Source organism: Anser cygnoides, chromosome 2 (assembly GCF_040182565.1).
Source record: "Anser cygnoides isolate HZ-2024a breed goose chromosome 2, Taihu_goose_T2T_genome, whole genome shotgun sequence".
In the NCBI taxonomy this organism is placed as follows: Eukaryota; Metazoa; Chordata; class Aves; order Anseriformes; family Anatidae; genus Anser; species Anser cygnoides.
The window spans coordinates 4,625,857-4,770,035 of NC_089874.1; the positions used below are offsets into that span (position 1 = coordinate 4,625,857).

At 38.5% G+C, this 144,179-nt stretch overlaps 1 protein-coding gene and 1 long non-coding RNA gene across 7 annotated transcripts; both read right to left on the reverse strand.

The window, feature by feature from the left end:
• Positions 1-5,361: 5,361 nt before the first annotated feature.
• On the reverse strand, positions 5,362-15,104 carry LOC125182612 (uncharacterized). Of its 2 annotated transcripts, XR_010829034.1 has the most exons (4): positions 14,889-15,104; positions 9,855-14,053; positions 7,014-7,102; positions 5,362-6,247 (listed from the first exon to the last, which is right to left on the reverse strand). It is a non-coding gene; the product is annotated as an uncharacterized lncRNA (long non-coding RNA). The 2 variants fall into 2 exon arrangements; XR_010829033.1 differs by having other exon boundaries at positions 5,362-7,102.
• Positions 15,105-26,775: 11,671 nt separating this feature from the next.
• On the reverse strand, positions 26,776-111,484 carry MINDY4 (MINDY lysine 48 deubiquitinase 4). Of its 5 annotated transcripts, none has more exons than XR_007162703.2 (19): positions 111,111-111,481; positions 108,776-108,895; positions 106,897-107,105; positions 101,934-102,192; positions 100,481-100,899; positions 83,179-83,237; positions 82,646-82,761; positions 81,405-81,521; positions 78,315-78,403; positions 73,435-73,536; positions 72,362-72,425; positions 70,898-70,963; positions 70,606-70,673; positions 54,118-54,181; positions 51,686-51,847; positions 39,265-39,445; positions 38,810-38,871; positions 35,341-35,413; positions 26,776-30,533 (listed from the first exon to the last, which is right to left on the reverse strand). XR_007162703.2 is itself a non-coding variant. In XM_013182477.3 (18 exons), exons 1-18 carry the CDS (start codon positions 111,171-111,173, stop codon positions 30,485-30,487), a joined length of 2,280 nt encoding a protein of 759 aa, XP_013037931.3. In that variant the 5' UTR covers positions 111,174-111,479; the 3' UTR covers positions 26,776-30,484. The 5 variants fall into 5 exon arrangements, 2 of the variants coding, with proteins under 2 accessions (XP_013037931.3, XP_047918279.2); XR_010829035.1 differs by having other exon boundaries at positions 38,810-38,890; XM_013182477.3 differs by lacking the exon at positions 38,810-38,871 and having other exon boundaries at positions 111,111-111,479.
• Positions 111,485-144,179: the final 32,695 nt, after the last annotated feature.

The window sequence follows — 144,179 nt, forward strand, 5'->3', positions numbered from 1 at the left end:
CAGAGCTACAGGCTGGGAGATGAGTGGCTGGAAAGCTGCCTGGCCGAGAAGGACCTGGGAGTATTGGTTGATAGTCGGCTGAATATGAGCCAGCAGTGTGCCCAGGTGGCCAAGAAGGCCAACAGCATCCTGGCCTGTATAAGAAGCAGTGTGGCCAGCAGGTCTAGGGAAGTGATTGTGCCCCTGTACTCGGCTCTGGTGAGGCCGCACCTCGAGTACTGTGTTCAGTTTTGGGCCCCTCGCTACAAGAAGGACGTGGAGGTGCTCGAGAGAGTCCAGAAAAGGACAGTGAAGCTGGTGAGGGGTCTGGAGAACAAGTCTTACGAGGAGCGGCTGAGGGAGCTGGGCTTGTTCAGCCTGGAGAAGAGGAGGCTCAGGGGCGACCTTATCGCTCTCTACAGTTACCTTAAAGGAGGCTGTAAAGAGGTGGGGGTTGGTCTGTTCTCCCACGTGCCTGGTGACAGGACGAGGGGGAATGGGCGAAAGTTGCGACAGGGGAGTTTTAGGTTGGATGTTAGGAAGTACTTCTTTACTGAAAGGGTTATTAAGCATTGGAACGGGCTGCCCAGGGAGGTGGTGGAGTCACCATCCCTGGAGGTCTTTAAAAGACGTTTAGATGTAGAGCTTAGCGATATGGTTTAGTGGAGTACTTAGTGTTAGGTCGGAGGTTGGACTCGATGATCTTGAGGTCTCTTCCAACCTAGAAATCTGTGATACTGTGGCAATTGTTAGCAGGTTCCTGAGCCTCCCTCCTGGCCATCTTTGTTTTTATAGGGTAGGTATAGCCTAAGAGTTAGACAACCAGCAGACAAGGTATGAGAAGTAAACTGAATGGACAGAAGATGTTGGAATATGTGTGAGCACACAACTCTTCTTTTACCAGTGAGTCACTTAGCAAATCAGTGTTTGTTTTTTTGTTTGTTTGTGTTTTGTTTGTTTGTTTTTGTTTTGCTTTGCTTTGCTTCGCTTCGTTTTGTTTTTTCCCATGGTCTTCACCATCACTATGAGACAAACTTAATTACAAGCTGTATAGGACTCTTCCTATATAAGCAACTGCTCCTTCAGTTCATCTCATATTAAAGCTCAGTGCCCTCTGCTGTGTCACAAGGTGTACAAAACAGAGTCCTGAAGCCGTTAACTCCTATTTTTCCTTTGAGTGGTTTCAGTGATGTGTGAGCGTGTTTAAATTCATGAACATATTTTTTGTTTGTTTGTTTGTTTGTTTTCATCTAAATAGTAAAGGCTGCTTTCAACTACATTTAAAAGAAAGGAGGAGAACTCAGAGATGGTAAATTCCTAAAACATTTATTAAAATAGGCAGCTGAGTAAAAAAATTCTCTTACTGAACTTTAATCAACTTTAATGAAATTTACTTGACGTCCCAAAACCTACTTATTGGAGAGAATGCATGAGAGAGGGAAAATATAAACATGTCCAATGTAAACCAGTTTATTCCACTTATAAACCACTTATAAATAAAATTTAGTAAAAAAAAAAAAAAGTAAAAAAAAAAAAAAGTAAATTCCACTTATAAATAAGCAATTTACTGCACTGCTCAAGGAACTGATATTTTATTTATTTAAATTCAAGTCTCATTATATCTTTAGCCCTTTGGCATTTCATGCAAGTCACCACACAAGAAAGTATATTCATCTAAGATTCCCAGGCATGACACAGTTTCTGACATTCATACTGAAGTGAAATCTGTGCAGAATAGGAAGCAATTTGCTAACTGTGTTATATATACATGAGATATAGACTGTGTCATTAGCATTCAGGTTGTTTCAAACCTCCTTTGCTGCCATTGCCATAATTTCCTATAATTTATTTGTAATTTGTTAACAGTTTTTCTATTATTCAACTTGAGAAACTGGAAAACAATATTTCATTTATCCATCTTGGCATTTTCCATTAATACTGCCACTGAAATCTAGACTTGCAGAGGAAAAAAAAATAAATAAATAAAATAAAATAAAATAAATAAAATAAAATTAAATTAAAAACCAATCAACAAAACAACAACAACAAAAACAGCAACAGAACTAGTAAAATATACATATGTATACACTCATATATATAAACCTTGGGAAGAAAAAATCTAGGATAAATTCGTAAGGTGGAGGGGAAAGCTTCCCAGCAAGAAGACCTACTGTGTAAAAGTTACCCTAGGGAGGTGATGAATGCATCATTGCTTGAAATACTGAACATGAGCTTTCTCAAAATGAATGAGTAAGTGTGCACTAGAGAGAAATCCCCTACTGGCAAGGTACTGGGCCATTAGTAGTCCTTTGCCATCTCCACGGTTCCTGATTCTTTGTATATCTCTGTGGTCTAAATGAGCCACAGAAATTTTAACAATACTTTCCAATAGCTTTTTATCAGCTAACAGTGAGAAAATATCTGGGGAGTTACTCCAGCAGTCCATGCAATTTCCCAGACCAGGTCAGACTAAGCAAGCTGTCACCTTGGTATGTGGTAGATCCAAGACTAGAAGTGATTAATACTCTGTAGCATCTAACAGTGCTTTCCATACAGGTCTGCCATAAAAAAAAAAAAAAAAAATGTTCTCTCATTTGCAAAGACATTATTCATTAATTCTTTATTCACTTAACGTGGAAAATTCAGGGGAAAAAATAATAAAAAAATAAACAAGGATGAAGACAATCAAAATTGATGAGGTGCAGGAATAACATTTTTTCCAAGCTTCTTTCCAATGCAGCCCTGTTGACCCACCAATCTCTAGGTTCTGGTCTGCATCCAGCTAGCCAAGGGCAGCAGGTTTGCTCAAAAAACAAGCTTGTATACCCACTGCATGTGGGTTTTGACTATGAATCACCTTCTGATGTTGTTCCAGTTATTTTTTTACTGTGCATTTTCAAATGCAAAACATTTCAAGAGTGATATGGACATCAAACAAAAGATGCCCTGGAAAAACCTGCAATTTCTTATGGAATTGCTTCAGGATTTATCAGTATGAGGAAACTGCACAGATGGTGTATTTCTAGGCATTAGCTTATCACTGAATAGGCACTGTTTCACATAATTTATATTTCAGTCTTGGGATTTCCCTGACAAGCTCCTCCAAATCATTCCTAGCTGTTAACGTCCTGTCAGATTTAATGATTCTGGCTTCTCTGACAGTTTTATCCTTAATGTGAAATAAATGCTTTCCTGATGCTCACAATGTGTTGCTAATGGTGTCGGAGCTCAAGAGTTTTTATTCATGTTTGTCTTTTGCTCTTCAGAGGCTAATCAAAGCTGACCGCTGAAGGCCATGAAATGGATCCTGCTGGCTTCACTGAAAGTTAGGCAAGCCTCCTGGCCAGGTGGGACTGCAGTGGTCACTGAGGCAGATGTGGAGGGGATAAATCTCAAAGGAAGCCACTCCTACTGGATAACTAAAGACAGACAAGTTACTTGAGAGACAAAATATTTTTGCCAGAAGCTGTAGGAAAAGGAATGCGTCTTTGGATATCAGCATGGGCCCAAATCAGCTGCAGGAAGCAAGGAGATGGAAAGGTTTTGCTTACTAAAACTTCTTGTTTTTTCAAACTATACAACCAAATATTCTGGTTTCACAGTGGAAAAAATCTCGTCAGAGTACCACAACCTGTATAACCAGCCCTGATGTATCAGACACAGGAATTTTATTCCATATATAAAGAGACCTGATGTTTTCTTACTCATGCTTTGTAAGAAGCAACATCCCTGACCCAGGTGAGAAATCTTCCATAAGGCCATCCTGGTTCCCTCTACACCTGTACTGTGGGAAAAAAAAAACTGTTCAAAAACATTTCTGAGCAACAATTCCCTGTTCTATCAAATATGATTTAGTGAGACCGGGTCTAATCTGATGCCGCCACAAGATGAATTGTCCTTTCTGGTAAGTTTTCATCTTTGCACATCTGGTTCTCAGGATCTGGTTGTGCTAGGCAGGAAATCTCTGAACCCTAAGCCCTAAGAAACGACTGTAATTGAAAGAGGGTACTTCTGCTGGGTGATCTTTCTCCTTGATTGTCCATGGAGAGAGAAGCTCCTCCAGTGACTGCATCCAAACACTCATCCCTCTCCACTGAAGGGAGAAGTACACAGAGCCTAGATTACTGACTTCTAAGACAAACTTTGGTGCTCAAAGTTAGGTGCTATGTAGTGTCTCTGATACAAGCATCTTTCACGAAGATCCAGGAAATTTGAGGTCCTTAGTCACATGGGTGGAAGAATGTGTTTCCATCAAGAAAATGATGACATTCCAGGTGCCACCACTCTAGGGATTTTTTTGAAACATTGGCAGCAAGTTCTAATACTGATAGAAGATAGAAATTTCCAACCTAGAGCTCGGGACTAACTCTTTTCCCCTGTATTATGCAGGTTACAAAGGGATGCACATTCTTCACTGAAAGTGAGGGCAGAAAAGCAAGATGATCAAAGAAGCATCTTTCCCTATGGCCAGACTTAATTCTACTTTGTTTGGATGATATTTTTGTGCCACTTAATGTAACCCAAACATCTTCAGAACAAGACTGTTCAAGAAAACAAGCACGGCCAGAATCATAAAATGTGAGGTGGAGAAGGGACTCCTATCTCTAACATGCCACATATTTCTAACACGGCAAACCTCATTTTTTCATACTGTTTCTTCTCTGATTTTTTAATCTCTTTTTCCACAGGATAAGCCAGAAAAAAAAATCTCAAAAGGTCAGAATGAAAAATAATATTAGATATTGCAGAATGTGGAGCCATTGCATTCCTTTTTCAACAACACCAGAACCACATAAGAAAGTTTGCAAATACCATTTAAGATAGCATGGAATGAGTCACCTTACATAGGACCTTATTGTCCTATTTAGGGAATTCTCAATCTAGCTAAAATTAAATAACTGGTACTAGTTATCACTATTAATAACAAATACTCTAAAGGCAGGTCATCCTTTAATCTTCCAGTGCTGCTGTCAACATTTCATTAATCTGCATAAAGGCTTCGTGCTGCTTCAGTGGGGTGAAGGAATTTTTTGCCATCGATTTGGAGCCAAAACATACCCTGACTGCCATTTTCAGGCATTTTAACATTGTCTGATTTTGCAGATGTGCCACACCACTCATTTCAACAGCACAGACACCTAGCTGTTTTCTAAACATGTTCAGAAGCTCAGTTTCTGAACTGGCAAATTTTTGGTAATATTTGTAATGTTTAGATACCTGTAGCTCAGATGATCTTTTGCCATCGTTATTTTTCTTCCTTCTGTAATGAATATTCATGAAATTACTAATTCCCAAGGCAAAATGTAGGGAAAAACTACTTCTATTCCATATGCAGTTTAGATATGTGAAAAATACATGTTTATAACTTTTCTTTCCAATCCTTTTCCAGCTCAGCCATCCTACTTGGAAAGGGCATTTGTCCCAGAAACCATTCTGGTATGAGACCTATTCATCCCATAGGCTGTGACTGAAAAATGCTGATCTATAAGAAGTGCTCGCATCTTATATCCTTCTGTGTTGGCCTGTTTTCTTTTCAAATATAAAAGTCATCACTACACATGTAATTACCGTTTTGAGGTAGTAGTAGCCTTTTCTTTATTGATAGTATCTCCAGCACTTTCAGCAATCATTCTTATAAAGTAATTCATGCACACTAGATCTGAATTTCATACAAGTCCTTTCTCAACCTAATTTTTGAATTTGAATAATTTATTTCAGAATAAGCAGAGCAATTATATTCTTGGGATTATCCAACAATCAGTAAGGCAGAAACACAGGAAATAAGAACCCAATTACTTTTATAAAAACACATACATTTGCAGACTCCCCCCTTTTGGCCAATGGCCACACCCAATGCAACCTGGAGTTCATCCTGTATCCATTTGTTTAAACAACCAAAGAACAATGAAACATTTTTGGACATTCCTGCAATTGCTTTCTATCCATCAGTTCTGTCAGCTGCTTGGCAACTCTTTACTTGGCCTCCAAAGTAAACCCACCCTCTGAAGAAAACACAGCAAACCTCTACAGTCAGCCTGTTTGCCTGCAAAGTGATTAATTTGGAGTGTATTAAAACCAAAGCCAGTGTGCTGATAACATGAAGCAAACAGAGGGAGCAGTATGTTGAACAGCTCGGAACGAACTGTTCTTGCTCTGCAAGCCAGGCTGATATTCTCACCACGCATTAGGTTTTCCAAGGGATGAGAAATGAGTACCCTGGGTAAGTTCAAAAGGCTCAAGAGATCTTCCTTGTTATCCAGCTCCTCATCTGAAAGATTGTGGAGACACCTTTGATAAACATACATTAAAGCTCTTCATGTTGCTCAAGTCTGAGATCAATCTCTTTAAGTGTTTGCTGAAATTTAGGGGTTTCCATCTCTGAGATATCCCTGAAAATTCCTTCCTTTATTCTACTGATTAAATAGGAATTTTTCATATTATAGCATATGATAAGACAGGAAGGTTGAGATGAAGACACCTCTTATAAAAACATTAAATAAATTTTTAGGTTATCTCAGCCAGTTGTTATTAAACTCATCACAGGAATTACCAGCTTAAATATGCTGGCCTGTGATAGCCAAACATTAAAGCCACATGATAAAAGTACTTTTTTTTTTTTTTTGTAAGCTTTAAAATACACATATCCTTGCAGCTATTGAATTTGCTAGCTCTTCTGTTCTCAAATTCATGTGACAATATCAGTTCATACCATTTTGTTCAGAAAAGTGTTTGCAAAGAAAAGTTTAAAAGCATCAACAGAACAAAAGATTCCATTTTTGTTTAGTATTTTTCAAGTCAGTAGCACAATCTGGAGGGATCTGCCACAAGATTTGAGTTGTCTGTAATGTTAGCCTACTTATCTGCCATACACACTTTTAAATCATACTCATCCCACAGTTTCTGGGCATGCCCAGTTATAGCCAAGGAAAATAATTAATCTAGACTAAAGTCAAGGTAAACAATTTAAAACATTTGAAAATGCTCCCTGGGGATCAAAAAAAAAAAAAAAACCAAAAAAAACAAAGCAAACATACTTCACTAATGGAATGAATATGTGATTTCATTCCATAAGCCATTGCTGAAGTCTCTTTCTTCTGTTTGGTTGAATATCTGTAATAATTGTCTAAAAAGAAAGAAAGAAGTATTATTTTTAGCTAAAGGGTTTGATTTCACGTCCCATCTGATTTTTTCCTAACAGACCTCAAGATGCTTCTACGAATGTCCTGGTGTATCACACCCCCTATCTCCCCCACCCTCCCACCTCCTCCCCGCTTTCATGCATGGCAAAGTGTCCAGAGGAATCACAACAGACAGGGAATGGAGGTGCCACCTGCCTGTTCACTTTAACTAAGTGTACTCACAGCATGTTCAACGTAACATTAGAGACATGCATGGGGACGGTATATCTAGGGTCCCTCTAAAATGTTGACTTCCTCTTGCCTAAGTGTTTTTGGTAGGATCCCAAGTTCATGTATCATTGCAACCAGCTTCCAACATGCACCTGTGTTTACTTAACTTCAGAACCAAGTTTGTGCTGGACGTTGCTGGATAAGGTGTTATCCTCTAGAGGGTGGTTAAGCTATACTTTCCTTAGAAAAATACTGAAATTAAATTGTTAGAGACATGTTCTGAATACGTTTCAGAGCATAGTGAAGGTAACCTAAGTGGGTGGCTTACAGTTCATTGAACTATCACACATCCAGTGCTCCTGTAGCCTGGAAAGACTTCCAAGAAATACAGACTGAGCAAAAAGGTGTCAGACAGTTCAATAGGCCTACCTACATGGTTGTCAAGACCCAAGCATGACCGCTGTCCTTCCCAAAAGCAAGAGAGTGACCTGAAAAAAGCTGTTACATTGAGAACAACGAGAAGTCATTGTGCTAGGGCCTGTTATTAATAGGAACCTTAAAAATGTCCAGAGACTTTTGCCAAGGTTTGATGATGTCACCGGGAATCCAAACATGGCTCATAACTTCATCTTTCCTTTATAGATGACAATAGCAACCTGCTTGGTCCTTGTCCTAAACCTCAAAAGCACAACAATCATCACATTAAATTACCAAACACAGGACCATGACACTTAGAGAGACCAGAATACATCTTCTAAGGACCTTTAAGAAAGAATATTATCTGCTGGTCTGTCTTGGGTCTTGGCATACTGAAAGGAAAATGTGAAAGCTCGCTGGAGGAGGTTGGCTTTTGTTTTTTGTTTTCAGTGTTTTCACCCAAATATAAAATGAAGGGAATTCCCTGTTGCTTTGTGCTGGGCATTACAGTTCTGAGCAGCAAAAACTGGTGATACTAGCTTTCAATGCTGAGGAAACTGTACCTTTAGAAAGGTGAGAAAACTTCCCTTTAAAATTCCTAAATAATCTTATATTCTGCCAGTTACAGAAAAACTCTTGATGAGAGTTTTGGGAAGGAGAATGATTTTAAGATAGTTAAATTTTTATTTCACATTAAAATCTGTTATCCATCACAGTGCAAATATGGCATAATTTAGCCATACTCAGATGAGTTCTGCATTTCTTTATTCTCCCCAAATCTGAATCCTTTGTTTCAGGTAAGTAGAGAAGGTCACGAAGGTCTCAAACCAAGCAGGACAGAAACATTAAGATATCCTCATTGCTGCAGGGTTTAGGCTTAAGAATCCTTTTGGTTTCTGTGTTTATTCACCTGTTTAGTTACTTCGCAGCCATGATTCACTTTCCTTTCTTTCTTCATTAGTCTTTAGTTTCAGGCATTTATTTATTTATTTTTTAACACATATCACTTTATCACTTCCTCATATTTGATGGATATTATGAATTGTTAATGTTTTTTTTTTTTTTGACAAAAAATTCTGTAGGAAGGAAAGGATTTTTAAAAATAACAGAAAATGCTATCCTGGCTGTGTATATATATGCTCCACTTCTGAACACTGTTGTTTATTCACTTTGGTAAAATACATTCATTTGAAAAAATATGCATCGATACAATTTTGACAGATGCCATCTGTATTTTTGTTTGCTTGTTTTTGAAGAGTTTTTGAATATATTTTTTATTTTTTTTTTCAAATGAACTTATGAATGCTTTAAGAATGTAAATACAAAAGATGCCTACAAAAAAGTAAGATAAAAAAATGTGAAAGTCCCACATTCTGTGCCATTGCCCTCTTCTGGATGAAATAGCAAACCTGCCACTGCTTTTGTATATTTTTTTTACTTCCCAATAATTGTGTCCAGACCATAAAAACACACAATTCTAAAATATCAAGAAAACATCCAACCTTAGCTGAAGAAAAAGTTTCTATTTGCAGGGGGGCAGAAAACTTATCTATTTCCTCCATGAGCTGTAAATTTCAGGTGTCACAGTAATGGGCACTCACTCACAAACAGTCCACACATACATTACAGGCTTTAAAAGCAGTGTCCTGTTCCTGTTCTCTGCTTTCTGTGAGTGGCAAATGCCAGCATGGTAGTGTTGGTGTCTGATGTACAGAAAAAAAAAATAAATAAAAAAATCTCTTGGCAGAATAATTACCCTGTGCTGATATTTGTGCTACCACAGTTGCTTCACCTCCAGCCTGAGAGCTGGCTTAGTTGAAGTCTCGAGGTGTACCTCATGTATATATTTGCTCTGACACCAGACGTGTCGCATTCACAGTTCACAACATGGCTTTAGAGTTCGGTTTCAACTTACTTGTTGCAAACGGGGATTTGTGAATGTAAGGAAGCTGTTTAGGAGAGGGTTTAAACAATTGAAATTTCACAGCCGACATTAAAGATCTACATGACGGCAGCATTAGAAAGGTGAGGTTTGGGATTCCTGAAATCCCATGCTTGATTCATATACAGTGGAAAGTAGGGAAAAAATAGAATGGGAGAAAAGTTTACCTTCCAAGCTGTCCACATATCACCCCCAATAAACATATCTGTCCTCCCTGTTCATGGGGGCGTAGTCCTTTCCCTCTGTCCTGAACAAAAAAATGTCAGAAGTTTATTTAAACCTAGCAAAAATCCCCTGAAAGGGGCTGCCATAATTTGTCATCCTCCACCTCATCCAAAACATACCCTCCATCCATGTGTTCCACTGTACAGCATCAAAATGGATAATAAAGATGCCAAGAAAGGTTCTTAACTGTATTTTTTTTAATTTGTTTCACATAATAAAAATAAATCTGCAGGTGTTTTAAATAAAACATTCTATATGCTTTCTTTTCCTCATCAAAAGGATGAAAAAGAATTGCTTGTCTGTCACATCCCTCCTGAAATGTGTTCTATGGGACACACTGGAATAGGCATTTTTATAAGAAACAGCGCTCCCAAGTATTGCTGGGTGGCTGGCCTGGGCAGCACGTGTGTACAGATAGGTCAAACTGTTCGGATGCATGGCAAGCCAATACCTACTCTACAAGCAAACCTGAGTTTCCACGGATGTGTTACAACTGAGCCTTTGCCAGTGGGTGTCACTAAAAATTTGCTGTAAGGGATTTTATTTATTTATTTATTTATTTCTGAAGCTGGCAGGGGGGGCAAGAAAACCTGAATATTAAAAAAAGCATTTCAGGACTTATTTTTGGCCCCAAGCCTTGTTTTGAATCCTTCCTTTGGTCAAACAATGGCAATGAGATCAGAGCCAGGCATCTAGTGCCCTCTCATTACTTATCTGGACTGACGCTTGCAGTGAATAGCTGGTTGGAGGCCCAGATTGGATGGGAAATGATTTCGTTGAAGTATCCTGCATGGATTCCCCGGTGGTGGTGGCATGTTTCTTTATGGGCTTCCTACGCTGCTCTCCCTCACGCAGTGGGGGAACGCCAGCCAGGTGACTCACTGAGGTTCTGCCCCGTGTTTACTGCAACAGCCTTCTCCACTGGGACTTAGTTGCTGCGTGGATCCTGACTTTCCCAAGAGCAACTCAAAGGGCTAATTTTAAATTAACAAAAGCTTTGGAAGGCAAAGAGAGGGGAAGGGGGAGGGGGTTTTCTTGCAGGAGGAAAGAGATGGCAGAAATAGACTCCTTCCTTTTTCCTTTCTCTTGTCCAAGATAAGGAAACATCACAAGCTAAAAGCAATTTAAAAACAACTTAAAAGGCTGATAAATTTAGTTACAAGTATTCCACTGGCTGGACAATCGAGATATAGAGCAAGTCTTTAGCCACATTTTTTTTAGGAAAAACTACCAGTGGTCATGGCAAAGGGGCAAAACCAAAGAAAAACTTCATACTGCATACTACCACAGGACAAGGTCATAAACTCTTTAGAGAAAAGGTGGTCCAGTAGTTACAACACTGGGTTTTAATTTTTGCATTCCACTTAGGTCTCCAGCCAATCTAGGTCTCCTCTGCAACTTTGACAAAGTCACTGCAGCTTTTCTGTGTCTAGGTTCTCCACTCATAAGATGATGATATCAGCATTAAGTTGACCAGGAACAACAAATCAAAGGCTATGAACTTTGCTGAAATTATCATTATAGAATGAGAAGTTGTACCCAGGCCTTAAGAGGTCTCTCATACCCTGAAAATACAAGGCTGGAAAATTTCACTGGGGATCTCAGGTGTTCCTGTTACTTTCCAGTTCATGGTCCAAGTTTCTAACTAATTGATATAACCTAAAATGTGTGAGCCCTGCAGACTGGTCCTGCAGATGATGAGATTTGCTAGCTGAGCATATGCAGACAAAGGCAGACTTTCAGTGTGTCCCCCGGAAGGCTGGAAGCCAGCTGATCCACTCACTGGAAAGGGTAGCTGAATTCACATACCTCAATATACCTCAGCTGGAGATGTCCTTCCTCAGCAGGACTGGAACATAATGAGCATAAATATTTAATCTACAGAAAACCTAAAGCGAGATGTCCTATGCCATCTCAAAGACCTCACATTCCACTGCAGCCAAGATCCAAACACTTTCAAACCTCTACAGGGGTGAAGAAATTAATAATTCAAGGAGATAAAATCTGAGCATGATTTATGAATATTTACAGAGATTTATGGGACTGCTACAGCCTGATGGTCCTTCTGTCAAAACTTGTAGAAGCAGGGAAATGCCATCAGAAAACGGTACTAACAACTACTCAGTACAAGTAAAGTTTTTTGATGGAACCAAACCTATTACAACCACACTAAATATTTAGATATTTAAATCCCACTCATTTTATGTTTCTTGTCCACTGTCTTTTTGCTACTCTTATTGACTGTTTTCTCAGTACGCTTTGGGTTGTATGGGGTTTTAGCCAACTTCTAAAGTCTGACAGGCCAACAAAGACATTCTATCCCTCGTTGTGGTGAACATGAACCAAAACAGGTCAGCACTAACTTGGGGATATCTGTATAATGCTCCATTGCACTAAGTAAACATGTCTTTAATCTCTCTGTACCATCTGGAAAATAATAATATTTCTTTTATTTTTCCCTTTTGATTTTTTTTTTCTGTTGAGATTACGAGTATTAAAAGGCAAGCCCCTTCTCTTATTACACAAAGATAGAACAACACAAGTATAGCAAACAGGCCAGAACCTGTTCCTTGGCCCTGAAGGCAAGTGGTGTGATTCATCTCATGTCCATAAGGTTAAAATCTTTCTTCCATGTTAAAAAAGCAAGACCTCACCCACATTGCCTATGGGAAATAGTCTCTGACCTGTGATATTACTTGAATCATTTCTAAGAGTTGTCTGGGAAAGAGCAAAATGACACGGGAAAAAACTGTTCCAAGGAGCATGCTAACACTGCATCACTATAGAATATTGCAGGTCCAGCCACAGTCTTCTTTAATTTAATAGATATACCCAGTTTAAGTGTACAAGTGCCCAAGGCAAAGTGCAACAAGGTTTAAAAGGGACTGTAGGCATTATCATAAAACAAATGAAAACAGATTTTTCCAATTCACTTTTTGATTTTGCTTCTATTCATTCAAATCACTAGTCATGAACATCTCCCTGAAGGACAATACCGACCCGGAGGCAGCACATAGTCTCTACACTACCATTCTTGCAGCAGACAGTCTTGTGCACGCCCAACCATTCTCTGCTGGTTTTCTAGCTTTGGAAAATCAGCACAATATGTTACACCAGTGCTTGAGAGGAAAATGTCATTAAAGAACATGACTCTCTTGACAGAGCAACGGAGGTCTGTATTGCTTGGATTGGTTATGGTGTATTCAGTTGTCATCTTTGAAACATGTGACTGTGAAAACAACACCACTCACGTAATCCTTCCCAAGGGTAGTGAGAAGGAACTGCTGGTGTAACATGGCAAAAAAAGATTTCCAAATCTTGATTCTAATTTCCTAATTTTTTAGAAGAAATTGCTCATCTGCAGCTAATCATGTTTTTGCCTTTTTTAGTCTCCAAGAACAATATTTTTTAAGGTGCTCTTAATGAGCTGAACAGCCTCATAAAAGCTCACAAGAGACAGAGAGACTGTCAGAGACAAATCACTTTCTTTGATTAAGCCTCACAAGACCTTGGTACATTCTTAACTGAAAAGAACACAACAAAGATTGATCTTCCTCCCACTTAAATCAGTTGGACTTTTTCTCTAAGGTGGGATCAGATCCAGAACAGATTAATTAGAAACGTGTTTTGATAAAATGCTGTTATGTAGTATGAGGCGTGTAACCAGAAAAGAAAATTAGGAGGAAACAGGAGATAAGTTAGGAAAACAGGAGAGACATAGCTGGTGGTGACTTCCAAAGGGAGAAAGGCCAGGAAAGGCTGAGGTAGTAGGTTTCTAAATGGAGGGCTCGGCAAGAAATAAGTAGGGAGATCCACGCAACCTCACGCTCACCTCTCACGGGGGCTTGGACCCTTCTGGCTTGTGGGACACAGTGCCACAACCGCACCTACATTCTCAATAGCTTTGCCAATAGATAAAGGCATTTATTCATAATGAAGTATTTCGTGCGCCTTGGCAGAAAACCACATAGTTGCTGAACAGTTGGGAAAAAGGTTTGTCAGAGAGTCTGTCTGAAGACTTGCCTGTAACACTGCTTGCTAGCGCTCTGTTGGGCTACATCTCAGATCTCAAATATAGTCAACCATTCCTCCAGCAGACACTCTTGTGCGCTCCCAGAAATTCTCTGTTGGCTTTTCGGCTCTGGAAAATCAGCAAAAGAACAGACTTACAATTTGTTCTGCTTTTTCTATTTTGTTGTCTTTAATTATTACTTCTAATGTGTCTAAAAGAGCTATCTTCCCCAAACCCAGATGAAATTCTGAAAGTTCTTAGTGCAGTGCTTTTACAGCAGATTCTTGCAGGTAACAACAAACTTCATAAACTGCTTTGACAGAACTCACAACACAAAACCTTCTGCACTTCCAGGTGCAGTCTTTGGGTTGTCTGCCGATGCATTTCTCACTTTCATTCTCTTCCTATTTCTGGAACCCAAATATTGTAAAGCATAGATTTTGAATCACTTTAACCCAAAACTGAAACTTCATTAAAGGCTTATTCACATGTCATGTTGTAGATTCAGATACAGGGAAAAATATACCTTCCTTTCTGCTCTTTTTGAAAATAAATTGCTTTTGAACAAATGAAAACCCACTTAAATTTTCATCTGTACATTTTCTGATGAAGGAAAAATTGACAAACTTGAAATAATGTCTTCTTACATGTTTTCTTTCTTTGATGCAACAGAGATTTGGCTAGGACAGAACATCAATCTGCCAGAATTATGCGGAAGGCGTAGGATTCGTGGTATTTCAGACCCAGTCAACACAATTAAGCAAGCTTTGTTCTATTTTGAATTCACAGAACATGTCCATCACCTTAGAAGTAACTTCCAGAAAGTTTTGTTTTGTTTTATTTTGTTTTGTTCTTAAACCATGCTAGTTCCAGGCTGGCTTCCAGAACATTTAAGTTTCAAATCCAAGTAAGATCTTCTAAGGAATTACCTGAGCTGAAACTCTCTGCCCTTAACAAGACTTACCTGTTAAGGAGAGAGATGTTCCTTGCACACAGAGCTCTGTTTAACTTCAGGCCTTGCTGTAAGACCTTCTTCTGTCACTTTAAGATTAATATTTTCAGTAGAATTTGACATCTCTGTGAAAGAAATAGAGCTGTAAGTTTCAACAACTGTGTCCAAGCTTGTTAAGCAAATGAGAAATAAAATAATCTACCGAGCATTCTTATGTTTAAACAGTGTTGATCTATGCTGATATACTAAAAAAAAAAAGAATAATAAAAAAGACCTCAATGCCTACATTAAAATATATGTATATTACTCTTTGTTTTTATTAGTTTGTAAATTCATTGAAAACATATCTAACTCAGCCTTTTTGAAGCTGTAATATCCCCAAAGCAAATTGCATCTTCAGTTTGCTGACAGGATTCTTAAGGATCATAACTCAAAATTCCATCACTTTGGTATAAAGCCAGGATTTTTGGAAGTTAACGAAAAAAAAAAGAAAATCAAGCAAATCAAGCAAGCTTCATGTGAATTCTCAACAGATGCAAACAATTTTAATAAAGCTAAACTTCTGCCTGGGACCTAAATGTCCAATTATTTTTATTTCATTTCCAATTTGTTGTGGAGACCATAAAGGATAAGAATGATTTGTGCCAGACACTAAAATGCACAGACTGTGGTTGCTGAGTATCATTTATTATATAGTATCAGCAGAAAGATACAGAGAAGAAATAATTACAAAACATCTTCTGGGCTTGCTGTACTCTGTGTTTCCAGATTCATTTACTTATATATTTATTTAGGTAACCATTATGAATTTAAACATTATTTACCTGCTAACCCTTAATATTTCAAAATTCAAAAGCTGGGTTCTGCATTTTCATATTGAGATATCTCAAGTGAGATGCTTATATATATATAAGGGTAAGTAAACATTCAGGAAGAAAAATATTTTTGAAAAGTAGGTCACTGCTGTATACGTTTAAGCCCAGATTTTTTATTTATTTATTTATTTATTTTTCCCCTCCTGATGATTTAACATTGGCAAGAGCTCTTCTCTGGCATTTCTCATGCAGCAGAAGGATGTTTCCGCTTACAGTTTACAACAGAATATCTACAATTGAACCTAGAATGATAGAATATCCCGACTTTGGAAGGACCCACCAGGATCATCAAGTTCAACTCCTGTGTCCCTAAAGGACCACCAAAAAAACAGACCCTATGTCTGAGAGCATTGTCCAAATGCTTCTTGAACTCCGCCAGGTTTATTATTTTCCAGAAATAATATTAGAAAAGGGGGAGACAGGATGTCTTGGGGATTCTAGTGTTAAAGAGATCAGTGAGACACATTTCTGTTCTCTTCTCAGTTCTTATTCTTACAGAATAAGCCAAGAGAGAGATTAACTACAGCAGATACAAACTAATGATTCTGTTTGCTCCTTGGCATGCAAAGGCTCCAGGATTATCCGCTCCACACAGTTTCCCTAAAAGGAGAGAAGGATAGTAAGCAAAGCACTCTATAAATTGCTTGTCAGGGAATTTTAAGTGAGTGTTCACACAGTAATGATTCTCTTCGGCCTCCTTGGGCAGGGAAAGGCCCCATTTGCTCTGGCTCAGACTAATTTTTCAGCATGTTTGCCTTAGTAGGAGTGCTGCTTTTTTCACATCCCCATTTTCTGTTGAATCAGTGATTTGGTTGTTTCAGTTCCAAGTTTTCTTAATGTTTTTTTTTTTTTTTTTTTCCTTTTTCCTATGAACATTTGGTAAAGAGGCTTTTATTTGTGCTCAGGCTCCATGTCCTGACTCATTATTTTCACAAAATACACCTGGCTGATGACTTTGCATCTTTCCTTCTTTGGTAAAAACTGCATGGATGTACCAATTCCCAGTTGCAAAAAGTTTTCACTCTAATTAACTGACACAAAGATTGTCTCGGTGTAGCTAATTCTTTAATCAACTGGACATAGTTTTTAACATCAAACGAATAGAATTTTTGTGTTTAAATCAAAGCTCTGTTTTGTCTAGAAACCTGTAACTGCTTACCCAGTTAATCCATCTGTCCATATAATCATTTGTGTGGGGAACTGTGTGTCATTGATCATGATCTTCATCTTAGCATTGACACTGCAACATGACTATAAAAGCAAATGCAGCTGAACCAGGCTAGCCCAATGGATTAAGTAATCACACAGAGATCTGTGTCTTCAGTTACCTTACACAATGTTATATTTATATTTTATCTATATTTGATTTATTCTGTGCTTTGGGAGCTACTGAATTAAAAGCTTGTTCTCAACGGTGGAGCTTTACTTTATTCCATATATGGCAAAGCTTTTTTTTTGTTTTGTTTTGTTTTTTTTATTGAGTTCATTGAATTATTCATTTCTGAAACCAAATCGTACTGATGGCAAAGGGAATGGCAAAGTTCACCCTTTTGATGGGATACTGAACTTTAAAATTTAGTTATTTTCCTTCATTCATTTTCACATCTTTTTTTCCTCAAGGAAGCATATGGGTAGAGATAAAATCAACTTCATTAAGTGGGTCATTAGAAATGTTTGTGACTATAAGGCTTTTCTATTAATTACTCCACAAGGCTTATGCCAATATTGACAGGAGGTATTTAAGACAACATGATACTGACTTAGAAGTATTTAAAGACAAGTCAGTAGTTCTCTGATTAATTCTCATACAAATATTCAGTTTCTAATTTTGCAATATCCACTCAAATTCACATGGTAATCTCTTGATTTTGCAAAGAAATTGATTTGAAGTCATCTTCTTTCATCTTTGAATCTCCCTTTACCACATTCTGATCATGTGTATTGCTGTTTTATTTATATATCTATAATTAAATATGTATCACATTATATTTTTCTTTTATTTTCAAATTATTGAGGTGCAAACAGGAAGATTTTATTATTCACTTTCAGTTTTGCTAATTATTTTTACACAGCAGTATTTAACTAAATATTCTACATGGATGCAACTCTGCTTATGCTATAATATTTACTGAAAGTTACAGACCAAAACCCCGTCAAAGTTTTTGTTTGTTTCAAAAGAGGTTCTGAATCAGTACTGTGGAACTGTTTAAAATTTTCTGAGATCTGTTCTTTTTCTCAGTATCAGCAGATGCTCCAGTGCACTAAGCAAATGAAATTTGCTCAAAGCTATTCTCTTTGTAACTTGCAGTGCTCAGGGATTGTTAGAAGAGTCTGTCCTCCCTGAGCCCCTCAGGTATAGGGGTATAGGATTTGCTCAATGAACAAAACGATTGATTTTGTGTGCTATGACTCTTAGCACAACTGCTTGTTTTTATCTACTTATGTCTTCACATTCAAACTTATGTCTGCTTATGTCTTCATATTTATTTTCTGATTCCTTTTCTCTTGCCTTCTTCCCTAAGCTCAGTAAACTGGGACTTTTCACCAAATATTAATAAATTAATAAAAAATTGTGGTGTCATGTACCACATGGATGCATTCAGAAAGATATACACAACCTTAAGTGTGGATGCCATGTTGTTATTTTGGGGTAAACAAGTTGTTTCATATATTTGCTTTGGAGAATGTTAGGAGCATTCATGGCTCTCACTCCTAATTTATAAAAGGGCAACTAAAGCAAGACTTAGTTTATTTGTTATAGTAGCAATCAATTCGGCACATTCTGGCACTGTCACTGAAAGCAGAAGAAAGTCACCAGAGGCCGTTTCCTACACGCTGCACTGGAATTGCTCAAAAATCTCATCTGGAAAACAGCCGTTGAGGCCTGAGATCCTAAAGGGCTTCTCTTGCGTAAATGACACTGATCATGATGCTGGAAAAAGTAGTTAAACTCTCTTGGAAGCCAGAAAATAAACTTTGGTTTTGTAATTTTATTTATTTATATATATATATATCTATTCTGCAGATTGAGCATGACCTGCAAAGGAGGGGATTGCTGAATCCGCTGCCTAGAGGGTCTAATTTCTGGGTTGAGATCTACTTGTCATCATCTGGATATTAAGATGTTAGACTCCTGCATCTGAGGTAGTCATGTTCAGCACAATTAATGGTCACTGGAGAGATGGTCACTTTCAGAAATGGATTTGTGTTTTCCTAAAGTAGCTCTTAAAGCCAGGTCAGGAGGAGGAATCAGTTCATCTAACCATAAATGAAATGTGGTTTATAGACTGAATGACATGTTTAGATGTAACATTTCAAGCTTAAAGTTAAAAGTGACTGTTTCCACCTCAAGAGGACAATATCATTTAGTGAAATTATACTATTCAGCATAAAGGGTGCTCCAGATCAGACCATCATTTCACACATCTGCCTACACTTGCACTTCAAGATAATCATGTCTTTCCCGAGGGAATGAAAAAACAAAGCTCTTTCCCTCATTTGGCTCCATTTTTCTGTGCAATGGAAAATGGACTAATGGTGCAGTAAAAGAAATGTATTTGTACTTATCCTGAAGAGACACTTGTTTTAAAACATAATGTAATGAATTGTGTTGTTTGGGCAGCTCAAATGAGTATCAAGGAGAGTCTAAACTGCAAAGCAAACCTAGTGCATAAAGCTAGCAGTGATTACAAGAAACATAATAGCCATTTTTTTTTGGCATGCAAACTGATCAAATCTTCTGGAGGACTATCACTTTCCCTACCTAAACATGTTGCTTTGTTTCACCAGTTGGTTTCTCTTTTCACACTTAAAAATATGATTTGCAGTCTTATATAGCCAAACAACTGGTCATGAGTATAAGAACCTTCCTAGGAAATCATGATCAAGATGGATTTTTCCTTCAAAAAAAAGTCTTTTATTTTCAAAATCCATAGAAATAAACTGGGAAGCACAAACCACAGATGAAAATAAAGGTCATAAGCTGGTAAACAGTGGGTGAGCATGTCTAAGCAGAAACTATTTCTGAAATTGAAGAACAGAAGAAGACAGCAGACATGCATATACAACAAGAATATGGGCAGTGGCTTCACTTTGGATTTTGATCATCAAGTAAAATTATCCATGATATAAAGACAATTCGGTGGGCTTTGGCTGACCACATACTGATTGTTCTCCTTGGGTAGCTCCAGGAGTCAGGTTGCTCTGTTGGCTCTAATTACGTTATTGGGTTTCCGCCACCAGTTGTAATGCCTTGACTTCTTGAGGAGCTTTTGTGGTTATGGTGATTAGCTCTTTATTGCATACACTAGCAGATAAGGACAATATCTGCATGCTGCCCAGTTTATTGTTCTTTCAGCATGGCACCAGCCTGATTTGCCCACTTTCTGATCTGAGGATATCATTCCCTTCTGTTTCCCATTGCCCAGACTTCATTAAGTTCCCAAGTGCAACGAGTACATCTCATTGTACTCTTCCTTCCAGCCAGCCAGTATCAATCAGCAGCTTCCACTCGTCTGTGTCTGTGAAGGTTTCGAGATCCTATAAAACTCTTCCGGAAATAAAACTGCTGTCGATTTATTATTGTATGCTTTTCCCTTTGGCTCTGTCCCCCCAATTAAAACACTACTCTTTCCTCTGGGTTTCCTTCTCTTTCACTCTAAGTCAAAGATGTGTGATGGACAGCCTTCAATGGCCCCATTCATGTTCCTACTCACAACTCTTTTCCCTGGAAGACAAACCAAACCAGCTGGTGAAATATCTTTTCCACATCATTGTGAGATATCAGGGCAAGAATGGAGAGAACAGTGAAAAAGAGAAATACTTTTGCTTTATCAAGTAGGCATGGTAGATATTGCAGATTGGTTTCGTAGCAAAGAAGAAATCAATCTTTTAGCAGGGTCCACACAAAATATTTTCCCTTTCCCAAATCTATGAACAAACATGACAGTACATATCTCTTCCTTGTGGACTCATTCCAGCAGCCACAGAACCTACACAACCATTCTTCTGCCCCCAGGACTGATGACAATCAGAGGCACAAGCAAATGAAAGATTCATCTCCCACAGAGTATCATAAAATTTAGCAAAACCCCACCATACCTTCCCCAAAGCTAATACTCTGAAGACCCTAACAAGAATAATTTATTCAGTCTCTCTGTGTTACCAGCTATTCTAGCGCATAGTTTTTCCATTTCCATGGCTGGAATTGGGCTTGCAGGGAGTAATTAGATACTTAGTTGGACAATCTAAACTCTTTGATGCTTTATTAGAGCAGAAACTATGCGCCAAAGGTGTGGAAATGATAAAAACTCAACTAGTCAGAGGATTTACGCAGTCTGAAGACCTGGCCCTGTGTTTTACCTTGGCCTTTCCATCATGCTCATTTAATTTAACCCAAGGCCATGAATTAAAATAAAAAACAATTCATGCCTGGTTACATTTGTGCTTGTAACCTACGCCTGTCCGATCAGGAGTTGGACAGGACAAAGCACAATGCACTTCCTTGCTTTTATTGCTCTCATTCACTTCATGTCATGCCAGAGAAGGTTGATTTAGGAAGTTCGAGTAATTAACTGCTGATGTTTTTGACTGCCATTCCCAAGAGACTTACAATGACTTGTAATGGTTGTTCTGTAGGAAACTCTTTCTGGAACGATTGTAGATAATATATATTCTCCGCTTGGCTTTACTTTTATTTGATTATATTTTAAGCAAGGAACATAATTTTTCCTTTAAGCAAAAGTCACCTGTTCCATGCATCCTCGAAAACTTGTAAATCACCCTTCTGTTCTCAAATCGTACAGGCATTTTGCTGTCAGAGTCCACAAAAGAAAGAGGCTTCCTAATTCACTGTTACACATTAGACATAGGATATGTGAATTGGACAAAACAAACAAGGAGAGTAAAAAAGTTTTATATTTTTTCTTTATATTTTTCTTTACAATTTTAAGTTACAGAGACCCTTTCATGGCTCTTAGAGGTTGGGAAAATTCAAAGGAGGAAGCACAGGGGCAATGGGTATTTGGGGAGCACAAGTTATCAGAAGATTTTAAATATGTGTTAGTTCAGAGGAGACTAATGAGTCCTAATATGGTCTGATGGCTCTTTGGTCTCACTCTTCAGGATGCTTCCTTGTATTTTTAACTCAGTGTTTTGATGAAAATAAGCAGATGCCTTAAAAATGTCCTATAAAACCTAATAAATTGTATCCAAAATTAAATGTATATATAATTTCTTTTTCTGTGCCCTCTGCTATTCATGCACACACATTTCTGAAAGCATATAGGATACAGCCATACCTACAGCCATACACCTATGTTCTCTTTTAGATGCGTAAACATTTGGGTACCCATAGCTATACCTCATATGGTAAAAAAGGAACTTCATTTTCAAATTTTCACCTACAATGTTTATATATTCACCTGCTACTGACATTGAAAACTCCTGAAAAAGAATGCCGATAAAAGCAGAGCAGACTCTAACATGCACTCAAATTTGTATTTGTCCCATTTGCAAACTAGAATCATAACTTTAATCCAAGTGGGTTCTTACAAAACTGACCTGACCAAGAGTGACTCAGGAAGGATATTGTGCGTGATAGGAATTCAGCCCTGAGTAGGATGTCAGTTGTAATAAAACTGTTCTATATTGAAGTGCTCGTAAAAGACCTACTTTCTTCACACGCCATGCAATGCCAGTACAAAGCATTATTCATTTGTCACACTAACCAGGATTGATAGTCCCAATTCACTACTGTGATATTTTTGAAATTTACTTCTGTTAACTAAATGCAAAAACAACATTTGACAGTAGATTTGAAATCATATCAACAACATATTATAGCTGCTTAAAAACATGATTACAGAGATGTAGCATAGCAGTGAAATGCTAAGTTGCATTTACTCAGCCAAAATGCAATAGCATGCTGGACAGTTATTTTCCATGTGAGATAAATAAACATACTGAGAATGCTGAAAACAGTATTCAGCTGATTGGCACTTGGCAAGAGTTTGGTTCTTTATGTATTTTTCTCTTGAATGTAATGGTCATTACGTAAACAGTGTATAGACCTAAAACTGCATCTCAAAGAAGAAAAAAACTTAGTAATACCAAAATCACTGAATCCTGATCTCCTGTTTCTCTAGACTAAAATGATTTGTAGCATCTTCCAGGTTCAATTTTTAAGGTGGTTATATATACATATATATATATATACATATATATATACATATATATATATTTTTAACTTGTGTTTATAAAAATATTTTTTTCCATCTTCATTTATGATGGTTCCACCTTTAAAGTTTAGGTTTTCATACCTGCCAAAACTTCACCAATGTGACCCATGTCATGCACAGAGCTGAGTGAGTGGTTGCTCAGTAACTCTGTGATCTTCAGTTGCGGTTTTAACTTCTCTTTGAAAATAACCGTGTGGAAACCTGGGCGTCCTCAGGGAACTGTGCCACACAGATCAGCACAGGTGGAGACTGTGGGCCACTCCCTTCACTTAGCCAGAAAATGTATTTATCCATGCTATAATGATCCTGAATTCAAGGTCTACAGACCTTGGCTTACATCCACAGCACTTACCAACCAAGTACATCTCAGCAAAAGTTATGTTTGCGGAATGTAACTTTTGACCTCATATTCTTTGTGTATTTTACAGAGAGGAGCTAAACAGCATATATATATTTGTTGTTGTTACACATTCTTTGCTACTGTTTCGTCAATGAATAAATATTTGCTGAATTCCAGTGCATTGGAGTATTTTCATAAATGCCCAGAATACTTCTTAGATTAATTTGGAGGTCCTTGCCAAGTGATAAGATAATGATAAAAAAATAAGGAGAACACCCACACAAGGTACAGATATCTTGCTTTTTTTTTTTTTTTTTTTTTTAAATTGGGATTTAGGATTGTGACACAATCTTAGTGCTGTTGTATGAGAAATCCATGCTTGCAAGACCTCACATCCAGGACACCTTCCAGGTCTCAACTTTGATATACAAAATATATTCTACAAACACTGGCAAATTCCTGCTGCTAACTCCTATGATTTCTTTCACAAAGAGATATTTCTCTAGTTCACAGCTAAAACACACAAGTAGAAGACAGAGGTAAGAACAGTGCAGCAGCCAGGAGGAATCTCTAACCATTCATCTTATTCACACGTTTTGTCAATTATATGAGTCTGTAAACACATTCTTCTTTTCTGTCTTTATCATTTACACACAGTGGGATTCATTTGACCTAGTCATACTAGCCTCCATAGTCAGTTTAATCCATGGAGATCCTTCCAGAAGCAGTCAAGGAAGTGAAAAATGCAATTAATTTCATCCCACAGTAGGCTCCTAAAACAAGTCGGGTGACTCATGCTCATACAGTGCCTATGTCTCACCAGTGGCTGTAAAAATAGTCCTGGGTCACGAGCTTACAAGGAGAGATATCTACCCTGTAGACACCTCTGACCAGATTAGATGGACCACCTGAGATTCACAGATGAGACTGAGCTTCCTAAAGCAGGAAGTCACCTTTTGACTATTGCCAAAAATAGTTGGCAATGTTGGAAGGTTTGGTTTGATGATCACTTTCAGACACTTCAAAGACCTTTGTTTTGAGATTGTGGATGCTCATCACTTTCCACTACCTTCACAGGCACTGGTACATCAAGCAACCACAACATGCTACAAATATCTCCAAGTAAGCAATACACGGATCAGCTGCAGAAATTAAATGTGTTGCATCTGAGCCCATTAGCCTTGTTGCATCTCCACCTTGTTGCCTCCACAACAGAAAGTGTTCAGCTTCAGAGCCATATTAATATCACAATCCTGTTCCCCGATTTACTAGTTCTGGGTGTGTGGATCTGGTTCATGCACAGGACTGCCTCTTGTCAAGCTGTCTACAGCTAACTCATTATCCTCTATTTTTTAAATGATCTCATGTTTCTCAAATGGGCCTTGAAAATCAAGGCGTCCAGATCTACGAGATGTTATAAAACATCTTAATCTGTGTAGACCAAGGATCTACTATGTAAAGCATGCTGAATAGCATAGTATACGGTGCCATGGAAACCGCACATGAGCTGAAATTCACCTTGATGCCAAGAGCCAGAGCTCAAAGAAAGAGTGCTTGAGTTTTTCAGTCTAGCAAAAATCTCAATGCTGTCAATTCTTCTCAATACTGAAGAGCAGTGCCTTTAAATGTTGAGTTGTGCCTGTTTAAAACAGCTGTAATTTAACATAATTCCTTTAAGTAAAACAACAATAAAAAACAGATGGAACTTGAAATTTTGGACTGCTGGTAAATATTTATCTTAGTAAAAAGTCACTTTACATTCTTAAGAGGGTTCTTCATTTTAAAATCCATGCTTGCTTCAATGTTGATACAGTCAACAGCTATTGTTAACAAGGGACATCACAAAAATAGGTTGTGTTCCACTCTAACAACAATCCCTTCCCACCCTGGTTGAAATGACAAATAAAATACCTGGTCGAAAATGCCCTTTTTCCTTCTCTAGTTTTATAAACAAAGCTGCTAAGGGGAAACTATTTCCTTATTTCAGAGCTAGTGTTGGATTTATTATATTTGAGCCAATGAAAACAAATAAATGAAGAGTGCTAGTATATACAAAGTGTTCTTAATGAATTTTCCTTAGTTTATGCAGCAGACTGGGCCCTGGATCATACGGACAAGCAGGAACAGTCATTTTCTTTCCATGAGTAAACCTCTCTGTTTCCTCCATAATCTTACAGACCAACAGTAAAACAAGATAATGCACATCAGTCATAAAGGCTTTGGTGCTTGATTTTTAAGATTTAAGTTTCTATAAAGATGAGCTGAATAGGCAAATTCTTAAAAGACAAACTTGGGTTCTGGGTTTAGTTTTTAGCACCTACTACACAATGGTTGTCCATATACCATATCTGGTAAATGTGAAATAATTGAAGGCAGTTTCCTCCATAGTAAACTTACCCTAGGGCAGAAAAATTACATAGACTTACTAGCAAATTTGTATACCCATATTGTGTGTGAAATTGTTTCCATAACCATACCCCAAATCATATAGGCGGTCTGAAGATCTATTTTACTCCCTTAAAAAAACACGTCTCCAGCAATTTCTGAATCAGTCAGTGATTTGGGACCCTTGTACTTTAAAGAAGATCACAATCACAGCCAGAAAACTGGGCTTCCTTCAAGTATCTCAGGTGCAGCAACTGAATCTTTAGAGCCCCTTGCTTATCACTTCTGACTAAACTTGGCTTATGGCTGTGTCATTTTTCCAAGCTCTTCAGCTTTCCTCTGATTTCTAAAGTGACTATTTCCTGTCATTATAAATTAGTCCATTAGCTATATTAACAACAAAAACAAAAAGAAATCTGCCTCAGAAAACTGAAGAACTAAAATCAGCAGACTCAAGTTACCATTTTTGCGCTACCTGGGAAAAAAACACAGCGATAATAGAGATTCGTTCATGATAATAAATATATGATCATAATAATAAAATACTTTTTCTACTCTAAAGTAGACCTGCATACACACAAGAAACCTACTCAGTGTGTAAACATACCCACCCTGCCACAAACTTCCCCAGACAACTCTTACTTGTCTACACCTCCCATGATTTTGATCAGAATTATGTGATTCATCTGAGACTATGATAAAAAGCCATGAGCAGTAATGAGATCTTTGCAGTTTTCACTCTCAGCATTGAGTAGGTTTCAAACAGAACATGGTGGACATATTCACAGAGGCAGATAGTACCTCATGCTCTAAACTAGCTTCACACTAGTTGGTTTAAGCACTTAGCAGCTGCCTAGGTGTGAATCCTGTGAGCTCAGGAAGGGTTACTCCATCCTGCTGCACCAACTGTTCTACTGTTCTACTCAGAAAGAGGGAAGCTTAACTTCTTGTTATTATTCCACTGACATGATAAGGCCCATGAAACATTTATAATCTAATCTCTCAGATTAATTTCCACTAGCGAATGAACTATTAAAAAAATGCAGAGGAAATCTGGGATGTTACTATTATCTTTGCTTTAAATGTTTTATTTGTATGAGACATTCTGTACAAGACAAAATTAAATATACGTTTTGCACAAATGCGATATATATGACACCTTACCAAAATAGCACTTCTGATTAGACATTCTGCATATACAATATGCCATCTCTGTTGTTAGCTAAGGCATCACATTTCAGCAGAGGGTGCATTTTTTATACCACAGAAGGAAAGAGAACGAATTTAAGATATACATAGAGGCCAAGTAATGTACAATTAGCAACTCCTTGCTTTGTTCACTTCAGGAAGTCACGTTTATCAGGCGATGAAAAAGAAAATGGGAAACAACGAAAAGGAAAAAGTAATTAAAAAAAAACTAGATGTAAACTATTACAACAGGATATGAATTTGCACAGATCTGTACAAAGGTTTTTGCATTGCCATATGACATTTTGTATTGTCTTGCCTGTTCGTTTGATTGAAAAAGCTCTGTGATATCTTAACCTCTTGTGTTTTGCTATCAAACTGAAATATATGAGTCTTTTTCTTGATGCAGAAAGTGAGAGAGGCAATGCTCAGGTTTTTTTTTGTTTTTTTTTTTTTTTTCATTCTTTTTTGTTTATTTGGTTTGGTTTTGTTTGGTTTGGTTGGTTGTTTTTTTGTTTTGTTTTAGTTTTAGGGTTGGTTGGTTTGTTTGTTTCTGCAGAAGAGGTAGCTCTACATGAGTGTTTTGGTTACACATTTCCTCTTTACTGAAAGATGCCTTAGTAAATCTCATAAGCCATCTCTCTTGCCTAGTAAGGGCAGCGTCATTGAGCCATGGAGAAGGCAGGTACTGCCTGTAGGCTCCAGGAGCCAAGATGGTGGAAGAGACTTAGCAATGCTGTGCTCAAGCTTGGTGGAATTACCCTACAGCGGTGGTGTCTTTGGTCCAAGTGTTTTATTTCTGCCTTTGTGAGTGAGAGCACAGGTGAATCTTGAGTTAGATCATCTTAAACAGATGGCAGACAGTAGACTTTGCATAACAGATATATGGGGACATAATTACAGATAATGAATATGAAAGATTTGGCTCACTGGGATTCTGCTGTAATCGAAATTAATATTCAACAAAAATATTCTTCATAACCAGTTAGGAAGGAGCCTCAAAAGTCTTTGCAGCCTGTTTTAAAAAGAGAATCAGAGTTCAGGGCTCCCTCTGATCTTCGTTTATGCTTCAAGATAAGCGAAAAAATATAATCCATTTCCATGTCTATTCATTAATCTTGAACTCTGTTATGCCCTGAAGAATCCTTACATCTTTAAGGGTGAAGTTGATCCAAGGCAATCCCCTTGGGCTCTGGGTATACTCAGTTTATAATCCTATAGTCTGGAGCATAATTCTTCTTGCCCAAAAGCAAAGATAAATCACACCTTACTATCTGTTTCAACTGTAACGGTAGCCCAGAGAAACAGCTCCTCCAAGCACATCTGCACTGGAGACATCCATATTTTAGTCAGACGAAATCAGGGCTGTAACAAGGCAGCTCCCTTCCTCCCCAGGGGAATACTTATGTTCGTTCACTGCTCTTCCATCTGGGAGTGGAAGGTCGTCTCCAAACTGACATAGTTTAAAGCAGTGCTTTAAAGCAAATGGTGTAGGTTTAATAGATTGAAAAATACAGAAAGGAATTTTCATCTCTCCACTATTTTCTGTCCAAATGCATTCTGTGAAAAATCTTATTTTATGTTATAGCTGCCCTGTGATGCAGCTGGGAAAATCAGACTATATTTGCACCATGAAACAAAGTGTGGACTGTAGTTCATAAAAAAAAAATCAAAAGGAGCAAAGGTTTAATACAGGCTGGTAGACTGGCTGACACCACACTCAGCCACCATTATGTCTGTGATTTTTCAAGCCATATTAGTGAAGGGTCTGGATCTGGGATCCTTGAATATTTGGGATCTCCAACTCCCAGAAATACTGAAGCTCACTGAGGCAATGTCTTACGAAGGAACTGGTGTGCTTGAAGTTTAGATGAATACATCCTAAAGGCAGTCTTGAGTCCACCTACAGCTGACAGTACAAACATATCCCTAAATACACTGAGATGAAGGGAGTAATGTAATTTTCCTGTAGGAGAGTCAGGACTGGGCTCTGAGTCAGGAATCTGATGTTGTCTATGGCTTCGAGGCTGAATGGGAGATCTTCATCTCACAAAGTGTGAAGAAGGAAGTTTGCCTATCTGATCTAAAACAAACAAATTACATTACACCGAATCAAATAAAATTGAAATAACTGTAACACTGATATGCTTTACTGCATATAGATATCTTGATGTAAATGGGAAGCAAAGGGGGAGACGTACATTCACAGACTAAACTTTTCTGGTAGTATGTTACGGTTTATATTCAAGTCAGTTTCCAAATCTATATCAAGTGTAGTTTTTGTATTTGTACAGACTGTTTTATATCTCTAGGCTACACACAGTAGGATATTTAATTTCTGTTGGAAATTGATTTTGAAAATAGCAACTAGTTTATCTGGACTCAAAGTTTTCAAATTGACTAGGAAGAAGGTGCTATGATAAATATCAGCAAGTAAAAGTCTTGTATTAAACTCTCATGAAATACATACTTTTAAGAGAGACAAATAATTCCAGACACATCATTTATCTGCAGCTTTTCTGCTAGCAAATATTTTTTTTTCCAAAGCATTTTTTCTAGTCTTCAGTAACTTGTTCCAATTTTAGTAAATTGTTGCCAAAATAAAGAATTCATTTCATAATACAAACTGATCTTTTGGTACCTCACGGTACATCTCCACAGTACACCATTTTCACACATGCATTTTATTTAATCATGAAAAACAGTATCTATCACAGATAGGTACTCTTTACATTTCAAACCTAACAGCATTTCTGTTTTCTTGTAATAATGAAAAAGCAAACCACAAATCTTATCTAGCACTTTGGTGTAAATAAAACCTAGAGTATAAGCAGTTACACTGATATAAAAGTAAAGATATTTAAACATCTTTCTCCCGTCCAGAAAGGAAATGAACCACATCAGTGTGAGGCACTGTGCACCACAGAATTGCACCCAGAATAAGGAACATACTAGTATGTTCTGTTAACAGAAAACCACAAGCTTTACTGCAAATTTTATAACACAAAAACTTTGTGTGGGTCTGGCTTTATCTGAAAAGTCCATGTGATCACCAATACATTCAGTGCAAAATAAGACTTACTAATATAAGGTAACAAGGTGAATATATATATTTCTTGGATGACATTTTATACTTGTGCTGGAGTGTTGTAGGTGAAGAACTAGGCAACACAGGGAAGGCAAGTACAGTGACAGAAATGGGTTCAGCTTCTTTCATCAGATTTTTGGAAACAATTGCAGGATACAGAGTGAATCCAGAAAGAGACCTCAAGGGGACATGGACAACTTCACTGCTTCATCTCTAACCATCATTTGGCATGGGAAATTCAGTCTACGCTCAGAAACTGTATGTTAAAGTCAGTCACAAAGAATTTATGTAAGTGTTGTTTATATTATAAGCAAAATATCCGAAGCATGAGGTGAATGAGGTGAAACTCTTCCAGCCTGAACACAAACATGTCATTCTTCCTCATTGTAAACGGCATAGCTCTTGTCCTATTTCCTGTATTGGTGGGAATAGGAATGTGCTAGTTCCGTCATTTCCTTTTTTTCTCTTTACAAATAAAGTGCGGCTCAGGTCAGTCACAAGATTGGTTCTGTGCCGTTCCAGTCAATAACAGCTCCTTGCCACCTAGGAATAAAAGCAATATTTTACATCTGTAAGTTAATCAGGGCATTGGAAAGGTAAGCCAACACCTCTCAACCACCCACTTAGAAAGTTTGGGGTGGACTCATTTGGGGATTCACATCTTCTCCACTTGGACTCACATCTCCAAGGGAAAGAAAGGGAAATGTGTCCCCTAATTTTAGGTGCCCAAGTTTGGAGATCACTCTCCTTATGCTTCATCCAGTCTCTCCTAGGCAATAAAGAGTCCTCAGCAACAGCTGATTCAGAACTAGAACCTTGGTTTTGCAAAGACTATAGGCAGTCCCCAAGACTGGGTACAAGATTTAGCCGTGTATAACCAGAACGCTCATCCTCTAAGCTGTTACAAGGCAATTTGCAGGTTCCTATACAGCTGGGCTTCTGACTAGGAGTTGTGTGACTGTAAAATTCCAAGACAACATAATAACATTTATCAGCTATCATTGCTTCTGTCCTTGGTTCCTTTGAAATATTCTGTGTCTTACCCTAATGGTAATGTTTTGATATTAATATGAGGTTGCTTTGCTTTTTCTCTGTCTCATCATTTCATCAGAATACCACTGAAGATGTATACTGAGAATAATGTTTTTAAATAAGCCCACAGGCACACGCACAAAAATCTTCAATCTTTTAAATTACTGGCTTTGTATTGGCTGCTATTGCTCAGCTGCCCACTCCAGGAATGTGACCAGTACAGTGAGTGCTAAGAAGGTACCAATCCTGAATTTGTCACCAAGCGTGTCTTCAAAGCAGGGCAGAAGACAAGGGGGTGAACCAAGAGGTGAACTAGTGAAACCAGGATAAGTGTCTCCAATGACAGCACTAAGTTGAAGTGAGTTATTACATGAATAGCACCCTTGACACTTCTCATATTTACAAATTCATGGTCTATATGTGAGAATTAAACTATTGCATTCCCAGTGTTCAATATATAGAGCTGGTTAAAAAGTCTGTCTCAGAGAGCAGGAGCACAGTGGCAAGAAATGGGTGAGGGGGTGGGGACAACGATGACTTGACAGTCTGCAAGCCACATTCTTTTTGTCACAGAGGAAAGGATATGTCAGCAAGGGTATGACAGCTCAGTCCTTTCATTTGTCAAGTCAATTAAGTGTAAAACAAAACCAAGAGCTGGATCCATGCAGTATTCAGCTCAAGGTCTCAAAGAAAGTGACCACCTGAGGGATTTTTTTCAGTCCACAATTAACCCCAGTGAAAGTGCAAGTAAACTGACATTGAAAATTGGACTGCTGTGAAATTTTTCCTTTTTTTTTTTTTTTAATTTGTTGAAAAAATGAAAAAAAAATGCAGAATGTATTTAATAGTAATAGGCAACAGCGATGCCTCACGTTTAAGCTAATAATTGATTGGGAACAGTTGATGCAGTCTGGCATTTGCCAGTACAGAAAGCTGTCTCTGCCAGAGGTTCAGAATATCACCTTTTCCCAAGAAAAAACAAACAAACAAACAAACAAACAAAGGGTAAGTGGGAAGTCCAATTGCCACCTTCTGTCCTCATTGTATTTTTCTGGTAATGCCACCAAATCGTCCTTTATCTTTGTGTACAGTCTTTGCAAGGCACCACCTTCCATCTCACCAGGATGATTAAAGCTTTGAGAGGGATTTGCAGGGGCCAAATGACACTGAATGAAATCTGCTCTGAGGACACACTGCACTCTGTGAAAATATTAACATGTCCTGATACCATTTTTGCTGTTACGGCTTAAGATATTGCTAACCTCTATGCAGTGAGGAACTGGACATTTTTAAAACAGGCTTTCAATAAAGAGTTTAAACAGCAAGACATATTCTGAAGCAGGACTCAAAGTAACTTTCATAACAAGCCTTATCTCCTGTATTTATTTTCCAACTATTTTTCCTTGGGCTGTTTGTGGACTGAAAAGCAGCCCTTGCCAGTTTGCTCATTTGGAGATGACTTCGAAACTTTTTCATCTATTGAATCTGCACAAGAAAAGGTATCAAATAATGCTCATTCACAGGTGCTGAACAAGTCATTTCTTTACAGACAGAAACAAAATGAACCAGACAATGCAGTGCTATCATTTCCCCAAACTGTCCTGCTAGAATGTAATTCAAATGTAGCCCACATTCTAGCTGCTGATTCAATTATAATTGATCAGACTAGCAATGTGAAAACAACACCAATTTGGTTCAACTACAACCTCACCCAAGGGTCACAGAGGTTAACGGGAATACTTCCATTGAATGTAAGAGGAACTGGTTCAAACCCTGAACAATGCTCAGCCTGGAATAACATTCAGAGAATATCTCCTGTAGTAATCATTTGGCACTGTTTTAGAGCATACCAATAATTTATGATGAAATGCTCATGCTCTCTTCTTCTCTACCAAATTGCTACCAAATGTCTCACTTTGAAGGAATACAAACCAGCTATGTGTACCACAAAAGAAAGCTGTCACTAGAGGGTTAACAAAATGCATTGCTGGATTTGGATTATAATATCAGATCAAAGTTTTATTCCCCTCAGGCAGAGCTAACAGATGTTATTTCCGCCAGTGCAGACAGCCGCTGAGGAGCGTGACTGTGATATAAGAGCATTCAGGAGAGAACAGAATCAGACATCTGCATGGCATCTCCCAAACAACCCAGGGATGTACATTCCAGACATCTCTTGGTCAGAATCTGTCTACTTCCACAGATGTCTAGGGATGAAAACCACAATGAAAGTGCATTTACTAGGACTGACTCTAGCTGTGAGCCTGCAGGTTGAAGCAATACCTGTTGGTGACTATTTGTTTTAGCCATGTGAAGTGTTATCTGCTTTAAACTCAAATCTCTCTTTTCCAACATTGTGTACGATAGGGAATAAAAACATGAGCCTCCTTCTGCAGAAGCAAAACAACTCTTCTCCTCTGATAATAATATCATAATGAAAAAAACTAAATACAGAAACGATCTTTTAAATATGCAGTTCTTCCATTGAGAGAGGATAAGAGAAAAAACAGCAGACAGATGTTAGGCATATAAATCAATGCACTACAGGATGGTGGTGTTCAGGTATGGGGTAAACAAGTGGTAAAACTTTTCATGGATTGAAACCGAACTAAGTGGTGAAAGAAAGGAAAAATTCCAATCAAAATTTGGAAACGATTAATTTCAGTTCTGATTGTACAGACTGTGAAATTCTCCACACTGTCTGAGAAATTATCCTACATTTTTTGATGAGATAGGTTTGAAAATGAGCTTCATTGTGAATGCTTGGTCAAAAGGAATAATGGCTCTGTTTGTTTGTTTTGCTTGCTTTAATAAAAATATTTTATTGTTATTTTCCATAGTCATATGATAGAAAACATTTCTTTTCTCTCTGTCAATTTGTTAAAATGTTGATTGGTTTGATTGTTTTTACTTTTCCTTATATACTGTTTCATTGTTGGAAGAAAAGTTCTTAAAACAAAAAGATAAAATATAACATGAAAAACAAAAAGCAAGTGAGAATACTGAAAACAAGGAGACAGACTGATCAGGGTAAATCAGGCAGTCCTAGGAATGGTACAAACAAAATTAACTGACACTGGAATTTACTGGTAATTTACTTCTCTAACAGATTAAAGCAGGGAATTTAAAATAAATATCACCATTACCAAAACTGTGTGTAACTTTGATGCAATGCCAGGAATGTTCTAAATGTAACTTTAAATAGTTGCATGCATTATTCACCCCAAAGTGTCAGCTTCTGAGGCTATATATTGTCTTTCGTAATGCTTATGTTTCACCTGAAGAATCGATTCAATCTATGTGTATGAAGCCTGAAGTAACGTCACTGCTGTCATGTCACAGGATGCCTTTTCTACTTTTCTGTAACTTTATAATGGCAGCCCTTCATGAACATGCTGTTTGGCAGTCACTGTCCTTATGTGTTTTGCTGTGTTTATTTATTTATTTATTTATTTAACAGAATAATGTGCCAGGGGGAGGAGGGAAATTACTAGAGAAATCTGAAGCTGCTTGGCTTTTACGAGAATTAACAATGAGGCTTTTACTTCTTGCTCCAAAGATACTCAGATAACAGCTTTCAAAGTCCTGCTGGTGGAGTTGATATAAAGCTGGTACTTTTAGCCAGTGAAAGTTCCCTATTTTGCTTATTTCATGTCTCAGTAAACTGAAAATGTTCTTTAGTATGACTTAGACAAATTCTTTAAAAATCCATCATTTAATATCACATAGACCTTAAAATGGTCATGAAATTCCTAACATGACAGTAACTGGCCTTGAATTTAAAAAGAAAATATGACCTAAGAACCATCAAGAATGACTTCAAAAGCAGTCCAATTTGTGATTTTGAGAAAGTCTGCCATGGACAAATGGACAGTTTGAGAGAACTAAGACCATTACGCACAGCTTCATGAATCAAAAATGTACAAGTGGCCCAGTGCAATTATATTTTTCAGAAAAGACTGATGAAGATGGAAGATATTTTCTCCTTTTCTCATTATACCTCTACAATAGGAACCAATCACTTTTAGGAAAACAAATTTTGATCTATTGAAATCAAGTTGAGCTCTTGAACTACCTTTGGTTCAGTCATAACTTAGAGATGAAATGAAGGTTCTTCTAAGAGTCAAATGAATGTCTTAGTTTAATGCTAAGTACAATAACATGCAAAAAAAAAAAAAAGTGATATTTTCTAACTTTTAAACAGTAATTTTGCAAGATTGACTGCTGTAATATTTCCTTTTAACCACACTCCATCTTTACATATATTATTTATACCAATGAGTGAAAATATCTATGAAAAAATGTAGTTTTCACTTACTTTGTTCTAATGCAGTGCTCAAGAGGAGGAGTAAGATCATTTTCTTTATCTTCAGTGAACATCTGAGTTGTGTCTGCAGAGACATAGCATACATGATTAGTGACTGGGGTATAAGTCTATTTATTTCTGCACTGCAGTGGCTTCTAGGAAACCCACCCATGGATGTGACAGCACAGACTTTTAGCTCATGGTCTATTGCCTGTTCATGTGATGGTGGCCTGAAGGCTGAAAGGGTGTGACTGAATGCAGACTTGCTGTTGGGAACGGTCCCCAGATTTTGCCCAGTGCTTGTTGGTCTGGGCCAGAAACTTGTCCAAAACTGTGCTGACTACTTAATGGTAAGGAGGATAATCATGGGACAGTGTTCAGACCCATGATCTGACCTCGGCTGGTTTATCAATATAGAGATGGTCTCAAGGAAAACATGGACTAGAAGATGAAAGAATATGCTGTAGGAGAGAGCTGTCATTAGGATTTGATTTTGCAGTCAATGCCATAATTACTAAGAAAGCAGTTTTCTTCAACGAAATGCTAAGGACAGCAGAAGTCCTTCACTTGAATAAGAAATCCCGAGTTCAGTTAAGATTTCTTCACCCTTGAAAGGAAGACTGTTCCTTGACTGTTGAAAAACTGAGAAAAGACCATGGACTACTGTATCCTGGGCTGCATCAAAAGTAGCACAGGCAGCAGGGTGAGGAAGGTGATTCTGCCCCTCTGCTCTCGTGAAATCTTGCCTGGAGCACTGTGTTCAGATCTGGGGTCCCCAACATAAGAAAGACATGGACTTGTTGGAGTAAGTGCAGAGGAGTGCCATGAGGCCGGAGCATCTCTGCTATGGAGACAGGCTGAGGGAGTTGGAGTTGTTCAGCCTGGAGAAGAGAAGACTCCAGGGAGACCTTACAGTGGCCTGCCAGGGCCTAAAGGGGGCTGCTGGAGAGCTGGGGATGGACTCAGTATGGGGGTTTAGTAATAGGACAAGGGGGAATGGCTTTAAACTGAAAGAAGGTATGTTTAGATTAAATATAAGGATGACATTCTTCACTCAGAGGGTGGTGAAGCACTGGAACATGATGCCCAGAGGAGCTGTGGCTGTCCCATCACTGGAGGTGTTCAAGGCCAGGCTGGATGGGGCTTTGGGCAGCCTGATCTGGTGGGAGATATCTCTGATCACAGCAGGGGGTTGGGACTGGGTGGACTTTAAGGTCCCTTCCAACCCAAACCTGATTCTTTGAAGACAGTGTTGTGTTGGATATAAGAGAACTACCACAGGTTCTGAGCATTCCTCTGGGATGGAGGGCAATTGCACTGTTCCGGGGAAAACAGAGAGGTCAGTGTCTCAGACACTGGATCTGTCAACAGTGAAAGTAGCTGCTGAATTTCCCAGGGAGAAAACATCCTGCGACTAGCTTGGATGTCAGTCTACTCAGCTGTTTCCTGTTTTGGAGTAAAACATTTTAAACTAGCAGCAGACCAGGGTATTTTTTTTTTTTCTCTTTTCTATCTGTCATCCAGCCCATGGGAAGGTTGTGAGCAACTAGCAATGCCAAGGCAGGGTGCAGGATATGCAGCTGATTAAGAGAGACCGATGTAGAGAGAATGGGAGGCAATTGGCAATTGCTCTTATATTCTCTTATATTCACTTCTGCCAGTCTCAGATATATCTACCTTTTACACGTCAGAGAGAGTACCTGACTATCTCTTGTCTGATGATCTAGTTGAAGGGCTGAAAATGGTGGCTATGGCTCTGGAAGAATCTTTGGAGAAATCCAGTTATATTTTTCTTAGCAATTATTCAGCTGTATTTTGAAAATACCTTTGAAAGTACAGTGAGTTCAAGGTATGCTCCAATGAGATATAAGAAGATTTACTAAAGCAGATTGTACAAAAATTCATTATATCTTCACTTGCAGACAACATATTGTAAATGTTAACATAGGTAGGCATTAACTGTATATATTAGAAAAGAGTAGTATTTCTCCAAGCAGAGCATACAAACGTGCTGTATGACCTGTAATAAACATCCCAGAATCTCCACTGAGTCCTTCAACACAAAAGCATATGAGAAAAATGCAGAAAGTGATTAATTTAGATACACTGGCTGGTTTTCCTTCTCTGCCTATTAGAAATTTCTACCAAAAGGGAAAGAAGGACTGATGATCTTTTATTAAGGACAGCATGTTGAACTCACCAGCAGATGCTGCCTATTTTAGAATGGAACTTCACATTTCTTGACTACATTTTTGTAAATGGTTATGAGTACAAGGAGCAGGGCAAAGTCGTAATCCCACGTAGTTTTGATGGTGATTTAATACAAAGCAGCAATTGCTACTATCTACCAAAATCTAATTCTGCTCTTACTTTGTTTTTGTTTTTACTCATCTAGTGTAATTTCTTCAAGATTTCTTGAAATGTTACCTTGATTTTAATCTTAATAATTCTAAACAATATCTACACTTGAATCATCAGACACTAGTAAGACTACAGACACCTCCAAAGCACAAAACTACCGACAATATCACTTCTCTCATATTGACAATATATAATTGCCAAATAAATCATGGAAAAAGTTCACCTTAAAAGGCATGCGTCAAAAAACTATGAGCCTATGAAAAAGGTGGTGGGGTTTTTGGTAATTATTATTGTTTTGATTGTACTGTGTTCATATTTACAATATTTTGTCTCCAAGTGAAGATATAGTGATTTTTTATTTTATTTATTTATTTTTGTACAATCTGTTTTAATAAATCTTCTTGTATCTGGAACACACTGTGTGGGAACCAGTTGGCAACTGTATTTTGTGGAGGTTGAACAACTTGTCGAGAAAATATATAATGTGATCACTCCCATAGAATGTCATGGAATTTAATTAAAAGAAGAGGATAAATAACAGGGAGAAAGACTATTACATTCATTACTAAATCTTGTGAGATGGCAAAAGGCCTCCAACACTCCCATCATACTAGCAGCTTTGCCACGTGGCCTTAATTAGAACATTCAACACCCATGTATAATTCATCCTGTCCAAGAATCAGAATGTAGACGCAAACAAGGAACACCGACAGCTTATTTTTAAATAGAGGACTACAGTAGAATGGCTCCTTAAGATGGAGAAGGAATTCCATTAGATTGTATAAATATATTAGAGGAAAGAAAATAAAAGATAAGGAGGATATTATTAGCAAATATGAATTTAGTGGTCAAGAATATCTTAATATGGAAATGAGTAGGAGCTTCTAAGCATCAGAATACTGCTTGTCCAATTGTCTTCCAGTTCAAGAAACATTTCTGTAAAAGGAGCCCCATAATTTGACATGGTTCCCTGAAAGAATGAGTTTAACAAGTCAGATCTGTTGCATGTTTGTGTTCCTAGGTATGCTTACAGGCAGGTAAGAGACTAGTCTTTGTTGGCAAATTACTGCCATTTTCTGAAGCAGCTTGGTTTGGGGGCAAGGATTTCATGTTTCCTTACCTTCTCTGATCACTTTACCACATGCATGTAAGGTTCAGGAAGAGGAGACTTGCACTTTCTGCCTGTAGAAAACATGTGATTCTATGTGGAAATGTGAGAGAGAATGGGAGTAGTTAAATATGGTTTATAGCTTTGGAAGTATGAATGGGTCAGATCACAGTCTGCTCCTTGGAAACCAGTGCCACTGAAAGATTTAGTAATCTGTATAAGTAAGCATATGCTCACTTTTAACCCTTTCAAGAGCTTGTCCTCAAAATTACGTCGTGAACTCTAATTTCAAATTAATCGTCAAAAATAATTATACAAAGTAGAAAGCAGGCCCGCAAATAATATTTTTAATGCCTGAGACCATCATAAATTTGCTCAACATTTTTTGTACTATTGGATTCTTCTTTTTAATGTGATGTTGTTGCCACCATCAGAGGTGAAATGCGGAGTTACTGTGTTGTACATACCAACTGTTAACCGTATTTCCTCTTCCTGGTTGGCCAAGCCATCATAATAATATAGATCAAATCTCCGTTCTGTTTTCCAGTCACCTAGTAAATCCTTTTCCAAACAAAAAAGCACACTGAAGTGGCTTTCACTGCACACCAACCAAATTGGGTATTTCGGGGTCTTCAAGTAACAACCAACCTAAAAGAAAGGAACAAAACATTGGAAAAACTTGGGAGTAAAAAAAAATAATATATATTAATTGAATTAATTGTGAAAGACAGGAGATGTATTCTTCCCTTAACTACAGTCTGCAAATGTTAAAGACGACTCTTTATATATGACTAATGAAGTAGATCAGGATAGTACTGGCTGAACATTTGAACATTTAAACATTTGAACATTTAAAGCAAGAATCTGGCCTTGAGTTATAGGCAAGTGATGAAATCCAGTTTGCTTACTGCAAACAAAATCATGTCCCATATGCTCAGCACCAGAAGAAATCCTGTCCTCTGGAACAGCTATAAACCCATAAAAAATTGTGTCAGAACTAGTACACAGGAACACCTTTATGGAACAGTACCTGGAGGCCAGGAGAAAGACTTCCCAGGATCGCAGATGACATGAGATACCCATGTGTGGGCAAATAAACCGGGCCCAAAATCTTTTCTTGGATTAAAAATATAAAACATTCCCTTCGTTTTAGCACCCTCTTCTAGCTTCACAGTCCAGATATGTAAAATATTTTCCACTACTAGAAGAAAGCAATAATAAAAGCAATAGCTTGTTTTGTTTTGTTATTCTTGCCAAAAATTAAAAATTCTCAGGTGAAGAAAAAATGTCTTTTTCAAAAGATGCCTTTTCTGAGCCTTTTACCTCCTTTTGAAAGTATGTTTATTTATAAATATCCTAAATATTCTGTATATAAATAATTTTCATACTCATTACTGACCTGAAATAGTCTACCCACTATTTAAATTGTGGGCTACTACAGCAGTTCTTTGGATTAGTGAGTAGTTTTAGATATACTTTTATCCATATATGTACCCATTCATGAGTCCTATCAGTTTTTTTGTGTTATTTCACCCCATAGTCTTCAAGGTCGGCTCCAGCAAAGAATTGAGGCTAATTTTATGCTTATTTACGCTCATGTCTATTATTTTTCGTGGTATTTATGTTTTAAGGCAGACGTATATATACTTGAATATCTAGAGGTGTGTATCTATGGTTTTGAAACTTAATGTGTGCTGATATAAAATGAATCACGGAAGTTTCTGCATTACCTAATTTGAGTGAGTAACTTGTAGTATTTTCTTCAACTCACACTAACGTAATCAGAGATAACTACCATCCTCCTGTTGCATACAGATGCTTTAGAGCGGTAGCATCAGTTAATGATTTTAGCCCCTTCAGCAGTAAATAATATAGTCAAAAATAGTAACTAGATTTTTTAATGGAGCAAAGAAACCCTATTTCTCACCGCTAGGATTTTAATATTCAGTTACAATTGATATCTGCTACTAGCTATATGCTTGTCATTGAAAGTTACATTCTAAGTTCCAAAGAGTTTGTTTTTTTTTTTTTTTTTTTTATATCTTTGATAAATTGCTCAGGAAAACTAAAAACTAAAATATACCTTTTTGCTTTCAGTGGATTGTTTCTAACTGCAGCTCTGCCTAGCATTCTTACAGTAGACAGAATCACTGCTCTCTGGATACTGTGCATAATCATCTTTATTTTATCCCCAGTTTTATCTATTGTTTTCTAAGCAGCTGTGGCACTTCTGGTAAACTTAGCAATCTGCAGAGCAAGGAATGGCAGACAAGTGTGCAAAGATATGCACACAAAAATATAAGATCAGTTTCTGTCTCCATGATACAGACATTTGGTTCAAGGAAACTGCTGGTCCAGAGGTTTAGGAAGTTTTGTAGAAGTTTGCATGGTAAAACGGAAAGTGATATAATCCACAGAAATTCTCTCTGCTCATTGATGCCTTTACATTTACTTCTATGGGATTTAAATCATGGTTCAACATATACAATATGCGCTAGTGGGGATTCATATATGTTTTCTAGATACAGATTCATGGATATCACTTCTATAGTACAGCCCCTCAGTTCTTCACTTTGGGCACACAGGTGCAAATGACATCAAAGACACTGCTAAAAAGCTGAAGCCAATATATACGCTGTTGTAATTAAAAGCCTAAACAGTATTGTCAATGATAAGGAACATACATTTGTTATTATTAAGATTTAGAATTTATATCTGAAGAGTTATATGAGTACAAAATCAATTATCTTCCCAAATGAGAGTTTCTTCTGATGTTAGATAACAAGTCTCTAGCTACTTAAGTAACTGTTCGCTGACTCATTACTTTGCTATTATCTATTTAAAACAGGCTTTTATACAACAGTTTTGTTTTTTATGTAAATTCTTGGCTTAAAAGCACTGATTTTTTTTTTTTACAGGCTTTCAAAAATACTCATAACAGGAGTTATCAAGAAGGCAAATACACAGATGCAACAAAAGACGGCAAATTACAGGGCAGTGGTTGAAAAGATTCCGTTTCACAAACATGCATATTTTAGTATGCTGATAAATCACAGCCAAAAGGGAACAGTCAGTCTTCTCTTTAAAATGTTTTCTTCCCGTACATAACTGCTAAAGTAACTTGTAAGCTTCATCAAACAACATTTAACAAAACAAGATTAGAGAGATACAGAACTGTTTCAAAGCGCACATTCACTCCAGTTCTTACTCACATGAACAATCCCACTGAAGTCAGGACAAATTGTTCTGATGAGTAAGGTCTACAGGAACATTTTCCAAATATGTATAGTTTTCAGTTACAACACTTGCAGAAGAAGGTAAGGGAGTGAACTTTAAGACAATAGGGAGAACATAAAAACATCAAAAGTCAAATCCTCATCTCCCATAAGAAATGAGAAGTATTTGTTTTAGTTACATCAGCTTTACTAGTTGAGGATCAGCTGTTGCTTTTAACTTCAAATTGTTTCCCAGGTGTTGGTTGGTCCTTCCAGATATGCTTTTCCCCAAACCCACTAGCCACTTTATTTTACTGTAATCACCTTCCAGGGGCTTCTGGCTCTTGAGATACCTCAGGCTATTCCTACTCCAGTAGAGAAAACAGGCTCAGGATTTGTTCACCAGGTTTAAGGTCAAGTGATATGGAATGATTTATGACCGTATTGCTAATATTTTCTTCCCTGCTCCAAACAGGTTACTTTTTCTAGAACTCCTCAACATCCCTGTCCAAACCGTGTCCAGGTTTCTTTCTTCAAAACATAATAAAATATGATAAAGAACCATGCTACTGAACAAGTTAACTATCAGAAAATAAAGACAATCACAGGTCAGTTCTGAGACCTGTGCCTTGGCTTTGGTTAGTTTTGTGTACAGACATGGCCTCCAAAGAATCCCAAACATTATTGCTGTAGTCCACCCACCAGCTGATTGTTCCAGAGCCTGTTTCTAATTTTCCTTCCACTTTAACTATCAAGAAAATTTAGTTCTACAACAATTTTTTTTTCAGACAAGTTTCTTCACATACTCTAGTGTGCTAGATAAACTGTGAGACTTCTTTAATGACCAAATAGTCCACAGTAAAGTCTAATTATTCAGCAGCCCAAATCCAAGAGATCCCTCCTTCATGTACATTTAATCCATTCTCTTATTGATTATCATCTTCTGACATACATCTGTCATGCAGAAAGAAGCACACAAGTCTAATCAGCACCCATCATGTGTTCAGTTTACACTGTATTTAAACATTCCCCTACCTCTTCATCCTTCTCTGTACAATATGTCCCATATCTTTTGCAGACTTTCTTTGGTCTTTTGGCAACTATCAATATCTGCTATGAGTTCTCCTTTATAGAAGTTCTTCACTGTTTCAGTTAAACAACTTAAATAATTTAGGTTGCATATTTCTCAGGATCTTACAGCACTACTTCAGCCTGCGGCTGTGAGAACTGATAATGGAGGGCATCTACATTTCTAATGTTGTACATTGCAAAAACACCTCAGAGAACAATACACTGTGCAAGACTCGAGACCAGGATCCAGTCACCCTACAGACAGGACAACACTCTTAAGTCAATGGAACCTAACAAAGTTGACAGAAGAAGACTGAGACCTTCACTGAGGCTTCTGAAAAAGCCACTGCTGATAGTGTAGGGATAGCTGATGTAACTAATATGCACACCTGTCAAACATTCTGCAAAAGGTGATGCTTCCTAATGACAATTCCTTAGCTCCAGTCACTCACAAGGTCTTTACAACTTCTGATGGCTCACACAAGATTTTTTCCTAATATATTAAAATCATGTAGAAACATCTAATCTTCTTCCCCAAGATTTATGTTGCCACTGGGACTTGTAGACCTCTAAATAACCTGAGCAGATAGTTGCCAGACAAAGAACTAGAAAGAGAAGTTTGCTTTGTAATAAAGAATGCATGGTTTGTGGTCAGTCTAAGGCAGTATATATAAAAACAGAGATCAAAGTGTAGCAATGAGAAACATACACACAAAAATAATCAAAACAATAACAACAAAACAAAACAGAACAAAACAAACAAAGAAAAAAAGCAGGAAGGAGTGGATGACATGACAAGCAAAAACTGAAAATTGGTATAAGAAATAAGGGTCAATATATGGTGGACTAGTTTGAACCCTGACAGATGAAAAAGCAATTGCTTTCACATCGCAGTTAAGGATTTATTAAGAGTGAACAATAAGAATAGGCGAGTTTAGAATAAAGAAAAAAAAAAAGTTCCTGGCCTAACAACATCAAGAAATGATGGAACTCAAAAAACAATCAAATAAACAAAACCCACAAAAATCTCAGAAAAGACCCAGGGACTTCAGAAAGAGCCTGTATACTGACACATCAGATGGGATCAATCTCACCTAAACATGACTCTGGTAAATGAGATGATAAGTAAATTACATGTGTCCTGTAGTCTTTGCTAAAAACAAACAAACAGAACAGAAAAACGCTGGGTCATTGATTGGTAGTGTGCTGAATCATTCCAGTTAAGCTTATGAGCATCATGGTGAGCCAAAATTGCTTTTCACCCCTCATTGTGAGGATTCTTTCGCCCATTTCAAGCATCAGTTGCTGAGTGGACCAAAAGTATGTTCTCGTTTAACTGGTCCAGCTGCTGAGTGGTGAATGGTTCTTCAATTGCCTGGCCGGGTCAGTAGGTTATAAAGATTCTGGAGTACAACAGGACCTTGAAGCAGGACATTGAAAGCCAAGCATGAGCACCCAGTGCTCTGACTCCACAGGAAGCCCTTTAAGGTAGCTCAGAGTGTACATCGTCCAACAGGCGCCTGCCAGAGAATGGGGCCCTTCTTTCTGGCTGTTGAATGCTGCCCTATGAGTGTACTGCTGGCTCTGACTTCCAAAGGCAAATCAAGGATATATGACTTGAATTTGTTTTATTAAATATCATTATTTTTGTTAATGGCTCAACAATGCTTTTTCTAGTTTGCAAAACATAAAAAGAATCCTATTATTTTTGCTTCTTGCAGTATCACAATGCATTAAAAATAATAACAATACTTCACTATTCAATGTTGATTTTCATGCATGCTTCTTATTCTTTTTCAGGCAAAAATAAGGATAAGGTAAGGGGGGGAAGAATGAGTTAGGTGACTTTTCATGCTGCATGTGTCCAATTCATATGGAGACTTCACTAACACTAATCGCCTCCCTTACAAATCTCATAAGAATGCTCATAAATTTCACAGACACAATTCTCATCTTTGGAAAACATCAACCTTTCTAAAGCAAGCACCTTCAAAGGGCTCAATTTCAATGCTACGGGTGATCTTTTTCCACATCTGACTTCAGTGTGTACTTGCACAGTGGTGAAACTAAGTCTACAGAAAAATATTTATTACTGGAGAATTATTTCAATAATGATTCCATCATGATTGTACGGTATTTCACCATCCAGATTTTATTTGCTCATTGAAGTAGGCTATCTTTCCCAATGAGTAAACCAAATGAAGCAAACAAACAGCCTATCGTTTGTTCTGACAACTTTTTTTTTTTTCTTCAGTTGCAATGACCTTTACTGCCTTGAATCAATATTAAACAATGTTCCAGCAATTTTAAGACTGAAGTGTTAATGATGTAAAAACAGATACCCTCATAATAATGTTTGGGTGATAAAGAACACCACAGACTCAGTTCACCTATTCCACCAGCATTAATAAAACAGCAGATCAACCACATTACTATTAAATTTGCATTTATATTTGCATTGCTATTATATACAGTAACAATTTGCATGTTATTAAGGTACATTGTGAAGTTAAAGTTATTTCCATTAATATGTACTTGATTTCCATCAGATTAAGGTATATCCAAATAATGTTCACAACTTCTGATATTCAGAGTATGCATAACTTAATCACTATGCCCAGTCAGGCAGAAATTGAAGCTGTTTTTAGCCAGATATTTATAAACAGTAGTAGGAAACAGTATTTCTATATGGGAATCCTAGATAATTTCTCTGCAGCTTTGAATACTTTTTGTTGTTGAAAAGGAAATCTATCTGATGATGAGTTGGAAGGAAAAAAGTACAAAATTAATGGAGAAGAACAGAAAGAGATGTGGGTTCAATCCCAGAACTACCAAAACAAAGAAAAGACTCCAGGAGAGCATTGTTTTTGACTAAGGTCCATAAAAGAACATAACAGTTGTGGCAAGGCATAAAGATCTCAAGGTGCCAGCTAGTCTCCAGGTCTTTTCTTTATCCTTGCCCCATTCTGCTGCTATTCTTGTATGTCCCATTAAGTGAAGAAATGTTGAGAGAGATTCAGCCCTTCATTTAGACTTCAGGACTTTGCTATTCCTTCAGTCCACGTGGAGGAGTTTATAGTTCATTTCAATAAGTTCCTTGACTACAACAACAAGTTCCAGTCCATTTATCTCCACCGTTTATTCGAAGGCCCTCTAACTTAGGTTGGCCCCTATGCTTTGGCTCTCTGTAAAATCAAACAAGGAAGATATGGATATTATCAGAGATTTGGACACCCCTGTTCATCATCTATAAAAGGATTTGGCTGGACTCCTTTCCTAAGCATTTTCAGCCTACGAGGGAGTTAAAATTAGGCATAAATCCAGACCCAAATATGGGTACTTGAAATCTAAAGGGATATGTGGACAATATTTGACTTTCCATTTTCTGTTTTGTCTGTTTACAAAGAATGAAAAATTCTTTTAAAGATGTGAGGTTTATTATTCTTATTGTCTTAAACAAAAATGCTGTGATTAGATTTTATTTGGAAGAATGTTGACAAGAAATCAATGCCAATATTTCGGCAACAGTGACTGAGAAAAAAGAAAATGGCCAGGAGGAACACAATAGGACTTCATTAAATAAAATTTCATTTACAAGCTAGAAAGGGAGATTAAAAAAAAAAACGGGAATGAAGAACAGACTTTTGAAATGCCCAATGTCTTGTCAGCTTTGTTTCAGTCAAACTTGTACGTATCATGTGTGTTTGCTCCCGGTAGCACTCACAGAAACATAAGTGTTTGAAGAAGTGTTTGGACAATGCTCTAAGACTTATGATCTGATTTTATTTTATTGGGAGGGCGTGTTTGGAGACCCAGGACTTGGACTCGATGATCCTTGTGGATCCCTTCCAACTTGGATATTCTATGATTCTACAAAATATCTTACATGAATAGCAGGGTCACTTGCAGAAAGAATGCATCAATGAGGCACAATCTCTACTGCCTACCCATTACTGAAAAATAATCGGAAAATAAAACCGACCACCAGTTTCAATTTTGAACACGCGTATTTTTGTTGATGGTTTCTTAAACAAGATGTTTAAAAACCTCTTTCTAACTCTCTCCCCCCACAGCACCACCAAAGACCTGGCTTGAAGCCAGTCCAACTGACTGAGAAAGGTGCCAGTTTAGCAGACGTATTTCCCAGTGCAGAAGGTTATAGGAAGGATGTTCCACGGGGCAAATAAACAGGTGAGGTTCCACAAGACAGAGCATGTGTGCTGAATTTAATAATTCAAGTAGGTCTTGTTATAGCACAGAGTGTGTTGGTTTCATCAAAGGGCCCAAAGATAATATTTCCCATCTGTGGAATTTTAATGAATAAATTCTGTTCATTTATGCTTCCCTCTCTTTTTGAAAAGACATAGGAAAAATGTGCATGTAACTTCTTTGTCAACACTGACTTCTCTTTATTTTCAGAAATGCAAAAACTAAAAAGCAACAGCCTCTTCTGAAATGTTGACAGCTGACACAGAGACTTGGATGCTGACAAGAATCAGGGTAGGGTGAGTTTGGGAGGTCAGCCGGTAGGTAGGTGGCTTAAATAATATAGCAGGACTGTCTACAGGCAGGAGGGAATCAGTGAGGACCAAGAAGAACTCGAGTCCCCTTTCAAAAGAGATGAGTAGCCATTAATACTTCCATTATTTTTTGTACAACAGTACTTGTTTAAAGTGCTTTCAAAAAGCATTTCAGAAGTATAGCCAAATTCACCAGCCAGTATTGTACAAATTATGAAACCAGAGATTCAGAGCACCTGTACTCTTTTCCCAGGTTAGCCACTACCTTGTTGGATGACCTTCAGAAAAGCACTTTGCATTTTGTTCATCCGTCAGCCCCCCTGTAAAATCGTAATGCAAAGCATGGATTTATTCATAAGGGATATTACCATTATTATTAATATTAGCATCTTTTAAATTCTTCCTTTGACAATGCAGACAGTTTTCTCTTTTGTCATGGTTAGTCTGGTATATAAACGATCTGGTATAAACACAAGGAACTTCTGTTTTCATCTGTTTCTACTTTTAACTTCACAATAACTTTTGAAAAGAACATATCATCGTTCTAAGTTTTTTGACCTGCAATTTTAATGTGGCATTTAGTCCAAAGACTCTGACCAAAAAGAAGGGACTTTCTCACTTATGACTGCTATAATTTGTCCTGTCCACTTCTGTGCCTCAACCCTTTCTCTGAGGTCTCGTCCCTGCTGCAGAAACCACACAGCTTCTCTGAGACTACTACTGAAATGCTGCATGCTGCCAACCAGAAAACAGAGGGAAACCTGCACCAATTTTATGTGGGTTGAGCAGGTTTTGGAAACGTTTCATCACTTTAAACTGCATTAAGTAAATCCCAGGAAACCCAAAATCTTAATTTAGTCCTCTTGGTTAAATGTGTAGGATCAGATGGAACTAATATAGCTTGAATATGGGCTTGGCACACACAGAAGAAATCCAAAGATGTGTAACTTGCCTACGGAAAAGTAACAGCAACAGACCTTTAACTCTTTTTGCATTAAAATGTGGAAATTCACTATGAAACTAAATGTTTGCATATGAATTACATTGAATGGATCCATCTGTCATTTTCAAAAAAAAAAAAAAAGGCAACAATTACCTTACAAAAACTATACTGAGTATGATGATATGTTAGGACTAAGAGTGATGATTAGACTTTAACAATTCTAGACAAATTACTTGAAGCACACATTTTTCCAATCAGTAAAGATAACACATTCAGCATGATCCACTGAAAGAAATTACTGGATCAGCAACAGAGGGATTCTTCAGGCAATCTTGGGGGAAAAAGGGACAGATCATTTTGGTTTTATTTGCTACTGTTGAAGTTTGACAGAAGGATTAATTCAGTTCTCATGCCCTGTAGACACGCTAATGAAACTGGATTATATACAAACACTCCACATTTTAGACAATGGAGATAAAATGATACAGCATGGATTTAGTGCATCTAGCCTGAAATCTTGCATATCTCTTCCTAAATATTTTGGTAAGTAGGAAGAAGGCTGTAGAAGAGCAATAAAAATAAGCTTTGAGCTTATAACAGCTGTCAACAGCTTTGTGCTGTTGAAAAAGGGAAGAACTGTTACATCAGCTTGCAAATGTCTAGTGGATGGGGATTAATTGTTTAGACGGCAGCTTAGAGTACAAGTAAGAGTGTTAATCAGAGGAAACTAAGTAAGTGATCAGTCAGGTTTAATGTAAGAAAGAACATTCAAAGCACAAGATGTGTAGTAGATAAAAACTAAATCTTCACATTTAGTGTTACAGCTACCTGCCAATCTCTTTTTACACTTTCTCATATTTTAAATTAGACAAGCGAGAAAAAATACAGGATCATAGTTATATACACTGCAATCAACTGATAAATGTCTATCTGAATAGAGAAGCAAGAACTTCAGGGATACAGATTTTTAAAAGAGCACCTACTTTACAACAGGACATAAAAATATCCTGCATTATCCCCTGAGAGATTGACTGAATGTGACCTAGAGGGAGTTTTCCAACTACGTCTATGATTCACAATATATCATGCTTACAATCTTCTTACTTCTTGGGGAAAAAAAAAAAAAAAAAAAGATAAATGACAGTTCTTTTCCATTCCTGGTTTCAGTTACCATCCTCATAGCCACAATGTAATTGGATGCCGGAGCTACTTAAATGTGGAGAGGAAGAAAACAGTCAGTTTGAAAGACTTACAGGCAAATTCTATTCTCAGTTCCAACACAGCAAACTATCACTGCCATTTATTTTCTCTAAATTGCTCTAAACTAGTAAGTTTGTAGCAGAAAGCAGAATCTGGCCCCTCATGCTGAAGCCACAGTAGGGACTCCCCTGACCTGTGAACAAAATCCACCAGAAACTTTTGTCCTAGTCCTTAGACGGGCACGCTCTGAGACATATGAACTGAAATGCAGAGCAGATGTTCTTAATAAAAAAAAACACAAGACAATTTGCATCAGATGCCTAAGTGGTGTAGAATCAAAACCCAAACAACAGCAAAAACACAACGTGTACCAGGGCTTCTGTAACCAATTAAGAAAACAGATCACTACTCCTGAGTCCACCTCCCAAGCTGGAAGGAAAGGACACCCTCCATCATATAATTTGCAGAATAAGTGGAAGACAGTGTCTGACTCTCTGGGTAACTTTTTATTTTGTTTTTAGAGGGCAGATGAGAAAGAAATAGCTCTTACTTACACTGACCTCACTGACCATTTTGCTACTTAGAAGTCATTTTCCTCACTGGAGAATGGAAAAAATGCTATAGCAGTGTAAAACCTTTTTTTTTTTTTTTTTTTTTTTGAGGTTTTAAGTGTTACATTCTTTATAGGAAAGGGCAGAGAGCTTGAAATAGAAACAGAAGTTAATATATTTTTAGTTCAGTTTGCTCTGAATAAATCTGATTTGGATACACTGATACGCTTTCTTGACTGAACTGAAACCTTATTATGATCTTGTGATTAATATAATGCATTGCATTTATTAAAAATAATAAAAATTAGATTTTTCAGTAGTAAGAAAATGTAACTGACTTCAGCCATATGGGAAATAGTTAAAAACAAGCTTTGCTTTCAGTCACACATTAATATTAGATCAGTACAAACAAATTCTTTGCTAATCGCTTTCAAATTTGTATAGAGGCACTGACTGCAAATCCAGATGGGACCATTACAATTATCTAATCTAGCATCTAACACAGGCAAGAGACTTTCAAATAATATCCCAGCATCAAACACAAGATTGCCTGTTTAAGATAGAACAAGTCTTTAGGAAAGACGTCCGTTGTGGTGATAACATCTGTTGGTGGAGAATCAGGGAAATCCTTATGCAAGTTTTTCCAGAGATAAATTAACAGTTGTTAGTTCTTTGAAATTTTTAATCTATCTTTCAGTTTTTATGATAAATACAACTAAAATATTAATTTCAAAGCCATATTAAAGGGAACATTACCATTTTATAGCCAGCTTCATCAGTTTTCTATTATTGCTAATACAATATGACTACTTCCACCACTACAGCATGGAGCAGACGATGCAATCAGTCTGGCTCCCCATCACATCAGAATTCATGGAAAACTGAATACTTCAGGTGAGCTTCATCTCCAGACCCAGTCACTTATATTTATATGACTAAAATATGTATCCACATGTGAGCTGAGTGTCTCGTTTCCACTATGACCAGTGGAGATTTAATGAATACAACCAGGGGAACTTGTTCTACAGACACCTATGCTTAGTCAGGTCAACAGCTTTCATCTCCAGAGACTGCACTGACCAGGTCCTAGTTCATGTGATGTACGTAGTAGTGTTAGTCTGTGAGCTGACTTCCACTCCAGGAGATCAGTTAGAAAAACACAAGATTTAGATGCTCTAGACTACCCAAGCCATTTACAAAGGGCTGACAGTTGTGACACAGACCTCCATCCAGAAGGAAAACCATGCTCTGCCTTCGGGCATCTGAATCCTCTGAGTGAGCAACTGAATCAAGCCCATAATTTCTTAGTTGCTATATTCGCTCCAAGTCAATTTTAAATTTGTTAATTGTTTTCTTTTTAATTTAAATCAGAAGAATACAAAACATACCTGGCAAACATCGTAGTGCTCAAAGAGAGACAGCAAACCAATATCACTGCGGCTTGCGATGCCTTTCAAGATTGTGATATTTCCATTTCCAGAATTCAGCTCTATCACATCATTGAAAACATTGGACACAGCTTTGCCAGTCAAAAGCAAGTTCACTAATTCCTGTTTGTGACATATTTAAGAAAAAAAAAATCAGTTAACTATCTTGTCTGTACCAGACATTAGTACAAGCTTGATTTAGTGTTGATAAAGTTACACATAAAATCACAGAATGGTTTGGGTTGGAAGGGACCTCAAAGCCCACCCATTTCCAGCCCCCTGCCATGGGCAGGGACCCCTCCCACCAGCCCAGGCTGCCCCCAGCCCCATCCAGCCTGGCCTTGGGCACTGCCAGGGATGGGGCAGCCACAGCTCCTCTGGGTGGCCTGGGGCAGGGCCTCTTCAGTCTCAGAGTGAAGAGTTTCCTCCTAACATCTAATCTAAATCTCTTCTCTTTTAGTTTAAAACCATTCCCCCGGTCCTATCACTAACTGACCATGTAAAAAGTTGCTCTCCATCTTTTTTATAAGCCCTCTTTAGGTAACAAAAGGCCACTATAGGGTCTCCTCAGAGCCTTCTCTTCTCCAGGCTGAACAACTCCAGCTCTCTCAGCCTGTCGTTGTAGGAGAGGTGCTCCAGCCTCTGAGCATCCTCATGGCCCTCCTCTGGATGTGCTTCAACATAACCACATCCTTCTTGTTCTAGAGATCCCAGGCCTGGATACAGGACTCCAAGTGGGTCCTCACAAGGGCAGAGCAGAGGGGGATAATCACTTCCCTCCACCTGCTGCCCTCTCCTCTGGTGATTTAGCCCAGGATGCAGTGGCCCTTCTGGGCTGCAAGCGCACACTGCTGGCTCATGACAAGCTTTTTTCCACCAAAACCTCCAAGTCCTTCTCTGCAGATCTGCTCTCAATGTGTTCTTCACCCCCTCTGTACTCCTGCTTGAGATTGCCCCAACCCAGGTGCAACACCTTGCACTTGGACTTGTTGAACCTCATTAGGTTCACATGGGCCCACTTCTCAAGCTCATCTTGGTCCTTATGGATGGCATCCCATCCAATTTGCTGATTAGTGTTTTTGGTTTTGTTTAACTTAAAACATTTTGGTGTCCCTTTTTCTATACAATGAAAGCTACAGCATGAATGATATAAATTAAAAGCTCTGCAGTACTATCCCAATACTTCTGCATGTGCATAGTAATGTGTTTTGTACATTGGACAAGACTTGTTAAAAGATTTTCTTGCCAGGGTGTATGTGTGTGTGTATTTGCACACATGCATGTGCATGAAGCTCAAGGAACAATGACACCAAACATTTTGCATAGCGTAAGAGCTGGAAAGGGTCAGCTAGGACATAACAGCAAATAACATATGTAGCAGCATATGTTAGTCTGCTGATATATAGCAGCAGACTGTGGTACAGCAACGAATGAATGGTTAGCTTCAGCTAACCACTAATAAATAACATATGGCAAGAAACATGAAGGAAAATAAGAATAAAGTTTCCAGAAAAAAAATATATTTATATATTATGCCCTAAAACATGACTGACACTGTTATTGTCAGTTTGGACTTCATGTATGACTTTAGAAATAACTGCACAGAGTTACATCCCAATGTTTCTCCTGGAGGACTCCCCAAAGTTTATAGGTTTTTACTGATGCTTATAGGACTTCCAAGACCACCAGTGATGTTCCACCACCTGTTTGAGGAATCACCAGGTAACCACAGCATAAAAGTCTTGTATTGATAGTACGAGAGAAGAACATGAAGCTTGCCTTTTTTCAGCCAAAATGGCAGTACATTTAATGGCTGTCACCATATTCAAACCACATAACTTATGCCCATGTCACAGTTTTCAGGTAATCCATGTCCCAGAATTTTGTGATCTACGTTCCACCTTCATTCCACCTTCAGTGTTTCCAACCAGCTGGACACCTCTGCAGGCCTAGAGCCAGGCAGTGGGAGACATGTGGCACAGGGCATGAGCTGGAATTAGACTACATAAAGTTATGAGCCTAAGTGACAGACAGCAATTCAGAATCCTTATTTTCAAGCACCATGTGTCTTTCGGTTACAGCTATAATCAATGAGTCTCCAGTTTGAAGCACCAGTTAGCTTTAGCCAGCATCAGCTGTTAGCTGAGCAGGACTCATTTAACAGACCGAAAAGCAGAGACTCTGAAAGCAAAGACAACAGTCTACCAAAATGCAAGGATAAAACAATAAAGATGAAGATGCATAACATTCTGGGGGAAAACAAACAAACAAACAAACAAACAAAAAAACACGTAAGGTACTTAAAATAAGAAATGCTATCTCTTCCCAGGGTTCAGTTCACAGGTCTCTGTGCAGAGGCATATGATATGTCCAAGACTTCACGCTTAACTTACCTGAGTACAATAGCCATGGCTGCCGATCAAACGGTTTGTAAGCACATCAAAATCATTGCGCACCCTGAAAAAGAGTAGGGAATACTTAAGCACAATTGCTTCTTTTCATTTGACTTAATATCTCTAAATCTTGGGGAAAAATGCTGTTTCCCGAGTATGAATAGAAGTTTACATTTTGGAATTCCTTTAAGTTGAATTTTCACACAGGGAAAAAAGAGTATATATCAACTAGACCTGTAGCAAACAGAAGTTACAGCCAGACCAAAGAAAACAGCTGTAGAAGAAAGGAGAAGCCATTCTACCACAAGGTAGAACTACAAATCAGAACTACTAGACCATTTGTCTTACAGAATGAGCTAGATAAAATGTTCTCACAAATGCATGTATTTATTATCCTGTCATTGACTCTCGGGATATATCCACAAACTGAAGATGTTATTATCTATGCATTATACTTTCCATGAAAAGGAGAAAGAAAAAAGACTCCAGGTGTACACTTTTATAATACTGTCATGTGGTCCCTTCTATTTTATGACATCAAAGACAAAAGTCCATGAAATTGCATCACTGATAATTATGGAGTAATATCTCTCCAAACCAAGTTCCCTCTCCCATAACTCCTGGAATAATTCAATTAGTGATTGGTTGGTGCCCTAAAACATAAAATTTATAACTGATTATTTTTATCCTGCAAATATAATGTAACTGCAAATATTATTGTATACATTAATGTCTGATGTGGTTTTCAGAACAAACTGTGGACTACATTCTGGGACAGTTATGGCAATAAACTCCACACATTAGTTTTATGGTTCATAAAAAAGCTACTTCCGGTCTTCAGCATAAAACACGTTGCTCTCAGTTTCTTTGGCTACATTGCTATTTCAGTTTGGTACAAAGGTAGAGAGGATGCTTAATCATCAGTTAAAAAGTTAAAACTTAGTTATTCTATAGGCATCCAATCTTCTCACTCTTGCTTGACTTGTAAAATCTTCTGTGGACCTAAATATTCATGTTTCCTGACAATAAACACAATTAAAGAAAGAAAGAAAGAAAGAAAGAAAGAAAGAAGGAAAGAGTAAAGAAAGAGAAGGCTTTGTTTTGTGATAAAGTAACAGTTGAATGGATTTGTTTACACTAGAGCTGGCTTGAATTTTCCCTTCAACATGGCTATACATGCTCTGTTAAAAAAAAAATCATTTTTTTTTTAAGTAAAACGCTGAGATATCCTGCATTTACTGTCTTCATCCCAAATATTACAAAATTGTTTTTCGCATGGGATTTATGTGAGTGACAAAATCTGAATGTTATGTATAACTTTCAAGATCTCCAGTCCTAATGATTCTTAGAATCATGAAAATTTGTCATAGCCATCAAATCACACCAATTCCCATTTTATTGTTAATTTGAAAGATAATTTACAAGTTAGTCTCAGTTATAAAACTGTTATAATAACATCTCTCGCTAGTGGGAAATCAAAGAAAAGGCCACAGAAAGTGTGCCTGTGATATGGAAAAGTCTCTCATGCAACATTGTGAGGAATGGATGGGATAATAATAATCTTTGGATTTCAGCCATTTTTTAGTTTGAGAAACAGTTTCATCTTGAAAATGCTGTTGCCCTGTTTGATATGAGTAGACTATACAATATGCGTCAGTTAGGGACGATGGGACATACGAGAAAGACAATAGGAGGAAGTTCTAATTTCATCTGTAGGTACAAACAATATGGGAGCTTAGAGGTGTATCTCAGATTTTTAAGAAGAAACACATCTGCCTTTCAAATCAGCTCTGCTGATGAGGAAACAAACATCAGGCATATAGCTAGAAGATTTACACCTATTCTAAACCATTTTAAGATTATTATTCATACCTCCCAAAGACTTACCAACTTCAATGCAGGTGTATTCATTGTGTTACAATAAAAGGCATCAGCTTCTCAGAAGTGGAAGTACCCTTTGTGTATTGTAAACATACCAGATAACTACAACGTGTTTTGTTTTCTGCTGGACTGTGAAGAGATTCATTGATGACAAGCAAATATGAAGGATTTGTCCATTCTGGTATCTTGGCTATCAGGTGTAAAACCAGATACAGCAAATAGATTGTTACCACTAATTCTACTTTGTCCCTGCACGGAATTTTCCATTTATCACTTTATAATCACATTAAAACAGAAAACCCCAGAAAAGCCATGAGACTTTTAAGAATCCTGGTCATCCTCAGTACATAAGTCTAAGTGGAGTGAGGTAGAAATATGTTGACTGATATGATGGCTCATAATGGTGGTCATTGCCCCAACTGGAAATATTGTAGTCTTTGAAACTACTCAAATAGAAAACAAGACATTATTTTGAAAACCTCCTGAAGAAATATATGAAATTAAATGTGTATTCAAATACACTTGAGCACTGTGTTCAATAGGAAGACATTATTGAGCCAGTTCTTGAGCCAGTTCATAAACAAAAGAGTGATAATGAGATCTGCTAAATTTCAGATCAGTCCATAAGATCTCACATGACTTTTACCTACTCAGATTGACATAATAGTGGGCATGGAGTCTTGCTTTCAACCTTTGCTATGTTTCAGTTTTTGCCCCGAGTCCCCTTCAGCTGCTGAATTCTCCATCCAGTAGTGATTGAACTTCTTCGTTCAGATTTTCTGATGCATTGAAAAAATGTGGACATATTTTATATGTTCACAAAACCTCAAAAACATGGCAAAACTCATCTCCATGTAGTTTAATTAATTTGGTACTTTTTTAAAAATCTTTTTTTTTTTTTTAATTAAAATCATGGTGAGATATTTACATCATAGGGCATAACTTTTTCATCATTCAGTTTGCAACATAATTTTTTCTTTTTTAGTATGTATTCAATATATAATACAACAATTATATAAATAATAAATTAAATAATTTTATAATAATATAATATAATGTGTTTTCTTATATAATATTTATATTTTCTCTTTATTTTTATATAAAACTACTGTGTGTTATTACGTGGCAAAGCCAAAAATGCATAGGTGGCTTTGGAGCCAGCAGTTGGAGAAATCTTGTCATGACAGAAATCAACCAAAAACATGTGGTGTGAAATGTATGTATTTTTTCACAGTTTCTAATGCTGATAGCTTTAGGGCAGGAATGCCTGAAACAGTCTTTCCAAAAATATGATCATATATTTTAAATTTCATTTTCTTCATGTTCCTGTTGATGATTCTGTGCTAATATTCAGCCTTGATGAAACTGCTAATTTGAAGTTAAAAAAATCACAGAAGAAAAAAACACTGAAAGATTTTTTATAAAAACAAAAACAACACAAAATCAACTAATGCATTTACTGAGGGTTTAAAGTACTGGAGATGTATAGATGTTCTGAGTCAACCCTTCCACAGGTCTGAACTGTGACATAACTTACTGACATCAAGACAGCTGTGACAGTTCCTATTAGTCAGAAATTTGCCTCATGTTTTCAACACACTCATCCATTCTGGGATATACACATTATAAAAAAAAAATGAAAAAAAAGTCTTCTAAGAGCTTAGGACAGATGGAGAAAAATAGCATAAATAGATGAAACTGTAAAAGCAGTATAAGCCTTAGCACTGATAGCGTGTTGATAAATTATTGTGAATTGTAGCACTCTACTGAAGCTTTAAGGTGTACAAATACAAATCCAAAACATAAACATTTTGAGCACTGTAATCAGATGAACTTTTTCTAAATAACACTAAGTTAGATAAATAAAACATTTTAAAAATGCTTCATACACACAAATTCGCAATGTATTTCCAGGAAAACCCTTGCCAAGTCTTTAATGGAGAACATCTGAACATTGCATATTAAATACAAAAGTCACAGACAAACTTAACAGTAGGAAGAATTCCAGCCTATCACTAAACGAGCTGGTTAATGCTAGTTATTTTAACCTAGATATCATTCAGACTGATAGCAACTTCAGAACACAGCAAAATGAAATAATATAAAACAAACAAAAGGTGCATTTAAGTAAGTGCTAGCTGTTTTAAAGCCCTTAACTCTGTGGCAAAGCTGTAATTGAGAATTGGTGACCTCACTTTGTTCATGGCAACAGACAGCTATATTAACAAACACACAATTACAAGTCTACTCCCAAAATAGAATTTGGGTTGGGAGGGAGAAAAACTCCTCTTCAAGCACAAGGATTTCAAATAATTACAATGGGGATGTGGAAAATGACAGGATGGGTGACTGGCTTATTGTGTAAATGTTCCTTTTTTTTTTTTTTTTTTTTTTTTAATACTGGCACACTGCAAAGGTTATAAATGAATGCTTATAAAAGAAGTTAAGAGCCCCTCTGTTAAAAATAAATAAATAAATTGCTGTTTGGGATGCAAACCAATAAAAGCAAGGAAGTGGTTTCAATTCTTCATTTATCACTTTTTTCACATGCCTGATAATTTCACAAAGTTCTTGAAATGTACACGTACTCAGGTAATCATGCACGTTTAATTCATCAGCTCTGCTGCTACAGGGGTGCTTACACCCTATAAGAAGTATTTATATTTCAGAGGGATAGGTCTAATGCAGAAAGTGATTAAGCAATTGGCATATTCAATCCATCGTTCCATTTTTCAGAATAAATTATCTTTCTTATTGAATGCAACATGTCCCTCTGAGCTGAGCACATTACGGAAAGATATTAAACTAGGATCTTTTTAACCACTACGACCTTATGTTTAGCAAATGGAGCTGAATAGTACATAGTATAAGAGGAGGCTGGCTGAAATTTGGCAAAAATGTGACTGTTTTCATTACTGCTCTATGTTTTAATAGAATCAGACTTCTATTTTGCCTCTTTGGAGATCTTTTAAAAAAATATATCTTATGCCCCTAAAATCAAAAGTGTTCATTTCTGAAAGGCTTTGATTTCCTCAAGGAAAGGGAAAAAACAAGACTGGGAAGATGATGAAGCTAATTTGTCACTTAGGGATGGGCTAATTTTTTATATCTAAAGATGAACACATAGTCTTCAGCTAATCGTCCTTGGCTTCTTTACATTTCAGTATGTGGAAAAAAAGTAGTAAGTCCTGAAGTAATTTACAGGACCTTGTAAATAATGTGCATAGCAGAGGAAGAAACTACTGGGAAATGCCTTTTCACTGTCTGATGAATGTGAACGGAGCCTACCATGATTTGGGTATGACCATCTAATTGTTACATAATGAGGTCTGGAAAGATAAATCATACTCACGAATACGTCAGCATTGCAGACAGACTGAGTATATATTTTTAGTTTACAACCTGAGAAATACAGTTGCTATAGAAATAACAACTCCTAGCTAGCTTTGACAAAACTGTCCTTGCTCAGACAAGTCAACTAAAAGCAATGCATGAACAGCCACTTTCAAATTATCAGTTTGCGTCAAGTTTTAACTTGACAATGACAGAAATTGAACATTTTGTTTCTTGAGTTTACACTTTTCCTCTATTGCTTTTGTTGGCAGTAGTTCTTTCAAAGGAGAAAATGTGACCCTGGAAGCATGCAAAAGATGACTTCACAGACAGAATAGGTGAGTTCATCTCATGGTAAATTAAGCTGTACAAAGATAGAGTAGAACCAGAAAGAGTTCAGAGGGCCAGAAGAAACCCCTGTCAAATGGACCAGCTTCCCTATGAGAAGCGACTGTACAGGCCATATACAGACAACTTATAGCCATAGCTACAAAAGGAGACAACTAATGTATTACAACAGAGGATCAAAAATTTCTCAATGATAAGGAAATGAATAAAGAATCCGTACTCAGCACTTTTCATAACATGAACTAGGCAAGACTCTGTAGACTTAACAGGCAAGCAGTTCAAGCTAACAAGAGGAAAAACTTTATCACAAGGCACATAACTATATTGGGGAACTCATTGCCACAGGATGTTGTGGAGGCCAAAAGAATAAAAGGGTTCAAAAAGGGTTTAGACAAATTCATGGAGGATAGGTTCATCAAGGGCTAATAAACTCAGTGGTCCGGATACAACTGCCAGCTTAGGAAGTCTCTGAATTACTGACTATCGGAAACATGGAGAAAATACCAGCACAATAATTGCTCTATATTCACCCCATTTCTTATGCAGTTTCCTTCAACAGCTACAGCTTTCCACTGTCAAAGACAGCCTACCAGGCTGGATGGACCTTTGCTTTAATCCTAAATGGACAGTCTTATTAAATCCACATATCTCAGATAACTGTCAGATTGATGCTCTGCATTTACATAAGCCACGATGTGGACTATAGCCTCGGATAATGTTGAGCTGCAGACACAGGGACAGGAAGATGACATTCTCTGTATCTGTCTGGTAAACTCTGGCCATCCCATATCTCCTTCACAGATAACCACATTTCCTAGTTGCTTCTTGGTTTCTCATACTTTTTGCAGTGGTAGCTTAGGAACCTGAAATCTAATTATAGTTTGACTAGGGTTATTGATTCACAGACTAAGTTTACTGATGTATTTTCATTTTGTGCAAATATTGTCCTTTAAATTAAATAACTCTTCTCAGTCTTTCTTGTTTCCTTAGGCACATTTCCCTCTTATATTGTAGAAAATATTCACGGCCTGTCTCATTTTTATTTATTTTTTTATTTTTTTAGGCTAGAAAAGATAAACACTTTTTTTTTTTTCTCCTTTTATAAGACAAATTTCTCATTACCCTGGTCTTCCCTTCACCAACACTTCTTCTGTCTTTAATGGGTAAGCCAATGGGTAACACAGTATTTCAATGAGGATATATCAGTGCCTTGCACTATTCTGTAATATTTCTTCACCTCCTCAAACTATTTACTGTAATACATCCTAAGAGCAGATCCAATGCTATTTTATATTGCTGGCTTAAAGACATTCTGTGCTCCACAACTTTTCTCAACTCTTTACCCTTCCATTTATAACTCATGGACCGTGACAGCACAGCAGTGAGTACTCTCTGTTTGCACAACCCTGTAGTTTCTGCAGTTAAAAAGAAAAAATCTTTTTTATTACCCTCAGCATGAAGCAGAGCCAACTCTTTCTGTACAACATGATTCCTCTTCTGTATTGACAGTGCCTTTCAATTTTGATTAATTAGTACATTTCATTAGCACACCACTCCCTTCTCAACATAACTGAATGGAATATTAAGAAAGATTAATCTCAGACTGATCACCGATGAACTTTATCAGTAACCTTCTCCTTGCTGATAACTCTTCTGAGCACCTTTCTTTATCACCCATACAATTTTTAAAAGATTTCTTATCTTCACATTAGTAAATTAATTCTCATGTGGCATGATATCAAATGCAAAAACATCTTATTATCTCACCCCTAACTAATTTTATTCTGATGTTATTAGTTGTGTTTTTTTTTTCCAGTTTAACTAACAATTCTCTGATTCTATAATTGCATGCTTACTGAAGTTCAGATAGAATTCATCTATTTCATTTCCCATTTTAAAAAGGCTGTTCTTTATCAAAGCAGAATATTAGTTCAGTCTTGTATAACCTATCTTCAGTAAAATCAGACGGCTTTCTCCACCATTTTCCATTTACCTCTGCAGTTAGTTACTCTCTTTTCAGAATTTTGCCTATAGCTTTTCAATGTGCTGAGTTAAAGACTAAGTTGCTTGGTTTGTTTTTCCATCTTTCTTAAATGTAGGCATTGTTTATTACTACAGTTATATGGTGACCTCTACTGTGAAAAAAAGACATTAAGCATATTTGTCATTGTACCTGTTAAGTGTTAGTTTTGCCAGTATTTGGAGATGCATAGTATTCACTTCCCCAGATTTACTGCACCAGAGATACAAGGTAACTGCATGTTTTAATGGGCCAAGCCATATACTCTGACAGAGCAAGTAAGCTTCCAGGATAAAGCCCATTCATGAAGTCTGACAAAGCAAGAGATAGCTCAGAAAATCTTGCATAAATTTAGAAGTAACACCTAGGCAAAAAGATATCTGGCATATTTTTCCATTGTGTGACCATCACTTTTTTAGCTTCTGTTCTACCTCCCACGTAATTAATACCATTTCTATGCATAGATTGCAATTAGTCATCCTGACCATTCCCCATATCATTCTCCTTACTGAAATTTAAGACAGAATATCCATTTAGCTGTGGGGCATTCCTTATATTATTCCTAATATCAGCCACATTCACCCAAAACTAAAACATCACACTTTCCTGATATCTTGTTATTGATGTTATAAGGGAATTGCTTGTTAATTTCCTTGATAAGGTTTGAGTCTGATCGTGTCTGAATCACATTATTCACCAAAATTCAGACTAACTTTGCTAGAGCTATTTGTTGTTCACCACACTTTTTTCATTCATTCGAATTCTTTCTTTATTGCTCAGAAGATTCTCCAGAAAATGAGCTAACCTTTCTTCTTTTCAGGCATTCAGGCTCTATGATTTATCCTGATTTGTTCTAGATGGAACTAGATGTAACAGGGGGAACAATACTGATTTTCCCCCTGTTGCCATGTGAAACCTTTCCGTTGCATATGCATAGCAAACATCCTACCTCCCTGCACACTATCCAATTCTCAGTTCTATGGACCTATGCTGGTTACAGGCTTCCTGTATTTTATTAACAGGGAGACAAGGGTCACATGCTGCTCTATTGTGTAAATCCTAGCTCTCTTCCCTTTTTCTCTCCTTTCTTTCTTTCTTTACTTCTTTCTTTCTTCCTTTCTTGCTTTCTTTTCTTTCTCTTTCTTTCTCTTTCTTTTTCTTTCTTTCTTTCTTTCTTTCTTTCTTTTTCTTTCTTTCTTTTTTCTTATTTTCTTTCTTTCTTTTTTCTTTCTTTCTTTCTTTCTTTCTTTCTTTCTTTCTTTCTTTCTTTTCTTTCTTTCTTTTTCTTTCTTTCTTTTTCTTTCTTTCTTTCTTTCTTTCTTTCTTTCTTTCTTTCTTTCTTTCTTTCTTTCTTTCTTTCTTTCTTTCTTCCCCAATATATCAATCTCTTACCTAGTGAGATGTCAAACAGAAAGAATGCAACAACCCAGGACATCCTCTTTGTTTTCGTGATTCTTCCCCATTTGGCTGTGTTTGGTTTCATTTTTTTCTATTTCCTTATCACTAACTTTTGTTCTTTGTTCTTCAGTTCAGCAAGCTTCTTTACATCTAATGCAATTCTTCCTCTTCTTGCCTTTGTGGTCATGTTTCCCCTTGGGTCCCATTCTGTATCTAACAGGCTCTATAGCTTGCTTATCTCTAGATCTTATTGACAGATGCATATGTTTGTGTTGAGTCACACCCTATTCTCTTTTATCTTGTCTTCAAAATCCCATTCTACCATCATCTCTAGCTTTATTCTTTAGTCCATGGATCATCTCTTCCTCAAGTGTTGTAAGGTGACAGTTCAACAGCTCATACATCAATACATTCCACGGCTTATCCAAGTTTCAGAGAATACAAATCATAGCTTCAGATCTGTCTCTCATCCTCCTTTGAATGTTATTGAGGTTGTCTCTGTTACTACCCCTGACTTCTTGTCTTTCTTTGAAGGAGAAATATTAACTTCTTACAAGCAAACTCCCTTGTTTATTGCCTCTTAGCAGCTGAAGCTGTAATCTGTGCTTCATTAAGATTCCACTTAATAAAAACAATGCCTGTCCAGTGATCTCTCAGCTAGAAGGGCCTCTGTCCAGTTCATACAACAGAGCACCAAAGACATGAAAGATCCTGAGGACTGCATGCAACCTATCAAGCAGCAGGTACAGAAATTCACTTACCCAAACAAACAAGGACTTGATTCTTCCCTACCAAGGTCTGGATCCCACACAAACTCTCCTATTTATTGTCCTCTCACTGCTCTTGGTAAATCTAATCTTGTGCTTCCTCCATGTTGTAAAGTCACAAATGGGTCTTAGAGAGATCCGAGACTCCCAAATATGGATTAGTCTGTTAGGTCTAGTTGCTTGATTTTTTGCACTATAACATACTTAGCAGCTGTTTCCCCTTAAAAATAACTGCTTCCCTATCTTTTTCAAACACCAAAAGACTAAGTGGTAAAATACATGATGACATGTATTTATATTAGAGAGCTGTAAACACTGAGTGAAAACTGGTTACACGCATAATTTCCCCTTGCTGATGGTCTTCCAGGCGTTCTCAAGTGGGGGGAAACTGATTATGAAAAGCCATTTTCCCAGAAAACTGGCTAATAAAAAAAAGGCATATTTTCATCAAGAACTGAGTGTGCCTCATGTGACTGGATCTTTTATGTGAACTTGTAATTGCTTTTGCCATTGGACAAGCCACATGAACATTTCACAGAAAGCCTTTTTTTACCAGCCAAACAACATGAGGAGATTTTAAAATGAGAATAGGTGTACTTTAGGGGAACTTTAAATTAGCGAATGGCTCTGCAACAGGAAAAGGTGTCAGTTAAAGAAAATGGATTGAGGGTGGAGGACCCATTGTTCCACCCACGATTCATGCACCAACACAATACCACTTTCTTTTTAATGTCCTATGTGACTGAAAGAGGTTAAATGTAAAGTAACGTCAGAATCTGGGTTATTTCACAGTGAATGATATAACTGGGAAAGATACAGAAGAAAATGGCTTGATAAAGATTACTACAGTGATGCTTATCTGATGTTATACCTTTCTTGATAAAAAGTTATCTCACCAGGTAAAGACAGTCTTACTGCTGGGCCCCAGTCTTTCTCTCTGTTTGACAGAGGGCTTCTGATCTTTATTACAGCTCATAGGTATTGCTGTACTGTAAATAAATAGTGTAAATAGTGTAAATGTGTAACAGTACAGCTCACCGTGAAATGCTGTCCTACAAAGATAGGATGAGTGAAGACAGAATGGTTATATTGTACCAAAGCAGGAAGGTCCTTGGCACGTGTCTTGCAACCAAATAGTTCGAGAAGTAAAACCAAGTTGATGAATGGATATATGTGAGCACTGTACATGGCATAATAATGACAACAGTGCAAAATTCTTCCAAGATCCTCTGAGCACCTAAAAATCATATTCTCCAGATGAGCAATTTGTTCATTTAGGAAGGTATACTGTATACTGGTTCTGCAAATGCTGAATCTAGATGCTCTGCATAGTCAGAGAGGGATTGTAGCCACTGGTCCTTTAGCCTGTCTGATTAGGCTTTCCTTTCATGTGAAGTCTACACAAGTCAAAATTTCTCCCTCCTATAACATGTCTAGTGCGGCTTGGCTTCATTTATCATGGAAAGGATTTTTTTTTGATTTTTTTTTTTTTTGCAACGGAATACATCTACTGAACTGCCATCAACATGATTTGTTGCATTTATTACAAGGAAGGGTTAGAAAGAAAGATTAAGTTCAGAAAAATGGTACCACAGGAATGAAGGCTAAATGCTCAAGAACACAGAATCTACCCTTAACTGTATGATTCCCCTTAGTAAAAAAATCTGTTAGATGGTGGAAGATTTCAGAAAACTAGGTAAGATTACTAAATTACTAGTAACTAAAAACAGACTTAGTAGGTGTGATGAGGCCTCGATTGATAAGGAATCTAAACATCATCTCACTTAATAAAAAGGCATTAGCTTTTGAAAACCAAAAACAAACCAAACAAGCCAACCAAACAAAAACAAACCAAAAGCTCACAACACGAAAATCTGCTAAGATCACAAAGGGAAACAACACAAATCATTTTGAAATGGGTCTGTACAGTTTTATGGAAGAGAAATGGTGACAGCAGGATACTTATTAGATTTGTGAGATCACATCAAAGAAAAATGTGTGGACTCATATTTTACTAAATTTATTAGTAAGTGGTGAGTCTTAATGAAGTGCAAAGCCTCCTCTTGACTTGTAAGATCATTCTCTTTTTTTTTTTTTTTTCCAGATGGTACCATTGTTTTCTTAATTCTCACAAAAACAAAAAAGTGAAGAGAGAGCCAAATGACCAGTGCTGACTGCAGCATTACATTTGCAGTCTGCTACCAGTAAGTGATAAAGTATCTGTGCACGAGTCAACCAAAGAGACTGCAAACAGTGCTGATTTGATTGTACTGGCCAGCATATTTGTGAGTAAGGCAGTGAGTCTGTCTTTCAGATGAAGCTCTCTTTAGTGTCTGCAGGTAGCTTGCAAATGGCAATACACTGCTTTTCCACAAAGGAATTTGACCTAAGGCATTTTCTTAGCTCTAATAGGTTCTAGTAATGATGGTTTTATTCAATAAAGTTATTACACAGATTAAGAAAAATATAGCAATGAAAACTGTGTGTCTGGTTGGCAAGAGGCAGAAATTTAAAGGCTATTTGATGAATAGATCAAAGCCAGCTACATCCTAATATAGCAAGGGTTTTGCATGGATAAGCACAATAAGGTGTGAAAGTACAAAGTGCTAGATGTGATGAGATGGTCCACACGGGAGCTCGTAGCCTGCTTTTTAGCTTGGTAGCTTGGTCTCTCCAAGGTACTTGGAAAATATCTCGTGGCTGTTAACAACATGAAGGTTTTAGTATGTAGTTTGCACATTCAGGAAGATCAGTCCCCTGAGCAAGTGTAACACATCCACTATTTTTTAATTCTTCGTTGGTTGTAAAAAAAAAAAAAAAAAAAAAGAGGTTACAATTGTTAGTGACTAGCATTCCTTCCTGTACCAGAAGCAACAACACGTTCTGAGCAACTTCCTCAGGAATTCTCACTCCTCTTTGGCCATTTGTTATCAGTTCTACCAGTGATGATCATTAGTGTATGAAGTATGATAAACTCATTAGCAAAACCTACAAAGCAGTGCGAAACTCTGCATTTCCTGGCTGTGTGGGCCCATTAAATAAAAATACTTAATGTTTCGGTGATTTAGAGTAATAGACCTAGCTGCAATCTGGAATTTCTGTTTACAAGAAAAAATCGGTAACAACCTAAAAATCATGGAGCCAGACCAAAGTCAGCCTAAGCCAGCATCCAGTCAGCAGCAGCAGTAGCAAACATCAAGGCAGAACAAAAATTTGGGCCACATGGAGGCTACATTCAGGCAGGTGGGTTTAAAGGAACTGAAGCATGCACCTTCCAGTAAATTTATGTGAATTTCTTGATACTTCTGGCCTCCTCATCTCCCAGTACCAAAAGTTACTTATGTTACAGATGAAAAAGTAGCATGGTTTTATTTTTTTTTTTTTAATTTTTAAAGATTTTTAAATCTGAGGCTTGATAATTTCCCTGACAACCATGTTTTTAGACTCTGTGAAACAACATATAATCATTCCATATTAAACCTTGTCATGGGTTTCCACATATTTATCACATCCAAGTTGTCCCTCTCCAATGCTGAATAGGAAAGATTGAATCTGTTCTCACACAGAAGCTACTCCACACTAAAGGGAAACGTTCTAGTTTTTGTCTTCCAGTGTGTTTGGGTTCTATTGTGTTTTTACTGACCAGGGGAGACAAGACTACATGCAAGATACATATAGGAGAAGTTCATGTATTTATGCAAAGACATAAAGTCAAAATCTCTTTTCTTATAACCATAATGCTCAACACATTATTTCATTTTTGGCTATCATAGAAAATTGGACTGGTATATTCAGAGAACTACTAGTAATGGTGCCAGAATTTCTCTCCTTTTACATAATAACCTTTTAAAGCCCATCACTAGGTTAGAATAGTTGAGACTGTTTTTTCATCATGTATAATTTTTAGCAATATTAACACTGCATGTCACCTCCCATTTTATTGACCAGTCACTGTAAGACAGAATTATTTGACTACATGTTGTATACTGTGTAGAGCCTCTTCATGAGTAGTCATTTATATTTTCTTCATATACAGGGGAGATAACAGCATTTCAGAAGATGATTTATCTCATTCTAAGGTTGATATTTGATATGTCAAATGAATCACGACCTTTTTCTCTTTCTTTTTAAGCATAAAGGGAGCCTAGATCAAAATATTTCCATAGAATGTAAATAAAGATAAGATACAACATTATCCTCAAAATAGCAAAAATCTAAGAAATAGGAGTCTAAACTGGTCATTCCCTCTCCAAACTCAATGGAAAAAGATAGGCACCACCTATCAGCAATTCTCCTCATGTTTCTTGACATCTTTGGATGGGATGACTCTCTTAGAGAATGTTCTCTCTTTTCACTGATTACAGAGGGAGCTGGGAGGATCGGGCATAATTTTAGAAGGCTAATCTTAAGATGACATTCTTCCATTGCTGGCAGTATTGAGACCCTTCCGAATGGCCAGAAGTTAGTCACAGAATAAAGAAGGTACAAACAGATTTGATCCTTGTGAACACCACCAACTACTGCAGCCATCATTCCCAATTATTTGGCAGGACCACAACAGCATGCGGTCTTCCATCTGTACAGGTGTGGAAAGCATCTGTCCACAGATCTGATTGCTCTAAGGAAATCTGTATCCTTCATTTAATAAATCTCACCATTTAGTCTACATTCAGTGTTCTGTCTTTTAACCACTAATGAATGCTTCCCCACCATACAAAATAATGTTATTATTTTATTCTAATTATGTCCTGAATTGAAAGCTTAAGTAAATATTCATGAAACAGAAAATATTGGGAAGAATACTTCTGACAGAGAGAAACATTTCATTACTTATTAATCAAAATGCCAATGTTATATTTGTTGAATCAAATGTAAATGCTTTGTTTTCTTTTAGTTGGACATACCTCAGTATCTTACACAATTGTGTTTTATGATAACCATGGTGCAAGACTATTCCATCCTTAGGCTACAACTATCTTACAAATAATATCAATTAATTATAAATGAGAGATTTACCTACTTTTACCTCCTGACAGTCAACATTGTCGTCACATACTAAAGCATTTTAACATGATTTGAGAAATTAAAATATGCCAGTATCTTAACAAAAATTAAATAATTTATCTAGCTTTTTCAATAGAATATGCACACAAACCAGGACAATTGAAACTTGGCATTTTCAATTTTATGTAGAAACTGATTTTCTCTTAAAATACGGAGATGAAAAAAAGGCTTAGAAAGATCTACTGCTGGATGAAAATTCCATTACGTAAAAAACTTCTCATTTGTCTTCAAATATTCATCTAGAACTATGCCAGTTATGTAAATAATGACTTAAAATGCCTGTAACACCCACTAAATGGTACATATTTCTTGATGATATGAGCAGTGAGTTATTTGTCTTGATATTTGTAATATCCTAAGAGAAGTACTTTGACATAGCCATTCAAATCTATTACTGAAAATTACATAAGTGACATTTAATTTGCACTTCTAAAACAAATCTTATGCAAAGTTTGCAAACACATTCCACTGTATCTAGCGACAGAGAAAAATTCCTGTTTCTTATAAACAAAAGATAGGTACCTATGCAATGTATTACACTGTACCAAGCTAGAAGAGTAATGGTACTTTAAGATGAAGTTCTGTGAAAAAGTCATGATTCTTGCTCAGAAAATAACTACATTTTCTAAACAATTCTGCCATTTTGAACTAGACCTGTAAAACTATTTAGATATCTAAAAATGCAAATAGATGCTGCGAGGAATTTTTATCTTCAGTTTAGACCTGAAGTGCAATCACAGATAATTGACTGGACTTGTCATAACATACCTGTTAAAAATCAAGAGGAAAAAATAAACTTTTTTCTTAAATTATTAAAGAATGTTTACCATTTTATAGCAAGTAAAGCAATGCAATCAATAGGAATTAGGAACACTGCTGCTTTTGATAATCCTAAAAAGTGACAAGTATATTACCACTTGCTCAAATACCTTTACTAATGTAGACCTTTCTGCTCTAACTAGCTCAGAAAAAAAATGAGAATGACATATGCTATAACATTATCATGTCATTCATGTCAGAGTGCAAAAGGGGAGATAAGCCAATGGTCTGTAGTGTTATTGTAAGCAAAACAAAGGAGGAAATGACAACAAAACCAAAAAATAATATATCTGTAAATGCTTTTAGGAAGTTCAGTGGGTGAGCAATTGAATGAACAAAATCATATCAAATCTGGACTAAGTCATTATTCGTTTTCAAGACAATTTAGAGATGCAAGAAATAAAAGCACCATTCAACTTACACAAATCAAACCCGTGCTGCTTTCAAGTGCAGCTGCTCTTTTCAAGTCAGTTGTTATTGTAAGTTGTCAAGGAACATTTCTTTTCCCTTGCAGATAACTCTAGGAGATTATTACAGAAGTAAAATTTGACAAAATGAAGAAAGCTGTCATATTCTGAGCCACACTTACCTTGTGTTTATATTCCTGTGTTCTTAACTCCATCCATACTGGTGACCCACAACTAAGTATCTATTTAAAGGGTGATCTCAAACTCACAACAATAACAATGAAAGCCAAGATTAAATGTGTAAATCTAAGTAGCAATATCCCTGTATTTAACAGAGTAAACATCAAGACAGATTAAAAAAGCCAGCGACTTAAGTACATCATGGCTTCTTTTTCGCTTTGCACAGCTTGGTTGATTTGCAGTTTATGAAAATGGATACAAAGACACTCACAGATTGATAGATCTTGATAAGATGACAGACACAGTCAGAAGAATGCATCCACAGGGGCCAATTTCAAACTGAAAAAGAAAAGAACTGTATTTAAATTGTTGTACATGTTTTTAAGCCCAATCCTAAAGAAATGCAAATCAAACTAAAAGCAGAAAGAACTGTTCTCATTTATGTTAAAACTGACTTTTTCACTCTATTTGTTAAAATGCAAAGCATGTTTTTGAAACTACATTCAGAAGACGTCATATCAGACTGATAAATACGGAAAGACTGTCAGCTGAATACATAGTACCTGGTGAATATTCTGCTGAAGAAGTACAATCAGATCTTCATATCTTGTGGCACTATGCAGTATTAGCTGGGAAGAAATATAATAAAAAAATTAACTGAAACAATAGCAACTCATTTTTAAAACATGAAACTAAATGAACATAGGGAAAACTTTAAATTTGAGTGGTTGGATTTCAACTAACATAAAATGGTTTAAAGATCTAATGAAATCTATCTTACTACTGTAACTTGATAAAAAAATGTATCTCAGCAATTTATATTTTCTGAATTTATAGATGCTGCTTCTTACAGCTTGTAAGTTCATTGTGCAGCTAGCTTGCTTCACTTTGAAACATAGTTTATGCAATGCAAAACAACTCTTAGAACCTAAGAATAATGAAGCTTCAGAAGACACAAAAGCACCAAGTAGCTCAGGAGCTTGTACCCATATGGTGAGCTGTCTATAGCAGGCCTAATCAGAGCACTTCTTATCATACTTGGAGAATAGTCTCAAAAATATTCCTTTCTAGCATGAAGTTCAGAGGACTTCACAGGTCCAGCCCCTTACTTTCAAACTGTCTGGTTTTTTTTTTTTGTCTTTGTATCCTGACAGCAATTATGGTCTTGTGGATACAGTGATGGGAAAGATCAAGCACTCTTACTTAGATTCCTGGCTGTATCAGGAATTTCCTTTCCATCACATTTTCACTGTACCTATGTCCACATGATTTGTGATAAGCAGTACTTAGAGGTAGCACAGTAGTATTAGTTGCATTCTGAAAAGGCCAGCAGCTCAAAATTATTTTAACATATTAAATAATACATCTTTTCTCTTGGAAGAACATATGATAGCCAAGTTTTTATGTTGCATTCACTCTATACAGGTTTTCACTTCCAGTTGTTCCAAAAATGTCTAGTTCTGAAAAGTTGTTGACACGTTCATTCCTCCATTTGGGAGGCCAGTAATATTTCCTTAAACCACTAAAGTCTGGCTTATGCCATCAGTATTTGCAAAGCCATTTGAGGGCTTCGGATGGAAATGAAGGCACAACTGGAAAGTATTTTGCCATTTGGAAATACTGGGGGGAGGGGGGGAGAGGCAAAGAATTCTGCATAAAACACAATAAAATACTGCCGTTTGCTGCTCATGGTTGTGCTAGTTGACTTGAAAGGATCCACTTTCATTTTTTTACTGCTAACCAACAAAAGCAGGCACAGTTTATAAGCCTGAAAGGTAGATGGAACAAAAACGATTTCAGAAAGTCCAATTGCCCACAGGCAGTGGGAAACTTCGGAGCCAGAAAGACTATCAGATTTTTTATTTCCTATTGGTTTTTGGATGCCAACTGAATAACATGACATTAAAGGTTTTAAAACACTTAAGAGAAACATGGGATATATGGAAATCAATTTCATTGTACTAAAATAAGAAAAACTACAAAAAGGATATACGGAAAATGTTACTGCAAGTTACACAGAGCCTTACAGTTTCTAAGATTCCATCTGCCTTGTATTTTCCTATGGGAGTGAACTGCTGTCTTCCTGATGGCCTAAATAGGATATTCAAACAAAACCAAAACTCTTGTTAAAAGGACCAAAATCACATTAAAGAGATATCAACATCTTACATGAACTGAATGATGAACAAAAGATTTTGTATTATGATTATTTAAATTACTTAAAGCAAGCAAACAAGCAAGCAAATAAGCAGAAAATCTTTTGCATAATAGGTTCATGTTAGGTATTCAACAAATTTATCAATGAAACATTTACTTTAGCTGTGTTCTCTCAGTCTATCTAATATGAATTACAAGTTTCTCTATAGAGAAGGAGGATAAATGTAGGTTTAAGATGTTAATGACAGTTTTTATTGCAGAAGAATATGAGAGAAATGACATTAAAACAGAAGCAACAGAACAGATGTACAATATCATCACAGAGGAAATATTTTATAAACGGAAAACATTCAAAATATCATTGGAAATGTATTTGAATTTGCTGCTTCTATTTTAGGTTTGAAGAAGAACTTCTGGGTCCAGAAGGTTGCAAGTTATTTTTCAGCTATCTTAGTTATCTAATAAAAGAAATAACTTCTTCTCACAAACCTGGCTCAGTTGAAAATATAGTGTAGGATTCAGTACAGTCAAAGCTAGCTAGCAAAAAGCTAGATGTACTGTCTACAAACAGCCTAACTGCTTATCATAAACTAAGAAACTTAGGCAGCTGCAGGAAAAGGAAATGAATTCCAGCCATAATAGAATATCCTGCAGTATAAACCTGCAGGAGTAAAATTTTGCTTCTGGATCAATAACTATTGGTAGAGATTTTGCAGGATTTGTAGCCTCGATGAAATCCACAGGACATTTTGCAGCAGTTTCAGAGAGTTTGATGATGTCCCAGTTACTGGGACAGCAGAAATGGCATCTTGCTTTTCTCCCTAAGTCGTTTTAGACTGCATAAATGCATCTTAAGGAAGTTCCATTTGTGAACTATGTATATGTACAACAGACACAATTACAGCAGTATTGTACAATAACTAAAACTGTTTCTCCTACTTACAGTGCCACAACTGCTTTTTCATTGCCTCCCGCACGCCACAGTATGTCTGCAAGAGCTATGGTGAGGCATTTGGTCCTGTGCACTTCTGAAGGCTGAAGACAGCTGTGGTCCAGGAAATGCAAGAAAGAGACAAGTATCGCAGTGTGCACTGAGAAGTTTACTCATTAGACAGCAAAATGCCCCAATTACAGTATGCACAGATTCATAGAAGTTTTTAACAATTGATATATAAGAACAAAACCACTTTTTTTTTTCTTTTTAAGAGATTATTTAGGTGTTGTAAGGCTCCAGCAAGTAGCCCCAGAAAATTATCATTTATGTATCTCATTTGCTTCTATAGTCAAGAAGGAGAGTTAGACAGCTCTGAAGGCCAGTTCAAAAAATCCTTTCAGTTGAACAGCACTATGGCTACTGGAAAGACACACCAGGTATAATGGTACAGTTGAATCCAACCTTTCTTTGAGGTTTATATCTCTGAATGAGACACAATGAGAGCACTCACTGTGCACACAGAATGAAGACCTCTCAATACTGGCCTGAACAGGTGATAGGAGGGCTTGGTGCTGCTGTTCTGTATCTAAAGAGCTCTAAGCAGGGAGTTATAACTGAAGTGGCCACTGGAATGTGGGCTTTCTGGAACCATTCCTTGGAGTGAAGCACCTTAGATCTCATTTTAGTCATCTAAGCAGGTACCTTGGATCTCACTGAAGATAATTACATCCAGTAAATAGAGCTGTATCTAGAATTTCCTGCTTACATTTCCAGTAAAACAAACTCTGGGCACAGTGGGTAGGTCTCTTCTGCAGCCAGAGACAAAATGAGAATTTGCGGGAAATGTCATTCAGCTAGGCCAAGAGTTAAAGCAATGTGTTGAATTTGGGGGATCTGGATGAGCTTATGTGGCTCATAGTGATCGTTAGACTGCTGCTACAGGTATTTAAGCCAAGCAAATGAAAGCTTGCTAGTCTACATCTATATGTTCTATGACAATACTCCCGTAATACAGGTGAATATTAAATGTGACACACACACAATCTAAACTTCTAGAAGACTAATAATAAAAATGGTATCTGATTTACAAGTAATGAATAAAAAAAAAAAAAAAGCCATTTTTATAATTAAGCACAATGGACTGAAGTCAACAGAAAACTAAGTGAGGGATGAACAACTGGCACTGTTCATACACAGATCTATAATCATATACCAAAAACTAATCTGCTAAAAGAAATAGTAACTGCTCTTTCAGAATACATATTTATAGCTGTTTAGACAAAAATACATGTACTTTAGGGAACAATACTGGACATGCAAAAAATGGACAAGGTAAGTCAGTGCATCATTAAATCCATTATAAAAATGTTTTAATATTCTGTATTAGGATTGTTTTATACATTTATACATAATTTCTAATTTAAAAGGGTCTTCATAATTAATTTATTTTTTAAGCTTTGATTTCTTAACTGTTATCTTCAAATTTACACCATAATGTTCCTACCTAATAGTAAACTTTAACTAAAATACCATTTGCAGTAAATATTGTTCTTTGCATTTTTTAAATAAGGTAAGTAAAGTTCCAAAGTGGTGACCTAAAACATTATCATAACTGACCCCGTATTGGTCTGTGGAGCCCCACTGATTCTGATTCATTTACATGCTTGGCTTGGAACATAAACAATGATGTGAAAAACTACTGAAGGCTTAGTCGTCTGTTGATCCCAGACATGTAAGCAATGATGCCAACATCGCATTTCCTACAAATTGCATTTTGTGAAGTCTTCTAGTACCTCCTGTTATTCTAACTTCCAAGATGTGAATTGAGAAATAAACAACTTTGAAACCAAAACTCAGAAAACTAGCACAGAAGTAGCACATTGGAGAATAAAACCCAGCATATATGAGCCTTTATATATTGCATGAAGAAGTAGACAACAGTTTCATCTCGCTGTAAAATGCAGATTTGGATTTTTCTCTACTGGTTTCAAGAATGGCAGTCTTTGAAATTCAGATATTATCAGTCATGGGAGATGATGTCAAAACCTGTTCCCAGCATTTGAGTAAAAGATCTAATAACTAAAAGACCAAACAAGAAACACCAAACATCAAAAAAATTAAACCCCCTTTCAAGTTCAATGTCTGCCTTGAATATAATATTCATTTAGAAAATGTTTCCTTTCTGAAGGATGTGAGATATGAGAAATAATAGGTAACAGTTTTCAAGTTAAAAAAAAATTAAAAAAATAAAAAATCACAGCTTTTACTTATCTCTGCCTGTGTTCTAACACAGACACTGAAACTTATGGGATGCATAGCAATTAATTTATTTGTCTGAAGAGGTAGCAGAATAAGAAGGATACATGATAATTATTTCTTGAACTGTGAAGAAGTCTGAAGTCAAACACTTATTGTGACGTGGCTAATACTTTGAAAATTTAGGTTAGAATTAGATAGGAATATTAATCCTCTAATTACAAGCTCTGGGACTCCCCTTTCCTTCTGCCTGACTAAGAGTTTCTGCCCATAGCAAACACATCATAAGAAAAATATGCTTATCTTGTGAATAAAACAGTCCATCTTGCTATTCATTTTTAGGAGCCTGAAGCCTTTTAGCATTTCTGTGCATAAAGACAAAGAGCTCAGCTGCTCACCTGAAATTCCTTGGAGACTTTTGGCATACTTCAGCAGCATTTTTTATATACAAAATATGTAAAAACAAAATACTTTAAAACCATGTGCATAATTGGAGGAGAGAAAAAGGAGAGGCAAATGCTGCCAAGTACACAGGATAGGTTGTAGCTGGCCTGAGCTGCTACACTTACACGTTAAGCAATCTAGCCTCAACCCACTTATTTGGGTGCTACATGTTTCCGTGACATTTACCATTACTTCATCATGATGAAAGAGTAAAAAGTTAACAGCTTTAAGGGTGTTACTAAAGAGTGACCTGAGACTCAAGGGGCCCAAAGAGCAGATGATCAAAGGCTGTCTACTTCTGTGGAGATTCTTGGTCATAAAATCTAAATGTGTATTGATTTTCTGCCTTGAAAAATCTATTGTTATTATAATCTGAATTAGAATAATAATTGTTGTTCTGCTAGATAATTTTTGCACCAACCAGCAGGTGCTTTCTGAGTTAATATATTACCAGTTGGAATATATTTGCAAAGTTTGAATAGTTTCTCCCTGCACTGTTAGTAACTTTATTGCTCCATATCTCACATGAATGATCTCTGTATTCCCTGAAAAAATAAAAAAATGTGCAGAGACTCATTGACTGAATTCTTGAGAAAATTCTCAAACTATTGGCATGACTTTTTAAGACATTTTGTAAGCATTGTTATTTAATTTAAAAAGTCTGCTCTGAACTGTAGGCTATGTAGATGAATTACAGACAGATGTGATGTTCTGAAAGTACTGAATAGAAGAAGGAAGAACTAAACTACATAATATTATAGAATTAACATGTTATTACACTCTGCATATGTATTATTCCACTGAACCCATCTCTTTACCAGTCTATTCTAGTTATCTTTAAGTGACTTTAAAGAACAACTAATTTTCAAGTGATGAATTCATAGCATCTCATTCACTTGGACCCTTGTCTCGAGGTGCACAAGTAATCAGTGTTGCTAATACCTATCAAAAACAATAGTAGCAGTCATTGTAAAATTTTCAATGTTTTATTTAGATTGTGAGCCTGATTTTCAGTGTTTCTAATGCCTTACATTGAGGCATCTCATTTCAGGACTGCCTACCAACTACTACTTCTGGACTTGTGCACCTGTGCAGGCCTCTTAGGCCCTGGTAATCTTTCGAATAATTGTCACCTCCCATCCTTAGTGCTAAAACAGATAATGATTCAGATAGTGATTTCCATTATTGATAAAAACAGCCCAAGCAATTAATTTACATCAAGTGTCAGCCACCTAAAAGTAAAGAAAAGTCAACAGAGACCTTATCACTTTCCAAAATAGTTCCAAGCAGAAAAAGTGGACATTTAAGGCCAAAATTTTACATATGAAGATCATTTTACATTCCAAGGTTGCTTTATGAAGTCCAAGTGAAGTCTCATCACAAAAGCTTTTCTTCTGACTAAATCAGGGTCACTGTGTCACCCACACAGAACAGGAGCCAGTGGCAGTGTAAACTAGTAAAATACTGTTATTCATAAGGCACAAACAGGAAAAGTTTGTGATTTTTTTTTTCTGTTTCTTAATGGACTTAATTTCTTACTGGGAAAACACACACACACACACAAAAAAAAAGGCAAACACAACAGGTCTGTTCATAAAGTAATTTTTTACTCTTCTCCAACTTTCCATTGAATAAGTTCTGTTTCTGTAGCAAAGTGACAAATGTAGGAATATTGTCAGAATAGCAGTACAAGCAATTTTCCTTGATGCTAACATTACTTAAAATTATTTCTACAGAGTAAATAGAAAACACATACAGAATTTAAATTCTGTTAAGTGTTTTACTGTGAAAGATGAAACACAGCAGTAAGGGACAACAACAACAGAAAAATCTAACTTTTAAATTTCATCCTCATTGAGATTCTCAGTGTCAGAAATTACATGAATTTCATGGTCTTTCAAACCTTGATTACATTTTCATCGAAATCACATCTCTATGGAATCTCAAAGTTAAATAATTTTAATTGTCCACAATTCAAGCTGTTGGTAATTTCAAAAATAAAACACAAACCTTTAAATTTCTACAGTTAAAAGAGAAGTAAATGCAAAATTCACATGCTACTTTCATTCTCTCTCAGAGACAAAGAGAATCTCAATAAGTTCAAATTAAAAAAAGGTTCCTGGGTGGCTGCATCACAGAAAAACCTATTCTGAACAAAAAAATCATTCTGTTGTCAATTGCTGACTTACCGAGCATCTTTGTTCCTGTTACTGTCTCCAAAGATAAGCTGCTGTAGGACACACGCTTGAACTGCTGCCAGTACTCCACATGGGCCACCCTGAGGGGAACAGTAGGACACTTCATGAACAAAACACTTTGCACTGTTTGATGCTAGAGAAAACTATTTTGCAAGCCATGTGTTTCCATTCAGGCTTAATCCATCCTTTCATCCCTCTTCCTATCCATGACTTTGCAATGCTCTCTGTTGCTCTGTTTTTTTGCAAGCCACTGAAAATCAGTATTAGTAACTGGTATTATGTTTCTCATCTAGTTTTCCTAACTAGAACATGCCACACTGAAATCTATAATATCAAAGGAAAGTGTTGTGTTTTTAAGTCTGTTCTGTGATCATGCAAGCAGACAAAAGATCTCCTGATTCCTATGGAGCCAAAAAACTACCTTCACTTTTGGATTAAAAAAACAAAAACAACAACAACAACAAAAAAAAAAACAATCTGACTGTTTTCCAAAGGGTGAAATTAAACCTTGTCCTTTAAACTCAATTCCCACTTCCATCACTAAACAAAGATTTCAGTTTTATGTATAGTCCTTTGCACTGGGGAGCTGTGTCACTGTGGAAGAGGAAGAAAATGAAAGAATTTGTACCTTCAAATAATTAATGTTGGAAAAACCACAATACCAAGACATACCATTTTAACATGAAACGTTATGGAAAATAGATTAATGGCCATTGTGACAGACTGTGGAATGGTGTAGCAACATATTTCCTTCTCCTTTTTTATTCCCTGCCACCCAGCCCATCTTACTCCATTGAATGAGTGAGACCTGTTCCTATGTGTTATATGGCAAGGGCAGCGGCACAAGTTGACCTGAGAAGGAAATGGTATGTCCTCTTCTTGTCTAGAGTGCATCATCCAACACAACTCTCCTTCCCTTGTCACTCAGTTGTCTCCCAGCCACCCTGTATTCTATTATTTGTTCCAGTAGTTTGTTGAGGAGACACAGAAATGCCATCATTTGTCTGGAACACCTATGTGCAGACACCACAACACCACATTTACCACATTGGTAGTGCTGTCAGTCACTGCAACTTAACAGAGGAGTCACCATGTTAAATCCTACAGAAGCTCTCCCATGTGTCTGTCAGCACATGCCACCATTCTCACTAATGGGCTCTTTCTTGACATTAAAGCCTGTTACTTTAAAGCCTGAGTTAAAACTCAGGGCCACCCTAAAATGACATCACATAGAAGCTGACATACTAATGCTAGCTTTTTCTTCCAAGGTGAAGTAAAATAAACAATGAGGATAAGAAAGCACAGAACACCCAGCAGGTTCTCTGGAAAGTGTGTGCTCTGATTTTAACCTGTGTCAAATCTATGCTGCTGTTACTGTCCATAACACGATCTAGGATCACACTGGAGTCATATGCAACAGTTGTACCCATGATGTCCTGTGTAGACCACAGAATCACAGGCTGGTTGAGCTTGGAAGGGACCTTGAGAAGTCAGACGGTTCAAGTCCCCCACTCAATAAGGGCTACCTAGAGCAGATTGCTATGACACAATCACAACCAGGCTGTGAAGTTTAGCATCCTTCAAACTCCTCTCAAAACACTGGAGAACGAAAAGCTCAGCCAGAATTGATATTTTCATCAAGTGAACAGTTTAATTCTCAGGTACAGCTGAGTACAGCTTTTAACCCTACAGGTGCAGTAGGCACATCACACAACCCAGAAAATAAAGGTCCTATAATCCAAAAATAGCTTAGATATTGATACCTTCTATTTTCTCATTTATATTATACACATACTATTTCTCAATAGTTATCTACATATCTAACGAGTGAATTTTTTGAAATATATTAAGGAAAAAGCAAGGTTTACTTCAGCCCACCAAAAAGCCTCCCAGTCAAAAAAAAAAAAATAAAAAGTTACAGGAAGCATTCTATGTATGTTCTTACAGAACCACAAAAACTTAACGCTTAACGTAAGGATAGAATAAAAAAATCTTTCAGCTGATATGAATTTTGGAAGTGAGAAGAAATATATTCACTATCTGAAATAAACACATTTATGCAGAACACTCTTTTTTTACCATTTACTGTTTACCATAGCAGTATTACTGTTATGGTTCCTTTTGGAGTTTAAATTAACATTTAATATCTTTTTTTTTTTTTCCCTCTAAGTTTTATTTAACCATAAACAGCTATCTTCCAAGATCATCAGCCTAATGAAATGCTTCACTAGACCAGGTAAGTTCATTAAACATCTAAATTATGTTTATTAGCTCTTGTCCTTGCCCTAAATCCTCTCTTCCTCTCAATTCTGTATAGTAGTAGTACATCATGGTATGTTCCTCTCAGGCTATATAAAGATTTTCTGCATCAGAAGCCTGATGAATGTTTTGTAGTGAGGAGACTACTCCTTCCAATTTCTCCTCTTTACTGAAGGTCTCAGATCCTTGCTCTTAAGAGAACCTGTGCGTGGGTATCACAGGAGCACGTGAATAGTCACGGGGCAGGGAGAGGCATAACCATTAAGCTGTAACTCAGGAGGATGCATTTTTCTATGGGACCTGAACGTGAAGGCAGCTACGCATCACATTCCCTGCTTGATGTCTCTGGTCAGACACTATGCATCAGTCAGAAGAGAAACAAGGCTGATCAGCTGCCTGCACAGGGTAAAATCCCTCTTAAAACGTGTTAAACTTTCTCCCCACAATTACTTTTTCCCTTAAACTCCACCCTTGTTTTATCTTGATTTATTCCCTTTTATTCTTGTACCTTCACTAGCTTTCAGTTGAAGCGGCTTGTCTTCCTCTGTACAAATAAACCCCTCACACACTCACACAAAGTGGAGCCCCTTAGCTCCACTTTCAGTAGCTACTTTACATTTCCCTCAGAAATATTCCGTCCTTCTCAAGTCTCCTAACACGACCTGACAAGGTGACATCATCCTGTGGTAAGCAGCAATAGTAAAGAAAGAGAAGACTCCAAAAGACTTATTTTTTCACTGCTGAAACACACAGCCTCTGTAAACTTGGTGTAAAAAGCAAATATAACTTTTTTTTTTTTTTTAAGGAAGCCATTTACATTACCTTTTTTTGCACAATGCCATACTTTAACTGAGGTATGTTATTAAATGTAAAACTCTGTATTTTCCATTCTTCACTGAAGCAACAAAGACTGGAGCCAAACAAAAGATTTTTTAATTCCTATTAAAAAAAGAAAAGAAAGAAAAAGTTCTCATTTTAAAAATAAATCTGAAACACACTTATGTTTTCCTGCAGTAATTTGTAGAAAAGAAAGGAGGAGTGTGGCAGGGTAATGACTAACTCACTATAGCCACCCTTTTCTGTTTTATACTTAACTGTAAATAGCAACACTCAAATGAAACAGAGTAATTTTTTCCTTTTCCCGCAGTATTACTTCAACTCATAATGCTATGTGTTGCTCAGCATTAGGAAACTGTTTATGCAGATTGTCTGGGCAGTTTCCCATGAAAGCATTACAGAATAATGTCTTAAAGTAAACAGCTGGAAAAGCAAGGGTTACTAACGGTTTATATTAGGGAGAAAAGGACCCTGCTGGGCACTGTATGGAGGAGAGGCGGACTATCTGGCTTGTCAAAGTTGTTGGTATGAAACAAATGTTATTCAAAGGTTTGATTGCTCTATGTCTGTTAGCTTATCAGCCTATGCCAAATTCAGATCTTGGCCCTGAACAGCTTCAGACCACTGCTATTCAGGAACAGCTAAACTGAAGAAATTGTATTCGTTCTAAAGTAAGTCTGAGTAAATAAGAACTCGCTGCTTGGTGTTTGCATAGTTACTCATGTCTTTGATATAGAAATGGAGTTGGAAGAAATCCTCATTATCTTTTTTTTTTTTTTTGTCTGAAAAGGGAAAGAAAAAATTAAAAGTACTTAATGGTTCCATCTCTGCTCAAAACAAGGAAGATAAGCTAGATAAGCTAGGGAGAAACAGTGATGAAGTACTGTCAATATAAAAGGCAGGTAAACAAGCACATGTAAAATTGACTAGGTGACTAGCAGTGTTAATACAATAATACACACTTCTGTAATGAAAGCTGTTATCCATGGTTCAAGTGGCTGATACATTCTCACATGCTCTTCTAGTATTTTTCTGAATTTTGGTCAGGCATCCCTACATTACTTTTTTATCTGAATACCACATAAGGGCTATACTCGGGAATGAATATAGCACATATTAAATCACACACAAGCACATAACACAGATTAATCCATTGCAGCTTTCACTAACTTAGCAGAACTAATGTTTTCACACGTCTATTTGTATATACCATCAGTTAGTCTTACTTTTGCAAGAGAGATATCAATTGGCTTTGATACTGATACTTCTTGAAGCATATGCAGTGTTGAAAGATTCAGGTTCTTACTGACTTCTCCAGTTGTTGCTTCATCCTCAACATCAACTGAAAGTAAAAAACAAACAAACAAACAAGCAAACAAATAATAATAATAAAAAAAAACATGTAATATGTTGGATGTTGGATGAAAAATTTCATGTCTGTTTCCCCAAGCAGGCTCTGTGTCAGGGGTTTATCAAAATGACAATTAAAATTTCCTGACATCCATTTTTAGAAAAGAGAAAGTATAGATTTAGACAGAAAAGACAGATAAAAGTACATAAGCCACCTTTTGTTTGACCAATTCTTAATGACTTCTTTAGACAATCTTAAGAAGAAGTTAATTAATCCAATAAGTTAATAGCAAACGCAATTACTCTGAATCAACTAAGAGTTACAAAAGAAGCAATTCATATATATTTGGTTACAGCTGCTCTAAAGAATATGAGGGTGAAAGTCAAACTGAAGCTTGATGTACCTTACCTAATTCTAGGACATCTTTCATCTGGTCTTCTTTATTCCAAGTAGGTGTTGGAGACTTCCTACATTAAAATTAACAAAATATAAATAAGCAAATGTTTCCTTTAGTAAGAAAAGTTGTTGTTTTTTTTTTTTTGGATAAATAAGAAGAACATTTGTGTATAAATAAATGGTGTTAGAGCAAAGACATTTTCAATGGAAGAAAGCTGAAGAAATTCAGGAGTTCATACAGAAAGGCAGCCAGCACAGCACAACACAATGCAATTGATTAAGGACTTCAGTCCTATTTCAACAGTGATTTAATTTCATTTGTGTGATTTCGGTATTGGTCAGATCCTGCCAGCTCATAAATGGGCAGATTGTATAATGCCCTGAATTCCATGAGGATATTCCCGTACGTGAGACTGCCTCTGAGTTCAAAAGGTCTGGGCATAAATAAAATTTGCATCTCTGATGAGAACCAGAATGAGGTTCAAGCTAGTTATTAAACTACTTTAAATATCCAAATAATGTAAGCGGGAATCAGTGTTAGATTATCTTCCTTTACCAGGGTAATTTTTCATCCACTGATAGGCAACAGTTGTTCAACTGCCCTTGTGGTTTGTCTGTTACATAAATGACAAATTAAAAAATCATATAAACAACTACTAAAAGAACTAAGCACTTAAACTTGGCTGTGAAGCCAGAACTTAAATAGAAAGTTAGATTTTCAGAGGTAGGATGAATTTCCTCTTCCTGTGGAATTCAAACCAAAATGAATTCAGAACTGAGAAAGAGTTTCAAATGGCTGTAAAAAAATGGTCATTTTTTTCAAAAGAGCAATACTGTATCATTGGTCTTTGCTTTGGAAAAAGAGGTATTGCAATGACAGTCCTTTCAAAAATAGTATGGAATAATTTCCTCAGCTACATTCTTTGTATGCATGATATTATTATAGCAACAACTGCTGTCATATCACATACTTTCCATTAATTAATTTCCTTTTTCAGTGTGTGAAAGATGAATGAAAACAGAACACACACATATCACAGTCATGACTTTTCTAGTTTAAAACCACTTTGGTGCCATTCTCACAGTCTTTGATGCTATATTAAAAAAAATAAAAATCTTTTTCTCTATAAACAAGTTAAAGGATTTATACAATGAAATTTGCATGGACATGATTAACAAAAGTGAATAGAAATGAATCACCACATTACTGGGGATTCAAGGTAATAAGAAATCAGATGCCCAAAAGGTTAGCATAAATATGAGCATTGAGAGAAAATTTGTACAGTGCTATAAGTAATACTGAAATCCTACTGAACAAAACAGTACTTTTGTTATGTTATAGAGTTTAATATAGTTGTCTCTGATATATCTTAAAATACAAACAGAACTTCCCTTGTGTTTTTTTTTTTTTTTGTGCCCTTTTTTTTTTTTTTTTCCTAATGCTGGATTTCTGCTCAGATTTCTTTCTGCTAGTTACTCACTATTATTTTCATCTCTCCTGGTCAGGAGAGGGGTCTCAATGGCACTGAATTTGCAAATAAAATGCTTTCAGCCAAGTACCAATGTCACTGAACTGCACTTAGACACAAGCAGAATTTAAATTTTTGTTTCGTCTGAGATTGCAAACTATTATCTCATGCTTCCCAGAGAATAACGTGTTTCCTCTTAGGTCAACTCATTTGGGTCTAGTTTTGCAAAAACAGATCTCTTAGCACTCAAGAATGCAGCACTACTATGTACAGCTGCCTAACCAGGTCCAGAGGGCACAGGATTTAGCACTGACCTGTACTAATCCATACTGTTTTTAATTACCACGTTTCCTAACACAGGTCTGACCCACACCAATCAGTATTCTTTCAAGCAATGCCTAAACATAGCTCACAGAAGAGCATGCTACCATTTTCAAGAGGCAGTACACAGCAGGTCTGGCTCCCTCTTTGGTCCACCAAAACCATCCCAGGTGGCTCTGTGTTCTTAAACATACCACCATGCTACCAGGTCACGCACCAATACAGGAAGCATGCCCCTTATTTTCATCCCAAAGGATGCATCCTTTTACAGAGGAGGCATCAAATAGTTGACATTATTTCAAATCTTGAATAACCCCTTTTCAACAACAATAAAACCAACAACAAACCACAAAGAGGAAAAAAAAATTCTATTTTACAGTAACAACAGGAGACCTAGAAGGGATCTAAAGCTAAATGCTGCATAATATGAACACAACCAGGATACAATGAGAAGATTCAAGAAAACTGTTCCTAGATGTTTCATTTAGCAGTGCAGTTGTATCTATAGAGTTTCAATATAAAAGGAGGCAAAGCAAGGTGTAGTTAATTATCTTTTTATATTAGGAACAGCATTCCTACTGTAACTCCATTATCGTCAAGGAAGTCCATGACTTATTAGAGAAGTTGCTCATCCTTTATTTATTTTTTACTGCTTTTTGCTATGTAGAAAGGCCAGGATTTATATGTGAATTTAGCCAACATGGACAGGTGTATTGCAAAGAAGTGCAAAAGTTGCTCTGGCAATCACAAATGCAAGGACAGGATCTAACTTTTACTGCTGTTGCTTCTCCTGTGCATCTTTACATTCACTTGCCCCTCACCTCTCTTTCATTTTTATGGCCTCCGTTAGTATACTGAGCTCCTCAACAACAATGAACTAAGCCACACAGTGAGACATAAAGCATAGATTTCTCACTTTATACATGGAAAAACTTAGGTTGATTAATTTGAAAGGATGATTTCCAAATCACCTGCCTAGGTGTTGCTATAATTATTCTGCCACAGTTCAAAAGAGCCAAAAGCAACTCATATATCTTTCTCCAGAATTAAACTCTGTCACATTAAGCAGTTAATAAGGAGACATCAAGTCATACCTGTTAGGTACTTAAATCAGACAGTTGATGTTTAGCTCTGAGTGACTTTCACAGCATTATAAGGGGTATGGGATTCAATTTGCAGATTAAGAACCCTAAATTTAGTTGCCTACACACTCGGGTGTCAAAGCTCCCATGGTAATTGATGGAGACCTAGTCAGTAGTCAGGGGGCTCAGGTCAAGAGCTTAGAAAGCCCTGTAGGCAACTAAATGTTGGTGCCTACATCTGGGAACTTAAGACACTTGGACTTTCACGCAGATACCTACATGTGGCTATGTACATTTGAGTGTCACAATCTGAGCTAAAATCAACCCAACTGGTCTCAGACAAAAACAATCAGGAAATGGTGATTTCTGAGACTCAGTCACCACTTTTTCCACAAGACCTTCCTTTTGTCTTGGGCAAGAGAGAGGAACTTGGAATGCTTTTAGGTCATGCATTACATCTGGATCATATTTGTTTGGGTATAGTCGGTGCGCGGATTGTCTATTGTCTAGACATGTCTATGCGCATGTCTATTGTCTGCTCCTATCCAACAACCTTGTCTCCAGTTTCTGCTTTCAATACTCCTCCTTGTTCCACCACTCTTTGCTGATTCTTCTTGTCCCACGCCATCTTGCCTCCTCTCACTGAAATAGAGGTGTGGGAGGAGTAGGAGGAAAGAGGTTTGGCAGAAGGGATTCAGACTGACTTACAAATGCCAGGTGTGAGGAGGGTATCACATCAAGTAGCTACTTGGCACGGATATGGGAAGGCGAGCTGTGGGAAGGAGAGCTGTGGGAAGCACAGACGTTGAGCATGAGGAGTTGACTGAGGTGACAGAAACGTGAAATGCTGCCTGGGGTTATGGTTGGAAGCCCTTCAGGTTGGTACATGTATCTAATGAATGGTAAAAGGGTGACCAGGAACACTGCTCATGAATTTACAAATCCTATTTAGCTGCCAGTAACAAAAAGCCTCATTGTCCTCACCTGGTACCCTATGGCCTTGATATCCGAATTCTTTCTGAAACAAAACAGGAAGAGACACCTGTAGTCCTTAAATCTAGGTACACCATCCCATCTGGCCTCAACTGATGCTTTAGAAGGAGTTGGGCCTCCTCTAAGTACTGTATCACATCTGCTAGCATCATTAGATGTCTTGGATACTTTAAAGTTTCAAATGGCCCTATGTGCCTACGTTTATGCATATATATATCATTCCCTACATTAAATTAGCATTCTTGATTCATTGTGGTCCCAACCACTTCTGAGTAGTCTTTCATCTGAAAAGATGTATAAATGAAAATACAGTTGACTATGGCAAAATTCATATATAGCTCACCTGGCACCACTTTTTGTAACATTATTGATTTCTGGAAAGTCTAAAAGATTTTGGTTCTACACCCGTTCCTGGAAGAACCATGCCCTGGATGCAAAGTGCTTTGATTTCTCAAGGCACAAGGAAATTCCTGTGTTGACATGGAAAGCGCTGACATCAAAGATTGATGTAGGGTGTTTTCTGGTTAAGTGGGGTATTTTTGCAGGTGGAGGTTATTCACAAGTTCCCTCCTTAAGGTTTCTCAAAACACTGTCAGGACATTTATTGCAATTTCCATTTCAGCAGATGGTTACTGTTCCAGGAAAATTTATTGTACAAGTAAAGCCATACAGTTAGAATACTTAGGAAGGGGGAAGTCATCTGTCATGACAGAAAAATAGGACAGGAAGAAAATATGTTTCATTATAAACATACTATACAGTACTTTCTCTAAATATTTGTACATTCTTATCTGATCTTCATATATTGCAGAAAACAGAATTTACACAGAATGGCTGAACATGCAGAGAAAGCAGCTCTTTTCACAATAATGCATGTGCATTCCACTATTTCCTATTTATACTACCCTACAGAGAGGTCAAATAAACAAAGGGGCTTAAAATATAAACATCGGTCGTCAGTAGCTTTAAGGTTACTACGCTGGGAAACCTTATGTTCACTGCCTGATTAAAACAGCTTTTCTTCTGGACATATATGTTTTCTGCACAGTAATTTACAGTGTCAGGAGGACGCCTAGAAGTCGCAATGCAATCCTGTGGTCTTGCGATGTTAGGGCATACACAGACATACAAGACATTCTTGGTATAGTGAGTAAGGTCTGGAGAATAAATAAGAGAAAAATCAGACTGTGTTACTATTTGCAAAAAGGTAAAAAAGGCCATTATAGGCAATGAAGCCTGCCACTGTTTTAGGGCAAAATTACAAAGACAGAATTATTAAAAACAATTGTAAAGATGCAAAGGAAAGGAACATAATCAATACCAGGCAACATATTTCTCTGGAAAAAGACCTTGTCAAGATTTAATATAAATTCTGCCATGCTTGTAAGTCTGGTTGACAAAGGCAACAGAGCTTCTACATGTAACTTGTCCAAACTTCCTTTTTAGTTAAGCACTGCATCTGATTTGAATAGCACATTAATTCATAAACAGATGGCTCATTTATAGATGAGGCAAAAAAGGTAAATGAAAAAAACTTCTTATTGAAAGGGTCATTTCTAATAAACTCATACATGAATCTGCTTTTGTGCTGGCGAATTTTTAACTAGTAGTGACAATTCAGGAGAAAACATCTTTGCTGGAAAAGTTTGTACATTAAAAAAAAAAAAAGATGATAATGATGGGTCAAGCTACAAGACAGTATGAGCTAGGCTTACATCAACAGAATGCTCCCTCAGAGGTGATGAAGGAATATTTATCTCCAGCTACAAAACCAGACTTAGTATAATAAACATGTAGCTCAAATATTCATACTGTGCTCAGAGATTTTTTCAGCATGATACCCCCACACTGAATTTTGAAGGAGCACAATACCATTCATGTGAACTGACCACTACAGTCACCAATTCAAAATGAACACATATCAGTAAAATAAGAGGGCTAAAACTCCAATAAATAAAGATGCTTCCAAGACACTACAGCTAAGAGACACTACATAAAGCACTGAGATGGGTACCCAGCCTTCAGTATTCAATTAATTCACTTCAGCTAAGGTGAATATGTCCCCCCATTTTGCTTGTCCTATAAAGTATCTGCTCCTTCTGGGTTTGGCCTTCAACTTTTAGGGCATTTATTTTTAAGGATGTGAAAAGTTCCTGGCCTTACATTTCCTGTCAGATACCTTGGATTTGTAACAGTCCAAAACACTGCAACCTAACAGATTTCAGCAAGATAAATTATCTTCCAGAAAGCTAATGTCAAATGTTAAAATGGAAGAAGACAAGAGCTTACACTGAAGATTGGGCTAGTTCTCATATCTCATTTTGCTGTGTAGAAAGGTGAACATAGATAACAGTCTATTGGTAAACATGCACTGCAAGGAGAGCTTTTATGTCCTGTTTCAGCAGTCTGGGGGAGAATAACACACAGGTGGAAACAAATTCCTTGTGCTACTTGCAATCAAGTGATTGTTTTCAAGGGGTAGGTGATTTCTCGTGATTTCTTGTGCTGCTTCCAATGGTGTGAAGTTCTGCCAGCACAAGAGGATGTACACTGTTCTTGCTTTAAATTTGAGAAGATCTAGAGTCCTGGTATGTACGCATGAACAAGGCAAATTCTCAATGACTGAATGCATTTTAGGCAATGGGCTGGACACTTCCAGTTTTACGTCCTTTCCAAAAATAAAATTAAAAAAATGATACAGAAGCCATTTGCCATTTCCAGTAATTGCACGGTGCTCCTTCCTATGGAGTGCTGGAAAAATACTAAAAGGGCAAATGGCAGCACACACAGATGTTATGTTGAAGGCTCTGATGCCATAAATCCATTGGCATAAAACAAGAGTCACAATAGTTTCTAACATTTATTTTAGGCTCTTTTTTCCTGTCCAATCATTATGTTATAAAAGGTGTTATGCAACTCCAGATACTTGAAGGTTTTCACTGCTGAGTGATTTGGCAACTGCAATTTCTCTCTCTCTCTCTGTTTCTCTGTCTTTGTACATGGGCTAATTAAATCCACAGTCCCCAAATACGACCCCATTTTGTTTGACAGCCATTCTTCTGATTGCTAGTTGCAGGAATCAAATAAAGATGTATTCCCAGCTGGCAGCTGAGCACACTCCAAGCAGGGTTGTGGTTAGTCTCTCAGGGAAGGTGCCGACTGCACTATTCTTACTGGGCTTCCTGTCTACAAAGCCACACCGAAGCATTGACGAAAGCTTGGGATGATGCCATGTGCTTCTTCGTGTGCCTTAAGGACAATGCCTGGTGCTACGCACAGACCACAAACAGACAAAGATGGAAGGAAATATGCAAAGGTAATTTACTATTAGACTGCTCCGGCTCTGCGTTTTTTTTTCTGTTTTCTTATCTGAAACATTGCAGTCTGACTAAACTCGCATTTCCTAGAAATGCCACCATTGCTCAGTACATCCATTTCCTCTTTCGGTGGGAGAAATTTAATTAATTCTTCAGGCATTGCTCATACACACTGCATGTCACTGAGTACACCGATATATACTAAATACCAACTGAAATTAGTTGGTGTTTTCTGACAGATTTAAAACAGTCTCTAGTATATTAAAATACGGTGATCTGAATTCAGCCCTCACGTCATAGAATCACATATCAGTGTGAGAAGTACCTTCAGGAACTGCTCAACCTCTCACAGGACCAAAACTTAATTACTTAACAAAATGCCAGATGTCATTTTAGACAAAGCCATCTCATCTGACACTCCAATTTTATAAGTAGCAGTGAAATATTACAGCCCACTGGGCAGCCAGAACAGATTTAAAAATATTGATTATGCCCAGAAAAGCTATTTTTCCACTAAAATGCCCAGTAGGAAAGGCCGGAGTCCGTCATAACTGTTGGGTAAAGAATGTACAGTAAATAACTTTGCTGGAACTAATTTTTTCTTGGGTTGGAATTTCAATTTAATTTAAACAATACCAATAAAATTGGAATGTTGATTAGTATTCTTTAAGAAATCTTACATTTATATATTATCGTTCATTAAGCACTGTATTTTTCCTGTTTTAGTGACAACCCATATTTAAAAAAAGGGGGCTGCTTTGACTTTCTTATGTCTGTCATGAGTTCACAATCACTGAATAGCTGAAGTTGGAGGGGACCTCTAGACCTCCCTCAGCCCAACCCCTCTGCTCAGAGCACGTTCAGCCAGCGCACTTTGCTCAGGGCCCTCTCCAGTCATGTTCTGAGTATCTCCAAGGATGGAGACACCACAACCTCCCTAGAAAATCTGTCCCAGCATTTCCAGTCTCAGAGGATATTTTTTTTCCTTTAAGTTTAAATGTAATTTCCTATATTTCAATTGGTTTACATTGCCTCCTGTCCTGTTACGGGGCAACACTGAGAAAAGTCTGACCCTGTCATCTTTACTCCCTCCCAAACCCCATCAGACATTTCTTACATTAGTAAGATCTCTGTAAGCTTCCCCTTTTCCAGGGTGAACAGCCTCTCATATATCAAACACTCCATTCCATAAATCATCTTTGTGCTCCTGTGCTGGACTCAGTCCAGTAAGTCCACGTCTCTCTTGTACTGGGTAGCTCAGCACTGGACTCACCACTCCAAGATACGTCCCAGCAGGACTGAGCAGCGGGGAAAGATCACTTCCTCAATCTGATGGCAATGTTTTTGTAAAGATAACTGAGGATGCTGCTGGCCTTCTGTGCCACAAAGGCACATTGCTGGCTTGTGGTCAATTTGGTGCCCACCAGGACTCCTGGGTCCTTTTCTGCAGAGTTGGTCAGCCCCCAGCCTGTGTTGCTGCATTGGGTTGTTTTTCCATAAATGCAGGGTTTTTCATTTGCCTTTATTGAACCTCATAAGATACCTGCCAGCACATTCTCCATACCATCAAATTCTCTCTGAATGGCAGCATAACCTTTTAGTCTGCCAGTCACTCCCAAATTTGTGCCACCTGTAAACTTGCTGAGGATGTATTCGGACCCATCATCCAGGTCATTAATGAGAATCTTGAACGGTATTGACATCAGTATCAACTGCTTGTGGAACACGAACACTGACTGGCTGCCAGCTGGACTTCATCCCGCTAATCACAACCATCTGAATCAGCAGTTTTGACTCTTCTCAGCCCATCTCAGTGTTCACATATCTAGCCCACGCTTCATCAGTTTGTCTGCAAGGATGTTACAGGAGACAGCATTGAAAGCCTTGGTAAAGTTGAGATTAACATCGCCCATTGGTCTGTCCTCACCCACTAAGCTAGTCATCCCATCACAGAAAGCTATCAGCTTGGTTAAGCATGATTTCCTCTTCACAAATCTGTGCTGACTTCCCAGTCACCTTCCTATCTTTAATATTCTTGGAAATGACTTCCAGGAGGATTGGCTTCGTCACCATCCCAGGGATTAACATGAAGCCAATCAGCGTGTTGTTCTCCAGTCACTCCTTCTTGCCCTTCTTGCAGATAGGAGTGACGATGTATTTCTTCCAGTCTTCAGGAACCTTTCCCAATTGCCACAACCTTTCAGTGATGATCCAGGCTGCTGTCTCACTGACATTAGCCAGCTCCCTCAGCACTTGCAGATACATCCCATCAGGTTCCATGGACTTGTGGATACACAATCTATTTAAATCTTTCCTTACCTGATCTTCCACTTTTGTTTAAAAACAAAATATTGTTTTTAAAGTCTCGTTTATCTAAAAGAATACAAAGAAATTATGTGTATTCTTAAAGGACTTAGAGGAATTATTTGAAGGACATTTTTTTTTTTTTAATTTTATTTTTTCCCTCGAAATATCTCCTAGCTCCACAAAAATGAATTTTCAGGGACTTTTTACTGGAATAAAAAAAAGGGATAAGCCACAGATTATTATCACCTCTGAATAAGAATGTTCTGTACTACAATGAATTCACCTGTACCAGTCTCTTTTCAGGATAAAGAAAGTCAGAAAGCCACAGGTGGTTCAAAAGAAAAAGTAAAGTAATTCACTCCTTCCTGTCAGTCCTACATAGAAATGCAGGGAGTAGAAGGGAGGTACCTTTTCTACAAGTAAATAGGAAAACATATCACCTTACCACAGAAGATTAGACTGTATTCACGATGCTATAAGGCCGTTTTGAGGAAAAACATAGTAAAATACAAAGGAGATATTTTGCATGCAATGAGCTTGAAACTTAAAGTAAGTAAGCATATGTTTGTGGTACGCTGAAGTGACAAATGTGCTAATGGGATTTTGTAATGCTGAGAATCATGTCATGAGCAGAGGGTGACTATTCTTATCCCTGCTGAGAGGCACAGTACCGCTATAAAGTTATAGAAGCCTTTAAGTACATGGAATAAATAAATATAAAACAAATCAATAAAACCTAACAGAAAAACAACAGCAACATTTCAGAGCAGGAAAGATAAAAATACAAGCAGATGATACAAGCTTTAGGAAAAAAAATGGCTAAGGGAGCATGGAAAATATTTGGAAGTACTTTAAAAGAGGTTAATATCTGTAGAAAGGAACAGAAAGATCAGTAAAAAAATCAACTTCAGCTATGGATAGCAGGACAGAAAAAAACAAATGCAGGGAAAAACTCTCAAGATTAAGGGCTACTAAACATTGGAATATATTCTCAGGGGAGAGGTGTTACTTGAGTCATTTAAGACTGGACTAGACAAAGCCCTGGAAAAAAGTATTGCATCAAATTATATATATGCAGTAATGAATAATCTGCCATAGAAACAAATGACCTTAAAAGGTCTTTTCCATCTGTAATTTCTAAGGCTCTATGAAATATGAGTAATGTTCCACTAAAGAACTTGGTATCTATGGCAATTCACTAACCCTACTCTATTTGTGTTAGAATGCAGAGCACTGCTAGAAAAAGGTTTATTACCAAATAATGAGCGATTTTTGGGGAACCACTAAGGAGTGCACAGCTAAAGCAAACTTGGTTGAGAAACTAGTTCAGGAAGACAAATTCTGGCTCTGAACTCACTGGCACTTGCTCTCCTGGTGCTAGAGATGAAGTGCATCAGAGATACTTAGGTTTTGGTTGGAAAAGACATCTGAAGCCAAGCCACACTCTCATAAAACAGTCCCTACCGTCTGAAATATCCATCTGCACTGGCAGACTTCTGAAAGGAAACCACTAGTTCACATTCAGTTTGTAGCCAAGACTGATGGCAAGGCAAAGGAGGGTACGGCAGAAGTAATTAGAAGAACCGGATAAGTAGGGCGATTGTTCACAATGAAAGGATGAGTGGAGAATCAATTATCCTCCTTACTCCTGAAAGTGTATTATAGATCTTTCCCTTTGGACAATGGGATCCACTGCTATACACTTTTGATTGCTAATGGCAGGAGGAAATTTTTGTTCTGACGTTAAGATATTGTCATTTATTTTTGCCTTTCTGATAGCCATTCCATTTCTGTTTCTATGAAATTAACAACGTATCCTTAACTTCAGGTCCTGATTGCTAATTCATTTTGTTCCCCTTGGCCTTTGATTCCAGTTTTACAATATTTTTTTCTTCTTTCATTACTATGACTCTAGTTTCTATGCTATTTTTCTCAGTGTTGTGGAAGGGAGGGTGGTTTGCTTCATACATAACAACAACAAGTTCAAACATCTCCATATGCAGTTCTTCTTCCTAACTACTAGAATTGAAACTGAGGTCTACAGATAGTATCTGCCCATCTAACAGCATAAGGTGTTGCCAGTAGCATCCATTAAGAACACAGCTGGACAGCTCAGATCTACTCATTTAGAAACTGTTCAGCTAAGTGGGACGGTTCCCACATCACCACCAAGCCTTACATTTGTAGAATTAAGGGGAATAGAAAATTAGGAGAGTGCTGCAACTTCAGAGGCTGCATGAACAACAGCAGTAGAACTTCTGTAGCTGAGACAAAAGAATTGTTTCTCAACTGCTGTGAAGTGCTTTTACTTTCTTTTAACCAATTTTGTTTGCTCTAGCTGTGAAACACAGGGAAATCTTCTAACACCATTCAACCTTCCCAAACAACTCATATTATTCATCAAGCTTTTTTTTTTTTTTTTTTTTTTTTCCTTCTATAAAAGCAGTAGAGTGATTTCAACCCAAGGTCAGGCATCAAATTCAACAGCTGTTCTTTTCTCACACTTCCCGAAGATCTCAATTTCCATTCCACTGCGTACGCTGATTTTTCACTCTGTGCACTCAGTTTAAGGGTACATATTTCCTTCCCTTAGGGGATTCAGCATTAAGCAGAAGACATTACAGGTGGCAGATTCTTTCCTCACTGCCATTCAAGGTTCTGCCCTGGTTAAAAAAATTAGGTGAGGTCTTTAATACGTTGCTGCCTTTGATCTGAATATGTTCCTTCAACATCATCTGTCCCAAATTCCTGTGGAACTTGAAGAATCGTACATACCTACAGGTATGGTGAATTTTTAGATGGAATCTTGGATTTTTTGCCTACACTGTGTATTTTTCCAAAATATTTTTTTATTCCCATGAAAACCTCAGAATCAAAAATAAAAAAGAGGTCAGTCATCCAAATTTTAGTTGTGCCTTGCACACAACTAACACTTTTGAGGAACAAGTACTCAATGACCTGGAGAGCAATAAGAAATACTGCTTTGAGAATGAGGATAAACAGCTTCAAAATGATCTGAAAGGATAGATGGGGTTTCAAATTCTCCTCTGAAGTGGAACAGAGATAAAATGTCATTTTTAATTTGTTAAGAAGGGCCATAGAGGAATCATTGATATAATTGTGTATACATGTCAGAATTTAGTTTGGTGTCAATATACAAATATTGGGTTATAGATTTGTCTCTGTGTTATTGGAGAAATATTTTTAATGTCCTTAAAATGGAAGGTTCTTCAATCAAATAATAGGAGTGCTGTACACATGATAATAGTTTATAAGAGGAAAACTCAGTCTACCCTTGCGTGATCAAGTCACATGGGAGAGTACCACAGACTGATTCTGATTCACTTTTAATCACTTCTCCATTAAAACAAACCTTTACTTCTCCTTATTTAATTCATGTATTTTTGTAGTTTAGGCAGAAAAGAAAAAATGTACTGTGGCCACCGAAGCATTATATCTAAGCTATTAAAAGCTAAAGCCTTGGAATATGAAAAGTCAGACATCCGACTCCTGAGGAAAATAAGTTTGAAACTCATATTGAAATACTGTCCTCACAATAACCTCCAGTGCCTACAGCTTCCACGGACCAGCACAGTTACCATCATCACCACCACAACATACACAGTACAATAAACAAAGCTGGATGAATAGAGAAATTAAATTAGCTGCTGTTTGTTAATAGGTGAGGACACATGAAGATTTGCTGCCACCTACATACTGCTCTTTTCTGGGTTAATTAAAAATAAGGAATTCTAAAATAAAGGCATTTACAACACTTACACCTGAGTTGGTATGCAAACTAATAATATGTACAGCATATTATTAAGTATTGTTAGGTATTATTAAGTATTGCTAAATATTATAACAGTAAAACAGACTGTCTTTATGGAATAACTCCTACTGACATGAAACAGAATCCAGTAATGTCACAGAGAACTATCATTGACCCAACTGCACAAAAGCTTCTGTTCTCCTGTAAAACAAGGAAGAAAATAAACCCTTTGCTTTCAATGATTTGCAGTCATTATTCCCCCTTTAATGTGGAGGGATTCAGACATTATACTGTGATGCACAATGCAGATAAATGAAGATGAAAGTGAACAAATTGTTCTTCACATCTATCTTTCTGTAATTAAAGGAGTGTGGTGCACTTGCTATATAAAAACAATGTTCCCACAAAGAGATCAACATTAAATCCAGACTATATTTGAAAAAGTAACAAGTACTTTCCTTTAGGAAGTCAGTATTTTATCACAGCTATAAGTAATTAGGTAATATCTGAAGTTAAACACTGACCTTTTAAATGGTCATTATAGTTACCTGAATTTGAAAGCAGATGCATTCAGCAGTAGCAGTTCAAAATACAAGCGAAGACTGTATCCGCATCTTTAGTCCCCAACTGATTTCACTAACTTTCTTCCTTTTTTTTTTTTTTTCTTTTCTTTAAAGAAACAAGGAGTTGCAGCAATAGCAATGCAAGCAAATGATTTCTTATATTTTTTCATACCTGTGGAAGGTATGTTGGTAGTGCTTAGTGCCTCCTCACTGACAAGACAGCAAAATTTTATCTCTTAGAACAAAGAAGGAACGTCCAAATCTTATTTAAGACAAACGTGAACTATGGTACTCGGAGGGCTAATTTCATGTTGATACTGTAAGACTGAAATACAGAGTCACAAATCTGGCCTCTCAGCACAGTTGCCCACCTCACCCCACATTTCATGCAGTAGCTAAGAATTAGATAGTTGATGGAATAACAAGCACGATGCTATGTCCATCATTTCTTTCATTAAAATGTGTGAGTCAAAATACTGTGGGATCTGTATTTCTCCAGGGTATTTTTATAGCTAGGTATATCTGCCCACTCAGTTTGTAAGCATTTATTCAATAACATTCAGCTTGTCTTTTGAAGCATGGCAGCATTTTTGCTTTGGTGTTTTTGTCTCATATGTAGACAATGGATGCCTGCAGCCTGTGTGCAACAATAGCACATTTTGCATATAACAAAAGATGAAGAGGTATATCAAAATGGAAGGAAAAATAAGATTTGTAGGTCTTTACTTTGCTATGGGAAACAAAAACAGAATTTCAGATCCCTGGGAATGAACTAGCTGGGTTTAATCCTAAACAGATTTTCAGCTACTCATCTAAACAGTTAGATTAGCACTTATGTCACTAATATCTGGAAACATCAACAGAGAACGGAAGGATCCAGATAAATATCTGTTCTTAGATTGTAATTTTTGATGCTTCATAATGCTGAAGCACTCTGAACAAATCCTGAAAAGCTCTCAAACACTGCAGGATTTCACCAAAAGGATAAAAGCCTTGCAGGAGCCAGTCCTTACATTGTAATAGTTGACGCTTATTTGGAGTCTCACTTCCACTCTCTGTCACTTCCACTTAACTTCGGCAGTCCTGCTGATTTCAGTGAGAGTTTTCAGGAGCTCAGAGCTCAGCATGAATTCAAATGCTTTACTGGCCTTAGCTCAAGTTATCTGGCAGAAATGTCCCGGTTTTGCTTTGAAAACATATTAAATGGAAATAGCTCCCTCTTCTGTTCTTGCTGAGACCAAGTCAGTCCCCTAAAGGAATCCAGCAACTGCAAACTACTTAGTACAGTAGTGGAGCACAGTACTGCAGTACAGTGCACAGAATGGTGCCCTGGGGATGTCCCCTTTCAGACCAGCTTCTCCTTTTCTGCTGACTCCACAAGCACTGCACAAAATTGGGAAATGTCAGCACGTCCAGCTACAGATGAGTGAAGTCAGTACAAGTGATTTCTTGGTCAGAGTCTCCCCAAAGAATTTTATCCAGTCCAACATGCTTTTGACAGTGTAAAAAACACTCATAAATATCCGACAGTATATTCATTGCTTAACAAATACCAGGAGTACACTTACTCTTCTCAGCTTTGTTTGGGAGCTGTTGAAAGCCCACTGAAGCTGTATTCTCTACCTCAATTAATCTTAATTGTGAGGTAATAAGCCATCTTGAAACTGGAAAGGATCGAGTGGTGGGTTAGCACTACCTGATATGCTCGGTCAAACTATATGGAACAAAAGTCATAGAGAGTCAGACCCCAGTGTTTCTGATTCCTGAGTTCCTTATGAGCTGGCTCTGTGCACTTCCATGAAGTCATGACCTAATAAATCCCCTGGGAGCAGAACATCAAAGATGGATCTTTAGGCACCACTTCCAGTCCAGCAACAGTCAGACTTTTGTCTGGGTTTAGCTGTTATTTGACACATCTCAGGGTCCCAATACTGTGCATAATGAAGAACTGACCTCTTCTGGATTTTAAGACTTAAGATTACAGTACTTTGCCCCATCATTCAATAATCATTTTCAAATAAGGTATACTAACACAGGTAAATAACTATATAATGTTGGTTGCTGTTTTCAGTTGCTTTTTGGTCCCAGACAGGAAGCAAGTGCCCATTTGTATCTTCAGCAGACCTGCAGTTTGTTAACTCCCACAACCCCTAACACAAATGTGGACAGACCCACTATATCATCGTTTCCTCAAGGTCTCAACAGGGCCTTGTCACTCTGTTTCCCAAGATTAAAAATAAATTAAACAGGAAGAAAATAATAATCTGTGGTTGGAGTTTCACCATATCAATGAGGTTTTTTTTTTTAGCACTTAAAAAAAAAAAAAAAACACAGCAAATTAGCCATCAACATGGATCAAGTTACACTTAATAAAACAGACGTACTACTTCATGGCCCACATCAGACAATGTTGGCATCATGTGCCTTAGTTTATGAAGCAGAAGGTGGTATAAACTCCGCAACATTTCTACTGAATATGACACGTTCTCACCTCTAGCACTGAGAGTGCAGTACAGGACCAACTCTCAGGGTGCCTGAGCCCTGTGTATGACTTTACTGACTTTCTGTGTGAGCTGTTGCATACAAGTTTCTCTATACCTGCTTTAGTGTTCCCATCTGTAGTATGGACAAAGAGATAGTCATCCCTTGCTTAAATTTTGAGAGCTGCTGAAGAAAAGCACTAGGTATGAGGCAATTGTTTTTACTATGATCATTTTCTATAGGCACAGACACGGCACAGTTGGCTTGCACTGCTCAAAAGAAGGAGTCTCTCTAAACCTTTTATATCAATGTGAATCACTGCAGTCCAATAAAAAAATAAAAATAAAAATCTGAGTACACTTTGAATAAAATACTTTGAGACACAGGAGCATTGTGGATGCAGCATCATGGTGCACGGGGATGCTAACTGGGCTCAGTCAAATGCTGCAGTGACATGGGTTATCCTCATTCAAAAACTCACCACAGTGTCTCATTGTGGTACACAACTGTGCTGGCAACTAAACCAGCTTGTTTGGGTATAGCTTGGATAGTTCGACACAACTGCACTGAGCCATGTGGATATGCCTATGCGGTTGGCTGGTGTTCCTTCATTTTATCTTCGGAGGCTTTTCTGTATGTACAACTACAACATTGAGAGCAGTCATCAGTGCTGTTTCCTAAGATGTAGGTGACCTCTGCAGGTGGGAATCACTTGTACTGCTTGTATGTCTGAGGTTTAGTGGTCTGAGTCTGAACTAGTAACACTCAGCTCCCTTTATAGGCAGCTAAAAGAAACAAGCGCCTATGGGGTCTCTCCACTGACCAAGGAAGGTGTTCAGAATGGTTTGGGATTTCAAAAGTAGTAAGTTAAATCTTAAAATTTCTCTGCCTTTAAGCACTTTCACCTCTGCTTCCCATCAATGCAATCAGAATGCATATCTCAGTCTCTTTTAGTCCTCCATCATATTTCCTTGACTTTTTAGTACAGTATTTTTACAAATATTCTTACCTGAGGCCTGATAACCAATTCTCACTTTTCTTGAGGGCCCTTTCTCTCTTCTCTCTTCCAGTCCCTGAATGTCTGTGAGAGGCACCCACTTTAAGGCTTTTTTCATTGCTTTCTGTACAAAAGCTTGGAACTGATTTTCTTTCTTCTGTCTTCGTCCTCCCTCTTTCAGAGAGCAGTTTGGCAAAAGAGTCATCTGTATCTCTGGGGATGTTTCTTAGTTTTTCAGAAGCTGAAACTGTGTGTGAGCTTGACAAAGTCCTTGATGCAAACTCTGTATTTACTTGTGTTGAAGATTCTTTACTTTCCTGAGAATCAACGCTTGGGACACTCAGGTCATTTCCTTCCTGTTTTTCACCCTTGAGCTGTGCTGTGCTGCTTATGCTAGTGGAGCGTTTTGAAAGCCTTCTTTTTTGCAGATCCTAGAAATAAGTGCCATTAAAATTATAGATTAAAATTTGAGTATCTTTACACAAACATGGAAAGCAAAGGAAAGCTCTATCACTAATACTGGACTAAACAGTTTCTTCATTATTAGGAACCAGGTTAAAGAGTAATTTCTTTTGTATAATAAACAAAAAAAAATACATACACTTTTACTTACAATTTGAACAGTAGCAAAGGTGCTGTATACTTTAGTAATTGCTTTCTTTTACCCAAGAACATAAACAAAGTAACGTATAAAAACTTAATTTGGGGGTTGTACTCAAGAGAACCCAGACTTATATGGCATTTTCCTGGACAGCCTGCCTGTTACAAGTATCTAGTCTTTTTTTCTGAATCAGAGCTCTTCAGAAAAAATCCAAGTAATTTATTTAACTTTCACATTTACTTCGGTATTAGCAAAATGAAATGTTTAAAATACTTAATTTTTTATAAGCTTAATTTTACACAGGCAAAGTTCCTGTCGATATAAAGGAGCACGAAAGAAAAAAAAAAAAAAAAAGAGAGAGACACAAGAATTTTAGAATTGTGTTTTAAAAGCAATTATTGACAGAATATGGTCTATTCGGACCAATTTAGAAACATAACTTTAATGAAAGTTATATTTTTAATTCCATACTGCTACTGATTAAACGTGGGGTTTCAGAAAAACCTGTGGAGATCAGACACCCATGGCTAAGAAAACTTTAAGAGCTAAAGTAAAGAAGCAATTCCCTAAGGCAAATGGAAAATCCCAGCTGTCAAGAGAGATGAGATACCAAAAGTGGAAAACATTTATAAAGAAATGCTGCAACCAAAGATCACAGATCTGAGTGCAGTGCTTCTTTCTGAAACAGTATGAATTTCTGAATTAACCACAACCACTGCCCTAACCTGCCACATCTTTTCAGAGCACAGATTTCAGATTAGCATGCAGAAGTCACTTGAATATTATTTGCAAATTAGTTCATTGCAGAAGGTTACATATAAAATCTCTGGTCATGCCCAATATTTTATAAGCACTGGAAATCACCTCTGGTGAACTTGCTACTGGTCCAGCCATCATTCCTCTGACAATGAGACCAGACCTGGGCCTGTGCTTGTCCTTCACTGTAGCTTGAAGCTCTTCAGAAATCATTGTTGCTTTTAAATCTTCTTGACTATCTTTTAACTTCTTATCCCCATCAGAGGTTAATTGGCTATTGCATATTGTCTCCATATGGCATTTTTCACTTTTGTGCTGGTGTTTTCTGGATGAAAGGATTTTATCTAGTGGATTCTCGACATGGTATCTACAAGAAAGAAAAAGAAACAAAAATTCAAACAGCCAAGGGATACTAAATGAAATCAATGAAACCAGCACCTTGGCAAATTAAATCACTGCTGTCAAGTTAAGTTGCATGTTACCTAGCAGTGGTACTCAAATACAATCACTTTTCACTTAAACATCTTTATGTAGGTCTTCAGGAGATTATTTCAATATTACTCGGTGTCACATGTTTAAGACTTTATCTTAATCTTATGTTTACTTATTTTGATATGTACCATATTAAAAATAAATAAATAAATAAATAAAGCAAGCCATATATTTCAAATGAGATAGGTCCTACTGATAGGACTAGAGGAAATGGCCTCAAGTTGCACCAGGGGAGGTTCAGGTTGGAAATGAGGAGACATTTCTGCTCAGAAAGAGTGGTCAGGCACTGGGACGGGTTGCCCAGGGAGGTGGTAGCGTCACTGTCCCTGGCAGTGTTAAAGGAAAGGTTGGACCTGGTGCTTAGGGACACGGTTTAGTGGTGACATTGGTGGTAGGGGGATGGTTGGACCAAATGATCTTGAAGGTCTTTTCCAACCTTAACGATTCTGTGATTCTACCACAAGCAGTTCCCCTTCCTTCTCCATCTGTTGAATGGCAGTTTGAAAACCTGTTAACATTTTTGCTAACATTCTCTGTTATCATATAACTCAGAGTGACTCAGCTGACCTCCTTCACACTTTGTTCAAATATAGAACATTTATTTTAATTCAAAAGTAATATGATAATATGTCGCTACATCGCTGTCATTTGACCTTTTCCATATTCATCAACCTAGCCCTCACCAGAAGGCAACTCAAGGTGTAGTTCACTGTTTGCATTGGTTTTCCTACACATATTTAATACTATAAACAAGCTTTTCTGAAATGCAACTGAGATTCATTTAGATCTCTCTGTTTGTATCACACTATACGCATTTCTTTTTCAAAAATACTTTTCAACGAACCATGTTCTTACTGATAAAAAATAATAATAATAATAAAAAAAATCATCATTTCTGCCTTCTTACACATCCTGCAAGAAATCATGAAAGGTTCGATTTTCTTCATTAGTCTCTCTTTCACTGGCTGCAAAACATTAGATCCTTATGGTCCCTTCCAACCCAAAGCATTCTATGATTCCATGATTCTGTGATACAAGATCATTGTTAAATAGAAGTTCTTTTATTTAGCTGTTCCCACTTCATTGAAACCTCTTCTGCATCATTTGATAAATTTATATTCTAGGTAACCCAAAAATAATACTAGCCTTCTTCTATGATAACTGTCCTACTTTTGTTTTTAACTCTAGGACGTTTTTCTCCATCTCATTTCACAGTAATGTAATTCAATGAGCTGAAGCATCTTGTATCACATAAACATGAATTTTATTTAATCAGTGTGGGTTTGGGTTTTTTTTTGTTTGTTTTTGTTTTCAGTAATATGTCTATCTGCGAAGACACGCTCCATATGTAAACAGAAGGGTGCATGATCAATCTCTGGGTGCATTATGAAATCTGAGGACTGTTACTCCTGACCTAGGACCACATAACTCCTCATTGCCAAAGGGCACAGCTAGCTTAGAGGTCACTTTAACACCTAGAGACACTGAAAAAAATAATTCTGAGGTCAGGTAAAAGGAAAGAGATGGAAGCAGGATTCTTAAATAAGGAACTGGTGAACAGAATCTAATTACACTCTCCACTCCTGCTTCCATTATTAAAAATTATCCAGGTAGTTACAATTAAACCTAATTTCAGGCACTGGCTGCTTGACCGGGTAATGTCTCATTTCTCCCTAGCCAGAGGGGGTAGAAATGGCTATGAGGATCACACAACCACACTTCTGCCCCAGTGTTTCTCCCACTGATACGTTTTATAGGCAGAAAAAGGACACGGCTTATCCGACCTGGCAAGCTGCCTATGACAGTCCTTACAACAGCTTTGCAGCTTCTTTCCACGGCCATACGACAGGCCAGAAACACAGCCCAGCTGCATGGCTGGGACAAGACCTGATTCGAGATATAACTGGGGTATCTGCCTGTGTCCAAGGGTCCAATTCTCAGCTACCTTTAAAAGAAAATAGTTACAAATAGCAGAGATACTGATATATATCAGGACAGACCCTAAAACCCACATTCCCCACTCCTATTGCAAAAGACAATTTCAAACCCACTTGGTCCATTTTTACTTTAGAATGATAGAATATTCTGAGTTGAAGGGGACCCACAAGGATCATTGAGTTCGACTCCTGGCTCCACACGGGACCACCCTAAAAACAGACAATAAGGTCTGAGAGCATTGTCCAAATGCTTCTTGAACTCTGGTACGCTCAGTGCCATGACCACTGCCCTGGGGAGCCCGTCCCAGTGCCTGACCAACCTCTTGGGGAAGAACCTTTTCCTAAAACCCAGCCGGACCCTCAATTGCTCCTCCTTCATTGCTCCTGCGATGTCTTTAGGCCTCACACACCCTAAGAAGGCATTAAGCAGTAAATTTCCTATGGTGCTTAAGAATGCATAAAAATAGGTACAAACTCAAACAGGATTTAGACAGAAATGAGCAAGCCAGTACAGGATTCTGCTCCCTTTTGTGCTGGCAGCTTTCAGTGTGCACTTGGGTTTCCAGGCTTGTATACACAAAAAGTTCATAGAATCATCTAGGCTGGAAAAGACCTTTGAGATCTGCAAGTCCAGTCATCAACCTGACCTATCAAGTCCCGTCACTAAACCATGTCCCGAAGTGCCACATCCACACATCTCTTAAAAACCTCCAGGGATGGGAACTCCACCACTTCCCTGGGCAGACCATCCCAATGCTTGACCACCGTCTCTGTGAAGAATTCTTCCTAACAACCAATCTAAACCTCCCTGAAGTTGGACACTTCTTTTCACTTTCCAATTTTCCTTTTATCTGCTGTTTTTGCTTCCCGTTACCCCTCTGGCTCAAGCAGCAAAAGCAAAAACTTTCCTCCATAGAATTATAGAATCGTTAGGGTTGGAAGAGACCTGCACGATCATCTGGTCCAACCATCCCCCTACCACCAATGTCACCATTAAACCATGTCCCTAAGCACCAGGTCCAACCTTTCCTTGAACACCCCCAGGGACGGTGACGCCACCACCTCCCTGGGCAACCCGTCCCAATGCCTGACTGCTCTTTCTGAGAAAGAATAACTCCTAATTTCCAACCTGAACCTCCCCTGGTGCAACCTGAGGCCATTCCCTCATGGGGGAATAGCGCCTGTGGTGTAATGGGGGGGTCCTTCCTCACAGACCCGTGCTGCACCCCACCCCTCACCCACACTTGTCTGCAAATGTGGCTTTAACATTGTCCCTTCACGTGTGTATGTATGTACAGTATGCTTGCTATGGGGGGGAACGTGTAAACCTGGATGTTTAGGTGAACTCAAGACCCCCCTTCTCACAGCTTTAACCCCAGTGGAGGACTACAACCATAGAGTGCCCTCCAGCGCAAGGCAGAGCGGCCCCTTAGCGCACCACTTCCGGAGCAACGACGGCCGCTCTGGGCCAGCAGCCGAACTCTATCGTGCCCTCCCCATCTCGCGCGGCGGGCGGGGGAGGGAAGCGCTCCGCTGCCAATGCGCATGCGTTGGCAGGGCTATAAGTAAAGGGGCGGGGGGGTGGGCGCCATTTTGTGGAGGGCGGGTGGGTAGGTGGGTGTCGGGTCACGTCGGTGCTGTTCGGTGTCTGGGGGTGGTATTAAGGGTTTTCTCTGTAGGAGAAAGCTTGTTTACTGTAATGAAAGTATCTTAAGACACTCAAGAGGCTTACGGGGAGATTAGGGTGTCTTGTAGAGTGGGGAGAAAATGAGACAGGTCCAAGCACTGAGGCTGGGTGAGCTGGGGTAGTGTCACACAGGGGAGAGAGGATTATTCTGCATGTAATAAAACTCCTATATCTGATATATATATATATATATATATATTTCTCCCTGCAATGCCTTCTTAGCAAGCACCAAATCTTAGCTGGTTACGTCCACTCTCAAAATTGTGGTTTTCTTCCCTAGTGAGCATGGACTTGCTGAGGTTTTGGAAATGCTAACATGTAGAAGCAGCTAGCTTGAGCATGCTGTATTTAGGATGAGGAATAAAATGGGATGAATTCCCTAAGAATTGGGGTGGAGAAGGTGAATTGCTTCCTTGTGCCCGTTTTAAAAGCTTTCTGTCAAAGCACAATTAGAGTTGGTCCTGCTGTTTTGAGACACTAACAAAAAATGAAATTGAAAAACTTACTATGTGCTGTTTTCAAATATTTTCAATGATAAAAATAACTAAGCCTATACTGTTTGCGACAATACTGAATGTAAGACTGTAGGCCTTGCTTTTGACTGTCTAAAGCATGGGTATATTCATAGTCTGAGTGCAGGTGGTTAGTTACCCATCAGACTATACACTTCAATTTGAATACTTTCCAGTTTACCAGGCATAAAAGATCAGATTTGTATGTGCTTCATTGACTGAAAGATGTAGTTGAGATTATCAAGTCTTTGTAATCGCCAGGGAGTATAAAATAGGGTGGCTTACTTGGGAGATATTAATAATTTGGAATTTCTTGTTTTGTGTTACTAAGTTAACTAATACAGGGTGCTGTAGCTGAAAGTATAAATGACAAACCACTTAATGCTATTTCACTTAAAAAAAAAAAAAAAAAAAGGACAAGGCAAAGAGAAATCAGACTATACCTGGAGGTTTGAGTTTTGCTCTCATCAGGCATACTGGCACTCCCAAATGCATGATCTTCATCTGAGAAGTCAGGTGGATGAGATGTTGAGCTCTTACTTTGAGGGGCTGACAGAGCAGAACTTGAACTGGTGATTCTGGAGGTCCCACGGTGCTCAAGGAAGTAATTAGTAATAATTTCAAGAAGTGTTTTAAGTGGGTTCTCCTTTGCCTATTCAAGAAGAAAAACAAAGGTGTTTGTGACTATTGAAAGTCTTTATTAATCTTGCTGCAACCTAAGATGGGATGGTGTTTTGTAGAGTAGCTGAACGTGATAACTATTTTCTAGAGTCAGCTACTGGTGGGTGTAAATGATGTGGCTGTACAAACAATACATAAAGGGAGAAGTTGTGGGGAGTAGCAACACCTCCAAGATTTTCATGTGTTAAATGAAGTAAGCATGACACAAGTAACAACCTGTCCTCAGCTAAATACTGCAAAGTATGGTAGCTATATCAGAGTACATTTCTTCTAATCACAGAAATGTAGTGGTTGGAAGGGACCTCAAGAGATCATCAGGTCCAACTCCCCTGCCAAAGCAGGTTCCCTAGAGCAGGTTGCCCAGGTAGGCGTCCAGACAGGCCTTGAATATCTCCAGAGAAGGAAACTCCACAACCTCCCTGGGCGGCCTGTTCCAGTGCTCCATCACCCTCACTGTGAAGAAGTTCTTTCGCATGTTGGTGTGGAACTTCCTGTGCTCCATTTTGTGGCCATTGCCCCTTGTCCTGTCCCCACAAACCACTGAAAAAGAGCTTGGCCATATCCCTTTGTCTCCCACATTTCATATGTATTTATAAACATTGATAAGATCCCCTCTCGGTTGTCTTTTCCCAAGGCTGAACACACCCAGGTCTTTCAGCATTTCCTCACAGGGGAGATGTTCCAGGCCCCGTATCATCTGTGTGGCCCAGAACTGGAGACAGTACTCCAGGTGAGGCCTGACCAGGGCAAAGTAGAGGGGGAGGATCACCTCTCTTGACCTGCTGGCCATGCTCCTTTTAATGCACACCAGGATCCCGTTGGCCTTCTTGGCCACCAGGGCATACTGCTGGCTCATGGCCAACCTGTCATCTACCAGGACCTCCAGGTGTTGCCTGGTCAACTTCTGAAGAATTTAGAATGAACTGCAAATAATACCTGACACGCAAACTCTTATTTAACTGTTTTTTCAGCAGTCATGAAAGATGGATGATATATATATTGCCTTTTCATTAAAAAAAAAAAAAAAAAGTCTATGGCTTAAAAAATATTTTAATGTCTGCTGTAGTAGTACAGTTACATAGGGAGATTTATTTTTTTAAGTGACCTAGTAGTCCCACCATTAATACTATGCAAAAAGCATCATGATGCTTTAAGCTAATAATGAGCAGAATTGGGTCTAGGGACTAATTGGGAATTACCTATTGATGTCCCTGACATCAAACATTGCGGTCTGTATTACATTTCAAAGAATAATAAATGTGAAGAGTATAATTCTGTCTGTCAGATCTTATATAAAGATGTAAACAGAAATGGGCATAAAGAGAGAGTTCCAAAATTAAATAGCCATAATAATGGAAAAGGTGTTGAAGTGAATAACTGCTCCTGGTTTATTGGAAGATTTGTAACAAGGATTCATTAACTGCCAGGTTCTCGGCTTAGTTCCATGAGCTGTAAGGCAATCTCAACTAAATGTTGTGCTCTCCATTACTTCAGAGAACTTTAAGTGTGTCCACAGCAATGCAGTAGCAGGCACAGGCTTGAGTTCTCTGTGGTGTGGACATACCGCTGCAGTCTTGATTTGTCTGACCTGGTTCCATAGGTCTGAGACCAGATTCTGGGGAGCACCATCTCTTTCCTTACCTTGTTCTGTTTGTACAAGGAGTGCAAATGTAGGATGTTTCGAAGTTCATTCCTGTTATTGATGCTAAGCGCAGAACGTGGAAGCTCTTGGTCCATGGTACTGATGGTTTTCTTCAATCCCTGAAAAGGCCAAGCAGGAGATTTTAGAGTACCTGAGACAGTACAACTAACCAAAGATTTCATTACTGACTTTGTTGGATGCAATATGAAATTTCTGGGTACATTAAAATGGTGGAAATTAATAACATGCTAAGCATTAAACCTGTACTTTAATGAGACCATTTAGCGTTACTGCAGCTGACATGTAAAAAATACTTAAGGTGGTAATGCTGTCAGTGAGGTGGAAATAATCAAACATGGGGGAAAAAAAAAAAAAAAAGAAAAAAAAAAAGACCCCCATGCAGCTGATTTCAGCTACATAACAGCTTCACATAAGACTTGAGTGATCTGTGTGAAGGCCCCTGCTAATACCTGGGCTTCTTGTTCAAATAATGTCAGGAATACCAAGTTGGCTTTTTCCATCAAGGTGTGATACAGCTTCTTGTAAATGTGATTCTGACCTATGTAATTACAAAGTCTGAACGTCAGGTGTAGTCTGTGTTTTGGCAGGTTCAGAAAAAAAATCAGGACCTTTATCCTGATCACATTATTCTGATCAGTGTCTATATTGGGAATCAGTCTGATCCTCATGGCATCAACTGGTTTGGGGTCTTCAGGTGGCTCAGTACACGGTGGTGGTTTATAGGATCATAGGAAGATCATACTAATTTAAATTGTTACAGGTGAATCCAATTATAGCTTTTATTCTATTTGGGAAAAAAAAAAAAAAACTAAATCCCTTGGATGAGTTTTTTAAAACTGAAATTAAAAATCAGCAACTCCAAGCATATTCCACTTGTTCACCACACTTCAGACTTCCTCAGGTGCTTTGAATTTATAGTCAGCATACATGGGTGTTTCAGAGACAAAATGTATGGGCATCACACTTTATGGAGGGGAAGGGATTTATCATGTAATATCAGAGTGGGTTCCTGAGCTAAGTTTAGTAGTACAACATCAGACAATTTTTGAGAAAGAAAGCCCCAATGAATGACTATTATTACAAGAAAGGACTTCTTTTTTTCTGCAGATGGGTTTAGGTTTAGTGTGCTATGAACAAGTGGTGGCAAACAGGATGGTTCTCACAGCTGGTTATGAAGGAAGATTTGGGGAAAGGGAAAGGAACACTTGTGAAGAAACAGAAAAGTTTAACAGCAGAGTTGTAATATGAAACAGTTGCTGCAACTAAAGCATAAAGTACTACTGGGTGTGGTATGATCTGTTTTACCAGCAGGGCATTCCCTTTCCTTTTATGCTTTTCTTCAATTTTACTTTTGAAAGTATCTCAGAAGTGTGACAGCGTTTCATTTGAAAAATCTTCCCAGTCAGATACTGTAAGGTACCGTTCTCTCGTACTTCTGGAAGTAAATGGCAAGTAATGAATTCTGCCCTGGAAATTCTGTTGGCAAATGTTTCACCTTTGTTCACTAACATTGAAAAAGTGCATTTGGAGACTGGATGCAAAACAGATGAAGGAAAGCAAGGCTTGTGAAGCAACACTTCATCACACAGTGGTTGCTTAGGTTCTGGTACAACCAACTCATTCCTGACACTGGGGGCGGGGGGTGGGGGAGGAATATCTGCAATATTTCCTTTGGATTGAGCATAAATGCAAGTAGGTAATTTTACCTGGAAATTTGAAGGTGTCTTTTCCTCTGCTCTCAGTCCCAGTCTACCCACACCCAAATTATTTCTTTTACAAAGTTTTTTTTTTTTTTGAAAAGTACAGTGGCCACTTTCCTCCCCTTCTCCCTTTCCTCCCAGATAAATCTGCTGTTTGCCAAGCTAATGCAGAACACCACAAAAAGATGCATGTGACCATTTCCCTTAGCACCAGTACCTCTTGTTTTGTTTTAGTATTCATCTGGGAAGCTGTGTACATCTCTTGTAAAAACAAGGACGGTAGAAATAGGACAAAGCAAGGACAATAGATAAGCAATTAAGGAGGAAAACAAAAGCTTGAATCAGCACGTCTTGACTTAATCTTGTTTTCTTTTGCAGGCGCCTGTGGGTATGAATCAGGTTTTCTCAAAAGAGCAGGAAGCTGCCTTCCATGATCAGAAATAAAAGGCATTGTGGGAGATGTAGTGCAGACACTCACCCTAGGAGCTTGTTGCGGTTCAAGTCCAGCTGCTTTAAGGCTGGAAGAAGCCCCCCCTCCCAGTATTCCATAATCTTTAACATTTGTCGTGTGTCATTCCCATTTTTCCTAATGAGAAAATCGAGAGAAAGTTACCTTTCTACTGAGAAATTCCCTCACCAGTGATGCAGCCACTTCTTCCACAAAGGAGTTGTCCATTTTTTAGCCCAAAGCGCGCTCAGGGGGCGTATCCTTTACTTCATCCGACAAATCATTCGAGCCCAACAAAGCATCCGAGCCCGCCGGCATGGCAGCTCCTTGGTGCCATGGAGCAGCAGTGGGGCCGTGTTGCTGCAGAGACCCGGTGTCATCGGAAGCGTGGAGAACTCCTCCCCCGGGAGCGGTGCTCGGTGCTGGGAGAGCTCGCGGGGTAACGCCGCAGCAGGCATCTCGGTAATTGCTTGAAAAACTCAGGAGCTGCTCGGTAATAAAATTTGAGAAAGGAGTGTTTAAATCTGAGAGGCTGGGAGATTTTCAAATTTTTTTTTTTTTTAAAGTCATAGAATCATTGAATATTCTGAGTTGGAAGGGAGACACAAGGATCATCGAGTCCAATTCCTAAGTCGCTGAAGGTAGCATACAAGCTATCACTCCTGTGCTAATGCTACTTCCCACCATTATGTTTCTTGTAAAATTGCCCTCTTGTTTAATACAACAAAAATGCAGCTGTTAAATTAAGCTTCATCTCTCATATTGGTGAGACATAATCCTCAATTAAATCTTTCTTTTCAGGCTGAACCTACATTGGCCAGTTCTACAACATGATTGTGGCAAGTCACACTTTGGGCTTGGGGACCTGATTTAGGTTGGAGAGAACCTCCAGAGGTCATTGTAGTCCAACACCCTACTCAAAGCAGGGTTAAATTAGATTAGATTGGTCAGGGTAGCAGTGTCCAGGGATGGTGATTTTGATAAAACAGACTTGGGAACATTAATTTATTGCCATTTAAAAAAATAAAGCAGGATGGTGCGAAACAGAGACAAAAACTTAAAACATCATCTCCCTGCCACTCCTTCCCAGGCTCAACTTCAGTCCTTCATTCCTGGCTCTTCCATCCCCACCAAAGTGGCATGGGGAGTTGTGGTCAGTCCATACCAGCTCCTCTCTGCTGCTCCTTCCTCATCACACTGTTCCCCAGCTCCAACATGCACCCTCCCCAGGTTGCAGTTCCAAAACAAACCAATCAACCAACAAAAAAAAAAAAAAAAAAAATAAGGGGGGGGGGGGCAAAAAAATTTAGGGGTGTATGAAACCTGTTTTGATCAGGTGCCAGTAACAGGCTGCAGAATGAGGTCCTCCAGGTGATAGGGCAGTGGGAAGCTGCAGGAAACCCGTGGAGAAAACAAGCCTGGGTGGTATGCAGGGAAGAAAAAACTCTAGGCATTGGTCACAGATCCATTAGGAGACAATAAACAGCAGGTCTGCAGAAAGGAAGATAAAAGTCTTGGATGGGAGAAGCATTCTGGTTCTCCATGTTAAATAAAGTGTACTTCCTCTCCTTACCAAACAATGTTGTGGAGAAAAAAATAATGGGTTTGTGGAATCGCAGAGCCATCTATAGATCAGGTTTTGAGAAGCAAAGCGTGGCCTTGTACCTTACAAAAGCAGGAGCTGCAGCACGCCTGGAGCAAGCCCTTGGTCCTGACCACAGGGCAGTGGTTAGTTTCTTGGGTGAAACCTCAGGATTAAAGCAGGCCTCTGAAGATTGCTCTCTGCAGCACAGGGGTAAATCGCATGGCGCAGTTGAAGCAATTTACATTCACAAGTGCAGTTGAAGCAATTTACATTCACAAGAAGTGAAGTTGTTTATGGAAAACTTGTGAAGGGGGAAATGGAATCACAGAGAAGAGAGAAATGAACCAGAAGTTGTGTTAGCACATAGCAGATGGGAGCTGGGAGGTAGAAGGGGCTGTGCAAGCCCAGCACAGTGCTCGATGTAGGAATTGAAATGCACGAGTGTTTTGTGACACAGACTTCAGTAAAGCCTTGTGCTTTTTCAGAAAGCTGCAAGACAAAATTGAGTTGTGTGGTACTTGGGAACATTTAGAAGGAGCTTTTAAGTAGGTATTGGTATAACATTACAGCGAGGGCTGTAAAGCTTATTACAAATGAATGAGCTCATTGGAGAAAGTTGGGCTTGCAGAAGGTAGCTATTTCCAAAGTGAATGAGCAGTAATCAAAAGCTTGCAAAAGTCAGGAGGGAGGAAGAGCGAATATTTCTTTTCATAGGAAGGACTTTTATCCCCAGAAAGTCCCCAGTGTGGCATCAGTCAGTGCAGATGGATGTGCAGGTTTACTGCTCCTTTGCAGACAGGAATGCAGGAGCAGCTTGTGGGAATGGAGCTTAAATGCAATGCCTGAAAAAGTGTTCTGTGCCTGTTCTGCTCACGGAGTCTGCTTTCCTCTAAGAGAGAGTGAAATGCAAAGATACTGTGATAAAGTACAACAACAAAGCATAGGTCTTAAGAGCTTTTACTTCTTAATTATTAAATATCTAACAGTCTTTTTAAACAATGGATGCTGTTACGCATGTACACAGCAGTACAGCGCTATTAACCTGTAGTCAGCTTTTTGTCTCTGTTTACTTAGAAGAGCAGCAACTGCTCTAGGTTGTTTTCAATTTTCTCGAGTTGAAATGTAAATGCCAGGAATGCCCTCTTGCGTTCAGATGTCAGTATTGCAACAGCAGAAAAAGCTCTCATGGCAGCAGCTACTGATTTTGTACAGAGGGTGACTTTGGTACCACCAGGTTTTCTGTGACGGTTCGTTGCAGTGATGTTCTCAAGGTCTGATTTAACGCTTACCAGCAAAAATAGGTTGATTATAACCCGAGGAGGAAATTAAGTGAGGTGGCGATGTAGGACTAATTTTCCCTGAAGTAGCTCTTAGGGCACTTCTAAGAGGGGGTACTTGCGTGACGTAAGGTCTCACAAGAGCACAGAAAGCAATCTTGGATGGGATGCAAACAGAAAGAAATCAGGAAACTGCATTTCAAAGCTGGTGAATGTTTACTACTGAGCCATGACAAAGACCAGTGGGCTCCTGAAACAGAACGTCTCTAACAACCTGATTATAGTATTGATTTTCTGAGTTTTACCTTTATCTAACTAATCTACCCACAGTTTCTTGCTCTCAGTGTGTCCCCTGTTGGTGGTATAGTACATAATGAATAGAACTGCTACAGGACCTGGGTAGTTGTTGGGCATGTGGGACAATGCCTCTTCAATACTTGCACATACTATTAAGTACTCAACAGGCTCACAGTAAGTTGAAAGCAGTCACTACAGTAACATGGGACAGATCTTTCAGCATCATCCCACCAAGAAATTAGGTGCTGATGACATGCTCCACCTCCCTGCAGCCTGAGGGAAGCACCCCTGAGGTCATGGGGTTCCTCGGGTAAATAAGGTTGCATTAGGCAGTGCCAAAGGGGATGTGCTATTTCTGTAGGAAATTCAATGTGAAGTCCTGTGGAAGGGGATTTTTTTACTATACAAAATCCTTTTGCTAGTTTGTTTTACATATTTTACGCTAGTGACATTGATAGCCTTGTACTGGCAAGCACCAAAATGTGTATGTTCAAGTGGTCTGGCCAGCATCACGTACCTGCAGCCTGGAGGGAAGAGGGGCACTGGCTGTCAAACCCTCACTGTGTTGTCCTTTGGGTTCCTCTTGATCAGCAATGATGGGCACTTTTGGCAATGTTTATCTTACACTCAACACAAGCACAGCTTAACTGGAAGCCTCTGTTGCTGTTATCCATTTTCCCAATGCCAGAGAGGAACAGCAGATCTGCTCCACAAAGGAAAGGGAGCTTGGTGACCACAGCACAGGCAGGGGAGTGACCTCCCCAGCAAGGTGCAGGCCGGCATTGCCTGAGCAAGGGAGCAGGTTAGGGCTGCTGGCAGCAATGGCCTTCAGCAGTAGTCCAGTGACCACCAGATGTGAAGTGAGGAGTTGTGTCTGAGGCCAGTCTGGGAGGCCAGACCGTCAAACTGGGACAGGACTGGGCACAGGACTGCCAGTGCCATAGCACAAGGGAGGACCCAAGGCCCAGGCCTGACCTAAAGTGGGGCTCCTGGATCCATGTGCAGTGGGCTTGGGGTGAAGGCCTCAGGGATAGCCGTGGCAGAGGCAGTGTCCTGACACTTAACAGATGTATTTTAGAGAGTGTGGAGAAGAGCATCCAAAATGTCCACCACAAGCTTCTTTTCATGGACTTGTCACTACTGAATTGGTGCGCCCCTGCCTGCCACAGCCAGAGCCCTGGTGTAAAGGCCACCCTCTTTACAACTGAAACTATTGTTTCCTAGGGACATGTTTCATGGTGCTGAACTCACAGCGACAGCTTGTTAATGTTTTAGTAACACTTAAAAAATTGTTCTTCTCCTTCTGCAGTGGTCTACTGCTGCTTGTCTTCTCCAGCCCCATGAATCTGTACTAGCTTGTCTTGCTCAGGTTTATCTGGAAAATGTACTATTAATAGACAGATAGTCCAGACACTGGGAAGTCCTGTTCCCAAATGCTACGCTTTATTAATGAAGGCTATTACTTAAAAGCGTTGGCTAGACTATTTTTACTGTGTTCCTCCAAAACTTACTGCCATGTCTGCAGTGCAGTAGCCACAGCCTCCTGTGGCTTCTGTACTTGCATATGCTGGTCATGGGAGTTAGTAGTGATAGTGCCAAGAAGTTTCTCTGCAAGCAGCAAGGCAAGCTAAGTCATCCCTGGTGCTCCCAGTCACTTAGTATCTTGTGTCACCGCTACTCACCATGTGCCCTACAGTCCGTTCTGATCAAAGAACCGGGTTTACAGCTCTGCATGGCCAATGATCTTTAGGTTGGAGAAACAGAATGTCACAGAAAAGAAGCAGGCTGTAGTTGGGGTATTTTACTTGGTTTGGTTAGTTATCCACCAGCCTTTGACCATGATTTGGGCATAGGCTAAAACAAATAAAGAAAAAAAAAAAAAAACACCACAATCAACTATTAGAGAAATGTTTACAAGAACTTACCTTTTTCCTTATTTTCACGGCGATACATTCAGTCCATCAAAATTCCTGACAAACAGCAGGACAACATGTGAGTTTGAGGCGATAAGCATAGTCATTCCTGCTTCAGCATGGTGTCAGCCACAGGCTGGAGCTCTCTCAGCAATGTACCTGACCCAGCATGATATGTTCTTTTCCCTTGAGAGCCTCTCGAACATTTCCAGATGTTTCCTGAAATATATTTGAGCTAGCGTACTTCTCTGATTTGATTAAGTTTTGGCACACAGTGTTTTTTTCCACTGCTGTTTCATTTGTCCGAAGACTGCCTGGAAGTTTTTTTTTTTATTATTTTTATTTTTTTTTCTTGTTTGCCCAGAGAAGCTGTGGGTGCCCCATCCCTGGCAGTGCCGAAGGCCAGGCTGGATGGGGCTTTGGGCAGCCTGGGCTGGTGGGAGATGTTCCTGCCCATGGCAGGGGGTTGGAATTAGATGGGCTTTGAGGTCCCTTCCAACCCAAACCATCCTGTGATTCTATGATTTTCACTGTCATATGGAGGTTTGTGATATCCTTCCCTACTGGTCACTACTGTGGCCCATTGCTCCTTACAGCCTACAACATTACAAACTCCATCCCTCCCACTGTGAACTACACGCTGATGACTATATTGTAAAGATTATCATCCTAATAGTTTAAGTCATAAACTTATAGTAGGTTATAGTAGCAATGTATAGCAAAGGAAAAATACACAGGCCAAGAGCAGCACAACTATGGATGCTGTAGGTTCATAAGCCTAACAGTTCTGGGGCTCCATGTGAAACCAAAGTGTGTGGTGAACAATATAAACTCATTATAGCACAGGCATTTCGTGACGAGTAGTTTCCCTTCTTTGTCAACATAACTTTATTCATATGCCATTCTACTTATTCTATGTAATGGTACTCATTTCAGTGCTGTCAGCTGCCACTCAGATAGTAACCTTGGTCCTCAGCTTGTAAGGACTCCCTCCTCAGGGATTTCTACTGCTGCAGATTGAAATGCAGCATCACCTCCCGGTCCAAGCACCCTCAGGGCTGGCTGGTAGCTGTATCACCTAATTGGGTCTGGAGCATTTGGTCTTCTGCAGAGCTGCAGGCGTTGTGTTAACTAACTGCATAGCTTCTTGGAGCTGAGATTCTCACTGCCTGAGATTCCCTTTCCCCAGGATCTTCCACATTATTTTTGGTTGCACTGGCTGACAGTGTCTGGCCAGGACGTAGTACTGTTGAGGCAGAGGGGTGCTTGACTGCCTTATCTGAATAGTCCCAGAACCTGGATTATTCTCAAGAGCTGCCAGGTCAGTGGCAGGACCCCTCTAATTCAGCAAGTCCAGTTTGCTGTGTAACCTGTAGATCAGGGCACCAGCTTCTGATGGTTTAATTGAGCTCTGACCTTTCCCCTGTGCACTTAACTCCTCCTTTCTTAAGCCATCAGCTGCATCCCACCTGCTCCAGTTTCCCAGCATCTCCACAGATGCTGTAGAGGGGTTTCCAGAGGCAGATTTCTGAAAAAAAAAAAAAAAAAAAATGCAGAGAAACCTGCAGATTTCTCACATATCCTTTATTTCACTCAGATCTGAGTGGTCACACTCTGGGGAGATGGCACTCCTGCCTGTGTAGTTCCGTTAACCAACAGTAACTGAGGCTACCTTCTGTTTTTAATTAATTATCAAACTCACAAGTATCACCGCCCCAGATTTCAGGATCCCGGTCAGTGACAACCATGGCAGATACTTTGATCTCACCGACTGTTCATATTAGCAACTGGGATAGCATGGCGGGTAGTGAAATTTGGCCCGTTCAGCATCACCAATTACTGAATATTTATGGTCTAGAAATATTCTTCCAGTTAAAGGTTAAAGGGAAATGTCGGTAATGTGAGTGACAGTCCCAGCAATCCAGCAAAATGTGAGGTCTGGAATGGCTTCTTAAAATATTTTTTGAAAATTGTGGAGTCTGTAAGTACTGTTATTTTCCAGAATGAGTAATGCACAGTGAATAGAATTTGGCTTTTAAAATGCACCTGGAGTTAGTTGTCATCTTTTTGACAGTTCAAACTACAATAGAATCTAATCAATGCAAGTAATTAGAACAAGTTATGTATTGCTTGTATAATTGTGCACAGTTATGTATGTATTGCAGTTTGTTGGCTGCCCTTGTTGCTCTCTGCTGTATGCTATAGAGAACATAACTGCACGTAAGCCTGAGGTTTTATATGCTGTTTAAAATGACCTTTATTTGTCTAGTTAATGTTCCTGAATTTTGTTTTGGTGGTGGTGGTGGTTTTATTTTTGTCTGAAAATGAAGAATATTTCTTTGTTTGTTAAAGGAAAAAGGGGAAATTTTCTAAATGTAAAATGCCAATCTTTTTGTGAACAAAAATGGATTATGAAGCTAATGCTGCACTTTTGGAATAAGGTTTTATAAGAACTTTGAACAGTGACTGATTTGTACTGGAAGGGACTTGACTGAGTGCTTTATGGGGTGCTGAACAAGAAACCTGGTTGAATTCCTTGTTGCTAGTACATTTTTTTTTTTAGGTCTACTGTTATGTCTTCATCTTCTTGCCTCTTTTTCAGTCCTTAGCCTTGTCAGAGGTGTGGGGAAAATGGCTGGGTTCAGAGCGTAAGGAAGCAGATGACTCAGCCCTCCATACACACACATGCTCACAGAATACTGTCACTCACCCAGGACAGTAGTTAGAAATTAAGTTTATGAAAAGACAGGACAAACCATGCTGATCAGGACACAGGACAAGTGTACTGTCCAACCTTGGCTAACACACCTTCAGTCCATTTTAAAATCCTTACCTTTCTATTTTCCTGTATCTAATCCTTCTAAATCACCTTGATTCCTACCTTTCACTGCCTTTGTTTCCTTCCCTAAGCATCCCTTAGTAAGTTTTAATCAATTCCATGATGTTCTTCCCTGCCTTGTATCCCCCCCTCAGTTTGAAAGCCATGCTGGAGAGCCTTCTCATCGTCCCATCTGCTATTACAGCCCCACATGGAGCTGCAGCAGCGGATCTTTTTCCCTGGAGAGGTTGCTGTGTCCCCTTGCCTGTTCCTCTGTTTTCCACCAAGCTGATGACCCTCCAGTGACAGCCCAGAGTAGCCAGAGCAGGGTGTTATTCAGGTACCCCCACCTGCTGTTGTCCCCAGTGCTTCTTTGTGTTTCTGGGGGTGAACCTTTTTCTCACATAATTAATATCCTCTTCTCCTTGAAGCCTTGTCCATGCTGAACAAGCCCAGTTGCCTCAGCCACGTCGTACAGGCCACGTGCTCCAGCCCCTGACCATCTCAGTGACCTCTCTACTGAACTCAATCCAGTTGATCAATGTCTTTCTTGTACCAGCGGTCCCAAAACTGTATGTGGTCATGTAGATATGATCTAATGAGTCTGGAGTAAAAGGGATAATCATTTCTCTCGATCAATTTTCCTCAAATGGTAGGCCGTGCTCCTGTCAATACACCCCAGGATGTTGTCAGCCATCTTCGCTGCCAGGCCCCGCTGCTGGCTTGCTGACTACCAAGACCTCTGTGTGCTTTCCACAGTGCTTCCCCTTTGTGCACTCAGAGATGTGTTCCAGGAACACTCCAGCATCTCAGTTATTTAGTTACTATCGTTGTCTGGGCTTACTGGTATAGAAAAAATCAAGTGTCTGGTCCTCTTCCTACTGAGAACGGTCCTATCTCTGAAACCTACCCTCCTTGGTTTTGCTATGGGATGAAGTTTTGTCTTAATGGTACCGATAAGGGCACTGGAGCCTGTGTGGAACTACCAAGTATTTGTGTGTGTTCTCCATTGTTCAAGGCCTTTCAAAGGAAGAGTCCTTTGGCAGAGTATATTGGCAGTACAGATGTACCAGGATGGATTTAAAGGTTTTTTTCTGGATGGCATAGTAGCACCTCGACTGACTTGACCAGAAGCTGTGGTGAACCACATGCTTTTTTGCTAAACAAAAAAAAACAAACAACAAAAAAAAAGTACTGTATATAGCTATAATTTTACCCTACAATTTATATCTCCTTTCTTTGTGTTGTCTGGCATAATGGATTGATCTTTGCATGTCTGCATTATATAGATATAATTTGCTCTCTTTTGTAATTCATGTTCTCTTATTCGCATGAATAATCGTCTTCCCTTGTTCTCTGTGTTTTTCCAAGATAAATTATTTCATGCAACAGTACTTGAAATGCTACATTTTAAGCATTAAATTAACCTTGGACTTGAGACATAGATCAGCAACATTGTGTTAAGAAAGAATTTCTATTAAATAATTGACAGATTCTTTTAAAGCAGTGCTTAAGCTCCTCAAGGCTATGACACCCACTTCAATTTACAGAATTTGTGTTTGAGTAAAATGTTGCATTTAATTTGAACTTGGCTCATTAGTGTGGATATTCATTAGAAATAATTTCATTTCAGTGCTGCAGTTGTACATTTTGTTTAAAAATGTAAAGTAGTTTGTGTTGACTATTCTAGTCTAGAGCTGCTGAGAACAGGAACATAGGAAATTACTACTGATAAGCTGGAAAAGTATTAAAATACATAGCAGGAAACAATATTGTGGAGGGAAGCTTGATGGGCTTTTGGACTGTCCCTAGATTCCCTTTACCCAGACTTCCCTTTGCCCAAATTCTTTACCTAAATTCTGGCTGATAACACTCAACACTTAAGACCAAATGAGGCTCAGATTCCCTCTATGAATCTATACCATTCTTTCCCAAAGAGACTGTAGTTGTGCATGTTATCAGAATATTTAGTCTTTATTATGGGCTCTGTCCCCTTGGCAAGGAGGTCACTTACAAGCCCATAATTCTCAGATACCTACTGGAGCCCTTCTTGTAGATGTAATTGCATTAGCAGGCCTCTGGCAGAGCACCTCTTTATACAGGTGGATAGCACACGTGTGCCGTGTGCTTGCAGTTCTGCCACTTCACATTTGAGAGAATGCTGCCCAGTTTTGGTGATTTGTTAGCGTTATCTGTTTGGTTTAATACTTCTTGTGTATTGAAGTTGGTTCACTATAAATACCAGTGCAATAAATTCACTTGATGTTTATCCCCAAGTACCCCTTTTATGTTCTTCATCAAGCAGTCCCACTAATTCCTCATCTGGCTTCTTGCTTTTGATGTTTTTAAAGGACTTTTTGCTATGAAGTTGAGTATCCATTATAAAGTGCTGTTCAAATTCATTTCCACCCTCTTAATTTATTTTTTACATTTGATCTGTCATGCTGTATGGCTTTTCTGTTCTCTGCGTGTGGGCAAGCTTTCCATTTCTTTAAATTCTGTCCTTTTCTTTCTGAGATCCTTCTTAACTCCCTATGGAGCCAAATAGGAATTAATTTATTTTTCCTTTTTTATTTCTTTTTGGTCAATGCTTTATCTGTGCTCCTAATACAGTGTTCTGTATAGCTTCTAGACCGTTTGTAAGCTTCCTGCTTTTGGGGCTGTTCTTTTCAGCTTTTTCTTGACTAATAGTGTTGTTTTTGTACTGTTCCATTTCTTCACATTTTTTATCTAGGGCTCTTTTCAGTCACCTGCTCTTTTCTCTAGCAACTTAATTGTGTTGTTACCACTGCTAAAGAATAGCTCTTCCACTGGTTCCACTTGAGCTGGTTCCCGAGCACCACTCGAGTCTCTCATGTGGATTCCTGTGCAGGTTCTTCCAGGAGTTTTGTTTCCACATCCCATCCTGATGAATAGCTGACCAGTTGTGTATGTAGGTAATTGAATTCCTCCTGTTACTCCCTGTCCAAAATTTGCAGTTTCTGTGCTCAGCATTTCATGTTCACTGTCATTGGCCTGACAGGGCTCAGTAGTGTCTAGTTCCAGTGCTAAACTGGAATTAGATTATGGGATTTCCAGCCTCAGGGTTTCTGCCATGTCCCTGTATTCACTGGATCTTTGTGATATCTATAGCTGTGGGGGTGGACGCTAGATACCAGGAATTTCATTCCACCCCCAGCAGGTCTCTAGATTCAGTGGTTTGACCAGGGCACACCTGCCTTAGTGAGGCTACTACAATCCTAGCTCTGGCCTTAGGAAAGGGAACCCAGTGCTCCACAGCTGCACCTTCCCTCATGGGCTCCCATCCAGGTCAAGACCTTTTCAGTTCATGGAGAACACCAACCCTGCACTGACCCTTCAGGGGCAGCACCTCTGGGCCACCCCCTATGCTATCTGGTTAGTTCCTTTTTGAATGGCACCAGCCATTTAATATCTGGAGGAGTAATTTAAGTACCAGATCTGATTGGAGCCTGCTCTGTCATCTCCCTCCAGGCAGCTGAATATCTGTCATTTAAAGAGGAGACTTGAAACAGGTTTCATCTTGTTGCCTTTGTTTAGCAGAACTATCTTCATTTAAGTGTTACAAATCAAAGGTAACAATGACTGGAAGAGTACAACAACAGCAAGAAATTCTGGGAAGCTTTTCAAGGATGAGATGTTAAATTCTGATGTTTAAAGGTTGTTATGCTGTTTTTCTGTTCAGCTCTACTGCTGTAAATGGTGCTGCAAGAATTAGCCTGTCAAAAACGATGCATGAAGAACACACTGTTATAAAAAAAAACCATGCTGAAATACCATCCTCTGAACACTTCACTCTCAAGGTCGCTTTCTGCTGTTTCATTGATGGAAATAAGCAGACTCTGTCTGGTCCGCTCTGTTTATATTCTTAAATATTGTTTAACAAGTACATTAAATCAAAAGATTTGTTTTAATAACTGTCTTGTTGGAGATGGTTTGGGTTCTTCCAATATTGGTTGGCTAACATTTTCTTTAAAACTTTGTTTGATGTGGGATTGAAAATTTGTTTCATTTTGTAAAACTAAAAGGCATAGATAGCACTATGCTTTTTTTTCTTTTTTTTTTTCCCCCAATTATTCTTGACTCCACCAGTTTCGGGAGGACTGGGAACAAAGGATTAGGGCTTCAACCTTTGTTTCTGTACCGCATGGTAGCTTTGACTGTTTCTCTAATGGTCTATGCAGTTTTGTGTATTTCAGAGGTACAAACACAGAGCAAGTAATCACAGAGATGCCAGACACAGTTTGAAACACAGTAATGTAATCCTTTGTATAACTCATAAAGCATGAGTTATGGTGTTGTTTCAACCTGGACCTTCATCCATCTTTTTGTCTTACGTCTCTGAAAAAGGAGTGCTGGTTTAATGGGTGCCTCAGCTTTGTGTTATAGAAAAGATATGAAACATAGGTAAGAATTAAATTTCTTAGAAACCAGTGAAACACCAACAAAAGCAAACAATATGTACTCGTCTACCACTGAGTTTTATAATTTCATCTAAAGCCTAGATAGTAAGCAGCTGTATAATTTTTAATATTGTTGCTATATTTCATATAGGAATGTGATGGATGCCTTGTTCTTCATCAGCCCTGCTGCTAAGAGACTGCTGGATATCCTGAAGCATAGTTCATTGTTAACTATCCACATGTGTGTAATGACATTTCTATCTTTTGGGTATGATGCAGCTATTAGTTTCCTAATATCAGGTTGTCATACTCCTATGAATATTTCATTTTAAATAGTTAAAAACTAATTTAGTCAAAGTCTCTGGGACTATTTGCTAATGCAAGTTGTTAAGCAGCAGGAGTCAGAGACAGCAGTCTTACCTTAATGCTCGGAAAATAATTATATACAAATGTTCATCATTATCTTGTTGGAAATATGGAAACAGTGCAACTTAACAGCAGGACTGTACTTGGAGAATTCATACTTCTCTGAAAAAGGAGCATCTGATAACACTCAGCTATGTTGTTCCTTCTTTGTGTGATTCTTACATGGTAGCTGATAGCCTATTTTTCTTGTTTTCTCTCCTTTCTAATTCATCCTGTCTTACTGAATACCTGTTCTTATGTCTGCTGAAATCCATACAGAACTATCTTTTCCCATTATTAATAAAGCTGGAGAAGAGAGAGAAACGCAGAGGCCATGGATGGATGCCCTTCATAGCAGTCAACCTCTGGTCACTGCAGTCTGTTGTAGATTACTATACTATATTTCTTTTTTTTTCTTTTTTCTTTTTTAATTTTTATTTTGTTTTGTTTTGTTTTGTTTTATTATTTTTCATGGTATGCATTCTTTGTTTGCTGGAGCAGTTGTATGGTCATAGAAGTGCTCATAAGCCCACACTGCCATGGAAACAAGCTCCATTGGCTTGACACTGTGTCACTTTAGATGGTTCGTTTAGGACCCTGAAAGCATGGAGCTCTTGTGCAGTGTTTATGAGCACCCTTTATAAAGTGCATTATTGCCCATTTTTCTTGGCTATGTAAACAACATCTATAAAGACAGCAATTCATCTGGTCTACATGAAGGGGTATTCCTCTAGGTGGCTACTGCACTCCCAATCTTTCCTACTTCTTTGCAAAGCTCCTGCATAGAAATACTTTGGTAATGCTCATCCTTCCTTTTCTGAGTTCACCTGTCACCATCCCAAGTCAGATCGTATAAATAGGGCAACTTTGTGCGTCCAAAATGAGCAGGTGTATCCTCTCGTAGCAGTTCATGCAGTGCTGGAAGGGGAGTTGCTGGTACCTGTTCTGGACAGGAGTTAAGGGGATGCTGTGACCAACATGCCATTCTGAACTCAAATCGCTCCAGAACACGGAGAGCACCAGATCTGCTAAACGGGTCTGTGCATTCTTCCTGGGACTCAGCAACTAAGCAGTGAGGGTGCTCTTCCTGCCAACGAATATTCAAGAAGTCAGAGGAAGGGATTTCCTCTTCTGGGATACCCTTGAGAGAGGAACAGGATTGGAAAAGGGCAGCTGATGGAAGGTCATAGCACAGAGCATCTTAGGGAACCCTAAGGCAGCACATGTGGTCTCCTAGCAGCACCCATCTGAACAGTAACACATGTAACACTCCTAACAGCACTCACATAAATATGAACATGGATGGCCCCGTGCTTTTACCCTTCTTCTGTTAGGATTGAAGTTCCCTAGTGAAAACACGTTCACATGCCCTCCCTATAACAGGTTCACATTGGCAGATCCCACATAGTATCACAGGCTCTAATTTCATGAACTATCCATGCCTGGGCTTTGCTTAAGGACCTTAAGGAACTATCAGCTGAGACCTCAGTCCTTACTGTGTGTCTCCTCATACTCACCAGCTGGTCCAGCCTGATGTGTGTTGGCACATCTCACGTGCACACATGGAATCAAAGTTCCTTGGTGAAAGACCCCCAGCCCTGGTGCCTCCAGTTGCTGGCACTGAGACCTACAGACCCCTGTGACCAAGTCTGCTCTTCGGCTGCTGGCACTTAGATCTCCTACAAACACAGAGAACAGAGATCTCACACAAAATGGTTAGGATTGGGAATTAATAAGGGGCTAGGACAGACTATGGTGGTCAAGCACAAGGGCTGTCAGAGACGGGTACTGACCTGCTTGCATGATTAACTCCATTTATTCCCCCTTCTCTCTGTTTTCCCATGTTTCTCCTTTCCCATTCACCTCGACCTATTCCTTTCTCCACTCCCACATCCTCCTAAATAAACACCCCATCCATAGTAACTTTTACCCCACAGGTCACAGTTTTGCTACATCTGCACTTGGTATTTCTGATTCTGTTACTTAGGTCACCTGGGCCTCACGAGGCATCACATTGCCTTGTACGATCCCGGTCCTGAAATGGTCCCTAATACTCCCCTCTAATTACCTCTGGGATGTGGTTGCCTGTCCCATAACTCCCTCTTTGCCGTGTGTGAAATCCAGGCATCCCTCACAGAGGGATATTTTTTTATAATGTATATGTATAATTTTATTTTTTTTCAGCTTTTCTCTCTGTTATTTATAGTCAGCAGTTTCTGGTGTTGTGTCTGGTAATTGTTCATGGTCTGCTCCAGTGGCTAAACACAGGCATCTGCCTGCAGACCTTGGCTGAAGCACCTGCCACTTCAGCGGTTCACACTGCTTTCTTTGTCAGTGTTTTGCATCTGAAAGACCATGAGAAATTTTGCATCTGAAAGACCATGAGGAATTGGTACAGTTTGTGGGAAGATTTCACGATTTTTGAATTATCTCCAGTAATAACAATGTGACAGTGTGGAAAATCAGGAGCATATTTTCTTATTTATATAGTAATTGGTGGTGGTGTAAGGAAAAGAATTAACTAAGGACCAGTAGTAAACAATAATATGCTTTGGCACATAGACTGAGAAGTAAACAAAATGCAATACCAGAGATTAAAATTACCGAAACAAAATACGTGCTCTGACTGTTAAGTCACTTTTCAAACATCCTTTTTCCTCTTTTAAGATTTTTTTTCCCTTCAGACACAACATGTATTTAATGCAAGAATATGAACCAAAAGAATACAGGAGATGCTTCATTTTTCTCTGCATAACATTGTCAGCAAAATAAATTGCTGCCTTGACTCCGTCACGCTTTTGCTTGCTTCTATGGATTCCACAGGGCTTCTTCTCCAGACTAGTCCTTCCTCTCCAGGACTCTTACATCTCCTCTCCAAGGCCTCTGCCCCTGAGCAGTCACTTCTTTCTACTTGCAGAACCCAGTTACTCTGATTGAGGTCAAAATAATAGATTTTTGATTTGTGATTGAGATCCCATGTATTTTGTTCTTTTTTTTGTTTTGTTTTTATTTTTTTCTTTGGGAGGAATTTTTTGAGGAGGAGGTAAAGAAGATGGAGCAACCAGAAGGTTCTGCCTTAGCATCCTTTCAGACACTTTGAGAGCTGTTAAGAAAAAGCATGAAATGCTCTCCTTCCTTTAGTTTCACCCCTGTATTCCTCAGTCAGTCTCAGGCTTTTCCTTCTCTCGTGTGTTTGCAGTGGTTTTGACTTCAGGTGTGAATCGATCGTTGCCATCTCATAACAAATTATTGCTATTCTTCATCCTTTACACACAGTACCACTGATGCAGCTGCATAATCGACCTGTTTTCTTCTTGGTGTCATCCCATTGTCCCTTTTCTCAGGGCAAATATCATAAATAACTGCATATCTTTGGAGCACATTTCTGTCTCAGGGAAATCTCAGTGATTTCCCCCAGTCCATCTCTGTAGGGGACCTGCTGGACAACAATACTCAGCATGCTGCAAAACACTCTTTTCTTCCCCTGAAATGTGCAACTATCTTCTAACTTGATTTCACCTGCTGTGGGCAACACAACCGCTGTTGTGTTGTTTTGTTTTTGTTTTTGTTTTTGTTTTTTTTTTCCTCAGCAGTGAGCAAACTGCAGAAGGTTTCTCATCCGTCCTTGAAAACCTCAGTAGTATTCAAAGGCTTGTTTTGCACTTTTCAAAGACTCAAAGCCTCCTTCCTTTCCTTCTCTCCCACAGTTTGCAGCCCACAGCTCACTTCTGTTAAATGCGATGTGTATTTCATCCCACTCCTCTTGATATTTGCCGTCTTCCTGCTTGAGGGCGGACTGAAGACAGTTGCTTTGCAGCAAGAATTAGAGAGACGTGGCTGCATGCAAGCTGTATTCATGCAAATTCGTGTCATTTTCTAGAAAACCAGGTCACGAATGAATTGGGAATTTCTTATAAATCCCACGTGAAATGCTTCTGATTTTTAGCTATTGCTTTTCTTTCCTCATCTTTCTTCTGTCTTGTACCTTGTGCTGAAGTAATAGAGAGAAATCTCAACAATAAAAATTTGCTAGGATTTTCCATAATAAAATTTCCAATGCTTATAGTCTGCAAAATAAACAGTAATTACTGCTTTGACCTTAACTGGTGAATTGGCTTTAAAATACACATCAAAATATGTATGTTCAATTTGTTACCAAATGCGACATCCAAATGAGCAAGCATTTCTTGCATAGAAATCGGAGTTTTGGGCAATGAAGTTATGGTTATAATATAAAAAAAAGGTAGACAGTTAAAAATATTTATGAAAATGCCAAGTATGACATGAAGGATTTTCTAATGCCTCACTGCAGTTTTACTTTAAAACACTAGGTTGTGCTCCTGATTCATAGTTTCTATTTTTCCAGGAACAATAGCTGAGCCTCCTCGTGGTCTGCTACACATAAATAAAAGAAACTTTAAACAAAATGCTGCCTTTTACTCCATATTGCCCCAATTTTCTTTGGTTAAGTGAGGCTGAAGTGTGATTACGTACAGGACTTAAATAATTTTCTCAATAAGGAATTAGCAAAGCTGTAATTTTTGCAGATCCTCATGCACTAAACTAAACTTTTTGATTGTTCGCGTTTTGTTTGGTTGATTGGTTTTGAGATTTGTTTGTTTGTTTGTTTGTTTTCATTTTGTTTTGTTTTGCTCTTGACATTTCCAGGTGGTTTTGAAGTCATTTCACACAGGATTTTATTTTTATTTTATTCCCCAACAGTGGTATAGGAATTTTAGTGTAAAGTTAGAATTTTGATCATGCATTTTTCGAATATTTTCGCTGTCGTAGTGGTCCCAGCTATTCTAAATTTCCGTTGTGGTATTCTGGAGCATTTGGGTAAATGAACCACAAGCAGTAGTAGCATTTCCGTTCCTTGATTGGATGAGCAGTTCTGGCATGAATAACATACTTGTGTGTGTACAGATATAGTCTTTGGAGTCTCAAATATGCACCCATGAGATCTTGAAACTAATTTCTTATGAGTATTTCTGCTAAAAAAGGAATGTTTGGATATTTGCTGAGACTCAGTGCAAAAGGATCTGGCTGTTTCGAGCTCCTGCAGGAATTCAAGCCTAGTTACATTTGTTACACTGTAATTTGAATCAGTTTCAGTCCAGCAGCTTACAAAGTTGTTTGGGTTTTGTACCCAAACTGTCTGAAAAATTAAGTTTATTGAGATCTGCAGAAACTACACAATAACTGAAAACGGTTGATGATTTCATTGGAAAACAAGGCTGAAACTGGCCATACTTTTGCAGGCGTATATTTCCAGTCATGTGTATGTGCATATGTTGAGAACAACGATCTGGCGGCTGCTGTCCTAGGCAGGTTTCCCCAGTCCCCAGCAGTCACCATCAGATACAACGCAGCAGACCTCAGTTCAATTGGACTGTCTCATGTATTAACAACAGCTCTGATGATGGGAAATCCATCCATGCCTAAAAGAGTTTAGAAAAAAAGGCTCAAAAGGAGTAAGGGGTGAGTTTAGTTAAACCCATGAATGGTGTCTGGAGTAACAGAAAAAGCACAGGGATTTAGGGGAAGAAACACGTTATAGCTCATCTGCATCTCATGTGCCTGGTTCATGGAGGCTTTGCCACACAAGTGAGCCTCAAGAAGAGATGATTTTAGATGTTACCGAAGACTTTCCCCACCTTTTAAATCAGACTGAGAGAGAAAGCCTTGTGGCTCTTAAGCTTTTAATGATAGGGACCTCACAGAACTGGGCTATAAGCTCAAGAGGCCACAGCACGACGCAGCGTACTTGCTTACAAAGAGGTGCTTATAGTCTTTTTATTTGGTCCTGTTGTTTGTGGATGTTCTCAGTGTTTAATACTTTATTTATTGAGACCTAAGCCATCCTTATGTTTATTCATGAGCAGTTATCTATTTACTCCAGCATGGAGAAGAGGTTATAAGGTTACAGTTGTTTCTAACATCTCTCTGAATATCAGTTCTTTTGATTGCCCTGCTTTTCAGGACATTTGGTTCACTCTAACAATGATGTTCCTGTGTTGAACAACTGTTCTCATTACAGTTATTACAATAATGTCTAATTGTTATAGCCTCTGCTTCCCCAAGCATTTGTCCAGATGTGTTGGGAGGTTTTGTCTGTGCTACAGGATTGTTTAAGGAAAACCTCCGTAGAATGGCATTGGGTTGGAAAGGTGGAGTAGGGGTTAAACAATTGATTAAAACAAGAACATTCAATTGCAATTATGCACAGTGCAATTCAGGAAATCATGGGGGAAATAAAAAAGATTTTTATTTGAGATTCTTTAGTAAAAGTAAGGCCAAATCTTTCCACTTCGGGCAGTCTGCAATTTAGTGTTAACCTACTATTAAAAATTTCAGATATTAAGATTTTCTCTTCCATAATATCAGACTTGTATTTTGATTCTGATATCAGTTTTGTTCTTCCCTCCTGCAATAGACAGTCCCTGAACCTTGAATCTCTTTCAAAATTCAGAGGTATTTAAAATTTGGATTTAAAATGTTTTGTGCCTGAGGGCTGTTCCTACTTTACATGTTCATCTAATTTGAATGAAGACCTCGAGGTCTGTCCAACAATCAAAGGTACTGGAATTTGCTGTTTTGGAGAAACATGAACATTTTTCATTGGGGGAAGGAAAAGGTAAAATTCCAATGGAAATTGTACCCTGCCTTTCCAGCAGCCCTAGCAAGCATTTATCATTTCATTTCTGTTCTTATTAAAGGCATATCTCTGATATTTGAAGCCTGTTATAAATTACAAACATGCATAAAGTAGCTCTGAACATTTGTGGCTCTGAAATATTCCTGTTCTCACTTCAGGACCAGAGCTCAAACTTTATCAAAAATATCACAGTCTTATGTTCATGTTTTTGAAAGAAGCTAATTATAGACTCTAAAAAGAAACTAGCTGAAGTGGAGGGCTGTTTTTTTGGTGGAGGCATAAAGCCAAGATCATCATTGCAAGGTTGCACAGTTTGCTGCCTGCGTAGGCCCGGCGAGCAGATGGAGGGAGGTACAGGGACTCTCTCAAGAAGAACTGGCTGGGAAACCATGCATCTGCTTTGTGAAAAACGGGGAGGCTCTGAAATATGTGTGGATGTTCGTGTGGAGCGAGGCGTGGTGCCTCCATGAAGGGTTGGAAGAGCGAGCGGCCTTCCTGCAACAGCAGGCCTCGCTGTTGAAGGCCTCTCTCAGTGGGGTCAGGTTCGATATTCACAACAAGATTTGGGCCTGGGTGTTGTCTTCTCACGGTTATACACTGCCAGGGGGAGAATAGGGAAAAGCATATGTGTGTGTGCAGAACTTGCTTTGAAGCTCTTTTAGTTTTTCTTTCTCTAGGAAGAGGACATTGCATTTAAGGCTAAAATGGCACTGGAGAACTGCACTATCCTGTCACTTCCCAGGTTTGTAATCAATTTTAATTCAATGTTAGCTTTGCCTCAGTTGTACCCAACTGATGATGAACAGAACTTCTGTGATCCCAGCTCTAAAGAGATTGTGTTCATGTGGTTTCAGCTCACGTGATCTCGCCTGAGCCAAACTCGCGTCTACTTGGCGAGGTTGTTAGAAATACATTACAGAATTATAACTCTATTTGTTAGAATTATAGAAAAACTTTGGTTGGAAAGGATCTTTGGAGGTCTCTAATCCAACCTCTGCCTCAAGCAGGATCCACTTCACAATCAAATCCTGTGGTTTGACGTTTTCACCAGCTGAGTGCTGAAAATGCCCAAGGATGGAGATTCCACAAACACTCAAGGCACCTGTCCCAGTGCTGCCCCAGTCTCATGTTGGAAAAAGCTGTTCCTTCATGTCCTCCTGAAATTTTCCTTTCTGGAGTTTGCATCCTTTGCTTCTTGTTCTTTCAGTCTGCACCTCTTGGAAAAGTTGGGCTTCTTCCCTTTAGCCCCCCATTTGATAGCTGAAGTGAGAAATTTGATTACTTGCAGTAACATTCCTTACTTGATACAATTGGAACAGAAAAAGAGAATGAACACAACCAAAAGAATATTTCATGTTAAGATATTCACAGACATTTTTGAGTGCCGACCCAACTCACCTAATGCAAGAGACTTTATTAGGATGTCTCTATCCCCCAGTCTAATTACTCTAGGCAACACATGCAAGAGAGTGGAATTTTCCTGCCTTTTATTTTAAGTGTTCTAAATTAGATAATTACTTAGAGCCCTGACAGATTTACAAAAGTAATTACCTAATTTTATGATGCAGCACTACTGAAAACAAGGATTACTTGATCTAAATCATGTCTTGAAAAGGAACGTCTTGCTGACTGTGTTTGAATAACAGCTGAGAAATACACCATCTAAAGTCCAGCCAGCCACTGGGGAAGAGCCAGTTTAGCATCACAGAATCACAGAATAGCATCTGGCCATGCCAGCTCCTGGGAAGCAGCTCAGACGAGCTGGAGATGCATGAAGTATGAGTCCCCTTGATATGTAAAGAGGGGAAGAGAAGGGTGGTTGTGGGAGACACTTAAGAGAGTTCAGAAAAAATATTTTAATGCCCTGATGAATCCTTTATGACATTCAGCAAGCTCAGTTCAATTTAAATCAGTCTTTTTCTTTCTTTGTGTTTTTCTCCACTTCCAGTAATTCAAAACAATGACAATATTGACCCTGAGATTAATTTGATCTGCTGTAGCTGGTGCAAGACATCCTGTCCTCTCTCAGGTTGACTGGCAGCAGTTTGGGACTGTTGAAGTGCCAGAGTACTCTAGAAGGAGAGCCTGTATTGGAAAAATAAAATAATAATAAAATAAAATAAAATAAAATAAAATAAAATAAAATAAAATAAAATAAAATAAAATAAAATAAAATAAAATAAAATAAAATAAAATAAAATAAAATAAAATAATAAAATAAAATAAAATAAAATAAAATTAAATTAAAATAAAATAAAATAAAATAAAATAAAATAAAATAAAATAAAATAAAATAAAATAAAATAAAATAAAATAAAATAAGATATTATGGGAAGCGTCTCTCTTGCCATTGCCACAGTCTGCTTAAACATTTTTTCTGCCTCTCTTCCTAAACTTACAAGGTCATACTAGCAGATGGAAATCAAATGGCATTTTTTTGGTCCCTATGCCTCTTTGTGGAAAACCTGATATGCAAGTTAGAAGTCCAAGCTACACCTTATATGTGGAGTTCCCCCCCACCCCACCACCCTGCATTGATGATAACCCAGACTAGCACCCAGCTAAATTTCTTGCTGTCTTTGGTATTGAAGAGCTAACCTGAGAGAAGGCCTGCACATATCAACATGAAGAAAGGATGTGGTATAACTGCTACATACAAGAAGACAAGATGTGGATCAGGAAGATCCTCTTTTCTTTCTATACTTTCTGGTCACTGCCTTTCAGGGCTGCACACTGTAGCATTTTTTCAGTATCATCTTCAACACATCCAAATGGATTCTGTAACCAGGCAGTTTTAGCTTTGTCAGCATTATTATAGTTTCATTGTATTCTATCAACTTTAAATATATTTTTTTTCTTTTTCATGTTGTATGCAGCTTGGAGATGCTGGGAGAACTAATAATGGACTCTTTTGCTCCACTAAAACTTTAGTTGTCCACTAAACCTGCACCAAACACAACCTGCACCAAACGCAACCTGCCTCCAAAATAAGATAGGGCTTTTATAAGAGCTTCTGCCTTGAAATTAAGATCATGCACTAATTCTGTGAGTGCTGCAGTCTCTCTGCAAAGTGCATCCAGCGGACTGAGGACTCTACAATACATTGGATAACTTAAGGAGATGGATGGATTTCTTCCTGCAACAGGGGTCATCTGACTTTGGACCTAGTGCCAAACATCTAGGTGGCTGAGCCAGGTTGCCTTGCCAGTGCATGAGGAAGGTGGCATTTAGTGAGTGATTTCTGCCGTCTCTTTCAAAGAAGTATCTGAAGTAGATGGATTGATTATCTGCTGGCTGTGGCTGTGGCTCCATTTACTAACAGGGAAGTCTAGAAAACTAGCTGGGGCCCAATAGGCAGACTCAACATACCAGCTGTGCAGCTGGTGTTTAGTGTCCAGTGTTAGTGGTGCTTAGAAGAGAAATTCAGTGAAATTACTTCTGCTTGGATCTCATTTCAGTTTATTTAGCAAACTTTGGTCAGACCACGTAATTAAATAAATGGTGTATTCCACTGAAGGTTAAAGAAAAAATGTAAGATTGTTGTAGAAGAACAGCTGTCTTAGTCAAAGAAGAAGTTGTCTTTGTGTGGAAATAGTGATTAGTGGCACTTACAGTGACAAGACTCAGAAATAGAAAGGTCTGCAGTGTCTGCTGGTACCATACTTTTTACTGTACTACTAGTGAATTCAAAGACAGCTTACCATAAAAAAGAACTATATGTTGGTTAGTTTGTTGTTGTTGTTGTTGTTGTTGTTGTTGTTGTTGTTATTATTATTATTGTATTATTATTATTATTATTATTATTATTATTATTATTCCTATTTCTATTGTGGCTCTCTAGTTCAGGTCTTTTTTCTCTGTTGCGACCAAATAGTAGGTCTAAAAACTTATACAATTTTCAAAAGTATGTGGAAAGAAGAAAACGTGAGCTCTGTTCCGTTCTGGCTCTGGAAGGTGAGGACAGCTGAGGAACATTGGCAGAGCCCCCTCTTTGTGGGGAAAGGTGAGGAGACAAGCACGAATTCACAGCTTTGATTTTTCAGTTCCAATTTACTAACTCATATGTCTTCTCTGTATTGGCATGATGCAGTGTTGATATGTCTAGACATTAAGGTTGCTGCTCATTTAATACTGCTTCCTGCTGCAGTTCCCCTACTGAACTTTTTTTTTTTTTTTTTTTTTTTTTTTTCAGTACCAACCATCCCACTGCAGATTGCTATGGCAATAGAAATCAAGCACAAAAACAAGCCTTCCCAGACATGTAAAGGTTTATTTACCCACATTAATTCAACTGCATACTTTCTCATGAACATTTTCGGGGTATTGGTCTCAGAACAGAATGAACTGAAAAAGATTGCGTTTATTATGAAAAATGTGGTGACAAAATGACAGATCCTGGATGCCCAGTTCTCCTGGGGGAATTGACTTGCAGAATGTAGGTATTCTTCATCTTTTAGAAACCAAGGACCCTTCCAGCAATATCATGCCTCTTGGTCCCTGATGGGCTAATTTACTTTTTTTGAAAATATATCGCTACAGACTCTGCTGTACTAATATAGGACAAGTGTACACTGTCAGCTAACTTGGCTCCTTACTTTCTTGGGTCTGTGATTTTCCATGTTAGTTAATTCCCAGGCCCTTTACAGGAGTGAAACAGTTCCTTCAGGAGCGAGGCTTGGGATTGGTTTGTTCCAGGATTTCTGTGGGCAGCGGAAACAAGACTGAGATAGATTTGGCTCCTCTTGTCCTCTAGTGCTGCCCCAGAAAGCTCTGCATTATCAACCATGTGTCGTGTGTCCTCTAATTTATATCTTAAAAGCCTCTGGTTGGCTGTGGTATAGTCTATTACCATCAGTATGTTGAGTGGGGAAAGGATGTTCTCTGCAACAGGAATCGTGCAACAGCCCCAGTAGTGCCCCAAAGTTAAGTGAAATGCTCCTGAAGTGAACCTACCCATTCAGCAGGAGCTTCTCTGAGACCTTGGGGTTGCTCCCTGGTGTATGTGTGTTTAAATGGAAGACTTGTTTTGTATAAATTCTGTGCTATAGCCTAAATGATAAACTTTCAAAATACACTACTATATTTCTATGTTCTTCTTCAGCACTATGTTAAGTCCTTTAAATCACTCCATCTTGTCTGAATGCCACTAGTAAATCACAAACTAGTGTTTCTGTTTCCTTAAATAGTCTTAACAGAGGTATAGATACATGCTTGTAAATGTGTAAATGTTTACAAGAAGGAGGAAGAGGAGGAGCAGGAGGAGGAGGAGGAAAAGGAGGAGGAGGAAAAGGAGAAGAAGGGGAAGAAGGGGAAAAAAACTTATGAACTTACAAAACATAAGTGTAAATGTTCCATATGAAAAGAAACAGAAGAACAGACTTAGAGGTGGTAAAGCACTTCCTCTTGAATTAAATCCACTATGTAATTCATTGCTGTTTTATTAACAAACTCATATCTCATCAAGTGATTTTTCATATCATCATTTAATTAGAGCTGATTTGTTTCTCCGTGGAAACTCTTAAAATGAACTATCATTATCATAAGTCCATAATCAATCACTTGCAGCATGTAAACTGGCCAATAACTGCAGGTATTTTTTTTTCTTTTCAAATATTTAATTAAAAAAAAAAACGTTTGTTAAATTTCCTTATTTACAAGTCAATCTCTTCTGACAATGCATCCCAGAAACCAGCTTGAGTCTAAACTCTTGCAGTCTATAGCCCGATCAGTAGAGCAATGACAGTGGCCCATATGGTTACTGGAAAGTGAATTTATAGCATACCTAAATACAGTCTGTTACAAAGAAAAGAATAATTCGGTGATTTGATTTTACAGGGCCTTTTCTGATATAAAAATGTCTTCTGGGAGGAAAGGGGGAAACTCTCCATGATGCTTTGAAGATGGATAGAAAGTGGAAAAAGCAGCTGTTCCTGAGGTGCAATATAGAATGAACTGACCCCTTCATCCAAAATTAGATATGCCTGTCAAGCAGTGTTGTAAATCTAAATGGCAACATCAAATGCATGCCATTGGGCTTGTAGCAAAGCTACATTCATCAAAAACAGAAAGACTTTTTAATGAGGCATTTACTACAAAAGAACATTCACGTTCAAGTTCAATTGCTTCCTTGCTAGCGTATCCTAAGAGAGTGCTGCTTCACCTGGCTGCTGGGTTGGTGATAAATACCTTCTGGTCCACTGAAATGATTATGATGTTGCTCCATCCAGCAATGGAAATTCATCAAATATAGATTGATGACATTTATAGCAAATGTGTGTTTATGGAGAGGCACTGAAGTTGGTCCCCTAATGAAACTGACTTACTGGCTGGAGTAGCTGGCATTCCTTTGTGCTGTTCTTCAGGTGTTCTCCTGCTGAGCTCTGCTCCTTTTCCTATCTCTGGGTCTTAATAAGCTGCAAAATTATTGCTCCTATATCATTTTCTGGATTATCTAACCTCTCTGCTGCTAGGGCTCTAGGTAAGCATATATCTACTTGGTAGGCAAGATGCAGTTAGGTAACATTTCTCTTTCATTTTAGTCCAAATATACAACATTTCTGGCTATGGCTCATTTTTGTAATGCTTTTTATGTTGCAGTGGCATTGACTAAATTTCTTTTTGTTACTTTTTTGTCATCACAATAAACCAACAGTAACTGGAGGATGGATGAATGAGTATGATTCCAGGAGGAGAGCTCGTCTGAACATACATACCAGAGATTGTCAAGTGTTCCAAGGGGATTATGCTTCTTACAGTGATAGAAGTAGTGACTTCTATGTCAATGTTTTGGATGTAATTGGGGAAAGGTTTTTTTGTTGTTGTTTTGTTTTGTTTTTAAGGGGTGAGGTGGGTTCCTCCCTGGCAGGATTAGACGATTTGGAACATCCCTGGTAGGATTAGACGATTTGGAACAAAATGTGGAATTAATGATTTGGAATGTAAGGACCTCAGAAATCCGTAGTGTTCCTGCAAGTTTTGTGAAAATCAGTGGCAAGGACCTAGCCCACACCAATTGCCATCCCCAGTCCTGATGCAGGAGATCATCTCCGTGAGTAGCATCCAGACAGTGTGAGAGAGGAACGTTATGAATGCCCTGAATGCAGAAGAGCATTGGTCAGTGCTGAGCCGTGCTTGGAGCAAGATAACCTGAACAGAACATGGGAAATCCTACAGATTGAGTTTTCCTGAAACCCTCTACTTGCAAACTACTGCTTTTTCTTTTGGGGGATGAAGTTTGCCCTGAAGACACTGTAGAGACTGTGCATTAACTTTCCCTTCCCATCCCCAAAATGAAAAAAAAAAATAAAAGCAAGAGCAGTATCTAACCAGTGATCGGTACCTGCAATTTTTCAGCTGCTGTAGAAATGTGCCAAAAAGATGCAGTGCTGCCTAATTGAAGAGCAATTTATTTAAAATGAGCAAATAGATCTTCTCATGCTGTCAGCTGTGTAGATTTAGAAGTCTGTAGCTGGACAGAAACTGGCATCTGTGTTGCAGTTTTCTTTGGATGTTTGCATAATCTAATGAGTTAAATAATGTAGTCATAGACTGTGATTGTAAATTGTTGAATGACAGTATGCCAAGCATATTGTAACAGTAATTAAGACACAAAAGGTAATAAAAATGTGAGTGGGTAATGACATGATGTGCAACATGGCTTAGCTGTTCTCTGCAAGAGCCAGAGGAACTTTCTTCCCCCAGGAAGCATTGTTTTCTTGGATGGGAGGTCTGGTTAAATATTCTGTTTTTCTTCAGATTACCATACTCTGTTTTTTTTACAAGAAGTGACATATCAGCAAGCAATGAATCCTATTAGGCAAATCATATTTTTGACAGGTATTTCTGTGGCCTGGTGAGCAAAGAGAGTGTGATGAGCTCTGAAAATGACCACCAGCCCCTGTTCTGAAGCCTCTGTGATGAAGCGTCCTTTTTCAAATATTGTAATAGGGTCAATCATTGGCACCTCTTGCTTTGGCTGAGGGTGAAAACACCAGGAAAATAGTTTTCCCTCGTGAACCCTGTCCTTCTTACGTGTGATTTATTTGCTGTGACTGGTGTTCTGGTTTGTGTTGACCTTGGCAGGTTGAAAACAAACAGCAACTTTGTTCTGCTATTGCAAATCCCATAGCTGGTCTTGTCGTGTAACGCTGTGTAAGCAGTTGGTTTATTATTTAGATAACATGATAAAGAAATCGCTAATGGAGAGTCCCAGGAGTTGAGCACTTACTGCTACAGAGAAGGAGGTACATTATGTCTTGTAGCTGCTTTGTGGGCCCTTGTTTTACAGTGAGTGATAGAAGAATACGAATGTCTACTCCTGACTGTTGAGATAAAACCCTGTGGGGTGCTCTGCAAGAAAGGAAGAAGTTTGGCTCTTGAAACCCTTTGCAGAATTGAGCCTATGTCTCTGAGTTGCTACTTCTCTTTTTATTATTATTCTAAAAAACTGCTTTACATGCATCCCAAATGTCAGAAGAAAATTGCTGACTGTACAAAGCATTTTTATCCAAACCAAATGCTGGAGCTGGTCACTAGAACTTGACCTCGGGCTTACTGTGTGCTAATAATAATATGTTCACATGCCCACTGGTGCTAGACCAGAAACAAATGGACAGGAGCCAGAACACCACTTCTTTACAAATGAGATAATGCAATTCCAAGTGAGGCTGTGTGAGAAGTGCAGCAGCAGTTTCTCAAGCACTGCTTCTCCCAGGCAATCTGAGGTCAATGAGGGGGAATATGTACAGAGAGATTAGGATGCTCAAGACTGTAATCCAGTCTTGTTTCACTCTGAGACAACCAGTATGACACAGGGCTAGTAATTAAGCATTTTATGATATAACCCTAGTGTTGCATCAGTAGCAAACCTTGCATCGTCTGTCCATCTTTAGAGAGAGAGATTTCTCAGTCACCATCACCCAAGTGAAACTTGGAACCGTAAGTGATCAGATCAGAAGAGAGAGTTATTTTTAATTAGCTGTAATTGAATTTGGAAGGGATTATACCACTGGTGCAACATAAATCACTCAGAGAAGCTAATTTTTTCTTCTCTTCTGACTCAGTTTTCAGAATTGGCCTTCCTCTCTCTGTCACTTTTTTATTATAATTGGGACTGAGATGAAGGAGAATTTCCAATCTGTGCCCCGTTGAGAAGCTCCAGGAGGGTCTGGCACAGAAAACAGCCGCTGCCTTAGGAGCTGTGTTCTCATTCTCGATGCGTTGTTATTTGGTGTGAAGACTGCCCAGACTCAGCGCTGCCTCAGAGCTGACAGCTGAGCACATTGATTGCAAGGGGAGCTGGAGGAGATGAAAGCAGGTGGATTGGAAAGAATAAATAAAAGCACGGATAAGACACCGTCAGATGCACTAGTTTAGACAAAAGTCTCTCTCATTGAGACCTGCACTTATTTATCACTCTCCCAGACTGTGATGTGGCACAGTGGACTGGAAATTGTAAGATTAAGTTTCACTCATGGAGCAGTTCTCAGGCCTGCATGAGGCAGTTGTACTCTGGCTTATGCTCACTTGCCCTTCCTATGACTTTTTAGAGGGAGCAAAGAGGAAAAGGCAAGTGTGAAAATACAAATCTGTTGGATGAAGTTTCTGCTAGCTTGCAGCTCTGTGGAGTGATACAGAACAGATGCTGCACTGCCACTTTCCCAGAGCTTGGGCAAGGTGTGGAAAGATGCTCCTCAGCCCTGTTAAGGAGCTACGGGAACCATGGGCTACCAAAGTAGAGCCTGTTTCTCTCTCTCCCCATTTGCCACCCTGCTCTAGAATGGGGATTTTCTGCCCCCTTCCACACTGCTTTTCTCTCAACCGAGCTAAGGATGGTTTTGTCGCTTGGGTGATGGGTGCCTCCATTCCCCGCAACCCCATCAGTGCTCTGTGTTGTGCAGAATCTCTGAGAGGCTGTGCAGGCCACGGGAGGCTGCAGAAACATCACTGTTCATCCCAAGTGACAGCACGCGGGTGAGCAAGTTCATTGCTTTTCACACCAGCTGAAGTGTGGATGCATCCATGTGCAGCGGAAATGGGGGAGAAGAATTGACCACCTCAGCTGGCCTCTGCATGCCTTGTGCTAAAATAAACAGTCTTCATGCTGAGGTTATCACTCGTGTGGGTATAGGGCAGGCATGGGGATGGGATGGTTTTCTGGATGGAGCAAATATCTCCTAGTGCATGCTCCTCTTTGGGGTGTCCCTACCATGAGGGTACGCATGCATGGGCTGTGACACACTGAATGTGGTGCCGAGGCTGGGCTGAGACCTTGGAGGGGGTGGGCAATCTCTGATGTAGGTGGCTGTCTCCCACGGTGTCCAGGGAGAGTTGCTTTGAAGTCTGTAGCTGTCCTCTTGGGCAGGCTGTCAGTAGGCACCCCTTTTTGGTGCTGTTCTCCCTGTAGAAACCTTTTGTGCACCCCAACCTACTGATGCTCAGGGTGTTAACCTGTACATTGGAAAAGAGAGCCTTGGAGGGGGATGCTGTCTGCCCTAATGAGGGACCTGGGTGATACAGAGCAGCCATCGCTTTCCATTGCTGGGGAACAAGTCTGTAGCAATGAGTTTTAAAAGTGTGTATTCCTTGGGGTACCCCATTTTTCTCTCCCAGACATTAACAGGGATGAGGCCAAGCAAGATGGATCAAAGGTGTGATTCCAACCAAATACTTCTTGTGGCTCGCAATGGTACACACACATCTTCCATGTGGTCCCTGAGATTTGGTGATTCTCCTTTGTCCTTGGGAAAATTGTCTTTTTTTTTTTTTTTTTTTTTTTTTAACTTGATCCATTCCTCCTTTCTGGTTCTCTCATCCCTGCCCAGAGGCAGGTTTTTAAGCTCCAGTATCGCTGCTTTGTCAATGTGCTGCCCCTTGCCAACGACATAGAAAGCCTCCTCCCAGCTCACGAATTAGCTGCTTTCTTTAGATCTCTTTTGCTGGAAAAAGGGAGGGAGTCACCAAGTACGCTTGAAAAGAGTTAGGGAACTGAAGGAGTAAAATGAGAGCTCTGCAAAGAGTGAGGGGAGCAGAGAGAGGGTAGATAAAGCTGGAAAAGGATTTAACACCCTAGCAGAGGTGTTAAATAAAATTCAGCAGAGAATGAAGTGAGGGCGAAAGAAGGAGGTACGTGTAGCATTTGGCCATTCTTACTCCACACGAAGCCCTAACCCTCCATGTGGGTCCAGTGCAGAACATGGTGGCTCCATCATGGTGCAGCCCACATATGTCTGCTAACCCTCCTGTTCCCCATTAGCATGGGGCACATTTGGGGAAGGGGTTGAGGTTCAGCTTTCTCTGAGAAGGTATTTACTTTTGTGCTCTGAAACCTTCTGGATTGTCTGTTGCTTTGTCACTCATCTAGAGTATAGCATGCCCATCTCATTCACTCTGAATTTAACTTTTTTTTCTGTAATTAGTATTGAAGTTTTTAACAATTAATAACCACATAGGTACATTTTTATTGCACTGTAATGATTTTTTTTTGTCTCAATGGATCTGCTCTCATTTTCGAGCACTCCACTGAAAGCAACGACTTGGAGTAAAACCCTGTCATCCTATTGATTATTTCTTTAGTGAGGTGTAACCACCACCAATTTTGTCATAAAGACGTGTTCCTTGGAACTTATGAATCATTAAAATTACATTTTTAATGTTTCAATAACACCAGGCTCCATCAGAATTGCAGCAATTTTCTCTTGCTGTAAAGTTTTTCTGTCAATACCATTCACGTACAATGGTGCATGCCCCTTTCTGAGAGGGACAAAGGCCTCTTAGGTAGGGGAGAAGGTTTGTGTATTTGACTTCTTGACATGTCCCAAACGGCAGCCTCATCAGCACAGTGATCAAAAGTGTGGGTGAAAATATATTTGAATATAAGCATAAGTGTCTGAAAAACTACTCAGGGTGACTATCAAGGGAGAGCTGTTGGAGCTGGGTAGGTGGCAGGAGACACTGAGATGAGGAGAAAGCTGGACACAGCACTTCAGAAACGTTTTACTCATAATAAGTAAAGGGGAAGGATCACGTCCCCTTACCTCCTTGATGCTGGTGGCCTTCTCTTCTGCAGTTGTTGGCACATGTTTGGCTTGGTGTCACCCGGGACCCTCAGGACCTTTTCTGTGAAGCTGCTTTCCAGATGGACAGCTGCCAGCCCATCCTGGTACACGGAGTTTTTCCTCCTCAGGTGCAGGAGTTTGCCTTTCCCTTGGCTGAAGTTCTCCTTTCTGCCCATTTCTCCAGCCTGTCGGAGCTCCCCTGGACAGCAGCACAACCAACCATCTGGTATATCAATCACTCTTCCCAGTTTTGTGCCGTCTCCGAACTTGCTCAAAGTGCACTCTGGCCACACATGCAGGTCGCTAATAAATAAATCAAATGGAAATGGTCTCAGTATCAACCCCTTTGGGGTACAGCACTAGCAAGTGGCCTCCAGGTGAGCTTCATGCCACTGATCACAACCCTTTGAGCTCAGCAGTTCAGCCAATTTTCAGTCCACCGGACTGAGGTTCCTGTCATCCTGATAGTGGCTTCTTTTTATACAAATGGAGATGTTTGGTCTGACTTTCTGGTTGTTGACACAGGTACCTAAATTGGAAATCTAAGCTTGATCTTCATGGTCAACAGAAGTCTACGCTACCTTCAGGAGGTCTCAGTATCTCTACATTGCACAGAAGGAGAGAAGATGATGTTTCTAATTAAGAGGCTGATGTCATATGGGGTAAGTCTGGCCTGCTCCCTCTCTGGCATTATATTTTCTCATTCATCCTTTTGTCATGTCCCCAGCTTGAAACATAAGCTCTTGGAGAAACTGGAGGCAGGCTCGTAACAGTTCTGCAGTGCAAAATGCACTGCGTGCTTCTGCTCTTCCCTTATTTTGTCACCTGGTCACTGGTTTGACTCCATTGACTTCACTGACTTATTCCTGATGTATTTCTTTAAGGGAGGGATTTGCAGCTCAAAACTAGGGTATGATTCTTTAAAAAAAAAAAAAAAAAAAGTAAGTTTTTAAAAGCCCAGAGCATACCTGTCTGTTACCAAGGGCATGACTCTGTTGTAAAGCAAAGCACATCTTCATCATTCATTTAAGGCAGAGTTAGTGTAGGAGACTTAATGACATCAGGGAGAGAAGTGACTCTCTTTAGCTGCGGGCAGTAAATTTTTTTATCCCCAAGTGTGACACTGTGGTTTGTGAAATATATGTTTCCTGTATATTTCTTTTTCTTGATTTAATGTGACTAGAAAGAGATATGATAAATATGAACTACTTGTGATGTTAGTTTAAAACAAAAAAAAAAAAAAAAAAAAGGAACTAATTATGTTTGAGTTGAGATCTGGCCCAGTGAGATGTTACTGTTTGGTCAAGTACACTTTTGATAACATGTGGGCCATCATTTTGCTGTAGGGCTTGTACGTTACTTTTGAGTAGATGTAGAAAATATAAATATAGAAAATGACTGGATTTGTATCGAGGGATGAATTAGATGTTCTCCTGTGAAGGTCCTAACTATGATTCCTTAAAGCATTCTGATAAGGGAGAAAAGAATCAGATTTTTCACGTGGTTCAGTGGAAATAGGCTGTCACAACTCAAATTTCAGTAAAATTTTACAGCTGTGAAATGTGGTAAATACCAGGTTATATGAAAAGAAAAAGAAGAAAGAAAAAAAAATTAAAAAAGAAGTAATTCCTGCAAGGATGATTTGCTGTCCAAATTATGAACAAATCTGGAAGCCCAGATTTCAGGCTGCCCTAGGAAGAATGACTATATAAAGAGGAGACAAAATTACTGGTACTAATTGCAGTTCACATTTACTGGCAGGATTTGCACCAAACATGTTATAAACACTTCCTTTGCTACTCCA

Bases quoted from the DNA above. Each gene is read 5' to 3' on its own strand.
- MINDY4 (XM_013182477.3), bottom strand. From the start codon at position 111,173: ATGGACAACTCCTTTGTGGAAGAAGTGGCTGCATCACTGGTGAGGGAA. The intron at 78,404-81,404 runs GTAATGTAAATG...TGTTCCCCTCAG, and splicing joins ATGGCATTGTGCAAAAAAAG to GGTGGCCCATGTGGAGTACT. The intron at 73,537-78,314 runs GTAAGTCAGCAA...CCTGGACCACAG, and splicing joins AACAGGAACAAAGATGCTCG to CTGTCTTCAGCCTTCAGAAG.